At 38.5% G+C, this 138,631-nt stretch overlaps 3 protein-coding genes and 1 pseudogene across 4 annotated transcripts; 2 read left to right on the forward strand and 2 right to left on the reverse strand.

Annotated features, from left to right (window-relative positions):
* Positions 1-2,711: 2,711 nt before the first annotated feature.
* On the forward strand, positions 2,712-10,261 carry LOC140227538 (uncharacterized). Its single transcript, XM_072307946.1, has 3 exons — positions 2,712-2,763; positions 5,576-6,050; positions 7,184-10,261. The coding sequence occupies exons 2-3, from the start codon at positions 5,577-5,579 to the stop codon at positions 7,313-7,315; spliced, it is 606 nt and encodes a 201-aa protein (XP_072164047.1). The 5' UTR covers positions 2,712-2,763; position 5,576; the 3' UTR covers positions 7,316-10,261.
* A 5,633-nt stretch (positions 10,262-15,894) lies between these two features.
* LOC140227548 (echinoderm microtubule-associated protein-like 6) lies at positions 15,895-62,977 on the reverse strand. Its single transcript, XM_072307958.1, has 35 exons — positions 62,749-62,977; positions 54,207-54,366; positions 52,446-52,544; positions 51,381-51,638; positions 50,821-50,956; positions 49,255-49,456; positions 44,889-45,026; positions 43,767-44,023; positions 43,276-43,488; positions 42,023-42,196; positions 41,226-41,442; positions 40,197-40,383; positions 39,406-39,511; positions 38,611-38,805; positions 37,821-38,023; positions 36,949-37,188; positions 36,061-36,262; positions 35,368-35,460; positions 34,355-34,486; positions 33,481-33,746; positions 32,582-32,777; positions 31,548-31,668; positions 30,980-31,070; positions 30,332-30,461; positions 29,505-29,777; positions 24,711-24,928; positions 23,660-23,817; positions 22,103-22,217; positions 21,569-21,757; positions 20,674-20,846; positions 20,089-20,251; positions 18,558-18,661; positions 17,787-17,940; positions 17,302-17,402; positions 15,895-16,093 (listed from the first exon to the last, which is right to left on the reverse strand). The coding sequence occupies exons 1-35, from the start codon at positions 62,943-62,945 to the stop codon at positions 16,069-16,071; spliced, it is 5,886 nt and encodes a 1,961-aa protein (XP_072164059.1). The 5' UTR covers positions 62,946-62,977; the 3' UTR covers positions 15,895-16,068.
* A 2,758-nt stretch (positions 62,978-65,735) lies between these two features.
* LOC140227556 (uncharacterized) lies at positions 65,736-102,772 on the forward strand. 2 transcript variants are annotated; one of them, XM_072307970.1, is made up of 3 exons: positions 65,736-65,843; positions 97,143-97,405; positions 99,613-102,772. In XM_072307970.1, the coding sequence occupies exons 2-3, from the start codon at positions 97,177-97,179 to the stop codon at positions 100,731-100,733; spliced, it is 1,350 nt and encodes a 449-aa protein (XP_072164071.1). In that variant the 5' UTR covers positions 65,736-65,843; positions 97,143-97,176; the 3' UTR covers positions 100,734-102,772. The 2 variants fall into 2 exon arrangements, with proteins under 2 accessions (XP_072164071.1, XP_072164080.1); XM_072307979.1 differs by lacking the exon at positions 65,736-65,843 and adding an exon at positions 89,259-89,362.
* A 9,278-nt stretch (positions 102,773-112,050) lies between these two features.
* On the reverse strand, positions 112,051-117,884 carry LOC140227570 (uncharacterized; annotated as a pseudogene).
* Positions 117,885-138,631: the final 20,747 nt, after the last annotated feature.

The following is a 138,631-nucleotide window of genomic DNA, read 5'->3' on the forward strand; positions in this document are numbered from 1 at the left end:
GGCAACTTTAAAGGAGTCAACATTCGAAATGTGACGGATAGCTTGAGGCAACTGATTCCACAGGTAAGGTCCAGCATGTGCAAACGACCGATCCCCCCATGATTTCTTCGTTTTTGGAACAACAAGCAATCTACAATCGGATGACCTTAAACATCTGGAAGGATTATAGAATGTCAGTAAATTAACATTGTACTCTGGGGCAGATCCATGTATGCAATGAAAAACAAATAGTAATAGTTTAAATACAATGCGAGATTCAACAGGTAACCAATGCAATGAGGACAAAACAGGGGTAATGTGAGTATTTCTCCTGGTAAGGGTAACAACGCGGGCTGCTGAATTTTGCAATTTTTGTAACCGTGAAAGTTGAGATTGTGGTAGCTGAAAAAAGAGTGCATTACCAAAGTCAAGTCGTGATGATATAAGAGCATGAACTATTTTTTCTGTGGCTGAACGAGTTAAATACTTGCGAATAATGCCCAAATTGCGTAACTGATATCTCACGGATTTACAGACAGCAGAGATCTGAACAGACATGGACCAACATTTGTTGGTATAACGAGTCAGGGGAATGTGTGCTTTTTTCAAGAGATTAAATTTTGTGAAATTCTCTTTATATTTTCTTTATATTGTTGTACGCATGTGACATCTAAGTTTGCACTAGTCTTCTCATCCAGCGGTTACTGCACAAAAACTTCAAAAATTCATAACTTTTGAACCGATTGTCCGATTTTCCTCAAACTTTCAATGATGTGTTCTACTAATATTGCTACATTCTCTCAATCCTTATGTTTATGAAGGTGAACTTGTCCTTTATTAAAAAATAGTTTTACGCATCTACTGTATTTTCCGTTTTCGCACACGAACAGGTTACTATAGATCCCAGTTTGCGTTCAACGGTTGCAGCATAGCTTTCAGATTACATAACAGGATGAGTGGACGAAATAATTTTCGTTTTCAAAGCATTATAGGTTCGTAATGACAAAATCATTATGATTGTAGCTTCAATTATTCGGTTTTCATTAGCAATTTCAGTAGATTTATTTCCACTCTTTAGATTGTGGTACCGGGATATGAGGTCTCATCAGGGGGCCCATCAGTTGTCTGCCTTGAATAAGTGATTCCCTTTATACCCTAACCCTACCCCTCATTGTATATAAACATCAAGGATATACATTTTCCGACGTTCATACTCACTACATCTACATCAGTGTCAATAACTATTTGGGTGGCATATCACAGTGCCCTTTTCTCTTGTCAGGTTCACATTCAAACGATATATAATGAGTCAATGACCTGTAGGGCTTATAGTTTTATTTAATTTTTAAGTTTTATTTCAAATGTTTCCTCATGAATGAATAAGTTCCTATAGAATAGATGGGAATACATGTCAACACGGTTAATTGTCTGTGCCCTCTGCATGAACGAAAAACCGAATTCCAGGGAAGGAAGATTATTGTTGTTGTATATCTTCGTTATTGGTATTATTATTTCATTCAATATTCACATTTCATGATTGTTTTCGACTTTAACGATTTCTTTAATTATACTGTTGAAGCTTGCATGGTGCGACCAGAGAGATTTCTTCCACTCCTTTTCACTTCTCTGATGCAACCGTCTCGTGTGTAGCCTATTGCCGATGCATTTGAAAGTACTTCATTCCCTGAGAACTAATATCATAATCTATAATTATGATATCTTTACAACAGGGATTAATGTGGCATGTTTCTGCTGTTTTATATTATATATATATATATATATGTATATGTTGGTGTGCGTGTGTGTGTCTTGCACTCGCGACAGTAAAAGGACTTACACAGACCTACAGCTCGTCACGGGTACAATGCCGATGACCGAATATCCCTTAATGACTTCAACACCTCGGCTAACCGCGGCGTTGAATATGACATTTTCTTCCTTGCATTGTTCAGTCGAGCAGTTGTCGATGACCACTACACTTCGTTTGGCCTCCGACATGCCCGACTCACCACCGACAGGGGGCTTGCCCGTCGCCAGACAGTGCGTGCCGAAAAGTGTGCAACTTTCGCCAACTTCGTCACGTTTCACGTGATCAAAATTGCATATTATTACTTTCTAGACCCGCCAAGCATGAGCGTGATAAAATAAGCTCTAACCTCCCTTACCAATGAAAGTTTGCCAGTACTTTATTCATCCAATTCATCATGACTGTTGCTGTTATTTCTAGAGATTAAGATTGTCTTCAGGAAGAAAAGCTCGATCGATTTTCAAGACAACGTTGCAGGTAAATATTAAACAAGTGCAATGGCAATGAAAAGTATATATGACCGGAAATGACTGAATTATTATCTTTTAATTGTAATTATGTTTTCTTATCTGCGACTTTCGTTTCCATGATGGCGCCGGTGGTGCAAATCCCCTTGATGTGAACTATCTGCCGGGGTATCTGCCGTCATACGAAGGCCCATGACTCGCGACGGTGAGTTGACCGCGACTTGTTCAAGGGACCAGGGTTAGAAGGGACATTCGTTATTTTTAGTCCGATTTGATAATCTTTTGTTCATGTGGACGTGCCCGTTCTCATATTCCTCGCATGATGAATTTTTAATCACTTTCGCTCCTCTTTCTTTTTTTTTTCCGTTTTAATGACTGATGCATCTTGCAAGTGTGTGAGGTCAGAACCGCTAAACCGATAGACCTTGACACACACTCTCACACTGCTTGACTGGCTCGGCGGTTCCGGCCAGTGGCCAGCATCCATCTTTGAGGGGCCGTTGTATCAATGTAAGTACATTGTATATTGTATTATATATAGTCATGACCCATTACGATGGACATCCAGCGCAACGACAGCCTCCTATCATTACTCGAATCCCTCTTGCTGTGACCGATTAAGGCAGACATTGAATTAATTGGCTTCGGTCAGTGAGTCTGGTCATTATTCAAGATTACAATATAGCCAGACATTGTTGATGCGTGTGTATGTGTATGCGTGTGTGTGTGTGTGTGTGTGTGTGTGTGTGTGTGTGTGTGTGTGTGTGTGTGTGTGTGTGTGTGTGTGTGTGTCTGTCGCCGGTGTCTTATAAGACGCATGACTGTCACAGTAACGTGAACTGATCTATGAAAACTATAAGACAACCAAGGTCGAAAATTCCATAGACCCTCCAAAAATCCATTAAGTATTGGTTTTGTTGGCTCTCATTTCTTATTGGAACCAATAAAAACTCCGTCCAGAAGTTCATCAGTGTATTGTTTACCTGCCTATATAAACACGATCAAAATGCGAAGTGAAAACCCATAGACTTCAAACCATGCAACAGGATGTCAATCGGTAAGCCTATGTCTTATTGGTCCTACTGGTTTGCTGCTTTCTGCTGGTTTCAATGAATCCATGAAACCAACAGGGTGTTCAGTTAGTCCTGTGGTTTCGGTTGGCTTTACTGGTGTCTGTTGGTTTCCTATTGGAACCAATAAAAGCTAACCTACGTAATTTATCATTAAGACATTCGTGCCTCATTTATATTAAAGAACACAAATTTGAATTTATTTGCACTTTGTTTCTGTACATTGCAGTTGATATATAGTCTGAAAAAGGAAAATCAAATTTTCTTATCACAACATTGAAAATTTGTTCAAAATTGGATTGAAAATAAGAAAGTCATGACATTTTTAAGTTTCGCTTAATATGTCAGGAAACAGTTCTTGAACAGCCAAAATAAATTCAAATTGTGAAGTGATGATGTCATATGATACGTAACCGGGATACCCTCACAACTTGCCATATGATAGGCCAAGTTTTTACAGAATATGTTTGACATTTCCAGTGTGTCATTCAAATGCAGCTACGCCCCAGTCTCAAATCCTGATACATATTGTAAATGATGAATATTCTGAAGTTGTTCAACCAGGAGTAACAACATCATGTTTTGTACTTTACAGAAACGCCTGAATTTTCGTCATTTTTTTTTTTTTTTTAGTAGGCCCCTACATGATCAATGGAAAATTGTGAGGTGATGACATCATCTGACATCATCAGTTCACTCATTTGCATATTCATGCCAACCGTTCTGCAGAATTTAGCGAAACTTCACAAAATCATACTTCTCATATTTTTACCCAGTTCACAGATCTAATTTTCAGTCTTGTATTCGTTAGCTTTAACTTTTTCTTATCAGATTAACTTATAACTGTACTGGAAATCCCCCCCCCCTCTTTTTTTTTTTAGGAAGCCATATAGGCTATATGACAATAGTTGCAGAAGCACGTGGATTCTTGTACTTCATTTTCCGGCCCTTTTTTCCCTCGGTGGTATGGCTGAGGGCACACTCGCACTGCAGTCAGTCTCCCCCCCCCCCCCCCCCCCTCCAACCAGTGCGGTGGATGATATCTTGTCACGCATTTTCTTTTGTGACAGTCCTGTTTTTTCTGCGTGGCAAAGATCCGTCGCAAGAGCCTCTCGCTTTATCTGTTTATTCGCTAATCTGTTGTCACGTTTGTTGCGTAAAATTCACATTCGATTTTTGCTCATCTTGCTTCACTAATCTATGGTTGCTTGCTTGCTTGCTGGTTTTCAACAGGGATCCTCCACCTCATACTGATTGTTGTTAAATATGTCTGCCATTTTGCTCTAATTTCTTCCCCTTTTTTGTCTTCTTTCCGTCTTTTCGTTCAGTTTCCTCTTGTTTGTTTGTTTCTTTCTTTCTTTTTCTTTCTTTTTTTGCTTGGTTGGAAGCTAAAACTACTGCCAATATCTTTCCGCGACACAAAATTCTTCATCAAAATGACGGCTGCGATTTCTAGATCTATATCAACGCAACCTCTGAGTTATAATAGTAATAAATAGGCTGTGTATACTTCAAAATATTGCCGCCTACAGATCCTGTGCTGCCACCCTCTGGGCGGATGTCTCTCGATTGAAAGCTCCCCTGTCACTGTTTACTGTGATCCCGATTGAGGATAAGATAAATTCTTGTCCGACAGACAATGCCGTTGCTATGCAACCGGACGGTCTGACACTTATTAGCGCGTGTAAGTAAATTAATGGTGTTGTATGAGTACACCATCGACACGCTTCAAGGAGCTTCAAACACCACGCTTCGAGATCACGAAAACGAGACCCTCGTGTGGCCAGTGTATACATGTACAATAGTGTATGGCCAAGGAGCTACACTAGTGAACTAGCACCTCCTTGGTATGGCGTATTCACGTACTGCAAAGGAACACCGTTAGTGGTAATTGGGTTCGTGCACGTTTTTAAGGGGTGTTTAGAAGCAACGGTGAAGCGTAAGTAATGGAGAAAGAATGCAAAAGATCAATAAATTGGAGAAAATCTAGCTTTACTTTTACACTTTCAAGTATTAAATTGTCATTTTAATGAATAAAACTGCAAATTATGACAACAATTCATATTGTACATCGGAATGAAAATTACATCTACCCCAACACATATTGAACTAGGTCTAAGTCAGGAAAAAGGTCATGTTGGGTCGTCACCCAGGCATGCCGTACACAAACGTATTGTCAAAATAGTCGTTTTGTCAAGTTAGTATATTTCAAAGTTGCCTGTAATCACAATTCTTATAAATTTGCCATTAAGAATGGCAGCAGAACCCAGCGAACAACCCGTCTTATTGACAGAAGGTAGTTTCGCGCAGGATGATACTGAAAAACAGGAGAAATCGTCAGCCAGCCAGCAACTGGAAAGCAGCGAACAGGCAGAGAGTTCCTTCGCCGATCCTCCCCAGCCTCGCCCGCGTGGTGCAGCGTTCTACCCACCACCACCTGCTTCAGAGGAGAACTCTCGTCCCGTAACAGCTCCCGAACAAAGCATATCAGACGTGGAGCGGTCTGTCATGGGAGCACTATCAGCGAGTCAGAGCCCCTTACTCGATGGAAATGCCGATGGAGACGAACTGGGCGACGACGCTTTAGAAACACTCAGCCAGAAACTGGCGAATGTACCCTCCGAAGCAGGCGACGAAAAGGAGGAGGAGTACGTCGCGCCTCCCGAAGACCCGTACATGCGAGCCGTCAATTACATGGAGAGACATAAAGTTATGCAGATATTCCAGGTAGTTTGACAGTCAGTCATGTGGCGAAGTTGTTTGTTTGTTTTTTAATGGTGGTGGTGTTATAAGTTTGTACGTGGGCTCAACAGTCTTGTCAAGTTTTAATAACTTTTATATCAGTGGAAAATTGAGCAAAGAAAATGGGATTCCATCAGGATAATGTCAATGCATGATTAAAAAGTATGAGGCTGCTGGTGGGTGTGTTCAAATGCTTCAGGGAATCAAGACAGGGAGACCATCCAAATGAGATAGTGTTGACAGTGTGGACATGCATGTAGGATGTAGGGCTGCATGCTGTGCTAGCTCCCATAACCAGGGCATTTTGTTGAAGTAATACTTAGTGACTAGTGTAGTGATGAGTGATGTGCCTGGTAATAATGATAACATCACATTCATGTAGAATAGTCGTGCTTCTGCTGGCATCTATACATTCAGGATTCCACAGCCTTTCCATGAGAAAAGAAGCGTGCATATTGAAACATTGACGCAAAAGCAGTCACTGTACTGCTATCTAGTTGAAATATAAGGGTACTAGAACCGCCCAAGGACATTTTGCTATAAGATCTAAAAACTGTCAGAATATTTTCATAATTATCATTGTAATGATGCAAATTGTAATTGTATTCATATACAGGTGCACCTTAAACTGTACAACTTTTAACATCTCAAATTATGTAATTGCTGAAAATGATATCATGAGGAAACTGCATGACCTATTGCAAACCCATTAGAGGCAGGTGAAAGTTGTAGCTGCTTACAACTTTTTTCTTCTTTTTTTTAACCAGGCACAAATACTGTACGAGCTGAAATTTTCGCGGTGGTTTTATTTTCGCGTATTTCGCGAATCGCCTTTGAATCGTGAAAATAACAACACGCGAAAATAGCAATGCGCAAATAACTAAGTTCAGTTAGACCCTCGCAACCGCAAAATTAACAACACGCGAAAATGTCCTCGAAGGACCAATTCGTGAAAATATCTGTACGCGAAAATTTCAGCTCGTACAGTATGTTGTGTCATGCCAATGAATAAAAGCCATGAAATGCACCAACCACACCACCCATAGCAAATTGGTTCATAAATTGTTTGTGGAAGATTTGTAGTGCAATATCTGCCTTTGCATCTGTTCTCTCTGCAGAAACTGACGGCTGAAATAGTTTACCACAGACCGCCTGATCCTCTTGAGCATATGCTGACAGAGCTGGCAAAAATGAAGAAGGAGAGGGATGCAAGAATAGACGACATCGTATCAGCAGCATCCTCAAAGTAGCTGTAGGCTACTCGATTCTGAGAGACATTGATATGTTCAGCACGGGGAGACAAGATTCTGGATAGGTGATATCCACACATCTGGGGGTGTTTCATCAATATAGTCAGCGCTGACAAGTTGTCAGCACTGACTATTTCAGTAAAATCCTCGGTTTTGATTGGCTGAGACTCTCTTGTCACTTACTGTTACTATGGTGATTGTCAGCGCTGACAACTTTCGTGAAACGGTGCCCTGATGTATGGAAAGATTGAAAACAGAAAATCATGACTTCAAATCACTTGGATAGACGATGGTACAAATGATGTGTGTATTGAGCTGATATTTTGGGATGACTATTATTTTGAAGCATGCTTCAAACAGTGTGCAGAGCAGTGGTATAACATTCTTCATGTCCCGTTTTGATATCAGTGGGTTTCTATGTTTCTGGGTCAGTATTTGGCCTTCATGTGTTCATTGCTCTTTTTTTGAGTGTGCATGGACAGTATTTTGTTGTTATGTTTTAACAGTTTAATACTCAGTAGAGTCAAGGCTAAATACAATATACATGTACACCAGTATACATGTATGTAATGCATTACCAAGTATGCATCTATTGAAAGAGATACAGTGCACTCCCGTATAACAATATTTCGCATACAGTGAAGTAAAATTCAGGTCCCAAAATTATCATCTATACATCTTTATACACTGCCTTTTTCCGCTATAACAGAATGTTGATATTTTAATGAAAGAAATCTGCCGGTCCCCAGGACTTCGTTAAATGGGAGTTGCCTGTACGGCGGTCTCACATTATAACAAAGTCCTCTGGATTGGCAGTTTTCTTGTTATATCCGAACAGTTATGTACATAAAGATGTGTACATAATTATTTTTGGAACTGAATTTTTACTTCGTTGTAACAGGAATTTCTTATAACCGTGTTCTTTATAACGGGAGTGCACTGTATATCAGCAAGAACACTACAGCAGTATTATTTCATAGTTTCTAAAGACCATAACAGATATAAGGTGTATACACCATGTGTTGATCATGAAATAAAATGGCAGATGGATCGTGGATCCGTTTCTAAAATATTTGTATGACCACAAGTAATCAGATAGACAAAGGGGTGCATACAATTCCATGTGGTTTAATGCTATCATGTTATCATTGTCTTTTACATGAATTATTGTTTATTTTAATGCATTTTGGTCAGTACATTTATCTCTTGTTTGGCATTATATCATGAATTTAATAAAATGTTAGAATAAAGGAATACCGGTACACTTTAAATGTTTTCAGAAGCAATTAGCCTTCATCTGTCCTGATTACTCAGATATGGTACAGCTGTACCATTGATAGTGTGGTGAAAGCCAGTCAGCCTAGTCATATTTGAATATGCTGAACAGTTTCTACACAACCATTTGCCAGATACACACCATGATGTTTGTTACTTTGCAGATGTACAAAAAGAGCAGTAGTTATTGGAAATGCGTGTATTCACAATTTCTGAAATGCTTCATAACAGTATTAACCTCTGCATGTCTGCGCTATATACTTGTACGTGATCATATTTACAACTGTGCGATGTTGGCATTATAATTTTGTTTTTCTTTTTCGCTTATATCCAAAAACAGAAAGATGAAAAAGATGTGTGATTCATTTAAAAAACTTTAATCATGATGTGAAATGTGAACAAACTGTAGCCCATATTCCATCACAAAGTGACAGTGATAACATACATACATATGCAGTTGTACGTGTGTATTTCAGGTCACATTTTTGTGCTTTAAACACATGTGACAGATGACTATAAAGACCCACTAGTCTCTTGAGCCGCAAGGAAATGTTTTGAGGAAATGGGAGTATACAAGAAAATCTTGCCTTTTTATTTTGCACCATTTATTATCTTCAGTTAACCCCAGCTGCCACGCTGTACATTACCCTGTACTTTTGTGCTTCGAACTGTAGGACTACTGGCTTTGCCATGTCTTGTCAAAGTTACAGTGGAATTTCAAGATTACATGTAAAACACTATTTTGTCCAGTACATTTTATTACTGTAAAACCTGAAATTTTTTAATGCATTTCAATTTTGCGAGTGCCAAAAGATTCAGGAGATTAAAATGCACGTGAAAGTTGTCGTCTACACTATATGCATTGAATGCCAGTAGCAACTTGCGATAATTTTATGCAGCAAAAAAGGCAGTTGGCTCCAATTCACGAAAATTTGCAAAATTATTTCTGGTTTTACAATACTCCGTGTCAGGGATCCTGACAGGTTGTCTATGATACTTTACTTATGTGTTGAATTGACATTTTATACAGTATATTGCAGTTTATACTCGGTTATGTATGAAATTTCCAAAGAAGTTGACCATGTCACTTTTCACCCTATTATCCAACAGATTTAGCCCTGAATGTACTCTCTATAACAAGACTATTCATGCTTTGTTCAGACATCAAGTTGGACGAGTGTATGCTAAATGAAATGCGTCAATACATATACTACGTGAGCAATGACATCTAAACTGAACCTGACCTTCAATTTCTAATCTTAAACATTGGTACACACATCTTCCACTTTAATCAGCAAACTTGAACGTATGCTCCACAGTACCAAATGTTATGAAATTCTAATGGATGCCCCTTGAGAAGACATCAAAAATGTGGAACAGTTGGACATCCTCCACCCCTTTCGTGGTGTGGAGACATTAAAATGGAATAAGTCTCATACAAATGAAGATATCTGCCACTATTTGTTGTTTAGGCAATCTCACCCAACAGACACAATGCTACTGTCTTCCTTTGCTTTGACTACATGAATTACAAGTATAAAGGTTCAGTGAATTTTATGGTTTTCTCAAAATGTAACATGGCTTTGAATTTGAGGTATGCATGTACATGTATGGGTGTGTGAAAATAAAAGGTCAGTAAATGTATATTAAAGATGCAGTAAATGCAATTCAGGCTCTCTTTGTGGAAGTCTTGTAGTTTTTAGATACAATACATGTAGTAAACATTGATGTGTAATGTTTGTTAGCAAAAGCAATGCGCATTGTACATTTGACATGAGCCTCTTAGGTCAGCCACTTTCTATTCTCTTTCTAGAATTTCTTGTGTGTTTGTGTGTTTGTGACAGTGTGTGTGTGTGTGTGTGTGTGTGTGTGTGTGTGTGTGTGATTCAGAGAACAAGGTGGAAAGTCAAGCAGTCTATCAACCCAAACATGAGAATCCAGCAAACACATACATTTTATCAAAAGTGGTCTTTAATAACAAAATATGTCAAAATTGCCATCAGCGTCTTTATAATCCTGGGGATGACGACAGATATTTGAATTTCATCATTGCATTATTTCTGAATTCATTAAAAAAAGAATGAACATAATAAAAAGACATTTTGTGGCATACATGTGGTATAATTTCATACGCTGGTCATTCTCAATACATGTACAATTTCATCTCATCCACTATATTCATCACCTAAAAGGGCACAGGGGTATCAGCTGATACTAGAGCAAAATGATTTGTTCGATAATCATTTGTAGCGTAATATTCATGAAAGGAAACTAAATGACCCAATACAGCTGTCTCCGCCAAAAAAAAAAAAGAAAAAAAAAGTTTCAATCAATTGCCTTCAGTATGCCAACCTAACTGTACTGTTTCACAGCTCTTTGATATCGCACAAATTACAGTTCGTAATTGAGTGTCAATGCAGAGTTGCGGCACTTGCTGTGGAAAGTACTCTGATCTGAAACTTACATTTACTGGCATCTCATCAGATCTGATGAGTATGTTGATACAATGTACATGTAGCCTAGTGCAGGCAATACATGAGCCAAGTCTACACATACATTTGTTGTCCGTGACAAAGAAATCAATACAGGTGAAACTACTGATCTATGACAATGTAACTACAGGTTGTCTCCCACCCTCAGTCTCTGCCCTGCCATGAAAAAAAAGAAGAAGAAGAAGAAGAAGAAGAAGAAAAAAAAAAGAGGCAACAATGGATATGAACAGTGCAGTGGAGACAAACAAGACAGTCACCCATTCACAGATGTTCATGACAGTTACGGTTAGTAGGTCTACACAATACCATTATTGATTTACAGTTTGTCCACTCAACAAGAGCCCCCGACGCACAAGGCTCTGTTTTGTGCAGTAATAACATTGCTAAGTCACTAATTTCAAGCACTGATCTTGGTTGTATTTGTGCATTAGTAAAGGGCAGGGGGTGGAGCAACAACAAATACATCCAATGCAAGACAGCACAATAGGGCATGTGATGGGTGATCACTGTTTTCAATCTCATAAGAATGAACATAGATGCCACAAATTCAACTAATGCAACATAAGCCTGTTGATTTGAAAGAATGTGGAGTACAGTACAACAAAAAATTTATGTTGGCAAAATGGGGTAAAAAAAAAAAAACAGCTTTGAAATGGCTTTTAAAGTTGATGCTGGAACAGTTGCTATTCCTTATAAGGTGGAATGCCGAGAATTGCAAGATTATTTTGAACATTTCAGTCACAGTGCATAGTCTGAATGTGTAGTACAAACACTCCTACATCATTCAAAACTGCAGCACAAAAAATACTGTAGATATTTACCAAACTACATGTACTAATGGACATTTCCCAGACATCTATATATCTCTACTCTTCATTCTTCATCACATGAACATTAAAAGCTGAACGATTGCTTCTTTTTTTTTACACTGATATACATACAATCCCTCACAAAATTTATGGACAAATGAATCATCTTGCAAGCATAGTCTAATATGCTTTCATACATGTGGATATTTTGAACCTACCAGCTACTACATGTACTGTGGTAATGCTATTCACTAATGACACAAAGCAGCCATATTTTTTTTTTTCAAGAGAACATTTTGAACTATCATCCTAGAGCTATAAAACTAGAATTTACAATATATGACAGAACTACTACATTTCCCTTGAATATACTTTAAAGAATTTATACACATATGATAGAATTTTTTGTACAATACAGTCAACCTTTGCTTAAGTCGACCTCACACAAGTAAAAAGCTTGACTAAGTGGAAGAAAAATTCTACCCTGAATGGATGTAAACGCGTTAATTCTATTGTGTATAAAGTTAAAATAAACCTAAGTCGGAGGATTTTCTCTAGTACCTGTGGATCTGGGGGGCATTTCATGAAGCATTTTGTCCGACAAAGTTGTCCGACATATTTTGCTCCCAGCCAATCAGATGCAAGGATTCCAGTAGCTTGTAACAGTTTGTCAGAAAAATATCCGACCAAAATGCTTCATGAAATGCCCCCCTGACTTAGGCAAGGTTGACTGTAAGCTAATGGTATGCGAAAAGAGCTGAAACTGCTCCAGAGACATCATTCATTTCTTCAGGTGACACAAGAACATTCATTTGCTGAAGTCAAAGAGCTAGTGTACATTAATACTAGTGCACAGCATACGATAACTATCAACATGTTCAAGTCAAAGTTACGGCTAGCCCTATTTACAAAATCTCTGTTCTTCAGTAATAGCACTGGAGTGCATTCAGCCATGGACATTACAGAAAAGCCACAAAGGACACCAAGGTTAAAACTACATCTTTGGGTAAACCATCAGAAAACTGGCATTTCTTGAAGGACCTCTGTCGAACACCTCATTTCACTAGTCCGATATATTGTTAATTATGTATAAAGCACTTTGAACCCTTTGGAAAAGATGCTACCGGTATACAAATGCAACAATGTACACGTGTATGTATGTATGTATGTGTGTATGTATGCATGTTGACCGACTTCTGACAGTATGTGCATTATAGTGAGCACAGCTTCTACAGAATGTTGCTTCCAAAATATCATATAGATATATGGAGCACCTCCCGCAAGGCACACCCGCTGGTAAGAGAATGAAAGGCTTCGTCTTACATTTAGTGACGGAGAACAGTCAGGACTTGGCCTAGTACTTGGTTCCCTGGGAAGCCAACTGAATGATAGGTTGGTTGATCATTGATAATATCATGGCATACAGTCAACTCCGTGCAAGTCGGCACGTAATGTTGAATAATTGGCCAAGTCGATTCACAGCCTTATGTGTATCATTCCTCCATACACACATAAGCCGAATATCGCCTAAGTTGATGTGATTTCCTCAGTCCCATCACAATTGATTTATGCAGAGTTGACTGTACTATTCAACTGATTCTTCACTGTCGTGTCATTACAAGCGCTCAATGTAAAATCACATCAACTAAAATCTGTTACAAAGTGCCTGTGAGACAATTATCATCAGCCTGGACTTCATTTAATTTCATTACATTTTCCATCTGAGAAATTGACTGGACAGCCCATATTCAGCTACACTATTTGGTCCATCCACAAAAATAAGAGCATATTCTGAATATTCACAGTAGATGCATTTGAACTGTAAAACGGAGCTCAACAAAGATCAGGAAAGAGTTTGCAAACAGAATTAATCATTTACTACAAAAGACAATATGGGTGTCAACTGATGTAACACCGTCTACACACAAAAATACAGAAAAAGAATATGTAAAATCCTCATGACAGGCAAAAATAATTGTGCATTGTTAGCCTACTTTTGCAGGTGTAAAAATGGCTGTCTAAAATGTAAACAGTGCTAGAATTATTGAATATGCAGACACAGAAAAGAAAGATTCAGGTACATAAAAAGGGAAAGCTCACGGTCAGATAGAATGCACAAAAGATGTTTCAATGATGTTTCTTTAAAAACAACTAGAAATGCTGATTATCTCCTGAAAAAATACATGTTCATTGATTCAACTGATACAAAATGCAACAAAAATGAATACAGTGATAAAAGTCCCTATTTGTGATTGAACAAATGAGAAGTAGTGAAAAATGCTGTCTTACAAACTTGAAACATTCTTTTTAGCATTACCATATAATCAGTCTAAGAGCAAATACTATTTATACAGTTGCAAAGCTGAAAGTATTCAAGTTCATTTGCACTTCTACAAATGCAGCAGAACTTTGATCATTGTGACAGACAATGTTACATGTAAAACAGAATCAGAATCAGCACTGGCAGAGTTTTATTTCAGATAAACTTAAAATAATAATGTACACTGATTTCACCAAACTGAACACAGTACCGGCTGAACAGTTGCGCAATTCATTAAACCACCAAAGTTCACATCATTTCCCTATGGTGAAAGAAAAAAAAAACAACAACAACAACATCAACACCATACCAAACAATCAACTGAGAATCAATTTCAACAGATGTCCAGTTTTGCACGAGTTGAAAAACTCCCCTCTGTCCAAATGGAGTCACCCCAAACTAAGTAGACTGTGTATGGCGATATAATGTCCAACTTCACGAGAAAAAAATGTTGCCAGGACAATGATGCCCCGCTTTAAAATATACAAAAAAAGAATGCTTTGTAATAGATATGAGATGGCTTTTGATACTGCATGCCTGAAAGTATATATACATCCCTTGTCATGAGAGTTGATCAACTTGCTCTTCTAGAATGGAAGACATGTGATAAGAAAGAGATAAAAATAAGAGCAAAAATAAAGAGTTTGGACAAGTAAAACCCCTACACGATTTCCAAGACTCTGATTAAGAAGAATCCCTGATTTTAGTGTCTCACATGATTAAAATGATTCTAAGTGTTCATTCAGGGACACACAAGAGCATTCAAGAGCTTCTTCAATGCCATGACAGACAGATACATCTAAAAAAAAAAAAGAAATAATAGGCTATATCAACCTCCATATATTCAAGAGCACGAAGAGGAAACCATCAAAATGCTATTCCTCCCCTAATATTCTTCCAGCAAATCTCAATTTCCAAGATCGTTCCATGATTACATTCAATACAGTTGCAAGCCATATCTAAAAGAAAAAGTGCTTGAACTTAATGAGGGGAAATGCAACTTTATAGCACAGAACGTTGATCAACTTTGTCCTCGCTCTGACATATAATGGTGATCCGTGGCAAACTGATGGGAGTAACTTTAGCCAGGTGGCGCATAATTGACTTCGAATCGTTCTCCGTCCATTCACCACTTCCAAGTACTATTTGGCAAATTACTGCACAAGATCTGCTTCCATTACTGCTACAATGGCATTCAGTTGCAGTGATATTCTGCAAAAGTGATTTCAGAAGTGTGTACATGACGCTATAGTAGTCTTGTTTGGTTTGAACCCACGAGATCTATATATGCAAAACTGGTCACACATATCTCTGTTCTATAGTGTGACGTGGGGGGGGGGGGGTATGCAATACGACATTACCCCTCTGAGAAGCATATCCAGAACAAAAGAAGGGAGCCCGTAAACAATACGCATGATTTCAGTCAAACAAATAGTACATGTCTTAGCCTACAAATTAATACTACTATAATTTCGCATAACCCTGGACCATGCCAAGCGCTGCTTTTTCACTGGTTATTTGGCACCATAGCAATTTTATATTAACACAGTAAGCGACCAATGCATCAAGTAAAACGCTTCCATTTAGAGGGCAGTAGTGACATTCTAAATAAAAAATGACAACAATGATAACTTAATCAAAACAAGAGCGAGAAAAAAAGAGAGAGAAATGACAAATGATGAGTGAACTGTGACATCCTGAACATGGAACAAATGCTTTTTGGTCCCTGGCTTGCCATGGCTTTGCAGGTCAAAGTTGAAATGATGAAGACGTACAACCAAAGACTGGAAACTCTAGACTGGTTGCGTGTACCCTGCAGCCGAAGAGTGTAGGTCAGAGCTGGGTCATGATGTAGTCTCACCTGCACTTCCACACAAACAGGCTGCAGAACGAAAGGAGACACACAAATGCAAAAGTTTCAATACGAAAAACTGGTAACGTGTTTCATTTTCAACATGACATGGATGACTGTGATTCATACAGTATGCATTCGGCTTTTGTTTGTTTTAAAAGGAAAACACATATCATTTACATGTATTGTTTTTCATAGAAATGGGGGATATTTCACCACTCAAAAAAACATTCATTCACTCCAAAACATCTGCATCTGTAAAAGTGAACATTTTTCATGTAAACAATGCCTAATTTGTAAAATTATCAAAGAAATTGACTGACAACATTTTAGGCAAAGAGCTATGGTATTTCATAATACAATCGATCAATTATGCCTCATGAATGATACATCATGGTTACACACAAGAAAGTACTATGCATTAATAATAATAATAATAATAATAATAATAATAATAATAATAATAATAATAATAATAATAATAATAATAATAATAATAATAATAATAATAATAATAATAATAATAATAATAATAATAATAATAATAATAATAATAATAATAATAATAATAATAATAATAGTAATAATAATAATAATAATAATAATAATAATAATAATAGTAATAATAATAATAATAACAATAACAATAATAATAATAATAATAATAATAATAACAATAATTCACAACATTTATATAGCGCAATGAATAAGCTTCTTTTATTCAAATGGATTTAATTGTTTAAAGAATCAAGTTTTTTTTGACCAACAAATCATACATCCTGAGAATAGAACTTCTAAACTGACGTAACTAAAATTGCAACATAAAACCAGGATTTTTTATTCGTATGGTAGCATTCAGCACAAAAATCTATGACCATGAAAAAATATCACTTCTTTCCAATCATTAATTTCAAATCAAGATTAACTTCATGATTCATCCATTTCACAGTCTTGTCACTTTCATCATCAAAGCCTCACTGATACTTTACACTGTCATTTAATGTTTTCTTGGCCCTCTCTTCCTACACTTCTCAAGGTTTGGTCCAAGTCTCTATTCTGAAAGGCTTGAGCTTGAATTTATATTCTCAGTAATAAGGAGGTGGGGTGGGGCATCAAAATAAAACAAAACAAACAAGAGTCACAACAACATCAATGTTAAAGTGACTGTTAATAGTACTCTGAAATTTGAATGTCTCCTTTGGAGAAACCCAATCAAAAGTTGTTTAATAGCAACTCACCAGCAATCATCTCCTCCAGTGCTGATGAGGTGGCGGTCATCATAGGTGAACTTGACATTGGTGACGTGCGCTGAGTGGCCTACATACTTCTTGTGTGGTGCCTGGTGTTTGACAAGACAGACACGTAGACAGGTTCAGTGCCATGTCATGGTTTTATGAAATGCCAAACATCAACAACTATACAATATATCAACAGGCATTAGTCAGAAAAGTGGAAACTGTCACAATTAATGTGAACGGCACTGATTGTATTTTCTCTTCCTGGATGGAGAACATTTCCAAAACATACATATACATATAATGAAAAAGTGAACTGTTCATAAATGAAATCTAAAATTCATTTGTGATGTTAGTATTCTTTTATGTGCAAACACTGCTCTGATAGCTTGGTGCTTTCACAGAGATGTAATTTCACATAAGAAATTATTTGGGGGGGGGGGGGGGTGGGGTGCGACTGGGCTGATCTTGCTATGACATCCACTTACATATTTCTCTGAACAGGGAAAGGAGAAGAGCTTGACGAAGCCAAAGTCGTCTCCCGTGGCGACTGCATTGCCCCGCCCACTGACGATGGAACAGTTGACATCTGCCTTGTCTGCATTCCTGGGCCAAATGCCAACCACTTCCTGTCCAACAACGCTGAAATTAAATTTAACAGTGACACAAGCCTTAGTCCCTCTGTCTCTCTGACCACAAACACTTTTAAAGGCTCTACATTGCTCTGTTTCCAAATAATACAGACATCCTACATGGGCTCAAAATCTGATTAGTATTCCACCAGTATGCATGTTACTCTTTCAATAAAATTATTCATTCTGTTCACTTTCATGAGACTGCTTAGCCCTGTGAAACACATACAGTTGAGAATGAGAAGGGCGTTAAGTTGTCTCGAACACTATGGGTTTAGTGGCAACTTAACGCCCTTCTTATTCTCACCTGACGTAATGATCATGAAAATACTTGGTCTATCTGTGTTAAATTCGGTGTGACAATCACAACAAAAATTTTGTATTTTACTGCTCTATTTTAGCATAAAAAAATGACATTATTCAGAAACTCGATCATCAGCACATCAGTTTTAACAGCAAATCCCTAATTAGTTTTACCTGTTCAAGGCTTTTTGTTCTCTGAATTTAGCAATTTTTCTGTTCTTAAAAGTTTGGAAAGCTTTCTAATAATCTACGCAGGATATGAGGAGACGATATCACATGTCGATGTCTGGTCAATGAAGATTGGAGTAAATAATTGGTACATACCTTGTCCACGATGCCCATGTGATATTTTGAATCTGAGTGCTGTCAGTGATGGGAGTTCCACTTGGTACTGTGTACACCAGACGTTGATATGTCCCCGTGCCAACCTAAGCAAGTCAACGAGTAACTGCTTGTCAGGGCTATTGTGTTGTTTACAGTTGTCCCTAGGCATGCAAACTTAACTCATTTCCAAACCTAGACATCCACATTTGAGAAGAACTGGTTTTTAAAAGCCTTTAAATCATATTTACTTTTTTTCAATCCATATCTCTTAAAGGGACTGTTCAGTACTGGTGGAGGTGGGGATTCATGTTTTGAACATTCTTAAAGGGAAGGTAAACCCAAAGAGCAATGTGGATTGAGTGAAAGCAGCAACATTAGTAGAACACATCAGTGAAAGTTTGAGAAAAATCGGACAATCAATGCAAAAGTTATGAATTTTTAAAGTTTTGGTGTTGGAACCGCTGGATGAGGAGACTACTAGTGGATATGACGTATGAGTGGACAACAATACAAAGAAAATATAAAGGATATTCAACAAAAATTCACTTTTCTAGAATTATGAAAGAGCAGTGGACCAACCGCTTTCAGAAAGCAGGGGGAATAATTGCTACCCTTAACATATGTCAATATCAAGTTGATGGAATTTGTAATTTTCATGAAAAATGGATTTTTGTAGTATTTTCTTTATATTTTCTTGATATTGTAGTCCACTCATATGTCATAACCTCTAGTAGTCTCCTCATCCAGCGGTTCCAACACCAAAACTTTAAAAATTCATAACTTTTGCATCGATTGTCCGATTTTCTGCAAACTTTCACTGATGTGTTCTACTAATGTTGCTGCTTTCTCTCAATCCTCATTGTTCTTGGGGTTTATCTTCCCTTTAAGTGAGATAATGAGAAACCTCTTATGAAATATGAAAGAGCATGTAATTTTAAGAAGGATTCAACGTTTATTTGATGAAAATTGGTTTTCAAATGGCTGAGATATCCAAAAAAGTGATAATAATAAAAGGCGACAGGCCACAACTTTATTAGGATCTCTTTGTTTCACCTTGTTTTTGGATATCTCAGCCATTTCAAAACCGATTTTCATCAAATAAACTTTTGATACCCCTTAGAATTGCATGCTCTTTGACATCTCATAGAGTGGTTTCTGAATATCTCGCAAAACGTTAAAAGCTAAATCCTCACCTCGACCAGAACTGTACACACCCTTTAAAAAACAAAACAGCAGACCATGCACACTAACAAATATCCACAAAGAAACCTAAACAAAAACAAATATTAACGCCAAAGCCTCCCACACAATGATCTCTCCTCTTATGGACTGCCACCTGCGAACAAAATTATTTTGATTCAGTGTATATTATGTCAGGACATGCCATTATTCAGGACATATTATGACCAGCTGTTGACTTAAGAAGACGATATTGATGGAGTTCGTTAAGTGTTACTGTCAGTCGCAGTGACATGAGTAAATTACATGCAGTGCTAAATGCTGTTTGTATCAAACTACGCAGTGTCCCTACCTGTATGTATTGGCTATCTGATGAGAAGTCCAGCTGAATCACAAAGCTCGGGATCCCTTTACAGAAGCCTGCCCTCGATAGTGCAGACCCCTTGCTGATGTCATAGAAGTCCACACTGCGATCATCAGAGCCAACTGCTAAGTACTTGGAATCAGGACTAAACCTACAACAGAGCAGTGGGGAGGAGTAGATGCATGAACTTTATCATTTCACTCACTCCTGCTTGATTAGGGGTCTCTTTTTTTCATAGAGAAGTTGGCATTTATAGCATATAGTTAGTATATTTATAGTAGCTATTAATACATTTATATCACTTCAGCGATCAAGCTCACAGTTGATTGGTTGTTACTGCAGTTACTGCAAGGTATGATTCTAAAGGAGCAGCATGGAACAGGGTCAAGGAAGGTAAAGCCTGGATATTACTTCAATTCTACTGTAGCACACATTCTCATAAACTTCAACCCTTGTCCTCCCTATGTATATCATGCACAAATCTGTTCTAGGACACTTTGGTAAATAGATGAGCATATATGTTCCCTGACTTAAATGTACATGTGAACTGCACCCTGGTTGCCCAACACTTACTTTATGTCCTGTATCGCTTTGCTGCGGTCTCTCTTGCGGCCCCAGATCTCTAACGTAGCCACAGTCAGGATGACAAACTCGCCATTCTTCAGCCCCACTGCCAGCTTCTCCCCATCCGGGCTGTAAGCAATGGACCTTGCCGGAGTCCCGATCATACACTTGTTCAGCATTTTCTGCATCAAATGGAGGTACATGATTTTGATCTGTTTATAACTTCTCTGCAGATGAGTGGTGAGCCTTGGCTAGAAGTATTACTTGAAAAATACCGAGTCTCTTCAGCATCCAAAAGACAAATTTACTTTAACCCGGTGAGGATGAGTCCCAAGTATACTCCCCGAATACACTCGGGCAAGCATCTATGGGAAATGCGTGTTGTAGCAAAATCGCAACGTCCTCAATGGGTTAAGATTGTCCAATATATTTTATGCAACTGAAAAGGGATCAGTGGCCTTGTAAAAATGATATTAGGGAGCTTTAGATTTTAGACGCACGGACTTTCAAAGGGGAAAAAACATGTTCTGAGCGTGCGCAGAAGCGCGGGTCAAGTTGACGCACGCTTCTGTGCACGCACAGAACATGTTTCTTTCCCTCTGAACGTCCGCGCGTCTAAAATCTAAAGCTCCCTATTATGTGGGACAGAGAGCCATGATAGATGACTGCATATGATTAACATATTTGTAGAGACACATAAATACGAGATTCAAATGTGTGCGTTGTTAATCAAAATCATGACATATCCACACAGCTTTTTGAAAAGATGACTGATACACAATCTGCTTTCAAAAAAGAAGAGTACTTTCACAGATCAAAAACAACAACAGCACAGCATAGACACACACAAAAACAAACAAACTTGAAGCTTGAAAATGTCGCAGATCACAACAGGAGAACTTACTTTGTCAACAATGTCCCATATCCTGATGGTGGTGTCATCGCTGGCGGAGGCAAAGATCTCTCTAGTCGGGTGTGATGACAGACCCCACAGTTCTCCCTCTCCATGCCCCTGTGCCAGGTTGGTCACTGTGCCTTTCTTCTCATCAATCTCAAATATCTCGCTGTCCTTGGTCCCTACCAGAATTTTGCCCTATAAGGACAAGTCCATGGCAAGAGATGTTAATTTTCCTAATTTCTTTTTTCCTCCATATATTTGGATATTTGGATAATGATTTGTTGGTTCTAATGTGCCAGAACTACCAAGCCCCAAACATTCAGATATCCATTCCAAGAAAGAACAAGACATATTTTTGACTCCTCAAAAACAACAACGACTACAAAATAATGATACTATATAAATGTGCTGTCTGATGAGAATTTTTTTTTTTTACTGATAACATGATATAGAAAATGTAAATGATTACTTGTCAGCATTTCATAATCATCAGGAAAATGCAAATACTTTCAGAAAACAAGGCAACAAAAATTCTGTCACCTTTGATCGACACACGCTCTTGACTACATCCATCTTATTGCCTGTGTTGAGCTGGAATTTCTTGCAGTGCTTCATGTCTTGGTCCCACAACTTCACAGCGTGACCACTCCGTCCCCTAAAAACACCAGACAAGGAAACACAATAAGCTGTTAAACAGTATCTACTCTCCGAAGTATTCATGGTAAGTGGTGAGAAAGGGAAGGAGTGTCCATCAGTGACAGGTAGTCATCCATGGCATGACCATTTTCATGTTTGGACTGTATGTTCTGTACATTGCAGTGAAACATGAATACTGTTTTAAGGAATTTGAATTTCCAGATTTACCACATAAAAAAATGGATAAACAGATTGTTACTATCATTAACTGTACCTGTCAGCGTACTCCATAGATTTGAAACTACAACTGGACACACTTGGCGACCAAGGGTGCGTTCGAGCGCTCTCCTAAAGCAAACCGTACTGCATTGTACCTGCGCCAGAGGAGCGCTCGAACGCTCCTAAAGTGTACCATATCATACTGTACCGAGCCAAAAGAGGACCACTTCCCGATGTGCTCAAATGGCGTACCAAAGCATACCAAAAGTTCGCTGTAAAGCATGCAACGTATCATGTGCATACGTCACAATGCCAAGACATCATTCTCTGTTCCGGACAGCTGTAAGTAGTTCAAGCGCCAGATGGATGACATTCTTGCTACAAAATGCGTGACCTTTTCTAAAAATAACTTGTGAGGTACGCTTTCTTGACAGAGCGCTCTAACGCTCCAAATCTGGCACAATTCGGTACGGTACGCTTTGGTTAAGTTCGCTTTGGTTTGCTTTAGAGCGCTCGAACGCACCCCAAGAAATCTCTTGTTTCCAGATGTTACATTCATGTGAACAACTTCTATGCCTCGTGTATTCTTCTCTCTTAGCTATTCTGTCACTGTCCCGTTGGCCAATTGGAAACAAGCCGACGAGAACCATATGATTTGGGTATTTGAGTATTCACGACAGCTAAGAATCAGCATGTATACAGTTACAGTAAAAGTGGACATTTTCACACATTTTGCACCAAACAAAACTAGCTTAAAAATAAAAGTGTGCAATTTAATTTCTAGTTATAAGTAAATATCATATCATATCTTTGATTTTAACATACAGTGTGCATAATAATTGTAGATGTATAACTGCTATGTTATTCACAGTTTTCTTCACTTCCTCCAGTTCTGTAGCATGAGTGAATTTACTGTAGTACAACAAACCAGTTACCTTTGATGGTAGTATGTGCTGCCACAGCAATTTACCACTGTGGTAGCTGTGAGCCATTTGAAGTGCTTGCACAACCATCGTGACCATCCGTGAAATCAAAATCATGCAAAATTCATCTTACCCCGCCAAGGGTGAAAAATAACTTGCACAAAAATTTCCACTTTTACAGTACATCATACTAAGTTTTTTACATTTACTAGTACCATCATCAAGACATGGAGTATTGCGACATGTTTCGCAAAGGAAGAATAGTTTATTAGAGTCAGAATATAGAGTGGTGGTGCTTTTCGGTGAAACAGTAACTCACGCTTTTTCTTTGCCTCCAGAGACAATGAGTGAGTCCCCGAGAGTCGTGTAGAGAGTGAATACGGCATCCTGGTGCGCCCTCACCACCACCCTTGATAGCATGTGTCCCTTCCACACGTACACGTCTCCACACATTGACCCTGTGTACGTAGTGTCATTCTATTGGAGGCATGGTGGTGAAACAGGGAGACAAAGTGAAGTAAGGTTTACAGAAATATGCATACAATGCAAAGCTGATGTTCTCTTATACAACATGGTTTGTTGAAAAGCCAGTTCACTATGCCATTTTAGCAAAAGAAATATAATCAAACAAACTCATTAGAGAAGTAATCTGAATGTTTATGCAAAAGCCGAATTGTCATTATTCCGAATAGCGTTTAGTTAGTGTTAGTTAAGGCATCCTTTTTGGGCATAGGCTTCACTTTCAGTTTATTTAGAGATAAAAATGAAGAAAATATGAAGGGCTATACTAAATATATAAAAACAGGAAATAGACAGGCATAAAAGGCATCAACAATGTTTCTTATTTGTAAAATTTGATCTGCACTGTCCTAAATGCCACCAGTGTCTCTGACGTTGTCAAGGTACGAAGCCATGAAGACATGAAAGGTTGAAATGATCATTAAAATGTCTCTGACGTTGTCAAGGTACGAAGCCATGAAGACAAGAAAGGTTGAAATGATCATTAGAATATCTCAAAAAAACATTTTACGCACTCAATTTTCCCCATACACAGTACCGTAGGAATGGAAGCCATTTGACAAACAGTGTACAAGCATGGTGGGTTCTGCTTACAAATTTTGCTTGCTTGTTTCTTCATCCATTTGAACAGCAGAATGCAGCTTGGCCAGCAAAACACATTTCCCCCCCCCCCCTTTTATAATGAGTTATGACAGTGTCAAAAAGTCTTGTGCTATAAAGAAATCTGGATTGCCAAGATGTAACATCACATGCACAAAAATGATTATAGAAAGGTTAACAGCTACAATGTAAAAAGATGATGAACAAGAAAAGATGCCAAGAGATATCATAAGCAATAAGGCTAAACTCACGGCTCCAAATGCTATTGACAGCATGGTCTGCATCCTGTAGTCCTGGGCATTTGAAGATTTGATGAGCAGTCCCCTCTTACCCAGGAGCTGGCTCCCGGCCACCGTCCAGAACTTGACGTGCTTGACGCCAACGGTCACAAACTGTGTGTCCGAGTCTGGTCTGAACTGAGCCAGAAATATGCGTTTGGTGTGACCCACGCCACTTGCCGTCTTGGATCCTATGGTGTGAACATTAATGTTAAGAAAGGTATGTGGTGCCGACTAACAGTAAAAGCATGCTAAACTAGTCACATATCATCAATAATAGCACTTTGTACACAAAGTGCTGTACTCCTCCAGTACAGTGAAACCCCGTTATAACGAGTTCGGTTATAACGAGGAACCGCTTATAACGAGGTGATCGCGTCGGTCCTGTTTTCCTTTGCGTGTAAACCTATGGCAGAATGAATCGGTTATAACGAGTTCGGTTATAACGAGATTCCGGTTATAACGAGGACAATTTCGGTGCATCATGATAAAGAAAAACATAAGCAATTTGATCGGATATAACGAGGTTCCATTTCTTGACTAAATTGCTGCTTTCAAACACGCGACAAACGAAACCCTGAAAACTGAAATCACGCTATCCACGTCTTTTTCCGTTTTGCAGAGAACCGTTCCTTCCATGTTTTCTTCTAAATCACGCGATAAGACACAGGAATGTCTTCCGATGTTCCTACTAAATCATTAAACATAATCATTCGAATTTCTTTTCCGCGAGATAGGCGTGCGTGATATTAGGGCAGACCACACCGCAACGAGAAATAAAAAAGATAACGCATTCAAAAACTTTTCATGTAGCGACACTTGTGGCCAAAAATGGACAATTGGAATGCGTGTGCAACTCATTATATCCTTTCCATTTTTAGTTCCGACTTCCAGTTCTTTTGCTGCTTAGCAAATATGAGTGTGGATGATTAAAGCCGAAATAATTAATGAAATCATCGCGATCCCGTCGGGTGACAGAAGCGTAAAAATAGTTGAATAACGCATGTTAACCTCCTTAATCGGTGTTCACAAAAAGAAACGAACGCATTTATAAATTTGAATAGATCTGGATTTGTTCATTATCATTAACAAATGATAATTTAAATATGAGTGTGTATGATTAAAGCCGAAATAATTAATGAAATCATCGCGATCTCGCCGGGTGACAGTAGCGTAAAAATAGTTGAATAACGCATATTAACCTACTTAATCGGTGTTCGGAAAAAGAAACAAACGCATTTAACAGTTCAAGGATGTACAAAACGCGAAGAGATTTTCGAAAGAAAGTAAAGAACGCATTTTTAATCCCGTCGGACGCAACGATCATACATTGTATAAAATTACAGCCGAAATGATTCATGAAATTATCGAATTCCCGCTGGGCTCCAACAGCGTAAAATACCTCTCAAGTTAACGGTAAATAACGCATGTATGTTACTCTGAAATTATCGCGATCTCGCCAGGTGACAGTAGCGTAAAAAATAGTTGAATAAGCATGTTAACCTAAATCAGAAAAAGAAACAAACGTATTTATTAGTTTGAATAGATCTGGGTTTGTTCATTATCACAATTTTAACACTGCATTTCACAATGAAGATTTTTCTTTCTTTCAGAATGGTCTATGAGGTACAGATTTGCGTATTAAAAACGGATCACAACGTAACCTTCCACATTCAATCCTGTCGCATATTTTTCAAGAACGGATGTACAAAACGCGAAGAAATTTTCGGAAGAAAATAAAGAACGCATTTTTAATCCCTTCGAGCGCAAATATCATAAGATTATATTGTACAAGATTACAGCCGAAATGATTCATGAAATCATCGCATTCCCGCTGGGCACCAACAGCGTAAAAATACCTCGCAAGTTATGGTAAACAACGCCTGTATTTTACTCTATTTGCGCTGGTGTTAGGAAAAATTAACAAACAAGAATTACAATAAAGAATTATCTCATTTCAACATCTACTTTTTCGTCTAATTCACAAATAATTTCCCTTTATTATCTCAATAATAATGATCCATAATTGTGTAATAACAACGCAAAGGATGGGTATATTCCGATGTCGTGCTTATGTTTTTCTTTGTTTTTGATGCGTACGGTTATAACGAGGTACCGGTTATAACGAGGTAATATCGCCGGTCCCAAGGACCTCGTTATAACGGGGTTTCACTGTATCAGCATTACCAAACAAAAAGGCTGGCACTTTACTCACAAATATCAAACCTGTCGTTCCTTATACAACAAATCTCAGCAATTTGAAACTTAGAACTTGATGTTCTTACTTGGCAATCCAGATTTCTTTAAAGCACAAACCTCTATAAACATAAATTCATTAACATACGCCAAATTTATGAAAATGCAGAATAACATAATTCTAAAATCCTTTGCAATGATATATACAACACTGGTTATCAGATCTACTGTCCGACCTCACTCATCTGGTCACACTGGGAACAGCTGGTATCTGGATAAATGATTTGGCCAGATAAGAGAGATATGCTAAACTAGAAATGTCGCTACAGCGACTGGTGTATGCCTCCGCCATAACGCATGGTTCTCCTAATAGGTCTATAGTACAATGTCTTGACAATGTGTGATGAAAGTTTCACACAATTGGCAAAATATTAAAATGACAGGTTTGCCACAAATGTGCTGAATGTTCACTTTCCTAGAACTAGGTTTAATTGGATGACTGATTAAAACATCAGAGTGCAGGTATTTGGGGGAACTGATGATTTTTACTTGACTTTTGACCCTTTTATAAGTTTATGCATTGAGTAATTTTCAAGGTATTGAGAAAAAGTATAATTTCAGTATCAAATGGTAAAATAGTATTATCTAAACCTGGCCTTTGACCTTTGACCGCACAGTTCCAAAGAGAATCACTGTTAGGTAGAACATGCATAAATATGTAAGTTTCATGATAATACCTTGAGTTACTTTTGAGATATGGATGAAGAAGTGCAATTTAGCACGTTCACTTGACCTTTGACCTTTTGACCTTTGACCTTTTGGCAAGAAACTTCCCACAGAATATATATTGGGTTATACATGCATACATCAAGTTTTAAAAAAAATCCTTCAGGCATTGCATAAATATAAGGAAAGCAGTGATATTTTGAGGAGTTGACCTTGACCTTTGACCCATGACCCCCAACTTCCCTAGATAATCACTGCCCATCGGTACATGCATAATAAGTTCCAAAAAGATACCTTGAACCATTTGCGAGATATGGAGAAAAACATGAAATTTCAACCTTTTTTTCACAAAATAACCTGTGGGGCAATTCCGCAGTTAGGTGGACATGACATGGATAAAAGAAATGTGCCTCTTTATCTTACCCTTTAATCTAGGTATCAACTAATGCCATGGATGTTCACCAATCATTAGTGTCTTTCAAATTCAGTAGATTTTATTTTTCGTATTCATTGATTTTGTGAGATCTAAAACCATCATTTAAAATGTACATGTGGGACTGGGGACGCTGAAATTAACTTAAATGCAAATTACAGTGGGTTCCTTTGAAATTTTTTCCTCAAAGTTTTGCTAAAGGGTAAAAGATGAATACATTTAAATACTCCAGAAGTCATGTGACATTTTGTCAATTACAAAAGGGTGAAATGACCTGCGGAATTACTCCGGACAAATGTAACGTTACTAACCGTAACGTTACTAACCATGCTTTTGGGGGTCTAGCTAAAAAATTATTGGTCGAACTGCTAAAAAAATTTGCATGAACATTTGTCATGATGCGATAATTGAAATCAATGCAACACTTTGTTTGAAGTAACTTGAATTTTTGCACACTTTTTGTTACAAGACATTGATTTTTTTGTCATGTCCTTTTTTCGTAACATTACTAACCAGCCCTTTAAGATGCTATAGCAATTCTAATATTTCTTGGATTGTGTTCATTCTTTTCTGTATCATAAACCTGGGAAGGATGAACATGTTTTTGACATAAATTTGACTTGAAGTGAATAAATCGTAATTTAGTGGTAAAAACAAATATCTAAATTTGTTCAAATGTAACGTTACTAACCGCGGAATTGCCCTGTGACCTTTGACCTTTGACCCTGTGACCCTAAAATCCAAACAAAGTATTACTTAGTATCCCCCCAAGATATACCCTCATACCAAGTTTGATGCAAAACCACCTCACGGTTCTTGAGATATCGACAAAAGCAAAACGGGACGGACGTACGGACGGACGGACGACCCGAAAACATAATGCCTCCGGCCACTTCGTTGGCGGAGGCATAAAAACAGCATTTTATAGCATGTTCTGCTGGGAGTGAACACATCGTTATCATGTTACCAATACTATGATTATTTGCAAAGTGTTGTCATGTTTCATATATGTAGTTCAGATGATACAGAAACCAAATCATATGTGAGTAAACTATCCCTTCTCATAGATGTGTTTGTTTGACTGATATTGACCAAGAATGAGATTGCAATCATGACTCATTGCATACTGGCACCGTATGGAACCACTGCATGGCACTGTCAGTTGAACAGCACTGTATCAAATGTTATCTCTAACAGTAAATATGCCTACACTGCATCCACAAATTTTGCAGGTTTTTAAAGTTTCACCAAAGATTATTCACAGGAATATAAATTCCAAGACTTAAGAAAGATCTGGCACTGAAAAATGCATGAAGACATGAAGAAAATTGTAAGCCGATCGATGATAGAGCGATCGGAATAAGTGATGGCTGGATAACCAAGGTTGGAGTGTATTTCTATATCAGTCTCACCTTCCTGCCAGCGCCAAACAGCAATGGAGTGGTTGTTGTCGATCCCAACGGTCAGGAGCAGCTTTCCCGAGCCACTGAAGTTGACCGAACACACCCCGCCTGTGTGAAAGCCCCGGATGATGGACAGTGTCTGGAGAGTCTCTGCGTTCCACACGTTGACTGCCGGCGACTCGCCAATCTGACCCGTGGCCACCACGCCCTTAAACTTTGGACACTGGTTCACGTCCAGGCATATGATATCATCGGTGTGTTCCAGGTAGAAGCTCTGACTCCCTGTGTAAGGAACAGGATGTCTGTTTACAGGGACTGCCTTTTAGTGAGGGAGGGGATTAAATATCTGAAACATGGCTTGAAGATTACTCTCACTTTATTTAGACCAAGTATGAAACAGATATTGAAATATTGACAGGGTGTCCGGTAACTCTACGTTCATGTAGAGCAACTTTACATGGATATAATCCATACATTACATACGGCAAATCAGAAGATACTAATTTGCAGCTCTGCATGACGTACTGTAAAAGTGAAAATTTTCACAGTGTGGAAATTTTCACGCAACCAGGAGCTAGCGTGAAAATAAAAGCATGCAAATATTTTTGCATGCCATATGTTCCAGTAGTTAATGTCCTGATTCTGCAGAATTACAAACACGTGAAATTCATCTTATCCGGCCGAGCGTGAAAAATTACTTGCCCGAAAATATCCACTTCTACAGTATATAAATATGTTATATCCTATGCTCGGGCCAGTGTGTCAAAAGCTCTCTGGGCGCTTCTGAGAGTGTAAAGGAGGTGGTGTCATAGGGGGTATGACGTCCAACTTCTTACCCTTTTCCAAGTTCTGTACTATCCCTGCTCCAGCTGCATGGTAGACAATGTCTGCTCCGTCGTTGAGGTAGTGAAGGTTATTCCTGCAGTCGAAGCCACGGTAGCCATGAATGTGCTGCAATGTAAGCTCCTGTAGAGGAAATTTGTCAAAGTCTCTTCAAACAGTGGCTACTTGTGATGAATTATGGCCTACGTACACATCCATCATATTGTAGCAGTACTAAGCATTATTCTATCTAGAACTCTATTGTGAGCCCTTCAACAATTCATATGCATGCCTCCTAAAGGAAGCATTCTTTTCAAAACAGAAACTTTCAGAGGTTGTCAACATCCACAAGATACTACAAACACATATCATTAGAAACTGTGAACATTTGAAATGACCCTGAAATGTTCCTGATTTGTTCCTAATTTGTTCATGTTGGATTAATTTTTATTTGATTATGAATTTGTTGGGTTCCCCCCCCCCCCCCCCCCCCCCCGTGGGGGGGGGGGGGGGGGCGGCACTATAGAACAATGTCTCCTGCAATTTCTTACATTTAAACACAACACGATTGAATTAACCTCATCACTAGGAAGAAAAATTTACAGAGTTCTCAGGCCATCACAGGCATAAAGATGGTGATATGACTGTGATCAGTGTCTTACTTCTACTTTGCTGGGTCTCTTCTTCTTGCCTGTATCCACACTGCTCGTCTTGACCTTGGGTGGCCTTGCTGCTGCTCTGCTCACACTGGGCCTATGAATCAAAGGCAAAGGAAACAATATGACCAAACCCTTTTCCTAAGGATTCTTGCAAAACACCCTGTGCAAGTTTGGCATGGGATTTCACTTTGTACTTGAGCATCCTAACAGTGTTGTGTTGCTGATGTGGGAATACTGTTACTTTGATTGTCTCTCTGACAAGTTTTCTAGTGACAGGGCAAATACAAAACAAAACAACACAAAAAACAAGCACTCTCTCCCTTTCTTGTTTCTATATTGAGATGTCATGTCACAAACTTCAAGTGAAATCAAATCATGGTTTGACATCACAGTACACAGCCATGATGGAAAACATATGTGCAAGGTGACTGCATGATGCAATGAAGGCTACATAATGCAGTTTACACTTTTGTGTGTGTGAGTAGATATTATCCACAGACAGAGATGTCTTGGTGGTCACCCTACTGGTGCCTCTCCATCTGACCAGTGGTGTGGCATCTTCCCTCCTCACCTATCTTCCTCCTCCACCTCCTGAAGATGGGGCTTCACTCCAGCCATCTCCCGTCTTGGGCTGGCATAGGTCTTGGTCGCGTAGTCCATGTCCTTCTCTCGCTGGACATCACTGTCATAGCCTGGACAGTCACATGGACATGAGACAGTTGAGTAAACCCCATTATGGTACCTCTGCCACATGTTCATTCTTACACGTCTAACTAAGATGGCTTGTGTAGTTTCAACAGGCTAGAAGTAAACTGCCATCTATACTGTATACACTCTCATACAGATTTTAGAGATATGATAGCTCTTATTAGTCCCCCCCCCCCCCCCCCCCATACACTCAACCTGTGGAATATACACTAACTCCTACATGCTTGATACTGTAACAAAATCTTCATGAAGCAATTTAACCGCAAATGAAGACACTGGAATAGAAACTCAAATAAGATTACATAAAACGTTTCCCCCTTCCCTTTCTTCTACACTAAACAAAGAAGACACTGACACCTTCTCATATCATTTATAAATGCAATGACAAATGATAAATTGTGACATGCAACATACATGCTCACATAGTGGATAGTGGATGAAAAACACATTGAAACAAGACAAACATTCAGAATAAACAGAAATCCACAAATATAAACAACAGATTATCAATTGAAAATAGAGTGTCTAGGTCTTGAAACATGACTACACTTGAATTTCGAAACAAAAACAGTTTATACAATTCTTGTCTCAGTCTAAAGTATCAGGCCTAGAGAATACTGTATAAGCTGTTATTTTTGTGAGGGTTTAATTTTCGCGAATTTCGCGAATCACAGTTGGGTCGCGATTTTAACAACACGCGAAAATGCCTCCATGCGCTGTGTTAATAGAGCATTAACATAAAGGTCGCCGTTGATTCGCGAAAACAACATCTCGCAAAAATGTCTATGACCTCATCATTCGCAAAAATATCTGTACACGAAAATAACAGCGTATACAGTATTCTGTTTGTCTTTCCTTTCTAAACAGAAGTGGAAATAAACCATATAAATAACTCACCTTCCTCTTCAGAGTCTGTGTCTGAATCATCACTCTCCCCACCAGGACCACCACGGCTTTGCGTGTCATGTGACCACACCATCAAGGACGTGTCAGCCCCTCCTACAGACACTAGCTTCTTGTCATCATGTGCCCACCTGACGTTTGTCACGTGAGCACTGTGTCCCACATACTTCTTGAATTTGGCATTCTTTCCCTGTGAAATGTACAATTTGGAATAGATCTTAGCCATTTAAAAAAGTGTAACATTTTCTACTGGTTAAATTTACGTGGCAAAACAAAGTCAGGCATAAAATGGTTCCTACATCTTTTTTTGAAAAGTGTTATTTTCCATTATTCATACATTCGTTCTATCAAAAAAGTCCTACAGGCACCATACGCATGCATATGAGAAACAATTTCCACTCTTGCTTTTCCAATGAAAAACCAAATATGAACAGTACTTCTTGCTAATTGTTGTCAAGACACAATGTGCAACAATTTATTCACATAAATGTCACAGTCTCAACATTAATAACAGGTTGTGTACACCCACATTTTCATTCTTCAAGTAAATGATCATACAGCTTGATTTTCATGAGTATAAAATCAACTCAGATACTGCTAAACGAGGAATATTCGCATGCATTTTAATTTCACGAATTTCGCGAGCACCGACATTCGCGAGCACCGACATTCGCGAAATTATAATGCACGTGAAAGTTCTTGCCTTATACAATACGCACTGGATGCCAGTTACACTTTGCAAAAATATCATGCTGCAAGAAAGGCCATCGACTCCAATTCGCTAAATTTTCATGCCGCGAATATATCGTGTTTTACAGCAATGGGCACCATGAGAAATAATAATTACTTAAGCAGTAGCAAATGATAACACAAACTAATTAAGATATACTTACTGCAGCTGGCCACTGGAACAACTTCACAAAGCCAAAGTCATCCCCCGTGGCAAATGTCGTTCTGTCGTGTGACAGGCAACCAGCGTTCACGTCCGTCACATCACTTTTAGCTGGCCAGATTCCCGTGCACGTGTGGCCCAGTACGCACGTCCATGACGCCCACTGTAATCGCTCTATCTCCATGTTACGTATCGCGTGGCGCTTGCCCCTCGGAGCTTCGAAGAACAGTTGTTCTTTGGCCCCAGAATTCAGCATGATGAGTTTGCCTGACATATCAACAACAGCCATACTTCAGATTATAATTAGAGTTCACAAAAGTTTTGCTCTTGAAATGGAGGCAAGGAGTTTTTTTTTTTTTTGTTTTTTTTTAAGGGCACCATCCAAATGATCACACAGTGGTCTTGTCAAAAAAAAATGGGCTCTATTAAAAAATAATTACCTAAGGAGGCTCTCAGTGCTATACCTTTTTTCCCATAACATTCTATGGTTTATTTCCCCCTTTGACATTGCTCAATACAAATAAATGGAAAATACTGGTTGTCTTTTTTTTTTAAGTCTTTTTGGAGAACTGTGTTTGTTGAGGCTCTCCATATTCCATTGACTAGCTGCCTTAAGTCTGAAGATGAATTTTGTTGGAAAGGATTATATATATATTTTTAAAAAAAATACAGGGGGCAAAGCTTCTGCAAGTATGTTACATTTCATTTTTTTAATTTCCAAAGAAGGTAGAGGAATATCTCTAATTATCTGCAAGTTAGCACAAAGTTTCATACCATATGAACACAAGAAACTTCTCCAAAAAAAAAAAAAATGAGTATGAATGTTGTCAACTATCTAGAATATGTGGAACAAGTTCTTAACTGTGAAAACCTACCTTGTCCATCCCAATCTGTGTGTGTGATGTAACTAGATGACCCTTTACATGTCCCCACTCTCTTGCTGTTCATCACATTGTAGATGTCAACATAGTTATCATGGGATGCCACGGCTAAGTACTTTCCTGGATCTAAATGAAAATAAAACATAAGATTATTTGACTGCAACTCAGTGTGCTGTGATTGAAAAAAGACAAACAAACTCAGTAAAAATAGATATAACTAGAAATATCACTGAAGGTGATTAATACCCCCGCCCCGTGACGACAGTCTTACCCAAGGAATGATCTTTCTTGATCTTCTGCCAATTAAATGCCGTTACCATGGCAACGCAGCTTCCGACACGTCCAAAAAATATGTCTTGCACATCTTCCCACCAAGACTATTGTGTGTGCCACATTTCATAAGCTTTTGTCAAAAACTGAGGAAGTAGTTCAATCCACAAGATCTTTCCTTGATCTTCCGCCATTAATATGCCGTTACCATGGCAACGTACTTTTGGGTACTGTCAAAAAATACGTCTTGCACATCTACAACCCAAGGCACACATCTGTGCCAAGTTTTATGGGAATCGGTTGAAAACTGAGGAAGTAGTTCGCGACGCAAGATTTGCAACGGACCGACCGCCCGACCGACCGCCCGACCGCCCGACCGTCCGCTGATTCCTATATACCCCCTTCAAACTTCGTTTGGCGGGGGTATAAATATATAATAGAGAGAAAGAGAGAAGGATCATGGGTTGCATATATTGCCATGTTAAACCTCCTTTTTTTTTTCCCCTTAAAAATAACCAATGATATCTTTCTCACATGTTAACTGAACTTGTTTTAACAAATCCAAATAAAAGTGAGTAAATGTTTCAACTACTTCTTGTCATGTTCCAAATCATATGTTGCAACCACATACTCGCAAAGAAGCATTTCATTCACATTGTGCATACTTCCATTTCATCTATGCAATTGCAAAATCTTATGTAGAAAAGCATCAGTCTAAATTTCCTGGCAATACTCACTTGGCGAGAATTTGATGTCCGAGATCTCCTCTTTTCTGTGGTGAAAGCCAGCAATGTCGTTTAGTGTCTCACTATCTAGCACGGAGAAGCTACCTGAGCAAGGGCAGATGCAATCGAAACATGATTTAGACTCTTTGTAATAATGTAATATGATGCAGTTGCATGTGTAAGAAGGTACTTGCTGAATAATCTTCCAATGGATTTGGACGGAGACACATACAAGCATAAATGAAGACACACATACAAACATAAACACAAACTCATCTCGGTACATATCTTACGTACTGTAAACACATACATTTTTGCGGTACATTAATTTTTGCGTATTTCGCGCTACTTTTGGCTAGCGCGAATTCTAAAACCTGCAAAAAATATATCTTCAAATTTTTCTTTGCACATTTTAAATGGGCCGACAATTGCACAGCTCGAATTCAAGAACCCACGAGTACGAAGTATGTTTTTCAGCCACTCAGTGTGAAAGTTTAATCATGTGAAAATATCAATATTTACAGTATCTAAGTACTACAACATGAAATGAGAACATTGCATTCAATTGATTGAATTCAAGAACCCACAAGTACGAAGTATGTTTTTCAGCCACTCAGTGTGAAAAATTAATCACGTGAAAATATCAATATTTACAGTATCTAAGTACTACAACATGAAATGAGAACATTGCAGCTGTCAGCTCACCATCCTTGAAGCCCACGGCGAGCCCCTTGCCGTCCGGCGAGAAGTCACAGCATCGGGCACCCACCTTCAGCTTCCTGACACTGATCAACTTGTGGGCCTCACTGATGTCCCAGAGACGCAGCGTCTCATCGTCGCTGACCGACGCCACGATGTCCTTAGTAGGGTGGGAGGCTAGTCCCCACACTTCACTCTCCATGTGGCCCTGTGGTTTAGCAACATATGATTGCAGTGGCAAAATGTGTTTATCAGGCAGAGGAGAAATGTCTGTGTGCAGTGAGACACACATGCAAGCTGTTTGTTTACATTTTACTTTGCAGAGACAAAGGGACCATACTATTATCAAATGAATATTTCATAATGACTTGAGGATTGTTCAGTCATCTCTAAAAAATAGTCATCCTACACATATTAGGACATGGCAGCAAAAGGCTGTAAAGACTTTTCCCTTTCAACTTCATGATAACGTCTGTCATGATTATGATCAGAATATAAGCTCTCTCTCTCATGCAATAGTAGTTTTGAGACTTTCAATACCATAAATTTACCATCTGAGCCCAGAGCAGGGGTTTCCTTGGAGGTAAGATGCTTTTCAGAAAAAAATAAACTGTGGCCGTAGATCAGAAAAAAATACATAAAATCAGATAGCTTGTAGGCAAGATACATTCATATTGTACATCTTCAAATATAATATCCTGGAGGCTCTCAAAATTTTGTGATAAACTGTTACAAATATGTTTCCACTTCTAAAATTACACTACACAAAAATTTCTAGCCAGGTTGACATGCCCTGAAGCATTACGGATAGAGTATTTCTCATACAAAATGCTAGGAATTTACGCATCAAACATCATCAACACCTGAGCAATGTGTTGTGACATCTTTCCTGACCTGAGTAAGTAGTTTGATTGGCCCACTCTTTTCAATCTCCAGAATCTCGCTATTCTTGGTGCCGGCCAGTATGTGGCCATGGCCAAGAACCACAGAGCGGATAGCCGGCATGTCGGAGGTCAGAGTACCATACGAGTCATGCGAGAGGCTGGATTTCTTGACGGCGTACGTCTTGAGGCAGCGCTCAAATGCCTCATCCCAGAGAGCAATCATGCCATCCTTTCCTCCAGTGACAAAGCCCTGCATCACACAGACAGATTCGAGGTGTTCAAAATCTTCGCACACACATGTCAGTTAACGGGTTAGCTTTGAACACACTGCTAACCATGAACACTCCACATACTCTTCCTGCTGATAATAAAGCCACTCTCTCACCAGCTTTTACAGGCTTCTTACTATTAAATCTGGCATGCACAGATTATAACAGGATTCCCCTAGTTTCACAATTATTGAGAGAATTTGCCTAGAGATTGGCAGTGTAATTATGATATAATTTTTTTTTTAACTACACAAATAAGGAATGCATAAGATTTATCATGTTGTGTTATTTTTTTCCCTCAGCAAAAAATAAATAGGGCAGACTCATCGTCATAACCATGAAGCGGTAAGCTTTTAATTAGAGTGTAAGTTGCACAGCTTGTTAGATTACATGAAGACAGAGGGCTAAGAACACCTTGGATCTATGAGCAATGAAACTGCCTATCTAACAGCCTTCGTGCACCTACAGAATGGATAACTGCGATTGATTACTAGAGGAATTTACCAGCAAAACACTGAAATCAGAATCTATGAAATCAGAATTCACTCTGAAATACTCAAAATGTTGAGGTGGAGGTGCAAACATAAATCCCAATACTTCAAACACTACTCACCTTATCTAGTGAATGCATGGCAAAGCAAGGTCCTTCATGTGCCTTCACCATCTTGACAAGAGTGGTGCCTTGCCACTGGTAGATGTTGCCGTTTGCACCCCCCGAATATGTCATCTCCGGAGAACGTCCATAGCAGACGCACATCATAGTGTCGGGTTTGCCGACATTGCCAAACGTGCCACGTTTTTGGGTGAATCCTCCACCTGTTAGGTAGAAAGATTAGATAGTTACATTTGAATCCATATATCAATGGGTTGCACTTTGGATACAGGCTAGCATTAAACATGCATGTAACACAACACAACTTACAAAGATATGGTTGGTTTTTGTATTAAGTTTTTTCTTTGCGTGTAAATAATTGTTCTTTTTCTTGTTTCTTCTTCTTCTAGGAAACATTGCTTGATCATGATCTAGTACATCTCGCTCCATTATCTGCAGTATTTCTTCTATGTGAAGGAGCACACATATACACAAATCGTTACATTATGTCCACTTATGAAGAACTTTTTATGCCACAGATGTAATGTAAGAAATGAAATATACAATTACGTATAGCTTTGCTTCATCTAATCTTACAACATCTGCATTTCAACCTTGATTTCTATGCTTCAATTACAATTTGATTGATCACATCCACGAATATCAAGAAGGAAAAGTAGTCATTACTTGAGGTAAATTTAAATTTGAATTGCATAGCTCATTTTGTGCAAAGTGCTAATTTGAAAATGTCTATAATGATGCATCCATAATATCACATGCGATATCTATCACACTGGAACAGCTTCCCCACCTGCAAGGGTCCAGAACTTGATGTGTTTCATCCCGACAGTGACCAGCTTGTCGGTGTTGTGGGCACTCCACTTGATGACGAAAATCTTGTCCTTGTGGCCCCGGGTGGTAGCCAGTTTCTCGCCCCTCTTCCAGTCCCATACCACGATGCTGTGGTTGTCGTCCAGTCCAACGCTGGCCAGCTTCTTGCCATCAACTACAAGGGATCACATGGACACACACACACACACACACACACACACAACAAACAAACACAGAGTTGTATGATGTATTTGTAAGGTTGTACATTGCACAAGGCATTTCAAAATCTACAACCAGCACTTAACATGTTCAGGTATGATCTAGTGCGATCTAATCCACTGTCTGAATTGTAATTTCTCACAGAAAGATCAAATGAATTAAACACGAGATGATCGTATCTCTTTAAACGTACAAGCACCACTTTTGCGGAAGGGCTTCAAACAAATTGAACAATTTGTGTATATCTCATACTCATATAATTAATTTCTTATCTCAGTTACTCATAAACTTCTTTTTCATTTCTTATCATTTAAGGGGGGCAGAGAGAGTTGACAGCATATCTGGCATATGCCTTCGCACATGACTCCACTCCCCCTAGTTGTTGACTTACAATGTAATAACGCTTGCACACAAACTTTTGGACTCATAAAATGAACATCATCGTACACATGGAGTAACGTGAGTGAAAAGTCAAAGGGACACAATGACACTTGCAAGCAAACACATGTTCAAATTGGCAAATAATTACACATAAGTTGCACAAAATGAGACATACCTGAAAAGTCTAAGGCACAGACACCTCGCTTGTGCTGTCCCTTTAAAAGAGCAAGGGGCTTTAGCGTCTCACAGTCCCACACATAGATTGATGGATCTCTGCCAACCTGATGGGGTTGAGAAGAAGAGTGAAAGTATTCAAATGTTACACAACAAACTTCGTCACCACAAAGTGCACACATGAACCTATACTGCAACAGACACTTGTCAAAATATCATGTTGGATTTATTTGCAACTCTGGTTTTGAAATCAAGTCAGAGAGAGAGAGGGGAAAAAAAAGTTCTACTGAAATCTGCAACTGAAATTGGAAGGCATTTACAGGTACATACACACATTCAAGACATCTATTGCTAGGATAGGCAGAACTTTTTCATATATGATGTGCGCAATTATTTGTATTTTAACATATATAGTTTACACTCCTTTTGCAGTTTTTCCACTTCCTTTGCTTGCTCTAGTAGTCATTTTCATTCTAAACTTTTCTCCACTTACAATCTCTGTGATACTTTCTGCAAATTTTCGCGCATTTCTCACAACCAGAAACTTGCACAAAAATAAAGCACACAAATATTTTTGCTTGCCGTATGTTCCAGTAGTTGATGTCTTGATTCTGCGGAATTAAAAGCATGTGAAACTCTCTTGCCCAGCCGAGCGTGAAAAATAAGTCTCGCAAAAATATCTACTTTTACAGTACCTGCATAATCAAGGAGACGGCTTGTAATAAACATATGGGTAGTTTCCCAAAGTGCGCACATGGGGCTAACATCTTGCCTGTCAGGCCATTCACTCACCTGGCCTGTGGCGACATAGTCCTTCAGCGGATGAATACATAGACACAGGATATCGTCAGTATGGCCGAGAAAGAAACGCTGCGAGTGGGTGTCCCTGTTGTAGACGACTCCAGCAGCTGCCACGTGAAAGACGACCTCCCCAGTCTGGGTGTAGAACAGATTGTTGCGACAGTCATAGCCACGGTACCTGAACATAGTAGAGAAAGTGACATCTTGCTCTGAATATGCATGACGTGGGTGATACTAGTCCAACAAGCTCATATGTTATCAAGTGATCAGAGATGCAGGTTGCACACAGAAGTGCAATCCACATGCAACAGTCCAGGGCCCAGTTTTATCAAAAGATAAAATCGATTTTAAATTTCCTTACCACACAGGCTGGCATAGACTTACAGTTGAAATCAACTATATATAATCAATTCTAACTCTTCATAAAACAGGGTCCAGGAAGTCACAACAACAGCAAGAGGTAAGTAAAACCATCACCATCATCATCAAAATGCTCACAGAAAGCTTTCTCACTATGGCCGGTGAGGGGCATTAGGATGTGGTGTTCTGATATCTTTGACTTTCAGATCTGCATTGTTCCCTATATAGTAAGCCTTATAGTGTATGCACTGTCCTGATATATCTATTGCTGAGATGGATGTTCCAATGGCTGTGAAGTTTGGGATTTTCCTAAAATTCACAATTAAAATCATACACACACAAACACACAGGAAATATTTCATCATAATATACAAGATTCTGACACCAACGGTGTGAAGAAAATGGCCACTAAGAGCCATGATCCTCATGAGAATAATCAATTGTTTTTCTCTTTTTTTTGGGGGGGGGGGTGGCTCTTAAAGATGTTGTGACTTCTATATGTTAGTCCTTCTTCATATATTATTTCAAGACTTACACAATACGATGAATAGACATGACTGGATAAGTGACAGTAGAAGGAAAAAAACAAGAGTCACATTAAAACCAGCATGTCATCCTTCTCTTCCTGAGTCAACACAGAAATGGAAGATAATTACTCACCCGTGAACAAACTCTAGTTTGATTCCCTCACTTGGACCATTCAGCCTCTTCTCCCCCGTAGAATTCTTGGTCTTGCTCTGTCGCTTGAGTTGGCCCAGGTCCTCCTTGTACACAGTCCTATCGTAATCGATCTCCTTCTCCTTTTCGATGTCGGAGTCCAAGTCACCAACGTCAGACATGTCTGAATCGCTTTCTTCACTATTGGAGTCCAGGTAACCTGCAGAAAGTATTGGCGCATGTTTGTGATGTAAACATACCATTTTCAACGAGTATCAAAGGCAGCAGGTTACAGATGAATACAGCTTTAGTCAGTTCTTCCCCTATTAGAGAACTCACGATCCTGTTGCGCTGAGATCAAACATAAGTCTCTGAATACTCGATGCTGATTGGCTGACACCTAACTTAAGTTTGATTTTCTGACTTGCGTTTGACCGCATCTTTTTATGGAATAGGGCGCAAGTTTTGCAAAATGTCCACTAGAAAAAAGACCATTATAATTAGATTTTCCTTTTCTTTTTTTTAAATTGAGTTCTCAATGGAGGGCAGGAGGATCTCTCCTAAATGGACAAAACTTTTGCAAACATCTGATCTATTTTCAGATATTTACTCTTTCAAGGAAATTCATCCTCTTGGCTGAGCACAATGCAACTAACCTCAATAAAACTTGTTCAACTCCACGCACAAAAGCATAACTATCTAAGCAGTTCAAGCGTAGTTCTCAATTCAAGTGTATTACTGCTATAAGTAAGACCCTATCCTACTTGAAGAATATTCTTCTGGTGCTATGTATTTCATACCTGAATCATGACCGGTGACGGAGTCATCCTCGGCACCGACTCCCTCTGGGTTGAATCTCCAGAGGAAGACAGCATGGTCGCCTCCTCCCACTGATACAACATAGCGCCTGTCCTGGGTGAATCGCACATTAGTCACATGTGCAGAATGTCCAACATACTTCCTGAACTTTGCCCCTGGAATACAATATGGGGGGGGGGGGGGAGCAAGAGAGGTGATGGATGGAGAGAATATATAAGCAAAGTTGGGTGAGATACCTGACCTTCTGAACATTTGAAATAAAAGTACATTATTTCTTCCTCAACTTCTGGTATTACCAAGATCTCTATTTTGCAACCAGTGACATGATATCCACCAAAGGTTATTTGGCACTTATCCCTACAGGTTGGTTGAAATTGTTCGTAACACAACTTGAAGCCAAAACATAGTTCCCAGAAGGGCTAAATATTCCTCTTCCACCATTGAGAATTTGCTTGCAACACATCGAAAGGGTCTAACAAGAAACTTGTCTGGCTGATGCCACTAAAAATGAGTTTTTGGGAGTATTTTGAAATCAAAAGTGTAAAATATTTTCAATCATATGCATATGACTTTTAATCCTGAAGCACCCTCCCCATTCAGTAGTGGTTAGGAAGAATGTGATGTGACGATCGATTGCGCTCTAGCAGTCACATTATCCAGAGGGTGAATGTGATTCACTCTAGCGTAGAAGATCGGTGCATACTGCTGTGGCCCACTTTGTTGATTATCCATAAGTGATCACAAAAAATTATGTAGCAACCATGATGAGGTAAGCTCTGAAACTGCAGTACTTCCAGCAAATTTTTTGAGTAATATTTTGCATTTTTTACTGATACCCAACTAAGATTGTGTTGTTAGAGCATGATTTCACTAATGCAAATACAATACAATATAACACAAAACAATTGCTGTTTGATACACTCTTCCATGATGCACAGAGCGCTCTCTAAATTACAGCATATATGTGTATATTTTAGAGCTAAAATTTACAGTTCTGCAGGCAAATGGGAAATTTGTTTTCCATTTATGAATTTTAGTGAGCAGCAGTGATAATTAGGAGAGGTGGTTAGAAATAGGTACATTGGAAACTGTTGCAGGGAGCAAACCAATATCACCTGCACATATTGGTTGGTAAAGCAAGAAGAATACTGCCATATTCGTAACTGGTTCTTACAATAAAGAAGAAATACTCTCATTGTCATTAAAAAAAATATATATAAATAATAATTTTTACCCCTTTTCAGTGTTGGGAACCTGAAGAGCTTCACCAGTCCGGAGTCATCCCCGGTCACCATCACCTCTCCAGCAAAGTTGGCATCCACTGCATTGATGTCGTTTGTGTCAGAGTACTTGGGCCAGATCCCATTCGCTTCATGTCCGAGAACACTCGTCCAGGTGGCCCAATGAATCTTTTTGATTTCGTCACGATTCGTAACATGTTTTCCCGCTGTACGTAGAAGGCAATCAAACGGAGGTGACAAAAACTAAAGAATCTATAGACCAAACAGATGCATTAAAATGTGATTTCAGTATACTCACAAAACCTTTATAGGGATTATGTCAAAGCAATAGATATACTTGGTGATTTGTGACTTTAATGACTATCATAAATAAAGTGTTCAAGCCCAGAAGAGGAATTAAAAAATTATATCTTCTAGCAATTCATGAGCCAAGATTCACATAAAGCACAAAGTCTCTGGGATCCCAATCAATGCTGTGTCCCACCTGGCATCTTGTACATAAGTCTCTCGGCTGCTCCGCTGTTGGTCTGCAGGTACTGGCTATCCTGCGACCAGTCCAGATGTGTGATGAAGCTGCTGCTACCTGAGCACTGCCCGACCTTCTTGTACCGCTGCTCCACTGCGTAGATGTCGACAAAGTTGTCGTTGGAGCCAACGGCCAAGAAGTGACCATCGGGTGAATACTTCATCTCGTGCAGCACTTCCTTGCGGTCTTTGATGTGAATGATTTCTGAAAGATCTCTGCAACAGCAAAGGACAACACATTACTGCTATCTACCATCAGCATGCGATACCTTACAAATAGTGAGTGGTCACATGTGTGACAGTACAAGATTTCACATTCAGTGCAAAATGAGGTGCTCTACTTAAGGAGGCAAAGCTTCGTTTTAAAAGAGTGCCTCATCTTTCCACCACTGAATAGACTGCCTCACCTTTCACCGATATCATAAATTTGTTCCATTGTATGTGTAAAGACCATACGCTGTTCTTTTTACACAACACCTTGGACATAAATGAATGTGGTCAACCATGATTCTCAAATATAATACAAGAAACGGAAACCATTTGTCATGAAAGGTGAATGGTTGTACAGTTGAATTGTGGCAATTATGCAAAAGCAATTGGTTGAAATTTGTGACAGTAAATGAGTGATTGACTATGTGCTTGTATTAAACTGATTTGGTGCACTTAGCAGAAGTATGTATATCTTGATGTCAGAGCAGTGCTATTGTGCAAAACTATGTGTTGACTATGAGCCTATCATTAGAGTATATGTAAATGGGTGCTGTCAGTGCAATATCTAAAACTGGTCAACAAAAAGATTAGTGTGCAATGGTGCTTTTATAACCTCATGTCAAGTGATGAGCAGTCGACCAATCGGACAGCTAGAATCTTTTTTCATGTTATATAAATGGTGTCAATTTACCCCGAGGTTGCAACTAAGAATCAGAATTTTAATTACAATTTGTCATCATTTATCTCCTTCCTTGTCAACTTCAACGTTAAGCTTTACGTGTCTATTCTAAGTCAGGGTATTACACAAGCTGAAAACTGGTTGCATATGTCCTTTGAATGAAGGTACAGGAAAGAGAGATATGAGGCTTACTTTGTTTTGAGTACTGTGAAGGATCCGTCCGACATTCCGGCGGCCAGCTGACTGCCATCATGGCTGAAAGCCACTGAGCGAACGTTCTGCTCCATCTCTGTCTTTGCAAGCAGCACCTTTTCCTCACTGCTCCATATCCTGCAGGATGATTTCCACAAGCAAACTAATCACACTGCTCAATCATGTTGCAGCTGTATGTAATATACTGTCAGATTGTGCATTTCTTATGAACATTAATTGTGAATGCCTTGAGCACCCATGAGCGGATATGCTGCGCATTAAAATTTCTATATCATTATTAGCACTCATAATATAACTCTACTCTATTCTTAAACTCACAGAGACTTCAACACATGTCACTGCACACACACACACACACACACACACATATGCATACATACACACTCATGTTTTTGAGAATTCACAAAGATAATAGTAAGCATGTTGTTAAACTTTATATAAGGGTAGCACATAAATCTCATGTTAAAAATTAAAAAATAAAATGTGTTCCTTAGTAAACTTCTATGTTGACTTGAATACATTTTGTCCAAAGCAGTGTAGAAAAATATAGATATACACGTAAACTGAGCAAAAGCTGCAAACATATACACTTTACCATGAATGACTGACTCAGGGCTGCACACTAACCCATTTTTTCTGCCGGTCCAACCTGTCTCTGTCGGACCGGTAAATGCCCCGTTTTAACATTATTTACCGGTCTGAACAGAAAATTTACCGGTCAACAACGACAACCTAAAAAATAAACTTATTTTCTTGTTTTTAATGGACGTACCCCCCCCCCCTTACCCATGTACATTTTACAGATTAACATTTTTTTTTTTAAACTTGCATTATCTATTGCACAAGAAATATAAAAAAAGATAGGAAAAACTAGAATGTTTGTTTGTGAATTACAGTGTAAAATGATAATGAACAAAATTAGATTGTATCAAATGCGTTTGTGACTTTTTCTAAACATCGGCGCACGAACTTGCTGCGTAACCTGCTCTAGGTGGTCAGTTGGATTGCGACGATTTAATGAATTATTTTAGCTGTGAAATTTTCTGATGTACGCGCTCCAAGGAGTTCTTTATTTTTCTCCCGATAATCTATTCGCATTTGTGCATGCGTTCTTGAAAGGCACACGACATGCAGGGCCGAATTTGCAATCCTTTTTGCGCCCATTTCCACCTCAAATATTAGCGGGATTGTGACGATTTCATAAATTACTTCAGGTGTAATCTTTTATGATAACGCGCCAAAATGGGTTGAAAATATGTCCTTCATTTTTTCCCGATAAACTCTTCGAATTTCGTAAGTGCGTTCTTAAAAAGATGCACCACATGGCCGAATTCATGATACTTTTTGCGCCTATTTCCAATAGCGGGATTGTGACGATTTCATAAATTACTTCGGCTGTAATATTTTCTGATGCAAGCGCCAAAAGAGGTTGAAAATGTGTCCTTTATTTTTTCCCGATAAACTCTTCGAATTTCGTAAGTGCGTTCTTTAAAAAATGCACCACATGGCCGAATTCATGATACTTTTTGCGCCTATTTCTACCTCAAATAATCAGCGGAATTGTGGCGATTTCATGAATTACTTCGGATGTAACTTTTTGTGATGCATGCACCGGCTAGAATGGTTGAAAATGCGATCTTTATTTTTCTCCCCATAATCTCTTCGCATTCCGTATGCGTTCTTGAAAGGTATACGACACGGCGGAATTCACGATCCTTTTTGCGCCTATTTCTACCTCAAATATCAGCGGGATTGCAGTGATTTTATGAATAACTTCGGCTGTAATCTTTTATGATAACGCGCCAAAATGGGTTGAAAATGTGTCCTTTATTTTTCCCGGATAAACTCTTTGCATTTCGTATATGCGTTCTTAAAAGATATACGACACGGCCAAAAATCATGATTCTTTTTGCACCTATTGTTTCCTCAAACTTCAACGGGATTGCGATGATTTCATGAATTATTATTTGGCTGTAATCTTTATGATGCACGGGCCAAAAGGGGTTGAAAATGTGTCCTCTTTTTTCTCCCAATAATCTCTTCGCATTTCGTACTTGCGTATACGACACGGCCGAATTCACGATCCTTTTATCGCCTATTTCTACATTGAATATCAACCGAATTGTGGCAATTTCATGAATTACTTCAGATGTAATCTTTTGTGATGCGCGCACCAACTAGAATGGTTGAAAATGCGTTCTTTACTTTTCTCCCCATAATCTCTTCGCATTCCGTACATGCGTTCTTGAAATGTATACGACACGGCCGAATTCACGATCCTTTTTGCGCCTATTTCTACCTCAAATATCAGCGGGATTGCGATGATTACATATATAACTTCGGATGCAATCTTTTATGATACACGCGCCAAAATGGGTTGAAAATGTGTCCTTTATTTTTCCCCGATAAACTCTTCGCATTTCGTAAATGCGTTCTTAAAAGATACACGACACGGCCAAAAATCATGATTCTTTTGCGCCTATCGTTTCCTCAAACTTCAACGGGATCGCGATGATTTTATGAATTATTATTCGGCTCTAATCTTTATGATGCACGGGCCAAAAGGGGTTGAAAATGTGTCCTGTATTTTTCACCTAATAATTACTTCGCATTGCGTACATGCCTATACGTCACGACCGAATTCACGATCCTTTTAGCGCCTATTTCTGCATCAAATATCAGCGGGATTGCGATATGTCATTAATTATTTCGGCTGTTATCTTTTGTGATACATTCACCAGAAGGGTTGAAAATACGTTCTTTATTTTTCTCCCGATAATTTCTTCGCATTTGTGCATGCGTTTTCAAAATTATACATTGCATGCAGGGCCGAATTCGATATTCTTTTTGCGCCTATTATTGTTTACTCAAATTCAAACGGGATTGCCAAATTTTCATGAATTACTATTCGGCTGTAATCTATATGATGCAATCGCCAAAAGGGGTGAAAATGTGTCCTTTATTTTTCTCCCGCTAATCTTTTCCCATTTCGTACATGCGTTCTTAAAAGGTATACGACACGGCCGAATTCACGATCCTTTTTGCGCCTATTTCTACCTGCAAATATCAGCGGGATTGTGGCGATTTCATGAATTACTTCGGATGTAATCTTTTGGAATGCACGCACCAGAAGGGTAAAAATGTGTTTTTTATTTTTCTCCCGACAATCTTGTCGCATTTGTGCATGCGTTTTTGATGAACAACACGGCATGCGGGACTGAATTCAAGATCCTTTTTGCGCCTATTATTTCCTCAAATTTCAACGGGATTGCGTTGATTTCATGAATTGTTATTCGGCTGTAATCTTTTATGATGCACTCACCAAACTGTTTTCTTTATTTTTTTTTTCTCCTCTATAATCTCTTCGCATTTCGTACATCATAAGCTTTTGAAAGATACGACGCGGCCGGTCGAATTCATGATCCTTTTTTGAGACGATTTCTACCTCAAATATGTAAGCGGGACTGCCATGATTTCATGATTTTTTTTTCTCCCTAGTATTATCTCTTCACATTTTGTGCATGCGTTCTTAAAAAGTTCACGGAAGGGCCGATTTCGTGATCCTTTTTTGCGCCTATCTTCATTATGAGACCATTCTGACAGAATGAAAATATTCATTTGTGAAATGACTGTGTAAAATGAAAATAAAGCAATCAGATCCATTTACTGTATCGCTGAATATCGAAAGTGTTTTTACTTTTTCTAAGAATCGACACTAGTATATTAGTTCTAACATAACTGCCACGCTGCAGCGAAGCCGGGATTGGATCGATCTTGCGTTAAAAATCATGAGTAAAATGACCCAGAAATGCGTGCGTTTCTATCAATGCTTCTTGTCTGGCATGACCGCCGATCGCAAGCAATCGAAAAGCAGTTACACTGTACATGCTTTGCATGTATTGCATTGCATGCAGTGCGTGAGCAGCGCCAAATGCGCAAGCTAGCGCGACTCCGATAACTGGTCGACTGCTAGTGCTCAAAACTAATCCCGTTTACTGTACAAATTGCACCGGCAGACATAAACGAAAACTTGCGTAAAACTTGTTGAACAGTGCGATATCTTGCATTCTGTTTCTCCCTGATCGGGGCTGCTCTTTTTCTTTCTACTGACCCCACCAATGTTTTTTTTTTTCTTTTCTTTTCTTTCTTTCTTTTTTTACTGGTCATGTCGGACTGGTAAGTTGTGGATTTCCTGAAAAGTTACCGGTCCAACAGTGACTTTTACCGGTCTTTGACCGTCGGACCGGCGCCAGTGTGCAGCCCTGCTGACTGCTGTGCTGACTGGTCGAACTCATACATAGTTCACTATTTCAGAGTCAGGGGAGTGGTTAGCTCCATGACGTACCTGACACTCTGATCATCACTGCCGGTAGCAAACATTGGTTTCTTGGGGTGGACAGCGAGTGACCAGAGCTCGCCTTCTGCATGGCCCTGGACCAGAACCTTGGGCCTGTCCCTCTCCCGAATGAATAGCTCCAGGATTTCACTGTCCTGTGTACCAACCAGGATGTGTTCTGCACGCCAATTCACACTCCTAATTGAAAGACCTGAACAAACAACAATAATTTTATGGACATCAGCATGATAAAAACCCAGTGCACGAAGAGAAAAAGATAAAATGGTTACATGACAAATGTACAGTAGATTTTGATTTTCCTCTTATTCGTAACTATAAAAAGGGCAGAATATCTATCATAAAATCCACAATTCTTATGAAGTCAACAACTTTGTAGGACTCTTGGTTTTTAATCACCAGATAAAAAGGTCCTTCAAGTGTTTTTATTCCATTTGACTGCAATTCTAACACTAGACAAGAACACATAAAGAATCCCATATGAGAATATATAATATCTCTGTCATAACACAAGACTATTGTGGTGTTATTTGCGGATACACACACTGCACACATAAACTGAAATCATGTATCACAAATGGCTATATAAATGAGAATTATCTATAAAACGAACAGAAGTGGTCAAGTACAGATATGCAATATGTACAATCCACCCACACCTTTTAGCTTGGAGAGGACGTGAAGATGTCTCTTTACAGAGTTAATGATTGCAAAACAATTTGTTCCTTTGAGCATGTATACACACGATGAATAATGTTTACCCTCCAATTCAAGTCACTGCCGGTACAAAGTCAACTACAGTAAATTTGTTCAGACATTGTGCATCCCACGCCAACGATTAAAGGGTACCACTGGGCAACGACTTTGCTTCTGCTTCTTGACAGATACATCACCCATAAGCATGGATATTTCACAACTATTTTCATCTTTAAAATTCCTACTGACCCCACATAAGGACACAATTTTTGCAATCTTTTGCTAAGTTGATGCTCTGCAACAATGCATCACTCAATGGCATCGTTGTAACATAGAGCAATACATTACTGGCTCCTGCACGTACCCAGTTGCAACTACCGCTCACACATGCATGATTGCATAGCTAGTACCTACCTACTGCACATGCATATGGGTGCATGTGGGCGATACTTTGCTATCATCAATACAGAGGACATTGGGCAATGCACATACGCATATCATTAAAATGAACAAATATACAAGAGTAATCTATATCCCTAAAGAATTTCATAAATCCAATTATTTCTAATTTTTCTCTTCACATAGATAGCCATGCCATAGATATCCCATTGGCGTATGTTTTTAAAGTGAAACCAGATGAAAAAAGTCTTCCTTCGTTCAGCTTTCCCCTTTAATAACAACCGCACTCGCAAATCACCATGTGCAAAAGACCTCAGATCATGAAGTCTGTAACTGACTATAGCTCAACATCACCTCACTTCAAGTATGTAATCCATCTAATGTATCTAGTAACTACATCTATCTTCTTTCCCTGACTAGTAGGAGAACAGATACTAGCAACAGGATGTCATTGGTGCAAACCTGGGTATCCCTGGTTGGTTTTGTGCAAGTCAATCTTTGTGATGTGTCGGAAGTCCGTGTCCCACAAGCATATACATCCATCTTTTCCTCCAGTGGCAAAACCCTGGTCAGCAGCATCCATGGTGAAGATGCTTCCCTGTAGGAAATCCAGAATTACAGCATTCAATTTTACACTTACTTTTCTCACTCATGCATGAGCATTGAAACAGTTATATGAAGCATATTCTACACAATCTGAACAGTTTAAACTTGGGTATGGCAATACATTCTGCGAAAATGTGATGTAAGGAATTAACAATCATTACTGTATTCTGAACTTTGTTAAATAACAACATTCTGCAAGCAATGTGTATCAATAAGTTTTATTATGAGCTAACCTTTATGACAACATTTTGTATTTACACATCACCCTATACAATGTATCATGAAGGAGACGTTAGAATCAATTAAGATGGAGAAAGATATCTTGGCATAAATGTTAATAGTGTGAACAACCAGTTGTCAGTAATCTCCTGTTTTACAAGAAATAATCAGAAAAGAAACACTCCATGTTCCCTCACCCTATGGGCATCCTGAATAACTCGCTGCAGATTGACCCCGCTCCATACATAGATGTCGCCGCTGAGCGTTCCAGTGTACGTGATGTCGTCCGCCGAGCCAAAACCCAGGCAGAGCATGGTCTGGATCTCCCCAACCTTGCCAAAGATCCCCTTCTTGGCAGTCAATGCATTCCCACACAGCGTCCAGAACTTGATGTGCTTCATGCCACAGCTGACCAGTGCACCTTCTTTGTGCGGGCTGAACTGGCAATCAAATATCTGCACTCCGACAAAATCATACAGTATCAAAAGAAAATAAAAGACACATATGCACATAACTTCATAGGCATGCAAAGAGTAAGCAGCATCACAGGGCTTTTGACACAAGACACTTCAAGACAAAATACTTCCCAGGTCTGAAACAGCAACACAAACTAGTAGGCTAAGAATATTCCATACTTCAGACTTTACTGTTGGAGGTAGCTCTGTGTGAATAAGACAAGACTGTGATACTGTATTCCACATCCTCTTACCCCCTCCCTCTCTTATAATTAATCTCAAGAAGAATTCCAGATGCATTGATGAAAGCACCTTGTGGGCAAAAGTGGAGTAATTTCATGCATAATTAATGTCACAGGTCTAACAAAAATTCATTTACAAATGTCAGTGCTATCAGGGTGGTCCACGAGGGGTTTCAACATGTCGCTGCAACATGCTCAAATTCTTGTGCAATATCCTCAAAAGCCAGCAACACGCTATGCAACATCCTCAAGAAACATCAAACTTCCTGGTACCACGTGTGCACAACATGAGAGAAAACATTGAATGTAAGTGGCACAAAGAGAGATAAGCTCTGAAATACTGCATACTACAAGTACGTGCTCATGATGTGCGCTCTGCGCACATACAACTTCTGCAATATTCTCAGATTCTGAGCTTGCAACATGCTCAAATTTGAAGTTGTGGACCATCCTGGGGCTATAATACTACAATAGTGGTCAAACAATAACAATCGTTTTGTATGATCAAATATACAAAAGAGTATAATATATACAGGGAAAACCATGGTACATGTAAGTGACTTACCCTTGCAGTATGGCCCTTGACAGTGGCCAGTATCTTGCCCTTCTTCCAGTCCCATACATTCATGATATTGTTGGGATCCAGTCCCACAGACACAAGTCTCTGCAATTTAACATTCAATGCAAATATTGATACTGAATGAATTTTTAAAGTGCAGTTGTAGTTTATGATTTGCTTACAATTGCAATGCTGCCAGATTTCATTCAGAGAAAAAAAAAAAGAAGTAAAAGCATTTATATGGTGTGAATTGTACCTTTGTTAGATATATTTCATAGTATAATTATTTTTCTTCAAATCATTTGTCAAGTTCCTTCCAGGATATATAAAATCCAACTTAGCTCATGTGTATTGACTATTCCCAGTTTAAAATGAAGTTTTTATTTCAAACCACATTCATGTGAACTAAGAATTTGTGGTAATTTATGGCTGCTTTTGCACCACTGACGTGTACATCCTACACATAAGATCTGCACACTGCACTTCTACAATGAATTTGTGAATTCATGAATCGATGGTATAAGAACAAGAGAGAAATGTGTGAAGAGCAAGGCTCTTAACATGTCACTCACATACAAATGTACTAATTTAGCAGTTGAATTATTTAGCTTTTATATACCACCAGTATACTAAACATCATTTGTTGCGATAAAAAACAAACACATCCTACAACCTAAAAAAAAAACAACAACATGGACAACTCACTTCTTTCTGAGGAAAAACAACAATATCAAAATAACTTTTATCCTCATGTTTGTTTACCTTCAGTTCTACAATTGTATATCTATCAGTTATATACTACTAGTATACTAACCATCATTCGTTGCAATAAAAAACAAACACATCCTACAACCTAAAAAAAAAAACAACCCATAGACAACTCACTTCTTTCTGAGGAAAAACAATTATCTCAAAGTAACTTTTATCCTCGTGTTTTTTTACCTCCAGTTCACAAGACCCCCCCCCCCAAAAAAAAAAAAAAAAAAAAAAAAATGAAATACACTGTACACCTGATGGAAAGTATTTCATGTACACTACTTTTCTGTGAGAAGGCATTTCATACTTGATGAAAGGGTGACTGCCTGCTTCATGAATCAATGATTTTTCAATAAACAAGGATGATTTAAATCTGGGAGAGGATGTTTGAACAAAAAGTAAATATTTTTATTCAGCAGTTCTACTTTTTTTTTTGGTGTAAATGCAAACCCTTTCAAAATACTACAGAGATGAAATGTCAATGAATTGAAAAATGAGTACTGACACACACACACACACACACACACACACACACACATATAAACCAGTACAGCTAACCTCAAGTACACATCGCTATAAGGTTTCAATGTCTTCTATGCAAACTACAGGCATTCAAACCCTGACCAGTTTTGAATCTTTTTTAAACACAATGAATGAGCAAGCAAAGGTGTGATTTCTAAAATATTTGAAAGTGCATTGTACATAATGTGGTGAGAAAATCTGCAAACTGTGAGCACAATGTAACTATTCCCACGAAGACACCTCTGTTGCACAGCATGTTTGAACAATTCAGACAATTGTTCATATGGGCAGGTAGTCTACAATATAAGGTCCTCTGGAAGAATTAGCACGTACTTGTACTTGTATAAGGCCACAAATAAAATCACGTCTATTTGACATTCAAACTTCATTCTTTGTACCAGTCCATAGTACTTTCACAGGGTCAACATCTACTAACATTTCTTTGATGTCTTTAATACACGTGTACAATTCCTTATTAACACATCTCACCGCTCCATCCCGGCTGAAGGCAAGCGATCCAATGCCGTGCGTATGTCCATCCTTGAGAATCGACACCGTCTGAACACTGACAGAATCCCAGACACAGATGTAGGGGTCCTTTCCAAACTGTCCAGTAGCTATCAGGGATCGTTCAGGGTGAAGGGCAAGGCTGCACAGAGAAAAGAAAAACACAAACATTTTTTTTTTCTTTTTTACTGCACCATCTCTTTCTCATATACTGTGAACAACCATCTTTGCTTCAGTTAGCCCTCTTCATGCAATCCAAGTATTCCCAATCTCTTCCTCTGGACACATGATCATTTAACAGACAGAAGAGTCTGAAGATCACTTTTTGTAAATGCGAGGGATCACCAAAGTGATGCAGCTTTTTGAGTATGTAACAAACGCAAACAGGAAAACTGACCAGAATCCTGATGGAATCCTATTTTCTTTGCTCAATTTTCCACTAATAAATATCATTCATTTCTGGTCAGTTTTTCTGTTACAGTGTACATACTCAAAAAGCTGAGTTTGTTACATACTCAAAAAGCTGCATCACTTCGGTGATCCCTCGCATTTATCCCCAAGTTGAATTATCCTTCAGGTTTATGCCAGGTTCAAGTGTGTGAGTGTGTGTCACACACAAACACACTGCTATACACATGTAGCTTCTGACCATTCGAGCATTGAGAATTTAGGGTTTCTGGGACGAACACTGAACTAGGGCTTTCTATAGCTCAGTCGGTAGAGCACCGGGCTAATTCAGGAGGTCTCTGGTTCGAATCCCGATGGAATCCCATTTTCTTTGCTCAATTTTCCACTAATAAATATTTACTATAACTATGATTTACAGATGTCATCATCAATCTTGGCACATCTAGATAACTCTTCAGAGAATGTGGATCCACAGTCATTTGAAAAAAAAAAAAGTCGACTTGTACATGATACATGAGAAAGAGTGAAAATTTAAAAGCATGACTTCATATCAATAATGTTTTCACTCTTCATTGTACATCAGACTGAATTTTTTTCATGACAATTTGACATACCGGGTAAGAATGATAAATACTACTTATACTTACAATGTAGTGTAAATTGGATTCTGCATAGAAATTCAGATTGGCAACACATACTGCACAGTATAAAGATTTGCAAGTACAACTACATGTACAAGATACAATTGGGAAAAACAACAACAAATAAACTTAATGAACTCTTTCACTTGAAAATAGTATGTATAGGAAATAGTGCATACAGTACAGAAACATGTTGATGGGTAGATATTAGTAGCTGCCTTGTGACCAAGAGCAGCTGCAACCCTAGTAGATTTTGCGCAACTCTTTGTGTGAATTCTTGAAGTTCTGGCAATTTACCTAATGGAGGAACTACAGTATTAATGTATACTGTAAGGCTTGCAGGAACTGAGAAAAAGGGTCCCTACTTCTTTGCATCAGACACTGTACATGCATCTTCAAACTACAACTTTTGCAGCACACAAGATCCATGTGAGTCAATCCATGGCTTATTTCAGACAGTGTAATATTAAACAGGGAGGACAAATTATGACATTATCCCACTTCACTCCAAAAGTTTTGATTTTTTATACAGAAATGAGCAACCAGAAGATGATACATTCACTATTGTACATGTACTGTTTGGTACTGAAATTATATTTATAACAGAATTTAAGAGCTCATGCTCACATCACTGTTCAGATAAATTTGACCTTTGTGCAACCTCTCTCTGGTGCCCCCTGAGGATATGTCGCAAATTAAATTGTCACTGCCTCTTCATGGGTCAAATGAAAACTTACAGGTCGTCTTTACAACTGTACATGTAAAATCCCACTATGATAACCAAATTGTGTATGTGCAATTATGAACTACTACTGAACAAAGTATTATGGGCACTCCACTGTCAGGAGCTGTGCTATAAAGATTCCGATGAGGAACACTGAACTTTTGTATGTCCCGTCTGGACAACTTTGTATCTCCTTCACTGTGCTTTGTTCACTGATGGCATGCATGGTGGAGTGCTTTCTTCACCAACTAGCACAGATGTCTGGAAACTACAACCTTTATACTGTCAATGAATAGAGATCACGTAATCCCCCCCCCCCAACCGTATTTACCATAGTGGCCTTGCTAACTTTACAACTAGGTTAAGTTTAAATTGATTACTGAATGCCGATGAAAAAGCTTGGTGAGGTAATCCTCCTTTAGCAACTGACGATTCTACACATAATGGCATACTGTTCTCTAGAAAGTAGGTCTAAATACAGCAATATTACTCTCATTTTGACAACTTTCTAAATATGTAAAATAGCTCACTGCATGTTTATTTTTGTCTAATAGAAGTCATGTTTATTCAAAAGCCTATTAACACTTTACCAAGAGAATGGTGTGTCACAGAAGTAATTCTGACATACTTTTGTCAACCTACATGTGTATGACCTCTTTCAAATTATGTAATTATATATTCTATATGAAAACAATAAATGGTAAAGCATAAAACTATATAAAAAAGTGGACGGGCAGTTTCAGGCATTTTAGGGAGTAATAAGATAGGCAGTTGAATTGAATTGAATTGAAATTTGGTCGGTTCAGTTACTAATGGTTTATGCTACAAAGTGCCTGCGCACATATGTACAATGTAAAGGAGAACATTACATGTCTTTGTGTGTACTTGCAATGTATTCTATGTATTGCAACATCCAATGTATGAAGAAATTCCATTGTGTTCAATAAAGCCAATCAGTCAATCAATCAATCCATGAACAGTTCCATGTTTGGTCAAAAGGTGATCATGCATTGTGAAAGGAAGAAATGAAAAACATTACTTCGAACAACTGCACCATTAACTTGCTGATTATCTTCCCTTAGGTGCTCAATCATGCAATCCTCTGTCACTGTCATAATCGACAATAAAATATTCTTTACTTCTGAGTTTCTACGTACATATCACAGTAGACTTGGCTGTGCTTCTTCTGAATTCTGAGGATGATGTTTGACATTTACACAGTTTTTCCCTTGGGACACACTGGCAACATCTACACAACTTTCTATTCCTCACCCATGTGAGTTATTCTTGGCAAGTCTGGGTAAAATCTGAAGCTCAACTGTACACGTACACGTGTAGCTCACTGGAGCTAGGGGATCAGCTGAGATAAAAACTAGACCATATGTGTTCTATCAATGGACACAGGGTACAGAAAAAAAAAATGATAAAAACCTTTCACGCCTTAATCTAATGGAATTTCACACTACACAGTCTATACATTACATCATATACACAGATTGGGGCAAAGAAACAGTTAGGCCAGGCATTCATGTTGCCACTGCAAGGTGCTACAAGCTTGTACATGGCCTTCACCATTGCCTGGTAAAGAGAAAATGATCAGTGTACACATGATAAAATTCGACGCTAACTTTTTTTTTCTCGAGTGGTTTATTTGGGCAACTAAAGTCTTTGATTTCAAAATTTGGTGACCTGAAAAAGAATATAGAGGCCAGAAATAAAAGAAAATATAGAATACTGGTATTCATTATTGAATTTTCTGATCAGGTCACCAAATGATAGCCTTTTTAAAATTTGGTGGCCCAGCATCAACTTTTAGTGGCCCTGGTGACCTCAGGCCATCAGGCCACCACTGATGTTGAGCCCTGAAGATGCTTAAGTACTTTCATAACAGAGCACATAGTACATGGGGTTGTAAAAGTGTAGCTTCACAAGTCACACTGTAGCGTACAATTTACTAACTGCCCTCTCCTACCTGTACTTAAGATGTCTGTACAGTAAGTTACAGTTTAAAGGCATAATTTACCACTTGCAGATGAAACAAAAACCCAGCATTAGTGCTTTAATATAGTTTTAATATATGAGTTAGGGAGAGAAACAACTACTGTAAAAATTGAATCAGTAAAGTTGATGTTAAGTATTGTTAAATATACAAAATGTGAACGATAGTTAATGATAAATATGTTTCCAGACTAAACCGTATACAGTTACGGTTTATTGAGAAAAATACTGATATCTCCTTATATTTTAGGCTTTATTGCGAAAATTTTATACGGTAGGATGTTTTGTAGTATGTCTACAACAAACCTACGCATATGCATCATATGTGATATCTTGAACATTTTTAAAATCACTGCTCCCAAAGGTAAACTGTACTTTTAACTTTGTGAATTCTCAAAAACATGAATGTGTACATACAGTGTATGTGTGTGTGTGTGTGTGTGTGTGTGTGTGTGTGTGTGTGTGTGTGCAGTGACATGTGTTGAAGTCTCTGTGAGTTTATGAGTAATAATAATGATATAGAAATTTTGATGCGCAACATATCGGCTCATGGGTGCTCAAGGCATTCACAATTAATGTTCACTTTACAAGAGAGATACTGTGTTGTTCTTTAATACTTTTAATACTTAATACAATTTGTCTCCCTCTATACAAATTAATTTGTATAGAAACTGAATGATATCTTTCTTTAATCAAAATGTATGTTTTCATCCTGATATCATTACATTCTGATTCAGTCTGAAGTCACATTGCAGTACACGATTTACGAACTTTCCCTCCTGCAAGGATGTAGGCCTACAACTGTAAGTTACAGTGTAACATTGCTTTACAAGAGAGATCCATGTTGTTGTTCTTTAATAAAGGTCTATAGCTGTATGCTTCACTTTACACCAGTATTGATCATATGTAGCATGCAGCATCAAAAATAAAAGAACAGTTGGCAAACACAAATAAACACACAAACTTTTTCCTATCAAAATGTCCTGGAAAAATTAATCACTTGCAAATTTCCACTTGTACGATATTAACGCAAGAGACATGCCATACAGTGTATTCTACATACAAATGTATAAGGGTGACCAGACGTCTCGTATTTCCCGGGATCATCTCATATTTTGCTCCCTTGTCCTGGCGTCCCAGCCAATCCTTCCCGGGACACCTGCTTGTCCCGTATTTATATAATATTGGATGCACTTGAGTGGTATATCAGATATATTGCATTCATCAACATGAATATTACACAAGTCGAAGACGAGTGCAATATTCATGTTGATGAATGCAATATATCTGATATACCACGAAAGAAATCCAGTATTATTATTATTATACATACAAACCACTTTCCACGAATTAAAAAAAAAAATGAAGAAGGGTTTCACTTACCATTATATTGTTTACAAAATCTAACCTTTCAACTTTGTATACGGACGTGTATCTACGCACAGTACAGTACAGTACATGCATATCAGCGAGCGCGACTGCCGCAGAGAGCACAAACGATTTACGTGTACTCCTATGGCATTTCTCAACCTCATCGCGCATTTCTCAACTCATCGCGCAATGCCACTGCACTTCGCTTTCTTTGCAAGCGATACTGCACACGCGTATAAAGAAACATTTGAGTGCGATATTGACAGCAGAGTACAATATTGGAAACAATATTGGAAACAATATTGTACTCTTTTTCTCCATTGATACGGGTAATGTAAAATGCATAGAACAGGTATTATGCTAACAATATTGTATGTCATTGAGCAAACCCCTTGCAGGAATATTGATACATGGTTTTATTGTATCGAAAAAGTGGCTTGTATGTATAATAATTCAGAATATTGTGTCAAATATATATATATACACACTTTATTTTCTACAATGTTTTTCACTCTATGCTCATTGTTTATTTCTTATAAGATGATTTAAAATCAATCAGCAAAGTTACAATTGATTGGGGAACTTCTGATTGATTAAAATCAATGGCATCACGATGATGGAGTTTTGGATACATTACTTGTACACTTTAGGACATCCGCTGCAGCAAGCACGCCCTGGTCCTGCACACAACATGTAAGTTACCTACGCGAACATGTACAGCCTGTGTGCATGTCGCAATCTAAGAGCGTGCATATTCTCTGCCTCACATACCCCAGTACTTGTACTGTGAATGAGTATGTACAACAAGATATACATGGTACCCAGGGTAATGTGCTATCATCAATGTGGAATTTTTTTTCCAAATACACAGTACTTGAAATACTCAGTGCTAACACTTTTGATATTATATACAATCTCGTGTGCCTAAGCAATACTAACAGTACTACTCAAGTTTGCACATCCATGAAAGCAGTAAATTGTACTTGAAGAGTGCACTAAAATGAAAGTTCTTTTCCTGGTATCGTGTCGCAATTTGCTATGTACAACGTACAATGTATTTTCACACCACTGATACACAAACTAACTGTTGTGTAGCAGTTTTGTTCTATAGAAGTGTACAGCTTACCATTTGAAATGTTGTTCATCAGCTGAAATTGCCAATTAAATTTGAGTTGGAAAATTATTCCCTGCCCCATCCTTAAAAAGTTCTTACCGTGTGAGGGGAGACACCCCGTCCCACACCCTCTCCCTGCTCATTCGCTCTGCTCCCTCACATGGAGTGTCATGTATTTTCGTTTTCAAAATTTGGTCACCCTGAAATGTACATGTACATGTATATGAGATATATACACACTATATATATATATATATATATATATATATTTTTTTTTTTTTTTTTTTTTTTTTTTAAGCTGGCACTGCATTATGAAGAGTAATTGATAGAAAACAGCCATGTCTAATTTCTACAGCCATCGAAGGCGAACAGTTGACAGTCAAAATAGAATATCCAGTGATTAAGTATGCATACAGTAACTGTATAGTGTACAGTGTACCAGGGTATTACAAAAATGTTCTGTGTGCCCACTTTCATACAGTGTACAAAACACCAGTGTTTTCATCCTGATATCATTACATTCAGTCTGTAGTCCCAAGTTTAGCTACATGTAGTGAGCCATCATTCTCACTGTTGTAGCTTTTTTTTTCAAGTGTTATAGATCAGTCAAGGCATGTCCCACATCAAAATGAAAGCAAAATGTAGCAAACATTAAAAATACCACTGTAAACTTACCATCTCAACTTATCAAGAGATCTACACTGTACTGTATCACCTGAGAGAGCCACACATACATTTGTACATATGTATGTGTACTCTACAATACAGTAGGTCTTCTGAACAGGTTTAGACGGTTCTAAGTTGATTGCCATCGAGGCAATCCGAGGCTTTATGGGCCATGCACAGTTGTAACATCAAATTGACACTTTTCCCACCAAGTTTCAAAAGTTTCATCAGAATGGTATTCATAAGCAATAAAGCTTCTCCTCAATGTCAATGAAATTCAACTTTTTCCATAAATGATTCTGCACTCAATAACCCAGTGTACATGTACAGACTGTAACATCAAATAATATAATTTAATACCTTGTACAGTGTACATGGAGGCCTACAATCATCAGCATTCATTTACTGTTGTGTCAACATTACATTTCACACAACAAAAGTTTTTTGAATTAATTAATCACTAAAATTAAAAGTACCGTACTCCGTACTGTCATACAACCAGTTCAATTTGAGCAGTCGAAAATGAATTTACAGCCATAAATATTGCTGGATGCACTCGAAATTATTGTATTACTGAGACTCGATCGTCGATCGCTCAGCATCATTGGCATGCACACATTCCTGCCTGGTATACAATGTACCGGGACATGCACTCCTTATTAAATGAAGTTTGCGAGCCACCGCCATGGCATCGCCAGGGTATGGTGGCTTTAAATGGCCAGAACCAAGGACAATGGTGGCTGTTTTTCTCTTCATGGATCACTTTTTTTTACTGCAACCTGTATGTGAAACTGTCGAACGTATCACCAACACGACCAGGCATAAGAGCAAAAGAGCCACCATTAATTTGGGGTTCTCAGCTGTTTAAAGCCACCATACCCTGGCAATGTTGTGGCGGTGGCTCGCTAACTTTATCAAGGAGGAGTGCACGTACTGTTGTAAAATCTATACCAGGTGATTGCATGCATGCTAGTGATATTAAGCGTTCTACGAGTGAGTCGGGGTATAGGGGCCTAGTAATTTTTAATACAGTAACATTGAGCTCATCCAGCAATATTTTTTATGCCTGCATCGAGTTAAATTAGACGTCTAATTTTTGACAGCTCAAATTGAACTGTAATGACGTGTGACAGTGCCATTGAGAAGCTGAAACATGTAAGATTACTGTTGTTATATGTCATTTGAAAGCAAATCATTTTGGGGTCATAACTGCTTTCTAGTCTACCCTTTAACTCCTGTCCTGGATTGTCCAAATTAATGTTAGATGAGATACCCGGGTACGATGTGTGTAACAATGTTAGACTCACATTGATAGAAATCATTGTCGAGTGTACACACTTGTCACAACAGATCATACTTAACGTAATGTCTACTTTAGTTTTATATGCTTTAAAATTTTACTGGAATTATTTGCCTTCTAACAAGAAGTTACATTTAATTACACTCAATCAAAAGCCAACAAATCAAATGTCTTGATGTACAAATATTGCTGGCTTTCATCTGCCTGAAAATGAAAACAGTGAAGCTTGTCAGTTCTAGTGGTCTACTGACATTCTATTTAAAAACAAGGGAGGTCTGAGAAACCTGTTGGAATCAACTTGCCTAAGGATGTCATTATCATGTGCAAGGAAGAATTTTTGGCTGTGATCCTTCGAGTTGTAAACCACTCCCACTCCAGCAACAAAATAAACCACTTCTTTCGAGGCAGTGTAGAACAGGTTGTTCCGACATTGGTGGCCTCTGTACCCGTATACCCATTCCAGTCTGAGTGAAGAGTTCGGGGCGGTCTTCCCCGCCATCTTTTTGGGAGCCTGCTAGCACAAATCACACTCCTGATCCTGCCAATTTATTCTTGGATAGCCAAGTAGGCTGCAGTCCAAACGATATGAACTTCTTCGAAAGGTGCCCAAACTCCAACCCTGGCACATGTATGCACAGCATGTATGTAAACCTGGAAGAGCTCGTGCTCGATCTTGCACCCACACACACTACACACACACGTTCACACACAGCACGATCACTGGAATCTCGCTACGCATACTGCACAGGCCAGGCACAGTACATGCTACAGTATGTAGTACACGGCATCCTGGATCCTGCTTTCTTTCTATGCCTCATACTCGGCTCCCTGTCGCCTCGCGCATCTCGCACGGCGAGTGCATGCACTGCCACTTCTACGCCTCGCCTCGCCGTACACGTTTCCACCTTGACGCGCTCTCATCAACGATCATCGTCATCGAGAGCTGCGCGCTCTACATCTACACATTCATCGCACACACAAGTCTCCCGACGCGACACGCTCAGGACGGTGTAGTCTCCTTTCAGGGAATTTCGTTTATTACTCGGCTAGGTTGCAGTGAGAAGTTGAGTTACTCCTTGGTTGAAGGCAAGGAGGTTTCGTTTCACCAGGGAGGAGGGGGGAGCCACATCCTTGATCTCACACCAGGGGCGGATCTAGCTTTTTTCCAAGGAGGGGGTTTAAGGGGCTGAGCTGGGTATTGCGAGGGAGTGTAGCGACCAAACCCGAGTGAGTGAAGGGAGCAAGGGGGGGGGGGGTGGGAGGGGGTATATATCCCCCTTCCACAGTAGGGACTTTTTGTAAAAATGGAGTGCAAAAGTCGAGCATTTAAAAGCAAACTTCTAGGGAATTTAACAGTGGAAAGAATCATCGCCAAGGACAAAGTCAAATACCGGTTAGTAATTGGCTAAACACAGTCACGTTATGGAGGCACATTTGTTATGTTCGCCCAAGGGCAGAACATTATTGTAATGTTCTCCCATGGGAAAACATTTTCACGAAACAAATGATTGAACAATCATATTTTTCTCGCAATTGATAGGATAAATTTGACGTGAAAAAGCAGATGTGGGACCGATTATTGTGATGCGTACGAAAGTGTGATCTTCCCACCTCCCTGATTTGACTAACCCATATAATATAACAGATGATGACTTTTGTTGTCGGGAACATGTACCAAACGTTCCACCTGAAGGGTTTGAAATGCTATTTCGGGATGCTTAAGTCCCTCGACTTCGTCTTGGGACTTATAACCTCCCTCAATAGCATTTCAAACCCTTCAGGTGGAGCATTCGGTATGTTCCCTCCCCCGCCAGTCACCATCTATGCATGTAATGTGACGGTGTGAGATCCTCGGCGAGGGTGTGGGAGGGGGATACCCCTTCCCACGGTAGGGATATTTTGTAAAAACAGAGTACAAAAGTCGCGTTTGTAGAGTATTTAAATCAAATTTCTAGGGAATTAAGCATAGCAGTAAAAAATAACTGCGAAGGACTATGATCAGAACTTATGCAAACTATTCATTTTACTATAGGTACAGAGAGAGCGAGCGAGCCACTCTCACTTTGCCATTCGTCTGAAATGTATTCATTAAATGCTGAAACATAATCGCATTATTTCAGCAATAAAAATTATTCTTGTATTACTAGACAGCATAAAAGAAAAGGAAAAATGTAGGGTTTACTATAAAAGGTATGTTCCATGGGGTTCACTCCAGAACGCAAGGCTACCATCTATACACTAAATTTACTCATATTTAGTGTATATAGTTGTTCGTGTACTATAACCTTCACTCTGTTAGGGGCAAAAATTGTGCATTTTCAATTATGAAATTGACAACTTTTAGACAAAAAAATTATTGAAAATAATTGAGTGTTGTTTGTTTGTGTGTTCTTTCTTTTTCTTTTTTTTTTTTAAAGTTGGCAGCCCAAAGTTGGGGGGGGGGGGGTTAAACCTGATTGAGGCATTACCATATGAAATTATTCACATTGCCTGAAATGTCAGAAAGAGGAGCAGCAGAACTTTTATTGATCAAAAAAAAAAAAAAAAAAACCGGGGTACCCTCCCCCTTCCCTTCCCACAGGGGTAGGGCTCGGAATCGCTGTCTTTGCTGACCACCAGTTCAACTTTCTAATCATCTCAAGAGTGCTGCTGTATTTCTCTCTATGTTGCCAGAAATGGCATAAAAATTGTTGAGAGTTGTGAAGACCTGTTTTGGGTTTTTTGTTTGTTTGTTGTTTTTTTTTAACTTGAAACTTGAACTTTGTTTTTTTTTTTTTTGTTTTGCCAATTGAGTGTCACAGTTAATTAGATTTTGAGGACCATGCTGTACAATTTGTAGCAAAAAATAAAGGACGATTGGGCACCATAATGTGATTGGGCACCACAATTTATTTCATTTTTCTTTGCGTGTGTCTGTGTGTGTGTCTGTGTGTATGTGTGTGTTTGGGTTTGTTTGTTTTTGTTTTTGTTTTTGTCAGCAGAGGATAGGCACCACAATTCGTACCAAAGTGAAAAAAAAAGATTGTGAGCACTTTTTTTCTTTCTTTTTTTGCTTGTCAGCTGATTAGGTACCACAATTGGTTGACACAATATGACATAATTTCAAAGCAATTTAGCATATTTAGGCCGCTTTTACATATCCCATTTTTTACACTGGTCAGACTGCTTTTTCTGCATGTGTACGTAATGTAAGCATTGAATGAAGACCAAATCTCTCGTAGACAGAAAATGACCTCGTCGACCTGTTGATTGACCAATCAGCTATCAAGGATTCCCAGAGGAAATCGACCTCCGATGGGCGATCAGTCAGCAGTGTTATGCAGCGAACTTTGCCTTCCAAAATGAACGAAATTGTGTCTCGTATGTGTTAATTCTGTCTCTGTTACCTGTATTTTAGGTAAGTTATTTCTCATATTATATTTGATCATATGCAAACCATTTGTAGACGTCAGAGTATTGTCTGGTGTAACGATTTTGAGGACAATGCGGGATGCTAGCATGCTGCTTGCCCGTGGTGTAATTGCAGTGTAGAGAGGAAGGGCAGTGCAGTGTACACTGCACTGGCCCCTATATTCCCTATAGTAGGTTCTACAGTGAGCGCGGTACTACTAACTAGCAGGTTAGCTGTGTTGCGAACCTTACCAACAACTGTACTGTACTGAGTAGCAAATGTTGTTGTCAGAGTAGTTTACATGTCAGTATCAGTGTGTTGCAGGTGGGGCAGAGGTCGAGGGGAGCTCCATTTTTAATTGAATGACTCACGCAAGGATTCCATGCTTTTCAAAATCAAATTTATAAAGTTCAGCTGAAGTTAGACTGTAACGTTAGTGACAGTGTTAACGTCAATGATAACGTTTGTCGTTGGATGGTTGCAGCATACAGCACCAACTAATGCCTGCGGCCTAGTAAAGCAAGTGGTCCATGATTCGGCAGGGTTCCATGAATCAACCACTCTTACAAATAAAAATTCACTGAAATTCATGAATAAAAAATGGCGCATATCAAGTGCGAAATTCAAACTATGCAACTATCTCCACACGTGTTCTGAAGAGCACAACAGTGGGCCACGTCGCCGGACCCCCGAAATCGTTGTTGAACCCTCCCGGGTCAACTCGCACAAGCAGTTCAACGGGTAAGTAACAGGTAAGTAAAGTTGCATAGCAACACATATAGACTCGTTTCATTCCAAGTTTTAAAGTTACTAGTCCGTTTATCTGCATTGAATCTATACAGCAAGTACACTTACAACCATGATTGCAACCGTTTCTGAGATAACTTGAGCGTTTACGCGATATTTATATTTTGCATGTCACCCGTGCCAGAAGTTCCTGCATCACCAAGGTTCGGACGCAACGTGTTGTGAATGCATTGAATCTCTCGCACAGCGTGCGAGTATAAGGATAGTACCGCGCTCTCGTAGTGCGATGTACTACAGTATGTATACGGTTTCGCCCGTGCGTAGCCCGCGCGCTGATACATTCACATAGGGCGAGCGCACGGCGCGGTACGTCGCGCATGTTGATGCACGGACATATGGGGCCGAACAATGAGTACAGGGGGCCGAACCATGGTTGCAGCGCAAGCGTTCGGATTATGCACGCTATTTTGCTTCCGCTGCTTATGATGACGAACATTGGGCCACTTGCTTTAATGGTCGTAATCGTGGCTGGGCTCACTCGACCTCTGAAGACGAGTGAAGTCCGATGGAGATTCAGGAGTGTCCATCTAAGTCAAAGTGTAACATTGAATTTATAATGCTCACACGAGAGTCACAGAATATTCCTTTGTTTTTGTAAAACACAACCAGAACCTGCTCCAGGATTTGACCTTCTGAGTTCTTTGCCAAATTTGATCACACGTGATGCCAAGGAAAGCATGGGTTTTACTAACCTCGGGGTGCTCCTTCACACGGTTCTAGTGGGAGCGCCCTGAGTCAACAGACTGGTCAACATCTGGTGTGTAAAAAAGAAACAAATTTAAGCGCTTCTAGTAAAGTGTTCTATATTACCAGTAAACGGCTTACTAAACTATACATACATTCTGTATCTAATTCATACCAGTTGTGCACTTGCTCATTTCCAGGTTGATCCCATTGGCCATGGTCTTGAAAAGACGTTTATCGATGAGTTAATCTCCACACCCCTTCTTGCCCTTGTTTCTTCCTTCAAGTTTACAACAACCATTGCGTGGTATGGTTGAGGGGTCTAGATATCGCGCACGAAAATTTGAAATGCTCTTATAATAGAAGTTATTCCATAATCGTACCTGAATTTCTCAATGAATATCACGAAAATCCAGAAAAATCACCTCCCAGAATCTCCTGATAATACAATGACGGAGTAGTGCGCTGTCGCCGTTTGCATGTCGGACTTTTTTTTATGCGTTCAATTTCTCGGGGTATGTAAAGATCGCGCAGCTGCCCTCTGTAGTTTCATGCGTGAAAGTGTCTGCCCCTCTGCGGCTGTAACGTGCTCCGGCTTTCGTAGAATATTTTTTCACTTGATATTAAATTTGTCCCTGTTAAGCAACAGCAGTTTTACCTAACTTGTGTATATTATTGTTATTAGTATTATACAAATGTATGTGTTATTATTATTATTATTATTATTATTATTATTATTATTATTATTATTATTATTATTATTATTATTATTATTATTATTATTATTATTATTTTTATTATTATTGTTATATGTGTTATTATTATTATTATTATTATTATCATTATTACTATCACCACCACCATCATCGATCATCATAATCATCATCATCATCATTATCATTTTCATTATTATTATTATCACTTCCACCACCATCATCTCATTTTATCATTCTTATTATCATTATTTTTATCATTGATATTTTCATAAATCGTTAATGATTTTCATTTATAAAGTGTTCTTACAATATTTCTAATCACTTTAACCAGTAATATACATGTAATATAAAATGGAAAAAAGGAGAATATGAACATATATTTTGTGTGTGTGTGTGTGTGTGTGTGTTTGCGTGTGTGCTTACCCATTCGTCACCCTCTCATTTTCGTCACCCATTTGTCACACTCTCATCTAAGTTGTTTTCTTCAGTATCATTATGGCCCTCCCCTGTCACAAATATATCACAAGTTAGCGCAAGAAATCACAAGCAAATTCAAATTGAAATCACACTTCAACTTCGATAGACTGAAATATTTATTCCTTTGTAATATTATAATCGTTGTGTTAAAATTTGACTTAAAACAACATTTATTAACAGTATTTCAGCGTAGCTGGCAGCATACATTGTTCTTGTGTATGATGACGTCACGTGGTAAACGATCGATCGAACAAATTACGAATTCTGTCGACTACGAACGAGACAAGCGAGACGACACGTCTAGGCTACAACATCCTTAGAACAGATTTTAAGGGAAGGTAGGTTTGTACAAGGTAAAAAATTGGAAATTTAGTGGAAAATTTGTTGGAAATCAAAATTTCTTAGCTGCTTCCTTCTCATGTTGAGCGGTAAGTCAGGTATGTTTATTCCATGGGCATATCGGCAAATTTTGCGCTTACAACTACGCGTAATATCGTTTGCTATACGCAGTTGCACTATGCGCGATCATTACGTCCCTGCGCGAGACCTAGTACCCTTACTATGCATTGCGCATCAGCGATATGAATATGCATAAATGTTGTTGTTTTTTGTTCAGTGATGTTTTCCATTCTCTTTAGAATATTTACGCCATGAAAGTCACAATGGTTTTAGCATTTGGACAAGGGCCTTTCGCTGTGTAGTACTTAGTAGCAAGTGAAACACTCCCAGCAGAGAGAGATCGGGCACCACGTGCAGCAAGAGTGCCTGATCAAAAGGCTACACTATTGCCTGCTAGCCTGCTAGCGCGTGCTAGCGCGTGTGCACAGGTTTCAAATCAGGGGTACGCAGCAGTTGTCATTTTCACAGATTTCTCTTGACGGAATCATTAAAGTCATCAATTTGGACAGAAATGGACGCTGGAGGAACCAAATGTTCAACATATTTTTTGTTGTAAATAATTTGACTACGTCTCTATATTCAAATTGAAGCATTTTTTTATTAAGTTGGAATTTAGCCATAATACTACCCAGTTCAAGAACCAAAATCCTATTATCCCCAGCCCGAATGTGATTAGGGCTTAACATGTAACATTGTGTTAGCAGGCAGTCAAATTTTGGAAGGCAGTATGGTGGAATTATGGGCGGCTTGCCTGACAATCAGACCAGCTATGAATGATGCACAGCCGCAGGTCTGAAGGTGTCAGTAGGATTTGTGTGTAAAAGGAAACTGTGAAATCATTTAAAGTAAGCTGCCCCACATGTGAAACCATGCGTCAGTATACAAATGCACAGATCTGAGTGCATCAACAGGAATTGTGTGCATAAGGTAACTATGAGATGTTTATCCCACAAGGTAAAACAGAGTGGATTTGGACTAAATTTGGCGCTAGTGTACTTTCGCACCACGTGGTCAATTGATCTCTAAATATCCAACAGCCACAAATATTTGCATCTGAGTGAGACTCAAGCCTAGTAGAAATGAAATTTTCACCGTTTTGACATATTTACACTTGTTGGAATATGTCAATCGCAGCTAGTTCGCTCTGTGATAACTGCATTGCACACAGCGCGTTATACAAAACATATTCATGGCAGCACAGCAGCAAGCACCGCGATTGATCTAAATGTAGCTCTCGGAGCAAGTTCTTCTATGGTATCTTTAAAAAGATAATACTTTTTCCCGCCTTTCTCTTGGCTTGTACCGAGTAATGGGGGCGATTGAGGTTTGGGGTTGTTTGTGTTGCGTGTGTGCTTAGGGTTGTGGCTTGTGTTGTCTGTGTGTCTGTGTGTGTGTGTGTGTGTGTGTGTGTGTGCCCTATATGAATGAAAGAAGATTGTGAAAAACTGGTTATAGACGAGGGTGAAAGAATATAAAGGGAAATGCTAGGAAAAGGAGGAAAAGGAATTGAAAGAAAAGATATTAAAAAGTTACACCACAAAAAAAAAAAAAAATGAAACAAAAGTTTTACACAATAGAGAGTACACTTACAATAAAACAAAAGATAATGGAAGGAAAGAAAGAAGAGAAACTTGCCTTATAAAGGAAAGCAAGGGAGAGATGGATATGTTAAAAAAGAAAAGAGGAAAGCAAAGAAATAAAAAGATTGAAAACAAAAAAGAACTACTAGGTAGAATAATAGAATGAGAGATGAATCAAAACTGGATGAAAGCGAAGATGAATAGGAAGGAAAGAAAGAATTATACAGGTTGAAAAAAAAAAAGGGAAAAGCATACATTAGAATGGCACATAAGAAAAAAATATTGGAGAGGATCTAGAAAGGAAAGGTAGTTTGAGGGAAAAACCATGACCCATGAAGGAATCGATTAAAGAACTTCAGAAAGTATGATTAAATAGGAAATCGAGAAAGCAAGACAAGACACCCACAAAGAAATGATTGATATGAAGGAAAAGGAAATATAGAAATACCTGGAAATGAAAGAAGATGAGATAGTGAAGAGAAAGATATATGTGGCAGCACACACTTGCGCACTCAACTGCTTTGTATAGGAGCTACAATGGCTATTGCAAGACTTGGCCAAGGAAAAGGGAAAAACAAATTTTAGCTTTTCAAAGACACCATAGAAAAAGATGCTGTGATCGCTACAGTCAGACCAAAATGATTGACCCTTATTGCATGCGCTGTATGTATAGGGCCTATTGTGCCGATTGTGTGTGGACAGAGCAACATTTCAAGGGATCAAGATTTTCTAATGATTTTCTGACACTTTTAAAAGTGTTAAAACTTAACTTCTATTAGACTTAGGCCAACCTATATTTTACCGATTGTGTGTGGACAGAGCAACATTTCAAGCGATCAAGATTTTCTAATGATTTTCCGACACTTTTAAAAGTGTTAAAACTTAACTTCTATTAGACTTAGGCCAAGGAAAAAAATAATTCCGTTTCCGGTAACCCGACCGACCCGACCAAAAGGTGCTGACCCGGTAAATTTTATCCTCATAGATGCGCTGCTACCATCGTTCGGCCCCCTGTACTCATTGTTTGGCCCCATATGTCCGTGCATCAACATGCGCGACGTACCGCGCCGTGCGCTTGCCCTGCCTGTGTGAATGTATTAGCGCGCGTGCTACGCACGGGTGAAACTGTATACATACTGTAGTACATCGCACTACAAGAACGCTGTACTATCCATGTACTCGCACGCTGTGCGAGAGATTCAACGCATTCACAACACGTTGCAATCGAACACTGGTGATACAGCATATTCTGGCATGGGTGGCATGCAAAATATAAATATCGCATAAACGCTCAAGTTATCTCAGAAACGGCTGCAATCATGGCTGTAAGTGTACACAAGTTGTACTTGCTGTATAGATTCAATGCAGATAAACGGACTGGTAACTTCAGAACTTGGAATGAAACGAGTCTATATTGCTATGCAACTTAACTTACCTGTTACTTACCCGTTGAACTGCTTGTGCGAGTTGACCCGGGAGGGTTCGACAATGATTTCGGGGGTCCGGCGACGTGGCCCACTGTTGTGCTCTTCGGAACACATGTGGAGATAGTTGCATAGTTTGAATTTTGCACTTGATATGCACCATTTTTTATTCATGAATTTCAGTGAATTTTTATTTGTAAGAGTGGTTGATTCATGGAACCCTGACGAATCAAGGGCCACTTGCTTTACTGCACGCAATTTACTGCAAAGTACCGTATACCGTACCCGATTGTGTGTGCATTGCAATATTGTGCGACTTGCATACGTTCCTGTATGCTGCTAACGTATGCTGCAGAGCTAGGTCTACTTATACGATGCATGTATGAAAGATACTGATACGTACCACACAGACATACATAAACATACATGGTACGCTCCGTAATTTTTCTAGGTACACACACATTACACACGTACACGTTCACATTGAAACAGAAACCAAATTTTTCTATGGAAAGGGTAAAATTTTTTTGAAAAATAAAATTTTTCCCCTACCTTCGACCCACTGTTCTTGAGGTCATGTTACCGGAAACCAACATATTATTTATTTTGGCCTTAGAGGAATCAGATGCAAGTATCTTAGGTTACTGAATAACGACAGTGAGTTTGTGCATGTTTGGAGATCATTTGACAAGGAAGTACGAAAGTACACTAGCACCCTAAATTCCATATTAATCACATGCACACTGTTCCCACTGATGCACAAAAAGACATGTACATCATCTGTTTTATAGAACGGGGGACAGATTTTTTTTTTTTTTTGTGCTAAAAATCCATTGTGTAACCTGATTTCAAATTCGCTGGATGCTTTTCCTTTTGGCTTGCCATCTAGAAGCAAGCCTCACACATACAGCATTACCATATACGTGATTAGCTTCACTAACCAATAGGCATCTCTTGCTGAGTGTGTGAAATGCTCGCATAGTGCGCAAACTTATGCTACAATTGCACATTAACGTTAAAGGCCGTGTCACACCAGCCTTGCGTGCGACTTGCAAAGAACAATTTTGACTACCCGGAGGTCCCCATAGATGATCCGCACATGACAGTACCTAGCATGTATCTCAAAAGTAGTCGCCCGGAGGTGCGCACGCATATTCTTTTACCCGCAACCGTGTTTAGGCCCTGTCACACCTTTCCGGGCAAGCTACTCGGGCTTGTTACGTGTATGGATTTTCTAGCATACCGGACATTCCTGAGGGCGGAAAAGGATTTGTGTGAGTCAGCGCATGTGTCTTACTTGCTGGACGCGTTATACTTGCGAGTATACTGTGTGACCTTTGTACCAGTCGCGTGGGGGCTGACAACTCAGTGAAGGAATTCCTCTAATGGAATGGCTGAAATCTCACAGAATTTCATTATCTTGGCTGCATACGGGACTGCGAAGTACCTGCGTGGGAATTGCCTGGGAAGTACTGCCGCTAAGGGTCTCCTACTGGCGTTCTGCGTGGACCTCTACGGGGATTCCCGCGACTCACCCGGAAAAAGTTTTGGTCATGTTCAAAACTTGGCTGCGGTTAAATCGGACTTGCGTGAGCACCTCCGGGCAACTACGCGCTAGATACTGTCAGGTGCGGACCAACTGCGGAGAGCTCCGGGGAGTAAATTTGTTTCCCCGCAAGTCAAGCCGCAGAAGTTCCCCCGTACGGTATGACAAGGCATGAATGAAAATTGCAAACATTCTTGTTCGCCCGCTGAAAATCTTCTACGTGCTGGAAACTACCTCCACGCTACAAGCCCGCGTAACTTGCGCGGAATGGTGTGACACGGCCTTTACATGTTTACAGAGGCTATCGTCAGTGAGGCAATGTGCGGCCAGTAAAGATAAACACAATGCTCTGGACCAGAATTCTCTTGACCTGTTCTATGATGATTACTGGCTGTCACCTGCGTGGTAAATTCATTAGATATGTGGCCTAGCCATCTCTAGCTAAGTGTGCACACACTTTGCACAGTTAGCCATCTCTTGCTAAGTGTGTGAATGCTCGCTGAGTGCGCAAACTCTTTTGCTACAAGTGTCCAATAGCATGTTTACAGTGTGTAGTGCCAGTGATAGCAATGCTTGCTGTTGTAGCCACAAAATGTGCAGCCAGTAAGAATTGATGCATGGCTCTCAACCAATGAGATTGCAGAAATTTCATGACCTGGGGGGCATTTCATCAGATGCAAGGATTTCAGTAGCTTATAACAGTTTGTCAGAAAAAATATCTGACAAAACGCTTCATGAAATGCACATTCACCATGTATGGCCAGAGTATTTGTGGATCTACATGTACAAGCCATCTGCTCCTTTAGAAATAGATTCGTTACAGTTTACAGTCATGACTATGATATACTTGGTTTTAAACAAAAGAATTCCTTACAGATGCCTTACTTTTTTTTACTTTGATCTAGCCTGTCTACCTAGTACTACATTGTAGGGTGTCTGAACAATTTTTTCAGTTTTGCCGTCATGAAATTATTTCATAATTTTTGCAGCGAAGTGCTTCAGAAGATTCATAAAAGAATTATGAATTTCAAATTTCATGACATAAAAACATTTCACAACTGAAATAGTCCCATTCACAGTTCAGAAACACAAGCAATACTTTCAAATTATAGTGGCATACATTCCCATCCCAAAAGCGCATTTCACCTCACAAATAGCTGAGAGCAGGTGCAGGCTGAGGGGGCAAAATAGGCAAATTTACCTGTACATGTTTCTAATGTTTGTGCTTGTGGTGTTGTGGTTGTGGTGGTTGTGGTGGTCCTGCCCGTGTTCATGTGCATGCAGACTGCAATGTATTGTGTGCAGACAGTTCTGCCATAGGCCTGTTGTGTGGAGATTGTATGAATCTATATGTCGGACTGTAATAAGACTCGTCTCACATGGGAAAAGAAAAACTTGTACATGTGGGTTAATTTGTCAGCCAAAAAATGAAATTAAAACATTCAGGATAGGAATTTCAACATCCTTAAATTCTGTGAAGGGTATGATTTGATAATTTCAGCCTCGTAAGTATCTAGAAATGTACCGCTAGATCAGCTGGTTACTTCATATTGGCAAAGGTTAGTGCAGTACAGGTACTACAGCAGTTGTAACTGTTCACCCAGAGGTGCAATAGGCCTCTAGCCAGGGCCAGCAGGGCAGGGCCCTGGGAGCAATAGGGTAAGCATGCTGCCTGAAGCTGCACAATCTAGAAACTGAAGTATGTGTGACTGTTTATCTTTTAATCACTTTAACATTTAGAATAGACTGTCATTATCTGAAACTTCTCTGCAATAGGGGTTTATCAAAAAGAAAATGACTACAGTGATAGTTCAGTTCTGTTTCAATAAGCCAATTCATGATTACAGCTGTAGCTCATGTGTACAGTGACACAAATGACCTTTCTTTTTCATAGTTGGCCAGGCACTTCACTTGATCTGAAAGCAGCATAATGCATTTAAAGCTTATAATATTCATGTTCAAACAAAGAAAAAACTTGTGCAGAGGAGGTAACCAGAATGACTTATCAATTAGCATGTGGGAAAACATACATATTTCACTGTTTTCCCTTGAATGTATTAGATTTTTTTTTCTTTTTTTTTTTATTCATACTACCAAATACAAGGCTTACTGTCTGGTGGATGTACTGGAAAGCACCATTTATAAGGATTTTGAATAATCGTGACATCACAAATGCTTACCTCAGTGAATTTACAAACCAACATGCCTGTTGGTACAAATGACCTTTTTCTGCTCCTGCGCAAAGTTGGATTACGTACAAGTCTATTAGGCTGCGTTCACATAGAAGTATACTATTCGGGTATTCGGGCTCGTTTTTCGAGGGCACGCGAATAGCTTAAATCGAACGATAGGATTTCCTCACACCGGTTCACATAGGAGGGCACTATTCGAAAGTACCGAATAGCTGCGAATAGTATAGCAAAGTGGGAATCGAACTTGTTCGATTTTCTTGCAGCGTATACCGTCTCTCGTTTATGAAATAATGACAATTTTGGTCTGGATTTGCCCTTTAGCAAAAATAAGCATGTAGACTGACATTCTGATGCAGTTTAGAAATTGTTAATAAGATTTGCTAGGATGTAGGAGGAAGAAATCCTCACTGCATGGGATGGTGAGTTGACGGTGCGGGTGATGGTGTATTCGGGGCCCGAATAGCGAATACCGAATAGCGAATAGCGAATACCGAATAGCGAATAGCGCATACCGAATACCGAATACTTCTATGTGAACGCAGCCTTAGGAAAGTGTAAAGATTGTGTAGTCTGGCGTACCGAACTGGAGTGGTTAGGGTGAATGCCAAATATTCAATGACAATTTTTGCCCTAAGATTATCTTAACTTTATGGCGTCATTGTGCAATTCATTCAAGTGTATGGCACAATGTGTCTGGTTGATACCATGTGTTGACTACAGTAGAAATTGCTAGTAACCTGGGGCAAACCATGAGGGGCAGCATCATTCTCCTGTTTTCTTGTGTGGATGGGTAGGGGGACCACTTCACCTGGTTAGCACCCTGCTCTTTGCGATGAATGAATGAATGAAGTGGCATTTTTGTATGTGCGTGAATTGTAGATAAAACATACAGGACCTCCATTTAATATCCTATCCAAGGGACAGAGTGTTTTGCCTCTTACTAGCGGGGATGGTACACACAACGTTGCTCAGTGATACTCGGGAATCGAACCTGGTTCCTTTGGATCTGAAGGCAGAGCAGATGCGCTACTGCCTGAGCCATATCACCAGTCTACTATTTTACAAGTGTGTAAATAGCATACAAACTTGTATAAGTTGAGTTATATTTTCACCCTGAGTAGATATAAGCACACTATGACTATCTACAATGTATGTGTACTATCAAGTCACATAGTCACATAGACATGCCGGATCACCCCGGATCTGATCCGGGGTGATCCGGGGAGAGATCCCTGTTGAGGCCTTGGGCATCCTTGGACATCTGGGAGGCCAACACGGCAACTTTCGGAGGTCAAAAACATACGGCGTTATCCAGGGACTGCCATGTTGGCAGAGCAATCCAGGTTGGTCCGTGTAGCCACCTCGTAGCTGCCGTGTTGGTCCGTGTAAACGCCGTGTGGGTGCCGTGCTATTCTGGCCTTATCCGTGTTGCTGCCATGTTGATACGGTGTGTACAGTTATCAATGCTCATTGATGCTCCATCCAGGGCGAAACTATTCTGGAACTCCCTGGATCATTGTGTAGATCCCTTGAGGATCTGTGTTCCCATGTATGTGACTGGGGCATCAGGCCAACATTTTGTTCATAAAATGTGGGATTTTGCAAAAATGTGTGAAATGGGGGTTGTAATTGTCATACACTTTTAATCATGAAATGAAAAATTATGTTATAAAAAAAATACATCATCTGAGAGCTGAATAAATTATCTGTAGACCTTCTCAGGATATATTTATAAGACGTACAAAGAAATGTAATGGTAACATGTAGAAAATAGTGTACAAGATAATTGTGTGGCATAAGAGGGCATCTTACTTTGGATATGAGGGCGCCTTCACTTGGATCATTACGTGGAATTGAAGTTTGAATACTACAAGCTTTAAAATGATGCATTAATGTCAACAACGGCAATAAAAAATGAGTGTCAACAGACACATGTCTGCCACTGCAAAATGCCCTGACATTTGGGCTTGTACCATGTGACACATATTTGCTTTTATACAGTTTACTTTGATTCATGCAAAGTTTGAATGTAGAATGCCTACATGTACGTAGGTGACAGAATGAAAAATTAGGAATTGGTTCTGTTCCTCATCTCTACAATTTGTAACCATGGCTATTGATTTGATACTGCCAGTTAAGAGGCCCTTTGCACATAGCACTTCATGTCAGAATCTAAGTTAACATTTTCATGTTTTCAGCTACTGCCTCTAGTTACACTACAATATTGTATATTGAATGATTTCAAGTTTGGTGTGAGTGCTGGTACATGTATTGTTATAATACCAACAACAGTGATAATACCAAAGTTGAAATCAGGTGGTATTGGCCAGTTGAATTACATTGTAAAGTGTATACCTTGAAAATTTTCTTTGTGATACAGTGGACTCCCATTATAAAGAAGTTCTACGGACTGGCAGTTTTCTTTCATTATATCCGAACAAATAAACAATAAAAATGCATAGAGTGGATAATGTTGAATTTTTACTTCATTGTTACCGTAATTTCGTTATAACCGTGTTCGTTATAACGGGAGTGCACTGTTATATGGAAGAGCACCAAAGAGGTACCCTTGATGTCTTCCTGATTGTTTGTCAATTGCCTTCATAATCTGCATCTGCTCATTGCAGCTGGTACAAAATTATCACAGCAGTGCAATTGCAAGCATGAACAAAGCCTGCATGCTACAATCTAGGTACCATATAATGCACCAATGATCTGTGCAATTGACCCCTATCAAAATTGTGTATTGACTAGTCTAATTTCAAGACACATACTTTTAGTGCAATTCAGAATACAGTGCTCACCTGTTATCGGGAACCACTTTAGCGGGAACCCCACTGAAGTGCAACAAAACTTGATGTAACAAATTTTTCATGTGTTATTTCCACTGCTTTAATAATCAGAACCATGAATGCTTTATTGGGACAAATCTGGCTGAAACACTTCCATTGTTCATCATCAATGTCTAAAAATGATAAGTAAATCCTCAGAAATAATTGCAGGGATTTCATTTCCTTACCAGAAGGATTATTTTCAAACCAGTTCCCAATAGATAATGACGACTGCAATCTTAACATTTGCCGTTAGGCAGTAAGATACAGCGCAGAGGCGGTCATCTTTAAATCGAGCGTCGTCAGTTTCTACTCATGCACTTACACTGTACCACTCCCTTCAGTGCGATAAGAAGATTCATCTTCCCTGTGTGTGCGGCTCATACTCTCCCCGTTCGTGCATAGTATGCATGCAGTGTGTGTGTTTGTGTGTGGCAGCATATAATATAAGAAATATGTGTTCGTACGATCATTGCAATAAGTGTCTTCGTATTACCCCGTGCATGTTGTCAACATGTTAAAACAGCACATGGAAGTTAGCATAGTTGCCTCTTTCTGTGCATTAATAGGGTACGGCATCGTGACTTTATGTACTAGTACTTTGATTTCTAAACATGATTATTTTGTGGATCAAATGAATAAAGGTTTGTTCCGATTATGCATTTGCCAAAATTATGAGACTGCTGTATATTTTCTTATCGCCATTTTGTGTCTGCACATCGTAGCGCGAGTGTAGGCCTACTTATTGGCTGCGGTTATCAGCAGGTTTAATAACTGTGCAATTTAGTGTAATGCTTACATACTGGGCTTCATGTTGTGTGGTTTGCATGGACCAGTATCAGCCACTGCTCAAGCGGGAGCACCACTTAAATGGGAGAAAAACCTGTCTCCCGACCCCTCCCGACTAAGCAGTGAGCAGCGTATTCTTACTATACCCCCGCCACACATAGTGTGAAGGGGGTACATATTATATAGGAATTGGGCGGGCGGGCGGTCTGTTGCAAAATCTTGCGTCGCGAACTCCTCATACAATTTTGAAGCAATTTAAATGAAACTTCGGGTAAATGATGATATTGAGGTATAGATGTGCAAGACATGCTTTTTGTGTTTGTTGGACAATGCGTTGCCATGGTAACCATAATTTTACCAAAACCTTGTGGATTGAATAACTTCCATTGTATTTGAGCAATCAATTTCAAAATTGGTATCTATAATGATCTATAGGTGCAGTTATGCAAGACACTCTGTGTCTGTACGTGACAAAGCGTTGCCATGGTAACCGCATGTTTTCTTCGAAATCTTGTGGAGTGAACAACTTCCCCAGTTTTGAAGCAATTGAAATCAAATTTGGTAGGCATTATGGCCTTGAGGCATAGATGTGGACCACATAATTTTTGTGTTTGTCGGACAAAGCGTTGCCATGGTAACCATAATTTTACCAAAACCTTGTGGATTGAATAACTTCCGCATCATTCAAGCACTTAAGGTCAAATTTAGTATGTATGATGATCGGGAGGTGTAGTTATGCAAGACACCAATGTGTTAATATAAGAAAAATGTGTTGCCATGGTAACCACTCATTTTTGTATCAAATTGAACCGTTTAATCTATGAAGGTGCAATTTGTTGTGCATGATTCTCTTTAAAGGTAGGGGATACCTTTTACAGACCTCCCAAAATGCAGCAAAACATTAAATATGAACCTCAGGGGACTTGTTTAGGCCACTGCTGAGAAATTTGGAAGTCAACAGTTATCTACAATTTGAATAATGCACAAAACTCAACTACTCAGTAGTTCTGTGTGTCAGCCACACTTAAGCCTTTTTGTTGCAGTCTTCTGTATTTTTTATCTATAAACACAAATCTAAAAGTATAAGAGCTGATGTAATAACATATAGAGTGTGTGGCAAGAATGCATATAGAAATGTTTGTAAGTTTTGATGAACTTTCTTCACAAAATATACATGATGGACACACATGCAGTGCATGGGTCTGCAAAGGTAGCCTAGTAATGTACTGGAATTTACGGTGAGCCCCGAAAAAAATTCAATTCAAAATCCAACGGTCAATAAAAATGTACTTAATGTTACCTTCCACTTTCAATACTTTATGGGAGTTTCTAAAATGATACTCTCTTCAACATACCACTGCATTTATACAACTCTTCATTTGAGGCATGCAAATGGGATTCCCTACCTTTAAGTGTAGTTATGCAAAATGTCCTTTGTACAAGTGTATTTGTATCGGACAATGCATTGCCATGGTAACTGCATTTTTTTTTTTAAAGGGACTGTACAGTAGTGGTTGAGGTGGGGATTCATGTTTTGAACATCCCTAAGTGAGATAATGAGAAACCTCTTATGAAATATGAAAGAGCATGTGATTTTAAAAAGGATTTAATGTTTATTTGATGAAAATTGGTTTTCAAATGGCTGAGATATCCCCAAAAGTGATAATAATAAAAGGCGACATGCCCCACCTTTATTAGGATCTCTTTGTTTCACCTTGTTTTTGGATATCTCAGCCATTTCAAAACCGATTTTCATCAAATAAACTTTTGATACCCCTTAGAATTGCATGCTCTTTGACATCTCATAGTGTGGTTTCTGAATATATTGCAAAACGTTATAAGCTAAAACCTCACCTCGACCAGAACTGTACACACCCTTTAAATCCTGTGGAGTGAACTTCTTCCACAGTTTTCAAGCAATTGAAACCAAATTTGGTAGGCATTATGGCCCTGAGGTATAGATGTGGAACACATAATTTTTGTGTTTGTCACACAAACCATTGCCATGGTAACCACAATTTTACCAAAACCTTGCAGATCAAATAACTTTTCCATCATTCAAGCAATTAAAGTCAAATTTAGTATCTATCATGATCTAGAAGTGTAGTTTTGCAAGACACCAATGTGTTACACTGTAGTTTAAGGAAATGTGTTGCCATGGTAACCACTCATTTTTGTATCAAAATAAACCATTTAAGCTATGAAGGTCAAATTTGGTGTGTATGATGGTCTTTACGTGTAGTGATGCTGGGGGGAAAGCATGTTTCCTTTTGCTGTAAGTGTAAGTTTTATACTCGGTGTCAACTCTGTGATTGTACAGTAAACTAAAATTATTCTGTTTCCATTTCGGCAAGTGCACAAACTTGGTATTAATGTCATTGCCCTCATGACATCACATACTATAAAGCAACACTAGGGGCAGGGGTATTAATCACCTTCAAAGATAATTCTAGTTATTTCTAGTTTGTTAAGGGTAAAGGGCTTCACACTCTCATATTTTCAGGAAACGTTATTGTAACAGTGGTCTTCCATAGCACAAAGTTACATTTTAGGGTATCAATACTCTTAAAAGCTTATAGTATTCATGAAGAAATTTGTTGTTGTAGTTGTTTTTTTCAAGAGCCAGCTAGAAATGTGCAGTGATTAGTGTGTCACTGTGTGTGTAGTTTGGGTAATGTGTAGTGCTGATGCAAAGGTTTGTATGCTATGCATAAATGAGGCAACTTTGATATGACGATCTTGCACTGTTTGTTCAGCCTGTGCATCCGTTTAGGCAGAGTATGCAATAAAGCAGTATCCCATTTTGTGGAGACTACTGTAATGTTGCAGGAAAAATGTATAGACCATGCACAATAGACCTAGTGTATTAAAGAACTAGACACCAATAATACAGCAAACTGGGGGAAATAGGGAAGTACTCATGTGCAGCAGAAGGAAACTCTACTGGAAGAAGAGACTTGGAATAGAATTCAAATATAACACCTGCCAAATTTCTGGCAGTATTGCAATCCATTGTGAATGACAGGTTTCTCTAAAGGATTCTTGTTTAAATATGTTAAACTGTGATTTTCACTGTACTTTTGTACATATTTATAATCGATATTATGCTATTCCCGTACATGTACATTTTGTATAAAACGCATCCACTCATTTAATAGTACTGTACTTGTCAGTCAGTCTCTTGTGCAGTCTCTTGAATTGAACTTTGACAAGAGAGAGTTCTGTTTATGGATGTCCTTGTTTGAAGTTAGCCAGATTTTATGGTTGGAACTGAGAGAAGAAAATAGTTGCTTTTCTTGACCTTCCTTACACAAAATTGTAAATACCGGTATGTTGCCTCCATTGTACCAATTACAATTCACAATGTATGCTCAGGTTATAAATGCTCAGTTTGTATCAAACACATCAGAACTTCTGTGGTTTGTGAATTTCTGCTGTGGAGGATAAAGCATGAATACATGTGAGCAAAGTTCATCCTCATTCATTCTCTTTCATGGACTTTGCGATGAAATCTAATTAAATTTTGAACAAGAATTTACAAATACTGTAAGTTTTCACCTCACCATTCCAATTGCAATGACTGTAAAAATTACTTGTGTCATACTCAAGACATGCCTGAAGTTAAACCTCATAAAACCAGTGTATGTTTCAATTTTTATCTTTGATTTTAATACTGATATAGATGTATATATATATTTTTTTTCGGGGGGGGGGGGGGGGACCTTGATGTGCATGAGGTTATGCAGTTTAATGCAGCTCTTGTGTAGGAATGAAGTGTGACATATTGTGTCTAGGATCACCAGAATAAGTCTTGTGTGGTATGGTATGTGGCCACTCCTTTGCTAGGATTTCCCTTGATTTCCCTGGCCTGGTGGGATGAGTCATATCAGTGGGCATCGATCACTGCATCGTATTCAAAGCAAATGTTGGACTGATGGTGACAATATGAGAACCTTTCCCCTCTTTTTCAGATTCTTCAGAATCTTTTCCCCCTAATATTGGAATCATGGTCACTGATGTAACAGACTTGAGCTTGACTGTTCCATGTGATGTATACGTGTACCACCTGTGATACATGTATCTTGTATATTTATACAACAATGTATACCCTGTTAGCCCCCCTACATTGTACAATGTATACATGTGCACAGTCATGCAAGAGCTCCTACAGTACAATTTTATGTTCACAGTTTATCATGAATTTGAGTGAATATAAACATGTGTATGCTTCACAATATAGAGCTATAGGCCTATGTAGTTTTACACAGTATGCAGAGTAAGTAGTGTATTTACATTGTAATAAGGTTTAAAGAGTAGAGTCATGCTCTTTTGTTCAGTAATAAATACTTCGTTTTTTGTTTTTTTTTATATAACAGTATAGAGAGGCCTATGTATGTGTTGTTGAAAATGGTAACATGGATCCTATCAAATGACTGGCTGAGAGCAATTGTGTGACCAGTCTTTCATTTTTCCTAACATGACCGACGGGCAAAGGTTTTTACCATTGACCACATACACTAATGACCTGTACTAACGACCACTCAGAGACTATATGTTATGCAGGTATGTGCGTGGCTGTAGCTTGCCATAATCATGCTCACTGACTTCACAGTTGCATACTTCATCAGTGCGCACTCATTCAGTTACAAAGTGCGTGAGCTCAATCACTTACAAAGATTTACTGTAAACAACTTTAAAGTTTGTGTTCAGTGTGCTTGGAATATTTCTTCAGACTGGAATATTGGTTCTTGAGCAAGTCCTATATATAGCTGACTAGTATTTACCCATTAAATAAAAAATATTTCATAGAACCATTTGGGGTATTCACAGTGTTTGCAACATGCATGAGGCACAGCTGAGTGCATGTTACACCATTGTAAATACCCTCAAGTGTGCTGCATCTCCTCTTAACGCCCTCTCACCCGTGCATTATATAACGCCTAAATAGATCCTTGTCATTTGATTGGCTGTTTGACATTGATCATTCGTCCCATTTCACTATGACATCATCATTCGTGCAATTGTGACTCCATTTACCGTGCAATTTTGGATCCATATGATTTGCTCCATTGCACGCTGGCCGAGAGCCCGGTACACTACAGTTGTACGCGTGTAAGACGCTTGCATTTGCAGTGTGTGTACGCGACAGCGCGCTAGCGGAAGGCGCTCAGTGAGCACCCTCTCTATCTTAGATTCTCTCTTCTTTCTAAAATAGTTAATAAAACATCAAATGACAAGGATCAAATATAGGTGTTATATAAAACAAATAATACTTTTTTTTTCATTCGTACAATGGACAGAATATTTCATTCAGTGAAAGATTAAATCTTTGATCCGTTCAACAAGGTGCAGCCTCGTTGAATGGATCAATAATCTCAGCTTTCACTGAATAGAATATTCTGTTCATTGTATGAATGGAAAAAAATTTTTTTTTTTTATATAACACCTAAAATAGATCCTTGTCATCTGATGTTTTATGAATTTAGAAACAACAGAGAATGTGCGGGATCTGAGATCGAGAAAGTGCGCACTGAGCACTAAACGCTTGTGCGCTGTCACATACACACTTCAAACGCAAGCGTTTTACATGCGTAGTGTGCCAGGCTGACTCTCGGCGTGCATGCAATGGAGCAAATCGTATGGACCCAAGATTGCGTGGTAAATGGAGCCACCATTGCATGAATAATGATGTAATAGTAAAATGGGACAAATGATCAATATCAAACAGCCAATCAAATGACAAGGATCTATCTCTAGGTGTAATATAATACACTCTATCTATTTCAGTTTACACATTTTATGGTCTTTCCTACCTTGGGTGTATGTAATTGCAGTGTCACTATTGCGATGTCTTTCCAGTATTCAGACTGCAGGCCCTAGTTTTGATAGTCACATTACAGTAGTAACTCATTGGTGTGCATTTTCACTCCATGGTCAGGTTACACATAATGTAGCTTTGATGAATAGAAGAAGATCACATGTACAGTATGGAAGAGGTTTCGTCAAGATTGGACATAAAAGTAGCTGGATATAGTACAGGAATTATAACTTTTACAGTGCTTTAACATGTTTTTTTCTTTTTGTTTGCTTGATTTTCATGTGCAGTATCAGAGCATTTATATTCAATGAAACACATGGGCTTGTGTATAGGCTACTGTAGTAAATGGTTGTGCAATGATTCACCATATTTTGTCCTGTCTCTTCCACAAACACTTGCTGAGTGCGTGAACGCTTGCAAAGTGCGCAAACTCTTACTACAAGCACGCAATAATGTATCTTGCTACAGGTGCAAGTCACTGCTTCTTTTTTTGAAGTTCAGAGCCTACTTCAAATTCTAGTAAGTAGGACCCACTTTTACAGTTTTTACCTTAGTGTCTATAGAATCATACTGACTTTTGCACTCTTTACGGCCAATGTTGCAATCATCCTGGATTCATGCAATATTGGCCCTAATTCATGCACTATTCCCATGGTATCCTATTCCTTGCAATCCAATTCATTCATAGTCATGTACACACTACATGTACATGCAAATTAGATGAGGTGATGATGTCACTGCTTCATAATGTACAAAAAATTGTTCACTTTGGCAGGAAAACTTTTATCCCCTTCTTCAAATTATAATTGTACAGTCTGAAAAGAAAAAGTGGTTATGAGAAACATAGAACATTATAGTTATGACAGCATATGAGGCCTTAGAATACCAGAACTTTCATGTTGTGCATTTAAAGGACAAGTTCACCTTCATAAACATAAGGATTGAGAGAATTTAGCAATATTTGTAGAACACATCATTGAAAGTTTGAGGAAAATCAGACAATCCGTTCAAAAATTATAAATTTTTTGAAGTTTTTGTGCAGTCACCGCTGGATGAGAAGACTATTGCAGTGTATGATGTCACATGAGTACAACAATGTAAGGAAAAAATAAAGAGAATTTCACAAAAATTCATCTTTTGAAAAAAGTACACATTCCCTTGACTCGTTACTGACATATGGGTAATACTAGTATTACTCCCCCTGCCTTTAGAAAGAGACAAGTCAAGTGCTCTTTTATTATGCGAAAAAGGTGAAAATATGTTGAATTTTCTTTATACTGTTGTACGCATATGACATCACAAGCTGTAGTAGTCTCCTCATCCAGCAGTTCCAACACAAAAATTTTGAAAATTCATAACTTTTGCATCGATTGTTTAATTTTCCTCAAACTTTACTGATGTGTTCTACTAATATTGCTGCATTCTCTCAATCCTTATGTTTATGAAGGTGAACTTGTCCTTTAACTTTGATGAAATATCTGTCATTCTGTTTGTTTGATTTAACTCTTGTTAATTAGAGACTTCAGGAAAGCTTTTTACACTGTGTTTTGGAGAAAGATGCCAGGTGAATTTGGTGCACAGTGCATTTGAGCTCCACCTGCTTAAATACACATCATTAAAGTGTGAGAGCATGCTGACCCAAATGTAATGTTTATAATGATGGTACACTTGTATGTCATATTGTCAGATAGTGCTCCAAATACAAATGATATTTTATATTCAGTATTGTGGTGTTCAGGCACAAAAATTGGAAGATGTCTCACATGTATTGTGACATTGTAAAATAAAACAAAAATTGTCTAGTCCAAATGGGGGTAGCAGTCACAGGACTATGGAACCAATCAAAAGAAATACAAAGTGCAGTATCAATTTTCTTGCCATTCAGTCACTACCAAGTATTACCTATATTACTCTTACAGAAGTATTAAAGTTACCATGAGTCTTTTTCAGTATTATTGGTAGTAGTCAAGCAGACTCTTTATGAATAGGATAAATGCAGAATTGCTGTAGTAGACAAAATGAACACAGTGAACTTATACAATGCCATGGAATTTTCTTCATTGAAAAAAAAGATATCTTGATATTGTTTTCAGTCAAAGTACAGCAAGGAGTGCATGTTACTTTTCTATCACTAATAAAAACTTTTTTTTGGGGGGGGGGGGGAGGGTCACAGCAACATTACTTGGCATCTCAACTTTTTTCCATCCATGTACAAATATGTACATTGTAATTTAATTACAATATACATGGATGGTAGAAGTTGAGATGGTTTATAGTCACCTGATGAACATTGCAAAGTCACTATTGTATTTGCAGTACATCCAGGTCAAGTGCCCATACAAATCAGCAGAGTAGTTTTGTATCTAAGTTTGTATGAGTAACATACACTGGATAATTTTGTCAACAAATGATACTCGCAGTTTCACTTTTCAGAGTAAAACTAAAGTCAGAATACGAAGGGGATGAAATTTAGAAATGGTAGATGCAAGTAATGACATTGTAAGAATTGTTTATTTTCTGCTACCTGGTGTAGCATCATGTGCATTTTACACAGTGTGGCATGTGTTTAAAATAGGTAGATATATTTTGTGGTGATATTAATTGGTGCTACTAAAATTTGAGTTCATGAATTTTTTTTAGATCCTATAATGCAACTCACCACACATGGTTCACTCGCTAGAGTGCTGGGGTCATGCTCTGGTCATTGCTTAGGTATGCCAGTCTGGAGACTCAAAGCACTTCATTTGCAGCTGAGAGATTTAGTTTTGATTTTTGTTGGTGTTGTTGTCGTCATCGTTTTTTACGGGAATGTGAACAGTGGTGAAAAACCCCACAAACAAATGATAGCAGTGTGTACATGTAAATGGGGTTGTGTTTCTCACAACATGACAGCAGTGGCAGAAGTTTAATGTGAAAGTTCTGTTTAGCGAAGGTGTATACCTAGTTTTGTTATTGGACACTAGTACATGTACTATATAAATTTGGCTGTGAGAAAAAATAGTTTGGCTAAATTTGACTGTAAAATAGACTAAATTTAGCGATCTGGTAACCCTGATTGAGGCAGCTGTTTCAATCACCACAATTACTCCACGATTCAGATCACAATTTCAGTGGTGGAGATTGGGATAGACATTAAAAACAAAAAATTCCATGATCATCTATTGCTGGCCAATCATGTTTTGCGTAACAGATCACACAACAGTGGGAATCCAGCATTACTGTACACAATAGCTGCCATCTTCTCCTCATAATTTCTTAAAATGCTTCCATTTTATTTTCCTTGCCTGTCTCTATTTTATCCCTAAGTAGCCCCATGATCCCTCTGTGAGTATTATGTCTGTGTCCATATTGCCTAGATGAATGTTTGCTGCAGTTGCATTGTGATGATGCTACTTGCATTTTATTTGTCTTTTATATGGTTAATGGAGAATTATGATGAAGCCCCATTTGAATGTAATCAAGGGTGACCAGGTGTATCATTATTAAAGTTTTGCAGAGTGAATAGCATCTAGTAACCATGGTGTCAGCCCATGATATGAGTGGGCCATGGCATCACTGCCAGTGTGAACAGAGTTCACTGACATGCAATTTACAGTGGTATATGTTTTGTGTCTTCACATTCTGGCACGTGTAACACTTTGTGCTGCTCTCTATTCCTGTGTGTGCAAACCGTGGGCCTATTATAATAAACTTGCATGTCATTTGCACCTGAAAGAAATTGTAAGTATTCCCACGCTTTAGCAATGATCACATACCTAGTACTGGAGCAGAATGTTCTCCAACTGGCTGTCTGGCTGAGCAAAAACATTGATTCAATCTTTCATAATACCTCTGAAGGGTTGCTCCTGCTGCGATGCTCTTTGACCCCTCCCTGTTTGCAGCTAATGGAAATTCAAGGCCCCCCTTGCTTACCCCCCACAGGATGCCCTCTTGCCCTTCTGGGTATGCATTGACTTGCTGTGGCTGTGGAATGGGCTACACCCTCAATCAGACCCAACCCAGAAGTGTGTGTGTGTGTGTGTGTGTGTGTGCTTGAATATGGGCCTGTGTGTGTGTGTGTGTGCTTGAATATGGGCCTGTGTGTGTGTCTGTGTGTATGCATATTGAAGAGAGTACAGCGTGGATAGTCACAGTGTGCTGTATGCGCAGGAGAGGAAGAGCCATTTCTGAGGGAGCTGTAGTGTATTTGTGTGTATACATACACAGAGACCAATCATACATGTACATGTATTGGGCCATTACTTGTCAGAGCATGATTAATTGTAAGTATTCAAGTGTATTTTCTTCGCACATTGACATTTTGATGATTGCTGTGGATGATATGGACTCCAACATATACTCTTATGACATTCATGTTGATGATAAGTTGGTCATGCACTCGTTCCTGTTTACCTGTCATAATTTTATAATTTATAGTTCTTTTTTTTTTTTGTCTCTGGTATAAAAGAAGTCTGACTGTGATAAGATTACTAACGTACTGTGCATAGGGCCACTTTGCATGTATTCAATTAAATATACCTGTGTACATGAACTGAATTTTGTTCAAAGATGATTAATTCCATTGTTAGCCAAGCAGAATGCAACTAATTTGATCTGGTCATGATATTTGTTAGTGTACAATGCTTTTCATTTGTATGATATTTTACAAACAGGTCTGAAGATGATTATCAAAGTAACCTGTTAATTACTGCTCATAGCATTACAAAAGATAACCAACCTACCACCAATTGGCCTTTGGGTTTGAGTCACTGTACTCTTTAGAATATTTATGGTGTCCATTCAACTTACTTGCCTGATAGTGACTTTTAGTTGCCTTGGGCAGGAAGGCAAGTAGGTTCATAGTACCCTGCTGCTGCTGTTACATTTACAAGTGCACGCACAATAAATTCTCATGATGACATGAAATGAAAACACAAGTTTAAAAGTGCAACATTGTCAGAAGCCCAACTTAGGAAAGCACACTAGGGAAAGCCTGATATCTTATATCATTGTATTTTGCTTGTTTTGTTTGTATATCTCTTAGCACTTGTATTGTCTTGCAAATGCCAAATAGATAATAATGGTAATGATAATAGTATGTTTGACATTCTCCTCAAAACACATGACCACTTGTAAAACCTGATTAAGTATTAAAAAAAAAAATTGATATTTTCAGTATGATGAGTGTTAATTCATTACCATAGTACGGATGTGCAGGAGGTTTTTACTTGTACAAATTTACTTATAGTGCAAACCTTTGAAATCAATTTGACGAATGTATTTTTCTCCTGAAGTAGAATTAGATGGTGGTAAATTTTTCATTATTATTTGATTTGAAAAACATTGAATGTACACGTAATCATATAGATATCTTTGAAACATTTCAGACCAACACGAGCTTACAAATTTCAACAACATGCATTAGGAGCTAGTAATTGCATATCATCATGAGAAAACCTGTAGGTGTTTTCATGTTTTAAAGATAAGATAGTGTTGTGATCATTTTCACCATGTAGGCCTACATTATAGTGTCTGTGAAAGAAAGTAATAATTATCCTATTACGTCTTTGAGTGAACTTGAACTGTTTCATGCTTGTTACCTTTATATCTGTACAGAAAAAGACACTGGATTTTGTCATCCCATTACTATTCCTGAACATGTTCAACTTTTCAATCTCATTAGCCTGTTAGTAGTTACTTTGAGATAAAGATTTTCATTGTAGTGAGTAGTGACCAAACAGATTTTACATTCCTCTGTTCATTTATTTGATGCAGTGTTTAACATCTGTTATAACATTTAAAAATGTAGTTATTATGGAAGTTGTCCTATGCTGCTTTGAGTGAAACTGATATTGTACATCTCTGTGGTGATAGAGATACTATAACTTTACCATTTATAGCAACCTTTTTGTCTTCAAATGAAATGCCAGTCCATGTTCAAGTAAAACAAATGAAAATCTTGATTGAAAATGAAAAAGATTCCAGTTTCAGTTTCAGTTTACAAAAATACACAAAGCACCATTATTAGGAATTATTGGAAGTCTGATGCTTGTGGAGCACATAGGAGAATGAATTCTTGATATATGGATATCTAATGAACCCGTAGGTCAATTAGATGTAGATTGTGCAGCTGCTAACACTAAATGAGGTAAGCCATAGTGCTGTGCAGTATGGTGTGGCATAATATCTTGTGGTGGAACTGCACTTCAAATTTCCCAAATCACAATCTTCATTTCCCCATTTGCAAGGTGAGAAGTCATTCCAATCAAGCTAAACGATAATTCTCCTTTGCCCTTCCAAACCCGTAACCCCCTACCCTTTTTTCAGGGGAGGGGGGTGGGGGTGGGGAAGGGGAAGGGGATAGCTTTGTCTTATGATGTACATGTAGCTCAGAATTGAGTTTTAAGGATCTACAATTTACAAGACCAACAGTGTCAAGAAAATGTTGCTGTTGAAGAGATGACAATATTACAAAGGACCTACATTTGTACTTGTGTTAGTACAATGTGCAGCAAGGGCTGAGGGATGTGCCAAGAGAATATGAATAAAGTCACCACATAGTATATGTCGGTACAACTAATTCTGGTGAATGCTTATATAGGTTTGGTTTGGTTTTTTTTTTTTTATTTGCCCCATATAAATACAGTAGCTCCTGTTTTCACATTATTAGCCTTCTCCCTGGAAATAACAGACATGCAAAGTAATTCATGGTGTAGGCCTAAATGAGAAAAGATGTGCTACAATTTGAAGAGAAACTTCTTTTCTCTTAGAACTTACAAGCCATGTGTACTCTACAGTAGTACTGTAGTGCATCTTTGATGGGAAATCATTCCTAATTCAGTGCGTACTTGCTAAGACCCCCAGCCGCTTACTAGGGGTCTGCGGGGAGAATTTGACCCTACCCCCACCAAGCACCCCACACAGAACTGAAAATAGAAGCTTTGTGTGTATGTGTGTGCACTTGCCCAGATGCCTTACTGAATGTGCGTGTGTGTGTGTGTGTGTGTGTAAATACCCCACGCAATATGCATTGTGGTTGCACTTGTTCTGTGTGGTTTCTAGTGACACATTTTATAAAAGCACGAGATATGGAGCACTGGGAAATTGAGGAAACAAGGAATATAACAAGTGGCTGCATGCTGCATGAGCATATTTATGTCAATAACTGAAGACATTTGTATCATCTGGAAGCAATCATACTGATTTGCAAGATTTTCAGTGTCTAGAGCATAAAGTAAGCACACTCGCAATGTAGCTTGGTTTCATCTCTAAGGGTGGGATTTCACGGAGCACGCGAACGATTTGCGAAGGACGCGAATGACAAAATCCAACATTCGGAAAAGTTTTTCTCCGAATGTTTTCCGACAATGAAGCCGAAAACTATTCTTGTGCAATTTGTGCAAAGTTTTCACGACGTATGTGCGAATGTCGTGTGTATCATTGCTAAAGTACAGCATGTTACGTACACGAAGAACACGCGACGGAAATGCGAACAACGAAAATTTTTCAATAATCATGGGAGAAAATGTAGCAAGGAGAGGTGGAAGCAATAAAAAAAAAAAATCAACTCAAATCAGCTTTCTTGAGTTGATTTTTTTTTTCTTTCCTCTATTTCTCTTTCTCTCATTTCTCTATCTTGTGTTTGCCTACATTTTTTCCCCTAGGACGTATCTCCACTAGTAAAGCATTTGATCTTTTTTTTTTTTGCAGTTCCTCCAACACATAATCTTTATAGTTCAAATGAAATTTACATGCTTAAGATTGATTTTAAGTATATTATGCGATTTTTTTTGTATATCAAATATTCTTTCTCTTTGCTAGTCTATAATTTCTTTTGTTACTATAGTTGTTAATAATTGTTTGATGTTTAGATGTATGCTACGATTTCTATTTGCAGAAAACGTACAGGGCATACATCCCCCAAACGTGCGCTAAACGTTCGCGAGAATGTCTCAAAAGGTACGCGAACAGTTTGCGATTACGTCGTAAAATGATCGGAAAAACTTCGCAGATTTCGCGTTTGGGGTTTGGGGTTTCATGAACATTTTGCGAACATCGCGCGTGTCTTGCGAAGGTCTTGCGCATATGACGAAGCTTTAAAGACACTTTCGAGAACAATTCACGAGCAAATCCCGACTAAGTGTGCGGAAAAGGTTCGCGAAAAATTTCAAACTTTTTTGAAATTCTCACCGAAGTAAAAACGACATTCGTGAACAATTGACGACGCTTCTGAACCCTCACGTTTGTTTGGCGATCTTTTGCAGACTAAAATGCGAATGCTGGATTTTGCCATTCGCGTCATTCGCAAATCGTTCGCGTGCTCCGTGAAATCCCACCCTAACACATTACATTGTGATGATTCTAGTGAAATTTGATTGATGTACATGTACATGTACACATCTGATATTATTCAAATTTGTTGTAAACTCATGGAAGTTTTAAAGTCTGTTGTAAATCAAGGAATAAACACTTGTGTCCATTAATAATATCTGTTTATTTACTGCATTGTTGGTGTGTGTGTGATCAAATTAACCGGATGTATGTGAACTTGTGTTATTTCACCTTATGTATATCTTTAAGTCAAATGTAACTCAAGAAGTTCTATGTTCAGATTGACAGGGCTAACGTGTTGAAACTGTGTGTCAGACTGAAACAAATGCCTGCACAAGATTTCACTATCATTGCAAAAGAGATCATTTCATACACACTACATTGTGCATATGCCATATATTTCACAAATTGAGACCTGTAATATGGTTTTGTGAGTGACGGAATAAGAAGTACAGGACCCTGTTTCATATAGCTGTTCGTAAAGTTATGCATGACATAATGAATGACTGTAAGACAAGCCAAGTTGGTTTCCAAATCATTGTTAATTTCAATAGCTCAAGTTTAAATTTGCAGGTGATAATGATTATTCTTACATGTTAAGACATGTTTTAGTTGAAAGTGTATTTTTGCCTCAATATAGATGAAATTATACAAAATACAGTCATACTTTGTTCAAACGTAAGAAAAAAAAAGGGCCCACATATTGGTACTTCATACTATAAATGTCGATATTTTTGCTTGACTAATTTTTCGCACTGAACAGCTCAAAAACATTCACAGATTTTTGAATTCGCAGTGTGCAATTGTCAACCCATCCAAAATGCGTAGAGAAAAATCTTGATGTTTTCGCAGGTTTTATAATTCGCGATAGCCAGAAGTAGCGCAAAATACATGAAAATTAATGTACCTCGAAAATTTCTGCATTTACAGTATTCTACTTGTTTGTAAAGTCATGCGTAACTTAACAAACAGCTTTATGAGACAGGGTCCAGTAATTGTTTTGCCTATTCAATAGAAGTTTGAAATGAATTACTTGTGATGCTCTGAAATGAAGTCATCCATGCTGATAAAGTCTTCTCATTGTGGAAAATACTTTGACATCAAAATTTGCTATGAAGTCTATTGCATCCACGGTCTTTATGCATGTGAGGTATAAAAATTCAGTCATTCTCTAGGTTTGGCTGTCACCTATAAATGCTAAGGTATACATCAGACTTTCATCAAAATTTATTGTTATACAGGCTAACTGTTAATGTTATGATGACTAATAAATATTTGTAAGTGGGGGCTGTTAGGATGAATCTGACTGGCAGGAATCTAATGTTAAGGTCAATATAAAAGTGTTTTCTGGGCTGATGGGTATCAGTTGTCATTATGATGTCAAACATTTTGAGTCTCAATGCAATGAATTCAATCTAAGCACTTGTTACAAAAAAAAAAAGAGAAAAAAGTATTAGATACCATGTACTTGACTGTATTTTTCCAATCATAGCGAGCGGGATGACTGATCATAAAGAGTATTATTATTCAAGTCAGTCAGGAGTCATTCATGTACCACATTCGCATCATGTGATAATGTTCATGTGTGTGTGTGTGTGTGTGTATGTGTGTGTGTTGTGTGCGTGTGCAATTGGGAAGTCGTTTCATCAGGAAGGAAGGTGGTATCGGTTCGGGGTGTGTGGGTGTGTATGTGTGTAGGTGTGTGTGTGTATGTGGGTTTGTGGATGTGGGGTGGTTTAGGTTTTGGTTAATGGGGGTTGGTGGGATGGGAATTTGATTTGAAGGATAGATGACAGATATTGGTAGGATTTAATATTCAGGATCTATAGATGAAGATTTGTTTTCGGTTGGGAGGGGAAGGGTTGGTCGGGGTTTTTTTTATGAACGATTTCATTCTAGATTTGTATAATGTATTTGGGTTTTTTTATATGTATATGCCCTTGTAAGTGAGAAGGAGTTGCATGATTCAATATATTCAAGGGATATAGGTTTGGCACATGTCAAAACTTTCTCATGAAGAAATTGTTAGTAGGGTTAATTTATAATCGAGTTATCTATGTTAAAGAGAGATTATTTGCAGTATAAATTGACAAATGGATTTGTTTGTGTTTTGAATTGCATTTGTACTGTTTTTGTTCATGTTACACCCAGAATGGGTTGATTTATGAATGATTTAAATGAAATCAATAAATATCAAGGGGAAAAAAAGTGTATTCAATTGTTTGAACGTTGTAGTTGCCAGGTATCAAAGTAAGTTGCATAGGACGACATGTTGTAACGCAATGCAATTTACCAAAACATCTGTGCCAGCAAGCCAGATAATAGAGAATTCCAGCAGGTGTCATATTGGCATCATTGAGAGAGCAGTCAATTACTTGAGTGTTTTATGGTACATGCGGTCCTAACAGGTGCATTAGTTGGAAGCTTCAAATTATTCATCGCAACTTAACCATATGTTTGGCAGAGGGAATGATGAAGAGATCCAGCATGAGTGGGAGATGAGCTGGTCAGAGATAATATAGAAAGAGGGGAATGGAGGAGCAGGGGAAAGATTTAGTTTGAGGGCTCGAGTGTGGGTGAGAAAAAGAAGACAGTTTGAGCCTTTTCTATTTGTGGAAATATTAACATGTGTAGCATTTGATATCTACACTTGTGTGCCATTGTATGGATTTCCCATTTGTTTCACTTAAGATTTAAGATAAGGAATAATTTGCCTAGCTTGGAGAAGTCTTTGCTGCAGAATGAGTGATTCAGTGAAGAGACTGGTGTAACACGCCATTTCTTTCCATATGATATCTTGAGTCCTGCCTTCATGTTGTAGGCCTACATGTACTTGTTCAGTTGTGTATACTACCCTGCTTGTAGCAACCATTGCTTGTATTAGCTTGGGATGTAGAAGGAAAGGTTTAACTCTATCAAGGTGCAGTTTGAAAAGACTTTGTCAGGTTAGCCCATTCCTTCCGAGAATCCGGTATACCAGGTTCCCATAGCATCAAGTCATAGATGAGAACCTGGTATACCCAATTCCAAAAATATACACAAGAGTGTATGCATTTGTAGAGTAGCCTAAATTCATGTTGTTAGTATTTTACTTAATGGAAAAATTGCCCTTATTGAAAGATAAGAGTCTCTTCTGTCAATGTCTGTTCTTTTACTTTCTCAGAATTGTGAGTATATAATTGCATAATTTACCTCTTCCAGTGTTGTAGTATGCTTGTTTTGCTGCAAAACTCATGAAGACATATAATTTTATACATATCTACATATACATAGCAATCAAGGCTGAGCTCACCAGATTTTGACTTTGGCTGACCCCATTCAGGTGCCCTTACACTGTATAACAAAAGAATTTACGAGCCCAGTATACACTCTGTTCATATATCATGTCTAATCGATATCTTACTTTTTCGATGTCACATTCATTGACCGAGGAAAGGGAATACATGTATTGCTTGACTGCTTTTGCACAGGCGAATTACTGGCCTGTCTGTTTGTTTGTTTGTTTGTTTGTTTTGGGTTTGTTTTTTTTTTGTAGACGAGCGAGAGTTTTGTTGTGGGGCATTGAAGGATCTTGGAGAATTGCCCCGGGAACGGATGGATAATGTAAATACAATTTACATTATCCACATGTTTATACACACAAGTTTATCATGAGTATTGCATGAAAAATTGTGCTTTCTGTCCTTTTCAGAGGACTTACAGTTTATTCTTTATTCTGCTGTCTCTCTGCAGTGTCGTCGTCGATATCTGTTCAAGTTAATTGGTAATGTCCACTCTTCCTCAGCCGCTCTCCCACTGTCTGGTCAACCAGGTCCGGCCCACGGTCAGTGTCCCCCAGACCGGGGTTGGGACTGACATCAAGCCCATGATCCCCACCCCAATCAAGCCCCCCATCCAGGAAGTGAAACCAAGCCTCTTGCCCGGGATGTCCCATCCGCCTCTCAACGTGCCTAGTCTACCCATTATGCCCAGCGTGTCCATGCAGGCTCTTCAAGGTAAGTAGAGTGCTATTAGTCCCATGTGATACAAAGAATTGCTGGAGCCCTATAAAGCCTTTTTGCCTTTAGCCCTCTCCTGCTGCCATGCGTCCAACATACACAAGTGTATATAAAGTACATCTAGGATGCTACATGCATCAACATCGTAGTTTTGCAGTATCTAAATATCATACTAGATACAAAAAAGATAGTGCTTTCTTTCTGTGTTAGTACAACATCCAGTCACATTACTTCAAACTGTATTCAGATTTTCTGTACAAACACAGTGTTGCAATGCTAGTATATTTCACAGGATCATTCACAGTCTGAATAGGAAGAATCCCATGTCGTATGTCTCAACCATGTAGGGATGCTATATGCATGATGTGTCGAATCCATCAGCCCCTCTCTTTGCTTTATTGTCAGAAAGACAAAAAGAATCACTGGCAGCATAACTTTAAAATAATATGTGTGAATTTGTGATAATAATGGCTGTGTTGAGCAGTTCTAGGAATTCTTGACTTGCTTACATGGTCCAAACATAACTAATCAAAGCTGTGTACGTAGCTTTGTACATGGTCAAAATATCAAAATTTTCCACTCTGTTTTCAGTTTGCTTTCTAACATCTTATAGACACCTACACAGTATTCAGTATTAAATGAAAAAGGATTACTCCCAAAACACTTGATATGGCAATGGATCTGTTAGAAGGCATAGATGTTATATTGAATCCTTGTCTGCTTGATAGAAACAAATATTAAAATGCATATGGTAAACCAAAAATGTGCTGTAGGGTAGAAATGCAGGGGAAAGCATTTAAAAAATCCAGAAACGAACTGACGTCTGAATGAAAGAGTTTCGGTGCGATCTAGGTATAACACTATGATCTGAATGCAAACTATGAAATCAACAACCACATTGCTTGTTATGAATCATTATTATTATTTCTGGTATTCAATGATAGTGACAAAAGGTAAAAAGAGGTTTTTTTAAATACCTCTACACTCCGATTTACTTCTAAACAGGTAAAAAACAGCACATGTCAAGGGGTGTGACACACACTCTAAGAAAAACACAGAGCCACATTATATGACACAATGGTCTTGAGTGCATTAATAGGAATTGTGTGCATAAAGTAATTATGGAATGCTTAACACATGAGGCAAAGCCAAGAGGGTTTAGGCTGTATTCTATAGTTAATGCGTGCACACTGTTCCTACTGATGCACGAAAAGACATGTGCATCATCTGTTTTGTAGACCGGGAGACAATTTTTCTTTTTTGCCAGGAATCCATTTTTGAACATGTAACCCGATGGCAAATTTACTGGATGCATTTCTCTTTCGCTTTTGCCATAGATGAAAACCATGCATCCAGTAATTACTGGATACATGATTTGGTAGCGAATAGGCGTCTCATACTGAGTGCTGGAATGCTTGCTTAGTGTGCAAACTCTTGCTACGTATTACAAGTGCTCAATAGCATATGCACACTGGCTATCATCAGTGAGGCAACATGCAGCCAGTAAAACTCAACATGCCGCTCTTGACCAATGAGGTGGCAGGATTTTCTCTACCTGTTCTATTAATACTACATATAATACAATCACACCTATACAATCAATTTACAGGCTTACAATAGTTTATAGGTCATCACTTCAGAGAATTGAACCACATTGCCATTGATCAAGCATTCTTGGTTGTTGTTTTTTTTGTGTGTGTGTAATGAAACAAAGATGCATGTCGACTCATGCAAGGCTATTAACACAGAGTTTCTGCCATTTTGAACCAAGAAATTGTGTTGACATATGCAATTTGTAGATTTGCAGATGTTGACTTACAAAACACTTTAGTAAAAAATAATTGGCCTATATAATCATAACTTTTTCCTTGCATTAACTTAAAAGAGTGGTCAACTTTTGAAAGGTTTACTGCGATTCTGACAGTGTCATTTAAATAATGATTGCCAAAAAACTAAGACTTCTTTGATAGTAGCATTGAAAAGATTTTTGTTTTCAAACATCATTAATAAGCATCGAAAGCTTTTCCTATCTCTTGACCAGGAAATTGCATGATCATTTGTAATTTGATGGCATTATATAGTTATAATACGTAAACACGTTTTGATAGTGAATTACTACATGGAATGTGAAACCTTTCAAACAAACATTTTATTCAAAGACATTGTCATAACACTCGTTCTTTGACCTCTTCTTTCCTGTCCAGTCAACAGCCAGCAAATCAACAACCACACCCAAAGATCATTGCCACAGAAGAAGTGCCCCAACGAGTTCCTCCACCAAAACCCACAAAGTGAACGCCAGCTCTTCTACAACGACGTAGCCATGCAGCTCTACAACAGTGACTTTAACAAGTTTGCTTCCAAAAAGGAATTTCATGGCTATCTGCTTGAGCAGCAAAAGTGGAGATGGGACACTCACAGTTACATCGGTAATCTGGAGACTCGTGTCCACAACCTGCTGGTCAATCCAAACAGCGGTGTCGCACAAAATGTGGCACGTTATCGCACCATACCTATTAAGTGCAAAAGCGAAGATGTTAAAAGGTGCGAGGCCACGTCCAAGGAACTAGAAAACATGGCAACGCGGATTGCCAGCGTGAGGCAACAGCTCCTGCACAAGAAGGGCACATTGCTGACATCAAATGACGGAAATGGAGTGGTGTGGCAAAACGAGCTGTCCTATATAGAACAGCTGTTTGACAGGACGGATCAGATGTATAATGAGGTGCTGTCTACTCTTGCAAGTGTGAATCAGACCTGGTCACACCTTCAGAAGAGCTTCACTGTGGAGGCAGCCGAGCTCGCTGACCGCAGGCGGCTGTGGCGACGGCGCAAGGAGAATAATCGCAAGCGACGGAAGCGCATGGAGAAGCAACTGGAGAAGATGGAGCAGCGCTCGTGTGAGCTGCTCTTTCACATCACATCAAGGGCTGCGTACGATCGTGTCCGTTCCCATCCTGAAATGCCTCGAATAGGCCCTTCAGAGGTTAACACTGACATGTTGAATGGGGTCAAATCGAAATCGGATGTGCGGCCTCTGATGCATCTCATCAGCAAGGGGTACCTGACGCCAGGAGCCATGGAGATGGTCTCGCAGAAAATCCAGAAACTTGAATGTGGCATCAAGACGGAGAGCCATCAGCAGGCGTCACAGGTTGGCGTTAACTCCCTTGGTACCAGCAGGGCCCATCCCACCTCTGAAGTCAACTCCATGCTGCCCGTTGTGTCGGGTATCAATTCCTCCCCTATGATCGTGTCTGCCAACTCCACAGTGACTCAGCAGTCAGTTCCCACTGTCAATCTCAATACACAGTTAGCCAAGTGAGATGGAGGTTCTCTTTTATGCCAGTATGCTCTCCCACAATTGACACAAGGGGATATTGTATCATGCTGACCGAGGTGGACTTGCATCAGTAGAGAATAAAACAGGTTTTGATTATTTAGTTTTTGAAATGACATAGACAGAGATCCGTGATAGACACAAGATTGAGTGCAAGCTATCCTCATTGACTTGGCCACTGCCAAAATAAGAATTTATATGGATCAGTGTTTGCCATAGCAGGCTCATGCCGAAATTGTGTTGCATCACGTGATAGATAGTAGTGTAATACCACTGGCATGTTTTGCCAAGCCTATTATTGCACTGGTGCATGACCTGTGCACAGAGCAGATTTTTCTTGTATTTTTTTTTCCTTCTGTTACACACTTGCACTCATAAAAGGAATCTGACTCTAGAGTCATAACTGTAATTGCACTCATAGAAGGAATCCTGGCTGTAAAGTCACAACTGTTATTGCACGTGAAAGGTGTGAAGCTGCAGTAATATTACAAACTGTCTCAGACTAACGTATGCTTGAGCATACTGTAAGTTGAAATAAAAACAGCGAGCTATGACTGAATGGAGGACCATGGTCAGTACAGTTAAGGCTGTTGTTAATTGTAAATCTTTGAAAAGAAAGGCAAGTGTATATTAGATATGTACCTTGATGCCCACCATTCTGTATTCATGTAGAAATGTACATAACAAATTGTAACATAATGATGATGGTCTTAGAGTTAGATGTATTTGCAGATACATTGTCAGTGACTTCTCTGGTGCTATGTTATATGGACTCGTGTTATGAATTCACTTTATCATTTCCACTTTGTGAGGAAAAAAAAAAGGAACATTAGTGTCTGGGACAAGATTAGAGCTTCTTTGTGTTTTCCCAATTGTCATTGCGTAGAACGGTAAAAAGGCTTGCTCTTCCAAATGGCAGTATTTGAGTGGAAGAAAATCTGTCATGCCCTCCCTGCCTGTAAACATGGATTGAACTGGCATTTTTGTTGTTGTTGTTGTTGCATGATTGCATGTAAGCATATTTCTTCATTGTCCGTATATGGTAAAAATGCATTTTTGTACTGTCACATTACACCCTTACAATTTACCTCATCTTCTCAACTTCTCTGTCTTTTCTGCTCTTTGTTCTTTCTGCTCTTAGTAGTCACGTACAACTGTATTGTCAACTCAGAACTTAGTAGACTGTACTTGCCAAACAGAAAATAAGGTCTGTCAGAGTTGTTGTTTTTACATTTTGTAATTGTACATCCACCCTTGTATATTGTACATTGTATCTCTTAACTTTTGCCTAGATTGTTATTTCATTGTATAGAGGAAGTACCACTCTATTTAGAGTCTGGTGTATATCCATAGCTTTAGCTTGCATTGGTGCAGGAAAAGAGAAAAAAGTTTCTTCTTTCCCTATCCCATTTGTAGTGGGCCAAGAAAACCTACAGTAATCAGGCATATATCCTCCAATATTTGTTTGTCATCAAAGGAGATGTTTTCATGATTCATGCTGCCATGTTTGTGGTCCTGTGTAGATTGCTTCTTTATTAGTAGTAGTCTTCTTTTATTTTTTACTTAAAATACAGGGTAAACCTGACGTGAAGATCACCAAATGAATCTACATTCAGAAAAATCATTTAACCCAGATTAGCCAGACCTTGTAAATGTTACTTGCATGCCAATCATGATTCCTTGCTTGGAAGATGAACCAGTATGTGTTAATTTAGTATAGATCATGATCAAAATTTCAGTCACACAAATGATACGTCTAACTTTCACCTTCCTTACTTCGATTCCTCTTTTTGCTTTTTTTTTTTATATCCTCAAGGAGATGGCTATTTGATTTCTTTCATTGGTTACGATGGTCATGCTTTTCAGAAAAGACAGTACCATATTCTCATTGAAGGTGGGTAGGAAGGATACAATGCGAGATGTGGCATAGACAGTTTTCACTTTATCCTGCCAGTGATAATGTCCACACTGCTGTATTTTATAATGTTGATGCAGTGCATTAGGGAGGGAGTAAAAGAGTTGATTTTTTTTTTTTTTTTTTTTTGGGGGGGGGGGGGAAGGATGACTAGTGTAACTTGACCATTACAAATCATAAATGCATGATTTTTTTTTTTCTTTTCCTTTTGTGAGCAGCTGTGCACACACTTATGATGACGAGTTGTAGTTTCATCTTCTTCAGCTAAAAGGGATCTTTCGTTTTTTCCCCAGTGTTGGTTTTTAAGCACTTCAGTTGACTCAGCTTCCTTTGTCCAGGAAAGGGAAAAAATGACTCCTTTAAATCTGGTCATGTAGCACAGAAACTCTCTAGTGACTTCAGAGCAGATGCCTGCCATCATTTTAAGTTTGTCTACTAAGTACGTATGTACTTGGTTTGGGCACAACTCCCCCCCCCCCCCCCCCCCCCCCCCCCTTCAACGGTGGGACTGGTGATTGATTTGTTTGTAGCTTTCATGCACCATTTCTGTTTTAACAGTGTGCAGGGACACAAGGGAACAAGTTTTCACACCTTGTCCATTCACATAGCACGGCATCCACTTGCTGGTATACTTAAGACAATCCCAGGTAAACAGAAGTTAAATCTGTGGAGACCACAGGAAGTAATACAATGTGCAAATTGCCATAACTAAAATAGTTTACAAGGGGGGGGGGGGGGTGTCATCATAGTTGATGGAGCTGGGGCTTGCCCTTGAATGACTAGTATAAGATATTTTCCCTCCCCCTTCCCCATACTGATTTGTACTCATATTGGAGCATAATGTGAATTCATGAAGAGATTTGTCAGTGTCGACCTGATTCTGAATGGTGGATCAGGAAACAGTAAACATGTTTTGTTTTCTATCCCCTCATGCTTCCATATTCACCAAGGTCACTATAGTTTTGTAATGTCACCCACAAACTTTGGTGCTATGCCAAGGGAGCAGTGTCACAATTTGATGTGCGATGATTTCAAGAACTAGTGTTTATATGTCCACATTAAATTGATACAATCTGAGAGCCAAGCCGTGATGGTACACCTTTGCCCCGCATAAATGTTTGGTAGATCTCCACTTATGCTGGTGTGTATGCAGTGAGTGACCTCTTCATGATATTGTCATACAATTTGATTATTTGGGATTTGTTTCTCAAATAATGAGATGCTAGAAGGTGAAGTCTTTAGACATTCCCAAGTACATTTGCTTATTTTGTTGTTTGTTCAGTATGGTAACCTCTTCAAAGGGGAGAAGTTTTATTTGTAAACAGGAAGCTTTTTATTTCTTTTAGTATTCTCATAATGTGCAAACCTTGGAAAATGTAGATAAAACTTTTATACTTTGTTGTTCTCCCATGTGCATCCTCATACATTGTGATTTGATTTCAATCGATAAAGCAACGGATGCCTTTAAAGCAAGCAACCATGGAACCAATGTCTTCAGGTCCTGTAAGTTTCTGCTGCAGTAACAGGACTTGAATCAGGGACCTTGTGATTGATAGTCCATGGTCTTAACCACTGAGCCAAAAACAGCTCCTCATTGTCTCATTTCTATGTATGAACAAAACTGAAGAAGTTTTAGACAAAATCTTCTTGTTTTTCTGTTTTCTTGGTTTTTCTATAAAATGTTTCTTTATCTGTACAGAGTCACAAAAGTTTTAGATAGTGAGACGTTTTTTGTTTTTGTTTTTTTGTTTTGTTTTTTTATCATTACTATGAGTCCTTGACTCTGTAAAAATGAATTTGAATGTGTAGCATGAGCTGCAGATTTTTATGCAATGTTCATGTAGACTGAAATAGGTTAAATTCCTGAATTCTGGTCAAAGATCAGTAATTTTTCAATTCATATGTCACTCACTTATGAGTCAGTGGCCAGTGCAGGAATGGACCTGGTGATTATTACTCTCTCAATTAATTTATCTAATGACCCAGTGTGAAAGCTTATATGTGATGCTTAACAGCTCAAGAAGGTGGCAAAAACTGGTAGTCAATTTGCTTGTTGTAATAATTGTATGCCAATTTATTTATTGGTAAAGCATAAGCCTGTTACTCATTGGTAGCCCCACTTCATGGCACAAATCATGTTTCTCCTATTGTATGTTTTTATAGATAATAGATCATCAATCAAACAGATTTGATACTAATTTTGTTAGCACCACCAACTATTCATGCACAAATCATAGTGTAGTACATTGGCCTTTGACCCAGAGGTGTCACCATACAATGTGACCCACTTCTTTCGTACAGGATGGCTAAATTGATTGGTTGATTAAATAAGCTGTTTGTAGGTGCCCAGGAAGTACAACCTTCCGCTGCTGGGACAGGAGTCTGCAAAATGTTTGATCACCTTTGGCTGTATGATACTTCTCACAGTAATTTGATGGCCAATGTATGCTCTCAATGTTTATTAAACTTGTGTTCAATTTTTATACCTACTTCTTGTGTGCATATTTTGTAAAATGGGTAAGGTTGTCATATTAACATGTGTATCTGCTCCTATCTGCATGTTGCATTTGATCAAAATATTCAATAAATGCAGCTTAGTGATATGAGATGTGTTTTCTCTGCTCTTGCTCCCCCAAAAGTCACTGTGATGTTTTGTACAAGGTTTGAACAAAATTCACACTTATGGCAGATTTAGATTCACATCATAATACTGTACAATCTATCAGTGTCAAACTTTGCTTATTTGTATGCAGCTTTCACTCCTCACAGCACTCATGCCCTCACACAGTGATGATACCCATTAGCTTTTGTAACTTTACTTGACAACACTCTCCGCAACTCCCTTTAATGTTCCATAACCCTTGGACATTAAACATTTGTTGTAACAAGAGGCAGCTGAATTGAGAAGGAGAATTCCAGGCCAGTTATAAGATAGTCTAATAAGGGGTAAAGTCTTAACAAGTGCAACGGTGAAAATTATATCAATATTGAATAAAAATTAGGGATTTATGAAATTGTGGAATTTTGCTAATTTGTGCAAAACGGTTCTCATAAAATCTCATACATGAATATGCAAATAAGTGTTTTTTTGCCCCCCCCCAAAAAAAAAAAAACAAACAAACAAACAAACAAACAAACAAAAAAACAAAACAAAACAAAACAAAAACCAATGAAATTCGAATGTTTTGTATGTCAATGTGTAAAATGTATAATGTTATTCCTGGCTGACTACAGCTTCAAAATATTAACCTGTCAGATAACATGAAGATTTGAGACTGGGGCATAATTGCATTTTAGAAAAAAACTGGAAATTTCAAGTTTTTGTGTACAAACTATATGGCATGTTGTGAGGTGATGACATCAGCTCACTCATTTGCATATTCATATACTAAAATATTACATATCTATTCATATACACTTACAAGTGGATATCATTATTTGTATTTTAATACAAATATAACATTAGGTTCCTGGCATATTATTCAAGTGTCTTGACCACCAGGCATTAGAGAAACCAGAGATCTCAATGTACCTGAATGTACCCCCCCCCCCCCAATCCCCCGGGAAGCCAGCCATGAGCCTGCTGCATTTTTGCTGCTGTTCTGCTAAGGTTTAGATGGAACAATAGCACGTTGAATAGAAGAACTGAAGAAGACAATATGAAATGGTACACTTGCACTCCCTAGTGCGCTCCCACACGGGAGTACGCAGCTGATGGAGGAGTACATTATAGCCTGTAGACCAGTTGGCAAGAGAATTGGTCGAAACTAGCAAAGCATAAAGGATTATACTAAATTGTGAATATATTACCTCCATAAACAAAGCAGATCAGATGCATGTAGTTGGGCATTACATGCTGAGCCCAGTGAAAATATCAGACATTATAGCCCGACTCGGGAGGATCCTCCAAGCTGACCCAATGCGTCATCTGCTCCAGGACGACTCTAGATCCTGCAGTTGCCCTCCGTCTGATCCCTTGCAGGACAACATTATGACTGCACCATGGCTCGTTACTATAGAGTAATTATCCCTGTTTGCGACAGGGTGCCTATTTGCGGCAAGGGCAGTTAAAACAGATAAGAGCGTCACAGGGCTGTCAACATTGGAAACTAGTTGAGAGTGAGACTCCCAGAGGCCAATGGTGTAATTTAGGAGTCAAAATGAGTGAGATCAATAGAAATGAATGCAAATGAAATAAAGTTTTAGAGTGAGAAAGGACCAAAATGAGTGAGTCTCACTCTCAATGAGTGAGAGTTGGCAGCCCTGGCGTCACATGTAAAATATGTGCTTAAATATATACAGTAGTCCCACTTCAGAACAAAAGCGGGGGTTACAAGTGATATGGGAAGTGAGGGTACTCTCGTACCTGATTGGACCTTTTCATCAACGAATGAAACGACCCCTTTCACAAATAAGCAACCTGTTGCAAACAGAGATGATGTAGACAGTACTGAAAGATCCTTCTTTCTGTTTTGCGACGATAAGATTGATCCAGTTCCCAACAGCCAAATACAGTATGATGCTGGAAGATCTTCAAACTGCTTAATACAATGTAGTCTGGGGGGTATTTCATGAAGCATTTTGGTCGGATAGTTTTCTGACAAACTGTTACAAGCTACTGAAATCCCTGCATCTGATTGGCTGAGAGCAATTTTGTCCGACAACTTTGTCGGACAAAATGCTTCATGAAATGCCCCCTGATCTGTTGCATGATACAAACTGATGTCCTACAGCCTGTTTGATATCTTACAAGATGACCATCCGGTGCCAGGTAAAATGTCGCAGGAAAATAATGTTCTAAGGAATAAAACTGCGAGGATAAAAATATCATGGGTAAAATGTTGGGGAAATTTCGGGGGGGGGGGGGGTATGGAGGAGAGATGTGTGGGGGATGTCAGGAGAGAACGAGAAAAATGTCGGGTGTACAATGGTGTTAAAAAAAAAATCAGGGATTTTTTTTCTGCTCTTTTTCGTTGCTATCTAACTGTTCGTACTATTTTGTCCTTTATCTTTCAATTTTTGCAAGGCAACATCAAACAAACATTAAAGACATCAATTTAAGTATACGATTATAAAAAGGGGACAAAAAGCAAAGATTATGTAGCTTACTATAACCAGTGTTTTACAGGCATGAATGATACACGTACTGTATCGAGTGGAAGCACATTAAAATGAGGTTCTTGGAACCATGATTATCTTGCTTCATCAGGTCACAAGTCGCATCAAAGTACAAAAACAAAATATTATGAAGAAAACATGGAACAGCAAAATAAACTCATCAGAAGAGAGTTTTGTTTATATCCTGACTCTTTTTAGCAAGGTGCCCTGTTTGAAACAAGTTTGTTTCGTTTTTTTGTTTTTTTTTTTATTAAGTCTCCATGCATTTTTAACTTGGTTTATTACAGTGGAACCTTTCACAGAAGAGATGCTAAAAGCATCAGCAGTAAACTTGTAAATGTAGACTTAATAACAAAACAAAACCAGAAATCGTAACGTCTGGTGCAAACGTGAAGAGGTAAGATGACAGAGACATAGTAGATGTGTCAGAAATGGAGATAAGAACAGTCGAGGTCAAAATGTGTCAGAGCTCCTTATGCTGTGGCAGAAACTTCTTAGGATTTATAACTATATGTACTTGATCATAGTATCTGTTTCACTTGTCAGATCATTTTCTCTAAGCCTACATGATTTATTCGTGCAAAGCACGATTAGCTGTAAATTAACCAGGAAAAACTAGCAAAGGAAAAAAAAGAAAATCAGAATACAAAAACATGCAAACAAACAAACAAGGAATAGCACTGCATTTATACTGTGCTATTTTCTCATTATACGCCTGGGAAAAAACAAAAACAGAACGTTAGACTGTCCAGGGATTTATTTGACAACGTGCCGTTACATCGTGGAACCGCACCCTATATACCTTGATTTAATCGCGGTGGAAATCATTATTCACGTTTATTTTGTTTTATTTATTTTATACTGCAGGGTTGAATATACCATTCTGTCGGATCGCGGTCAGTCAGCTGTAAGCGTTCACATTCATGGGACTCGTTAATACAATTATAATATACGACTTTACTTTATATAAAACATGAACATGAACTTCACAGTGATTCATAAACAGAAATGTATCAATAATAAGACATTCTGTAATTCATCTATCGTAGAATTCCAGTTAAACAATTATTTTATACGATTATTATATACGTTATTACAATTATATCATATTATTTAGGATGTCCTCGATCCATTTCTTATGACATGACCATAATATCAATTTGTACTTGCCATATTCTTCCTGCTTTTTCTGAACTTTCCATTGGGTTAAAGCACACACAAGCGGATAATAAATTAGTGCTTGATATATATATATATATATATATATATATATATATATATACATATATATATATATTGTGTGTGTGTGTTTATCCACTAGAGTATAGGTCCTGCATAGACGTTGTGAATTGTTCTTCCCCACCAAATGCTTTGTTACTGTAACAGGTAAGAATGTACAACTTTGAATTTTTTTACTCATATATATATATATATATATATATATATATATATATATATATATATATATATATATATATATATACGAACCATGACAATAATGTATAATAACAACTCTAACAGCAATACTCACAAACTGGTATTAATTCGGAAAATGATAATCACTTTTTAATGTAGTACAGGAATGATTCAAGCCAATGAATGTCAAAGTCAGAATACTGTTTACGTGGAGCACGTTCGTACTGTAGTAAGTCCTCATAGAGAAAACAAGTAAAAAGAGTGAATAATTCAAAACGATAGATGTAAAAAAAAAAAAAATTTTGTTCACACACAACATAAAGATGTAGCACATCAAGCAGTAACGTGATATACAATATACATTCTCAGTACACGCAATAGTAAATAATTGCATAATCATGCTCGAATACATTAACATATTCATAATCATTATATTGTATTATTCGATTTATCACATACCTGCTAGCACTAGAACAAAGGTACAATTAATGTACTAGAACTAACGATCAAGTTATTTTCCCGGATAAAGATAATCCTGAAACACGTTTACTGCTTGGTTTAGCAAAATCCAGTATAAATACCTGGAATGTGAGATGTGTTAATCAAGGGATATAAGAAAAAAAAAAAAAAAAGATAAGATCATTTCCCATTGCTAAAATTCTTCATCCATGATTGCGTTCTCTTTTAAGTTTCAGGAAAAGATATGAAAGCACCATCACACATATAACTTATATTCTTGGCTACATCACAGTTTTCGAAGTTGACTAAAAACAGTGTATACCAATACTGAAAGAAACGTTAAGGTAGAGCAAATAATCGACAAATTAACAAATCATTTTCACAAAATGATGGAAAAGTCATAGATACTGGAAATCATGCAATTTGACAATTAATCTTTATATATTATGTACAACAAGGTGATGAGGGTAGGAATTTCGTTCATTGCCTCTTAACTTGCCCGGGGAAATGGGTCGCGGACTTCAGTCGATGGGATACATTGTAATGAAATTACGTAATTTGCTTCTTAGAGCTATAGAATACATTCACAGGTTTGAAAAAAAAATCTCATTTGGTTCATTGTTTTCTTTTCATCAAGAATAATGAAATAGGCTCTTTTGGGTAATCACGTGATTATGTCATGACAATCTATGGCGACCGCCCCATCGCTACCCCCCCCCCCCCCCCCCCCCGTTACGCCACTGCTTTGACTCAAGTTGGGCCCGTTCATTTTTGGGCTATCATATTTTGTTGCCACAAGGGACTTTTCATGTTAAACGTACTTTAAAAAACAAATGACCCTTGAACTTGACACCTGACCTCGAAAGCTAAATGACATTTAGATCAAGCAAGTGCATCTCTGGCCCAGGTTTGGTCGATATGCACAGTAACTGTTCTCGGTAAAAAGAGAGACACGTGGGCAAACTTTATCATAGTTATGACCTTTAAAGTGCAATGCAACCTCACTAGATAGAGTGAAACAGGAAAGAAAAAAAAAAACGATTGGAAGACTTCTCAATGGAATCGGACCTAAATTTAGAGAGTCATGGAATTTTTAAGTTGACAGTGATATCATTTGCATCCACGTCTATTCTCTTTAGCGGTGACAATGATGTGATCCTCATAAAATCAGGTATTCCACTAATTTGTACACAAACACAAACACACACACAAACAAACAAACACATACGCACGCACAGAGGCAAATATATCGTAGATCATACTTTTGGTCGATATTCAGTAGCTATGATAACCCCCTTTCCCCAAACGTCATTGCTATGTTACAATACCAATACAAGGTCGTGACGCGAAGGACATATTTTTATTCTAATTTCCAATCTATGAAGAAAATGGGAATATACGGAACATGTGGGGCGATGACAATCATCTAATCTATTTGGCATGCAGTTGACGTGACTGATATCAGGGGGCGGATCCAGGAATTCCGTAAAAGGTAAGCGCCTTTACAAAATTAAAGGGAGGGGCATACGCTCCCCCCCCCCATTTTTTTTATTGTTATTTCTTTTGTTTTAACAAAAAATAAAGAGGGGGTGCGCGCCCGGTGCGCCCCCTCTTTGGATCCGCCGCTGGATATACACGATTCATGAGTCGCTATATCAACATACGGACATGATTTATCGATGTGTGATTATAGTTTAAAAAAGAGGATAAAATACGTCTTCATTCTGTTGATTGAGTGACTCTTTTTTATCTAGTCAACTTAAAAAAAAAAGGATGTTCCCGACCGAGATGTCTTATTCTTAATTGTTATTGTTCGAACGTCGCATGTTCTGTACAATTAATGACTTGTACAAACTTTTAATGTTATTATCTCTTTAAATTCTGCGATGTTATTGTACACACAAGTCATTCATGTAGATACATCAAGTGTACACGCAGGTATTAAAGCGCATGGACATCACGAAATTCAGTATTCTATCTGTGCACTTTATAAAACTGTTCTATTGCAGTAAACTTGTTTCGTTAAAGCACAATATATACATGATTCGTTAAATAAGTTAATAAGGTTTGTATATACCAGGTTGAATGTGTCATTTTCCCCTCAAATCCCGAAACCATTAAACCAGGTTTTACTAGTAAGCAGCAACGAACACAAAATGCTGACCGAAAATGATTAAATACATGCACGGCACATTTCACATTGTAAACACGAGAATGAAATACACTGTATACATGGTACAAAACCATCTCTAAACGATTGCAGCTTACATGATTGCTCGTCGAACAATGAAAACAATGGTAAACAGAGCGCTGATTTTGATTGAACTTGCCTGGACGTGTTCGAGTACAGTTCGTATGCCGACTTGTCCCCTATATAGATATAGATCAAATCATGGATGCATTATTTCTGCTTCCCTCGTAACTGTTTTCATTGAATCAGTATAATGCATGAGCTCATGATGGTCACGTGATGGTGCTGATGATGTCATGGTGCTTGTGGCCATTTCAGTCTACTTGGCAAAGAGATTCCAGTCATCAATTCTTCAGTCTTTGCTGGTTTAGCATCAGGCTCTTGTTTAACATCTGAAGGTGATGACAAAAGCATTAAAATACTTCACTCCTTTTAATTCTGTGAGCCTGAACGTTTAGGCCTAACATGCTCTGTTGACACAAATTATGTATATTGACTGTACTATTCGAACGAATGCTCTTTTATGCTTTTCATTCTGTTTTTAATACCAAATCAAAGAGTCGGACAAAAAAAAAAAAAAAAAAAAAAGGTGTGTCTCGTGTGATCGAGTAGAAAATGGTAGATTACAATATCTGAACGGTTCATTTGCATCTCAAGAAATCAAAACAACACCACCAAGTGATTGTTAGTAATTCAATCAATGATCCGGCTGGGCGATTAAGAAAATATCCAGCTTTTCTGATAAACAGTTGCTAATCCTGAATGATGCCCGAACCACAGTAATCGTATACTTATAGCTGAAAGTTTCATCATTTTCCCTTGCGATTACTTTTGTATTTTTCTGAGGTGTACAATAGGTCTGAGATCAATTCAAGAGGGAAGGAGATAGATTTCGTGACAGGAGATCAACCATTATAATACCGCACCTGGAGATAACTGCTCGTGTAGAAACTTATAACAGTCCATCGGGATTTCTGGCTCTTCTCCATAAGATCTAGTAGACGTCCAACAGTTGCATTTTCACACTGCCTGTTCTTCCACTTTAGAAGCATCTCGAACTCTTTGTTCTGAACAGGAAATGTTAAAGAAGAAATAATTTGAGATCAAGAGGGAGAGGGAGGGGGAATTGAGGAAAGACATAAAAGAATGCAGACAAGAAAATATTCATGGTAATTCACATTGCTCTGGACTTATGCCTTGTCGTTTTGATGCCATTTTTCTCCCTGCTGAATTTTTTAACAATGAGAAACGTGTTAATATATGCTTACTAATGTAATTCGTATAATATCGCGTAAATAGCATTATGCGAATAATCAATTCTTGTCAACTGAGAAAATAATGTAAGTGGTTTATACGCAAATATATACACGCAAATACAATATACGCAAAAACAACATGACGTAACAAGTCAAAAAAAAAAAAGATGGGGAAATCTCTTCTGTTTTCTTTTTTTTTTTTTTTTCTCACTGATATGAGATCTACCAAGTTCTTTGGAATTACACTCTAAGAAAAATAGGTTCAAATTTGTACCATTACCAGTGTAACACGGGGAGCACGTTTACTATTGCAACTCACTTGCACCCCAAACACTTGCCAAAGACCAGAAAGGGGCAAAGTTGCACCTTTAAAGGTGCTCCCATTGTAACAACACTGTTCTGAAGAAGGAACCCTCTGCACCTCCCCTTGCCCCCCCCCTCCCCAACTCCCCTACCGACAAAATTAATCCTCAAAGAAACAAAGTATTTTGCTAAGGGAACTGTGGAACTACAAGTGTGCAGCTGTACAATAATGTTTGCATTGGCGTGATCTGTTTGTTGTATTTTTGCTTAATATAACTGTATTTTTCATGTATTTTACTTATCGGAATGGTGTTCATGTATTGTATCACACTGGCAATACCTGCCAAATTTGTAGACAAATCTGCCATGAGTTTCCAAAAAGAATATCAAACTGTGAAACCTAATTCCCGATTAATATCGGCCCCAGTGTAGTCATAAACAAACTTGAAAGTACATGAGGGCCTCTATTTACCAAGAGTTTTCTGTTTTTCTAATTTGGGGGTTATAATCATGGGAGTCCCAAGGAATTGGTTGCTGTAGTGCCCATTAAGAAATTTGTTCGAATACATATTGTTTTACCCTAGATATATCTAATACATCTGATCATGTGCATGAAGAAGAAGATTAATGTGAAAGTTGGACCAAAAATTGGTCCCCCCAAACATGGTCCAACCCCCTGATCTGCCATGAACATACACACTTGGAACTATACAAGCGCTATAAATATTCCTTCATTTGGGGGCTATCCTTTACTTCCCTCTTTTCCACCCCCCCCCCCCCCCGACATCTGTAAATATATGCATATATATATATATATATATATATATATATACACACACATACATATATCACTTTACCGATAATACCTGTCAAGTTTGGTGAAAAATTGACTGTGCGTTTCAAGAGGACGATGGCCGGAGCTGTACAATTTGGCCACAAGAGGGCACCCCGAATCCGTAGCACCCAATAAGGCTCTGGTAGCACCAATCGTTTATCTGCACTAAGAAAGCCCGATTAGTCAACACTTCATGTGACTTCGTTTGCAACTCTGTGTATCCTCATAATGCCCGTGACAAATGATTCCACATCCCGTCACATCATAAACTAGAGGCTATAGACTATGTACTACTTACCCTTGGTGATTGTTCGCTGAAACCGTCTATGTCGACGGCACTCATACCAAGATGCGTGATTCCGAACGCCCACCAACCTTCCCCCATGTTGCTTCCAAGCATGAAAAGATGCTTCTCCGTCAGCGGTGATTCCCGACTAAGCGATTGTGTGACGTCCCTCTGGTCCGACGCCTTTGGATCTGCAAGGGGGAAGACCAAGCAAAGGCGGAACAATCAATATGCAACAGTATTGTCTATAAACATATCTTTCGTCTCGTATCAAGTTTTGTTCTAAGTATGACTATTGTTGGTGTCAGGTCACTCTCTGTTCTGTTATGGGTCATAGTGATTATACAAAAGATGTGTGGACAACAAAGGAAAAAAGAAAGGGACAAAGTTTTAGAAAGACATCTCCGATGATAATTAAAGGGAAGGTACAGTATTGGTGGAGATGAGAATTTGGCTTTTAACTTTTTGCGAGATATCAAGAAAACACTTATCATATAGTACAGAGCATACCATTAAGAGGAATTCAAAGTTTATTTGATGAAAATCGGGTTGGAATAACTGAAACATCCAAAAACAAAGTAAAACAAAGCAATCGTAATAAAGTGTGGGTCCCACACAATAGTCATTATTAGAATCGCTCTTTTTGGATATCCCAGGCATTTCAAAACCAATTTTCATCGAATAACATACAAAAAATGTTGAATTCCTCATAAAAAAAATGCTCTTTCATATTTCAAAAGAGGTTTCTCATTATCTCACCAAAAAAAAAAAATGTTAGAAACCTGAAATTAGGTCTCAACCAAAACCTACACGATCCCTTTAAAGCAGGCAGAAGGAAATGAGGTTTGCCTCAAGGTTTAATTGCCATGCTCGCTACTGAAACATCTTCCATGTACTTAAAATGGAAACTTCTCACCATGGCCAAGTTGGCTTAAATGATTGTTCGAATTCACACGAACAAGAAGTAAAATCGTAGGCAAAATCATGATATACGAAACAAAAAGTAAGTTAAAGAGGATGAAATTTTAGATATGTTTTCATAACATAAAACATATGTGGAGGGGATGATCATAACCTAACCATGCAGTCTCCCCTTTGTTCGACAATAGAATTATTCATTCAAAGGAACAGTTTCTTTAATCCCTCCTTCTTCAATACTTACTATTCTAATCATTATAACATATCAACACAGTTTTACGGCGCAAGAACTTTTCAACTGGCAGCAGCAGAGTTATGGAACAAATTACCCACGTATCTCAAGCAAACCAACACAGTAGATGATTTTAAGCGTTTGTTGAAAACACATCTTTTTAAAACACATCTTTTTAACATGTCTGTGGACAATACAATGTTTGTCACAGTTCTGTCACTTTTCATCTTGTTTTGCCTCCTCTCTCTCTCTTTCATGTCTATTTTCCTAATTTCTATTAGTTCCTTCCTTCAATAGAGACATGAATCTATTGTGATATGCGTTATACAAATACGGTTTATTTTTATTATTATTATTAGTATTATTATTATCATTATTATTATTATTATTATTATTATTATTATTATTATTATTATTACTATCATCATTATTATTATATGTGGAGCAATGTTAAATTTGTTGCAAATGTTTTTTTTCACTGCATTTCATTTGAACATTTTGACTTTCATTTTGAGAGATCACATCATCACGGGGAGATTTCTGGGGTAAGGACACCATCAACTCATTTGATTGCAATGGTGATTCTGACCGATATCACTAGGATTTGGGATTTATTGATAACAGGTAAAATTGACGACAGAGATGACGAGAAACACAGCATGCAAGGTTATATGAGGCTGCACAGGGCTCGACATTATGAGCTGTGGCTCGGTGGTCCGGTGGCCCGGTGGCCCGGTGGCCCGGTGGCCCGGTGGCCTGAGCTACTAGAAATTGGTGTTGGGCCATCAAGTTTATCTTTCGGTGGCCCGACCGCACAACGAAGATTCAAAATTGATTGTTATGCTTTTGCTTTTATTTCGTGCAACTATACATATCTTTTTTCGGGCCACCAAAATTTCAGATTAAAGATTTCAGAGGCCCGAATGGACTACCAGACAAAACATTTAGTGCCGAGCCTTGCTATCCATAATGCATATATTGCATCCATGTTTGGTATCGTGTTCTGAGGGTTTTTACCTGAAAACTCTCGCGCCAAATGAGGCAAGTTTGCTTCCTTCAGAGCTCTCACAAGTTTGCTGGCCTGCTCGCTCGCCGCCACATTTTCCTGCCAGGTAGTCAACGTTTTGAACGCCCGTTGTTTCGGATCGAAGTGCTCGTACCTCGCTACTGGAATGCCCAAGAATACCGCGAGGGCTAATTCTTCCTTTCCAGGACGAATCTTTTCGGCGAGCTCATAAAGTTTTATTTCTGAAATTCCCGCATCTCTCTGATTTTTGAAGGTGGGGCCACACGGTTGCTGCGTCGCCGATGCTTTGACGCACAGGTTGTTGTTCTCGCCCAGGAGCTGAGTGTCGGCTGGACCGTCAGCTGAGAGAAAAATGAAATATACTTTAGAATATCTGTTATATAGTGTATACTTATAAATGCGTATCGGTGTCACGGAGATATTAAAATAGAGAAACATCATATTCAAGTCACACACAAAAACACATGCCAACTTACACCTTTTTAACAATTTAATCAGATTTCCTTCAAATCATTAAAGGATTATAAACTTTTTTAATATATGAATTTAGTTATGTACAAAATGGTACAAGTGTTATCAACATTATTCTTTGATGAAAACAACGCACTTCCATTACAACTTTTTTTTTCCGACATCGAATAGATGACTGAAATAAGTAAGTTGTCATAAATCATGGGCGTACATACTCAAGCAGGATTCGAACGAGTATGCACGGCCATGACTTCTTTTATCATGGCTACTAAACACTGATCAATCCGGCGCTTATTTACGTCGATGTAGGGGAATTTGTCAATCAGTCGCAAAGAAAACATCTCGACGGAAAATTTCATGAATCTGAAGACTACAGAAATTAGTTTGGCATACCGGACTATAACTCACCTAAAGTAATACCAGCGGCAGCCCCGTAGTTCTCATAGCCCGGCAGCATGCGGATGACATCGCCGCGGTCAATAATTTCCAGAAGCTCCACAAACTTCTCAAAGTTATCCGGTCCCAGAATCAGTCTCCTTTCTAGTCGTTCGATGACATTGAATGCTCTTTTCTTGTCCAGTCCGAATGCGTCCACGTACTTAAACTGGCGACAGATATTGCGAAAGTTCATCAGCCCGTCGGGAGTGGATTCGAGTTGATTCGCGACTTGCAGCGTAAGTTTCATGTAGGCCTTCGGCTTATTTGGCATTGTCCTGTTCAAGATATAGGACAAATAAAAAGACGACATCAGTATTGACGATGAGCTTAAGATTTGAATGGCTTGAATATCTTATGCACTATAGGTACAAACATTGAAAAAGAATCAATCAAAATTCAAACATTCTCAGCTCATGATGTGAGTTTAAAAGATAATAAGTATCTTTTTTAGAGCAGTATATTTTATAGCTGCAGGAGGGAGCGGGAGATGGAGAGATGGGTATGGGGGGAGTGAGGGATGGAGAGACATTGTTATATATGCTTTATATACAACTGCTCTTTGGCCAGGGTATTTTGGCAGGGGAGGTGATTATAATGTACGCACAAACTGGACTGATTCTTCATTGTGTCACTGTCGGAGTAGCGATGTTGAAACTCATTTGGGAATATCCCCCCCCCCCGTAAAATTCAACCTGTTCAGATTTTCAGGGGAAAACGCAAACGTTTACGATGAACTACATACCTTTTACGGTTAATTATTACCTGCACTTGTCTATCTTTTGGTAGAATATACCATGCATTGGTAATAACAGTACTGTGTCAGCAATGAGCTATCATATGGAAATTTTGTGCGGTCTACTCGAGCTCCCCCCTCCGCTTTCTTCTTTGCTATGACATGAACAATTTCGATTTTACCATCACATGCACCCCCACTGGCCTATCTCACTAGAGGCGTTGCCGTGACTGCCGCGATTGATCAGTCACGACGACTCGTGCAACGCGAAAAACCAACAAATGGCCTGTGCTCTCGCATGAAGGCAAGTCCAGGGCGATGTCCAAGACGACTTCAAACAAGGCGACAACTTGTTCGTCCAGAAGTCGCGGGGACTTCTCCGAGACGTCTTCTTAAGTAAGTATGTTACGGAGACGTTATGTTATAATTACTGTATAAGTTACAGAGACCGGTACGTCGCCATATAGGCCAACAAGGCTGGGGACAAAATTAGTCTCCGCAATGTGGCCGCAACTGGTGGATACGTCGCGAAGAAGTCACGGAGGTGTCTCCGTGACTATAGCTAGAGACTGGAAAAAGTCTAAAAGGAGAGAAAAAAAAAAGGAAGAATCGAACCTGTTTGATTCTCCCGCGACTCCCCCAAAAACCTGCTATAGTCTCATAAAGACGTGGAGACGTCTCCGCAACCACCGCCATCTAGTCTCTAGACCAATGACAATTGCAAATATTTTTCTGTTGGGCCTAACCCTTGCATGCAAAGACATATTCCGTCATCAAAACGGGGGGGGGGGGGGGGGGAGGAGGAGGAGGAGGAAGAGACACATCTTATGCAATTTAACGGACAGGACAAGGTTGAAGGACGGCTCACATACAACATCACGTTGCCATTCTGCACTGCCTGATTAATCGTAACTTTAAAAACAACAACACATCTTGCTTAGTTTTGATCAGGATTTGCTGAAACATTCACTGTCCTGTTCATCTCATCTTCATTTTTTTTTTTAAATCATTCATCAATTTATTATAATTTTTTTCTTCAGTTCACAAACTGATTTGCGAACATCCAAAGATTTCTGCCTTCCGCGCTTTTCCCATAAAAAGGGTAAGTCAGGACGAGGTTTTGGCACATCCTATACTTTTTTTATACACCCCATATACCCCAGAAAACTTATAGGATCCTGTCAGAGTATATATATGGGGAAAACTCCAGAACAGGGCTGTAAATTCCAGTATATACCTTCTTCGTTGGATGATTGGTACACAAGGTTCAGGACATGAGTGCAGTGCAAAGAAATAATCACACAGTCATTGTGTGTCCTGTTGGGCTGGGGGTTAGTGCCTACCATTGCATGCACTGTGTTAAAAGAACAGAATGTTGAGTAACTGGTATTATATAGAGGAAACCGCTGTTGTCTTACAGGTCCATGGAATAAAGCTCCAGAGGAAAAAAAACGAAAAAAAAAACAACAACAACGCTGGTTCTCTCAACAGAAAAGAAAGTGAAGCTGTATACAGAGACGACCACAACAGCCTTCTCCGTTATACCAGGGAGGTGAATGTCTCACCTCCCTGGTTATACACACTCACAATGCGCTTGTGCGTTATTCCGCATGACACATCTCACTCCAAGCAGGTACAAGGCTCGCCTGTATAGTACCTCCTTGCTCACTCCCCCTCTGCTGTGACCTGTAGAGACAGGGGTCTTCTGCACCTCCTTGGTAGAGACCAGCTTTGGTTTGATCATGGACCTATAATGTAGGTCCATGGTTTGATACACCTGTTAGAGGATATGTTTAAAGGATGTTTCCATTTCTCTAAATCTGATTTATGGTCCAAGATGCTATCGGTGTCTCATGCTTTATTTGCTTAAAGCTTTAGAATTAAACGGTAATTATGAGCGACCGCATTTTTAGCATGCATACTTTTTTGTTTTGTTTTTGTTTGTTTTAGCGTTAGAGCAATCCTTTGCGGAACAGTTCATACACATGGTGCACGGTATTTGTACAGATATCTTCACGGACAGTACAAAGTGCACATAAATTGTATGATGATTGAATGTTTCGTCTCTCATGTGGATAAGGCAACTCGGTCGGAAAAGTTCGAGATCTTTTTTCTATGTGTTTGTTCGTCGAGGGTGACTAGATTAAGTAATACATAAATCATATTCAATATTGGAGGATAAGGATGTCATGAGTAGGCGTACAGGTGTGAATCTAATATTATAGACCTATACTGATTTGTTCAAGCCTTAGAGGAGGCTCCAACCATGCCAACCGATAGACCAATAAGACCTAGGTACATGTGCACCTACAAAAATGTCTTTATCGTCTGCAGAAAAGAGAGGGAGGGATATACGAAATGAGCATGCAGACAGGGCCAAGAGGGAGAAAGGGAGGGACATATGCGAGAGGGGCGGTATGATGTAGGCCCATCATGCACGCAAGTGAATGATGTTATGAGCCTATTATCCAGGTCATATAATTCACTTATTCCCCCAAACATAAAACATTATCATGTGCTATTGCGGGGAATCACAGTAATGACAGATCAGTTGGGTGATAGCCAAGGACAAGGTATACTACGGAGCGACGATAATGACCTGCCCATCAGAGATTATCTAATGACAAGATAGAGGCCTACGTACATAAAAGTATCTCCAACAAAATGCATATGTCTGAATAGAAGTACATACTCACCGTAATAATGATCGAAAATTACCACTTGCTAAAGGTATAATCCGTCACCAATCACAGTCTTTCTATGCAGTATCTTGACAAATAGATGAAAATATGACATACGCTGATTGATATACTATATAGCTTCAAAACGAACACAGTGTGTACACCTGCAGTGCAATGCATAAAAGCGTGCGTTGCACCGGACCATCGCCGCAAACAGGCAAGATTCAGCAGACCTTCCTAATTATATGCAAACCCTGATCTATTCTACGGAGGTCGGTAACAGCGCTGTCGAGCGTGTCAGCGTGCAGCGCCATAGAGATACAAAATTCTAGTACATGTACTGTACCATGCATGGAGGGCGGTCTCAAAGGCATCTATTGACGGGCATGAGCTGCAGGAATTCCCCGTTTTTCCCTTCGCCTGTATATATACTAGAATTATCTTTTTATGTATTTTCATTTTAATTTCACTTTTCATCTTGGAGAAATGCTAAAATGTATAGTTTAGATCCTATATCATCCGTCATTTTCGAGTAATAAAAGTCATTATCGATGTTACGTTTTATAATGCATAATTATATATCATAATAAGCCTTCGAAGGATTTTGAAAGGATAGATAAATGAATAGATAATTAGCGAAATGGGTTGATAAAGAGAAAACAGTATATTGAAAGATAAATGAGAAGACTAAATGAGAACTTATGAGAAAGTGAGAATTGGTGATACAACAGTCTAAAAAAACTTTAGATTTATACGTAACATAAATCGGACACTAACATGAAAAGAAAATGACAAGGCAAATAATGTTACGAAAAAAGGGAGCATCAAACGAGCACTTTGAGAGGAGAAAAAAAAAACACAATTCTATGGAATTATAGTATTGTTTGGATCAAAGAAATTAATATCATACATTTGCGTTTATTCACACACACCCAAATCAGAATGAATGAATAATTCACATATGAATTATCATACGGATAGAATATCATGTATTGATTAACATGACAAAGTACTGAATTTCTATGCTTCTGCACGGTGCAGAATTTTTTAATTTTACAGTGAAACAACAACTTTTATGAATACCATATTATATGCGAACTTCTAAAACACACACACACACACACACATACACACACACATACAAATCTATTAAAAACACACGTGTGATTCGGTAAATTGTTCATTGTTTTCCTCTTCAGTCCACGAACAGCGCTAGGCGATAAAGGTGCCCTTTTAAAAAAAAAAAAAAATGGCGGACAAAGCCCTATGTCCGCACAGTGTGAGCCCTATGTCCGCACAGTGTGTAGCACAGTTTGTGCATACAATCCGCCGTCTAGCTTTTGCAACCTCTATGGCAGTCGCGTAATTCCCCCACTGAATATTTCATTTCATTTTGTATAGCAGATGCCATGGTCATGTAAGCAGGTGGCGGAGCGTTGGGTTTCCCCGTTTTCGTTTTGCGCTTGCTTGCTTGGGATTTGGAGAGGCTTGACAAACGGTGAGGAACTGGCCAGAAGCGATTACCTCACTCGCTGGATGTAGACTTTCTGCGGCAGTTTTCGCAAAGACTCAATTGCACAAGTGGGCCTATCGTGCACTGGCAAAATATGAAATGAAGCACGTCACAGCTTGGCGTATACAAGAACAGCATACAATGTTCTGTCAGGAGTGCCATGTTTTCATAATTCGCGTTGTAGAGGCGGAACATGAGATATTTGGAAAATAAGTGTAGGAAATTGCAAAGAGGAACTTGGATGAATATCACTATTTCTCATCACGATTCGAATTGCGACGTGATGTTATGATAGTAAAGCCGCGTAATAATTCATTATATCATAACAGCTTGTAATTTCTTAAGTCGCGATGTCACAACCTAAATATTGAAATCTTAGACTCAGTCAGGGACAGCACAATATCAACAAAATACGTTTTGTATTAATCTGTTTGTTTGTTTGTTTTTTCGGGCAAAGTCAGTTCAATGAAAGTGCATGAACAGAAAGAGCATCAAATGCGGTATCACTATCGCAGAGCCAATGCTATGAGTGCCAATGCGATTACATCTAAATAAAGAGGATCTATGTCGAGCGAGCAAAAGAAAAAAAACAACACAAATATTAGTAGTAATTATATGATAATAGCACTGATGTGCATGATTTCCGAGCCTCAGAATTTATGTTGAAGTTGAACTTCCAAATGTATACTATAGACAAAAGTATTGTCAACGCATTCTTTTTGTCATTTATGTGATTGGAGAAGGAAATATTAGTGTTTATGTACTCACAGTAAAGACATCAGAGAGAGATCAGTATTTTGAAAAATTAAAAGATTAGATATAGCACTTATATCGCAAAAAAAAAAAAAAAAACATTTACACAAGATTATCCTTATTACCACAGCATGTATCCAACCTCGGTGCATTGCAAACTGACAAAACAACTATAGACAGTCGGGTGCTGATGTATCCCTATATTCACGTTAGCACGTCCTTCTCACCTCCATATTTTATCAGGTATACAGAAAGAGTTTGGTGAACATGTCATAGACACTATACTTGCGTTTAGAAAACACGAAGGATGCATGGTTTCATATATCTGCATGCGTTTCATTTTTTGCTGATTGTAAAATCTCGTTCCACTGCCCGAACAAAGGCATGAATATGCTCTTAGATTAATTCAATATAAATACTTGATGATAACGGGTGAGGTACAATCCATATAAAATGAATATAGGGCAACTATTATAAGTTCGCGAAACTGTAAAATTGAAGAGTTATTATACTTTGGTGAAAGTATACACGGTTGGTGGGCCGGCCGTGTCGTCACTTTAGCTACCCGAAATTGCTCGAAGAGACAACACTGGCAAATTGTGCAGTGACCTACCAATGATGCTTTCTAGCAAATGTTTTCCACCACGGTTACTGTATTGTAATGTCAGTAAACAGAAGTAAAATTCTATGTATAATGACCGCACGGGCTTCGAACATAATGCGTATAGTTGCATTGCAGAGATTCTAAAAGAATGCGCATTCATTACCATGGGTCGTTGATTACATCTGCAGCATGTTATATAATATCCTCGTTGCCGCTATCATATTGATAAAGATGCAAATGCATATCCATGCTTCAAAACTGTAACACTGTCCTAAACTATAGTTGAATTGATGACATTTTTGATGTTTCAGAAGTATTGTGTGTGTGTGTGTGTGTGTGTGTGTGTGTGTGTGTGTTTGTGTTTGTGTTTGTGTTTAAATTTATATGAAGACATTGCATTAGCTTAGGTTTAGGTTAAAATCAAAGTATGATATGACCTACCACATACTTATAAGTAGGTATAATCAGAAAGTGAACACTGCATTTTTAGGAAATTAAAATGCCCTATGATATCACAACTTGGTACTAACTTTCCTTGTGTAAAAAAATAAAACAAAACAAAAATACAACATTCCATCCAAACAGTTTTTGCGATCTATAATGCAAAGCGAAAATATGTAACTCTGCATCACAAAACAACACAAAAAGTTGCCAGACATGTAGTTAAGAGCATATTGTGATATAGAAGGCCTTAAGCTTTGAAATGACAAATAAGACGAGTACTGTAATTCAATACAAAGAATGGAGAGAAAGCATCAGGCCCTACGAACTGTAAGTGCGGTTATACTGAGAAAGGGGGTTTTGAAAAGTCGGGTATGTTGAAGTGCTTATAATTTCAACCAGGGGTGTCCCCTATGTGAACGACACAAAGAGCAGGAAATAAAACTCCCCAGCAAGTCAACATAACCCCTATGACAGGATAATCAAACTAAACAGGAAGTTTGCACATCCATTTTGTTCATTTATATCTATTAATGACTGAAACGAATTTTCAGTACAATTTTAGCATCATTATAGTTTCGAAATGAAATACTAGTACTCCAGAGTTGACAGTGAAGAGTCTTATAGTTTCAAAGTGAAATACTAGAGTTGAAAGTGAACTGTCTTTAAAGGGTCTCCAATGCTCATCTGAAGCTGTAAGAAAGTTATATTGTACGACACTCCGAAAAAAATGTTCAAGAAATAAAGACAATTTTTCTCATTCTTTTTAGTACTAAACTTATTTAAAAAAATATACAGAAGAACAATTGTTCTTTCAGAAAATAATTAGTATTTCAAAAGGTAACTAAAAATTGAATAGGTTCACACAGTTTACCTCTTTTGAGTGCTGACGGAAAATCCGGTAATGCGACTTTTAGTTGATTTGGTGGTGCATGGTAACGTAAAAGAACTCACATAGTATCCACAAGGAGGATTTGTCTTATTACAATAAGTGGTATAAATTTTCAGTAGACCAAGTGGCAGAAATTGTTGACAACTGAACGCAGAATCTATGGAAATGATCATCTAATTTTCATGAATTATACGTTATATAAGTGTCATATTTGTTAACAGAGCACATTTTGAAATACCTGTAATCACAGGATAGAGCACTTCCGTTTTGTATTAGTGCCACAGAAAACAGAAAAGATTTGATTAAAGAGACACGCGGTCTCTGTATCTAAATTAACATAACTTATTGAATGAATAAAGAATGATTATTTCTTATTCGCAGTATTGAAAAATACTAACACAAAAGAGATGTTTTTTCTAACAAAATTGAATACATGTATACCTTCCCAAAATGATAAAGTTAGAAAAAGAAAAAAGCATCTTAATCTATGAAAATAATTTACCTAATTGGCATGCAAATACTTTTTGCAGATGGAGAACAAAAACAAAATCTATGCTTTTAAAGCTGATCCGTGCATATCGAATTCTTTTGCCACGTTACAGTGCTGCACTGGGTATCGAAAGATGACATCAAGAGTACGTGGAAGGTGATAAATGAAGCGCTGAACACTAAAAATAACATCGAACCACCTAGGCATATTATTAATAATGATAAGTACATTGAAGATGAAGCTGATGTGGCAGAAGTATTCAATGAATACTTTGTAAGCATAGGACCTAACCTTGCCAGCAGTATTCCGCATTCAAATACTGATTTTTATTACTTTCTAAAAGACCAGAATCAGCAGTCTCTTTTTTTTGAACCTGTCATTGAAAAAGAAATCAAAAATATCGTGCTAAATTTGAACACTAAGAAAAGCTCTGGATGTGATGGAATCACCAATTTTCTCCTTAAAAACATCATTAATGAAATAGTTATACCATCAACACACATTTTTAATTTATCGTTATCTACTGGCACAGTTCCACAAAAAATGAAAATAGCTAAAGTAGTACCAATTTTTAAAAAAGGACAAAAAGAATCTGTGACAAATTATCGCCCTATATCTTTGTTAACTTCATTTTCAAAACTTCTTGAAAGGTTGGTATACACGCGCACACACAAATTTCTTGAAAAGTGTGAAGTTTTTTGTAACTCCCAGTTTGGTTTTAGGAAAAACCACAGTACGACCCATGCCTTACTCACTTTTATCCATAAAGTTGCTCATGCTATAGATGATGTCTCCCACACTATTGGAGTTTTTCTTGATTTTTCGAAGGCCTTCGACACAATTGACCACGATATTTTGATTTACAAGCTACGACATTATGGTATACGTGGGAAGGCTTTGGACTGGTTTCGAGATTATTTATCAAACAGAAAACAATTTGTGAGTATAAATGGCCGTGATTCTCAGTTAAAGTTAATTTCATGTGGTGTTCCACAGGGCTCCTTACTAGGCCCACTATTGTTCATTTTGTACATTAACGATCTTCCCAGTTCCTCGCCAATTCTTTCCTTTATAGGTTTTGCTGACGACTCCAATCTGTTTTTTACACACAGAGATCCTTATACTCTTGTGAACACAGTGAATAAAGAACTTAAATCTGTGCAATCTTGGATATACGCCAACAAATTGTCACTTAATATTGATAAAACTCATTGTATGTTTTTTAGCAATAGTCTTAAAACCCTTCCTTTTCATATTAAGTTTAATGAAACTGAATTAAATCAAGTCAGTAGTATAAAATTTTTAGGGCTTTTTATTGATAGTGATTTATCTTGAAAATCCCACGTTAGTTATTTAAGTAATATTCTTTCTAAAAATACGGGTGTTCTTAATAAACTTAAGAGTGTTTTTCCAAGTAAAATTCTGCTTAATCTTTATTCTACTTTGATTACTCCGTACCTTAATTCACTGGCGTAGCCAGGGGGGGGGGGGGGCGATGGGGGCGGTCGCCCCCCCCCCCCCAAGATTTGGACCGGGGATTTGGGAGGCGGGAAAAAAAAATGCGTGTATACTGTATGCATGCACATGAAGCGGGTCTCCTTTGCAACCTTTCATCAAATAAGATGGTTTTTTTTTTTAATATTTCACTCAAAGTGTGCACCAGATCGTTGAATTTCAATTCAAAATATGCAAAATCTCTCGTGCTTGGGAGGGGGTATCCCCCTCCCAAACCCTCCCCCTCTGTGCCCCTTTCCCTAGCTTGGTACACTTTTTAGATTTACACACACAAACAAAATATGAATAATTCTGAGTGCACAAGACTTATCACTTATATTCCGAAAACTCAAGGTTCCCTCATGTATAAGGGGAATTTCCCCTTTTAATCGACCCTTTCCTCCATCAGCCCCCCCCCCCCCATCAGTTTTTTTTTTTCTTTTTTTTTGTGATTTCCCAAATGTTGATTCCATCAAATATGCGTATAAGAGATTAAAATTATCTCAATTTCAGGCAAAAGCTCCATCGGAAGGGAAGGGTGGAGATAACACTCGCCCACGCCTTCTCCCTGCTCGCCCGCCCCTCCCCCCCCCCCCTTCCGCCATGCATAGAAGTAGACTGTGGCTATACCCAGGTCGCTTTATTTCAATTCTAAAAACGTAAAAGCTCCGCGAGCGGGAGGGGGAATCCCCCTTCCCCTAAGCTCTACCTCACTAGACTTTATACATACACACAGATGGTGCACATTCGGAATAAGAGCTAAATTCCGTGATTTTAACACTTCGATGAAAAAGTATTGCACCAAAAATTTGCACCAGATCGCTGAATTTCAGGTCTGAAAACACAAAATCACCTTCGTGTGGGAGGGGATATGCCCCTATCTACACCCTCGTGTGCATGCTTTTTCTGTTTGATTGCTGAACTGCAGACAGCGTTCATGATATTCAGTGTAAGAATTAATACAAGAAGATTATCTAAATGATATACCATTTTATAGGCAAATTGTTCAATAATAATCTACGCTAAAATATACTGCAACCTTAAACAAGTGGGACTGTTTCAACTCGTTAAAACACGCAAAAACATGCATCAAATTGCACCATTTGCAACATCAAAATGCAAAAAGTTCTCACCGTGGGAGGGGGGACAATGATAATAATCTACATCAAAATATACTGCTACCTTAAACAAGTGGGACTGTTTCTCGTCGATAAAACGCGCAATAACATGCATCAAATTGCACCATTTACAACATCAAAATGCAAAAAGTTCTTACCGTTCTCTTACAGTTCTCCCCTCGCTCGCTCCGCTCGCTCGGGTTCAGTCGCGTTCATGATATTCAGTGAAAAAAATTAACACAAGAAGTGTATTTAAATTGTACCATTTTATAGGCAAATTGTTCAATAATAATCTACATAACTGCTACATTAAACAAGTGGGACTGTTTCACGTCGATAAAACGCGCAAAAACATGCATCAAATTGCACCATTTACAACATCAAAATGCAAAAAGTTCTTACCGTGGGAGGGGGGACACCCCCCTCCACACCCTCCCCCCCTCGCTCGCTCCGCTCGCTCGGGCTCGGTCGCTTCGCTCCCTCGCAGACTAACCGCCCCCCCCCCTAAGTTCAAATCCTGGCTACGCCGTTGCCTTAATTATGGTATTCTTGTGTGGGGGAATGCAACTAGAAATCTTCTTGATATACTGTTCCGTATTCAAAAACGTGCCATCAGAAATATCAACCATGTCGGATATTTGTCCCACACGAATGATTTATTTTTGAAAAATAAAATACTGAAAATATCAGATCTGTTCAGTTACAACGTCGGCATATTTATGTACAAATTTTCTGCCAACGAGTTACCGGATGTTTTTACTCGCATGTTCAGAAAAAACTATTTGATTCATAATTATCCTACCCGCCAAAGTGACGCATTTCACCTTCCACGTACTCGAACAATTTTCGCTAAAAAAACGATAAAGTATACGGGCCCTAGATACTGGAATGACCTCTCCCCCGAAATAACAAGCTGCTCGTCTTTATATTCCTTTAAACGTAAATTGAAAGAGTTTTTATTGAGTGCATATTTTGCAGACACTGAACAGTCGTAATGTCTTATGTAATACTGTGGTATGTTATTGTCCAATCAAACATTTTGTCAACACGTTGCAGATTCCATTTAGGGTCTTGCCATCAGGCTCTCTGAATTCATCATTAGCAATTCCACATTCTACTTCGTTTCCCTCTCTTCCTCTTTCCCTCTACCCCTCTCTAACCTTCTATGCAGAGCTTGACGGCGGGCACCAAATGGCTTAATAGCTGTACATGTTACTTTTTGTGTCTTACTGATCAAATCCTGGTGAAAGTTTTAATGTAACAATAGGTTATAGTACATATACCAAAGTAGGCTGTATAATAATGATGGCTCGGTCACAGTAAGTTCATATTAATGTATAGTTTGTTTGTTTTCTTCTTCTTCTTTTTCTCCTTCTTTTTTATTACATAAAATTTGGCAACCTACATCATCATTCTGGTCTTTTCTTCTATCCGTTCTCCGTTTCTTTTTCACAAACACTGATTACTCGGGGCTTACAGCCAAACAAGCTAGCTTTCATGTAGGTCCCGTCATACTTCTCTTTGATCAACCCCATTTCGATTTCGATTTTGACCAGTTATCATTACATGTAATTACTGTGTTATCACCTTGTATATTGTTTGTTTTCTGCACATTGTTCACAAGGTAAAAGAACTTGTCTGGTTTCTGTTGTAATGTTCATAAATGAGAAGTATGAAAATAAAATGAATTGAATTGAATTGAAAGGTGTTCGTCTGTATTTCGACCAAAAAAAAAAAAAAAAAAATTATCCAGTTCGTCATGCAAGCAGTTCAAGCTTCCAAGAGCGCTGAACGTCATATTGGTCATTCTCTGCGCTCACCGGACCTATCACCTACAGATTGCAAACCAAGTGTTGATATTGAGGTGTGTGTGTGTGTGTGTGTGTGTGTGTGTGTGTTTATGAAGGAATCAAATCAAATTAAAGCAAACAAAGGATTCAAACAAAACCAAATCAAACCAAATTGAGTAGGTTTGATCCTGGCCATCCCAGAATGATGTGACAGGATCTCAAATTGCTCAAATTGCTCAAATTGCTCAAATTGCTCAAATTGCTCAAATTGCTCAAATTTGCAATTATTGGGCTACACGCCCCTCCCCTCCCCCTGTAAGGGATCAAGACAAACTCCTCTAAATTTCTAAGGAAACGTAAGAGATCTGAACCATGCAGAAGTAATAGATTCAAGGCATGCACAGCTGTTTGTGTATAAGCAGAGTTGTGACTGAATGGGGGGGGGGGGGGGCTGTACATGGTGAAACTAATTATCAGTTGAGTCCAGTAATTAAGTTCATTTTTACAATTTTTCATTTCCATGAAAAGGCATGACTAAAATAATTTCATCAAATTTGGCATACCGCTGTAGGTGCAAGATGTTATACAATTATTCTCTACAAGTTTTCATGTATCCATCCATCATGTTGGTCAGTGCATGGGGCCAAACTTATTTTATATTTTCATCTTCTTGAAAACACCACAGACATGGTCAAATTTGTCATCAAACTTGACAGCCATTATTGCTAACGTTGTAAGTAAATTGGGCACCATGCATGCCCCCTCTCCTGTGGGGGAGAGAGCAAATTAGGGTACAAATTCACATTTTCATACAACAGGCGGTTTACCAACCTTAAGTAATTTTATTGGAAAAACAGGCAGACAGTGCGAGAGAAACGGTGTGACTATTTTAGCCTGATGAAGTCAACAGAATTATTTAAGTCAGAACGAAAACTCGCCAATCTTGATTAATCTCCTGCTAAAAGATCATCCCCAACTGATGAAAGTTTCCTATATAATCTTAAAAATACGCGTCATTTTCAAATTATAATTGTCATCAAACTTGGTAGGCATTATTGCAAAAGGGTGATTTGTTTGTGTACATCGCAAATGGGCGCCAGACCCCTCAAGGTATAGAGAACGTGCTGAACATAAGTCTTCTTCTATACAAAAACCAGAAAATAGAGCGAAAATAGCATGAATTCGTTCATTTCATATGTGATTATGTAAGTGCATTTTCAAGTTTTTAATCTTACATCCATCAGGTAAAGTGGGCCAACTGACCAACACAATATATGCATCAAATGTGATAACTAGATTTTTTTTTTTTTGGTTTAATTTCTGCTCTCAGTGGTAAACAATACCTTTAATATGCCTAGAAAGAAGTTATAATTTAACGTTGTTTTCATAAAACAGTTAACAGGTTTTACATGCAATATTTTAGGACAACATCCGGATAAGTGAATATCAATTTATATTTACGACCTATATATGCTATAGGCTTACATAATGATTGTAACACGGGTATGTTGGAGAACATACAGTTGCTCTAGTCCGAGTTCAAGTTCCCTCTTTGGTAAACTCTTTCGTTCCCGATGAAAAGGCCACAAGGCAATCATCTGAGCACCCGGCGTTTGTTTGGTAAACAAATCCCTTTCTTACCTGAGAGCTGAATGAACATCATCTGGCGTGGGTCAACACTAGTTCTTCACTTTGCAGAACTGTGTTGATCAAGCCATATGTGTTCTTCCCCTGCTCGATACAGGTAAGAATTATTTCATTTCATATATTTCTTTGCTGTCTCAGTATGTTTCATATATTGATACGTGTGCTGATGATGTATTTTGTGTTTTGATAGTCAGAGGATTGGCAAATCATGGAAATAATGATTATAATTGAGATTTTGTTATAACAAACTGCAATGTGTAAGTCACGATTCTAGGCCTACGTATTGCGATTGACTGTTGGTCGTTGCTCGGCAAATAATATTTTATTCCAGTTGTTGAAGCAACCGAAGATTGATTTGTCGTTATTTTCATCCTTTTCTTTATTATTTTTTGTCTTTTAATTTTGCTTCTCACAATTGGTCATCCTAGCTTGACGCATGGCAAAGAGCAAGGTACTTACAATAATTCAATATAGCAGCTCTATGTGCTCTTTTATATCTCCTTCGATTTTCTTAACACTTTAATTGCAAATTTTGTGAAAGTCCCTACCAAAAGTTTATAGATCGCTGAATTTAAAATCTAAAAGAAGAAGAAGAAGAAGAAGATCTAGAAGCTGCTTCGTGTCAGAGGGACTCGTTATAACTTGTCCTAGTTCTAGACGTAATGTGAAACTCTACCAAAATACAATTGCTCCGAAAATTCTGACAAATACTCCGCAACAAACATTTAAGTTGCTCCCCCGACAATATACATACCTGCATTTGCGACACTTGCTACTCCGCAGCTATATCAAGGCATGCCTGAATTTTCCAAAGTTGCATGGCGGTGACCAACAAAAACCAAAACAAAAGAATAAAGCCACCCAAAAACTCTTTGGTTTGGATAGACGCCCATAATATACATCTGTGTGCCTGTTTCTTGTTTGCTCATTTTGTTTTGAATGATTGTTTTTCGTTTATCTTTTGGAGTGCATTATCATGGCACCATCTATGCTATTTTATGTCACTATCCTTTCCCGTTAAGGTGTCAGAGTAAATTTTCTCTATCAAGTGTGTTATATATTTTTGTATTATCAACTCACCCGTTTTGCTGAATTACTATAGTGTTACGAAGAATGTTTGGTTATCTCTCTCTTTGCGCTCTCAGTGCTGTGACATGCTGTGGTACGCATGGAGATCGATAGCGTGTTGGTATCCTTTGTGAGTTGTTCGCTGCATGAGGTGTCTGGGTCAAAGGTCAGTGATATCAAAATTATGGCAGTAACGGTGGCTCCGAATGTTTGGAGAAGGACAAAATTATCTGATTACGAATAGTAATAATGACTTTTAAAAAAGAGTTAACAGATACAATGTTGCCATTGATATTGTCCTTGAATGTTTTTATTTAAACTTTTTCCCCTAAATATTCCCAAGTGTGGATCACATCATTGAATTTCAGCTCTAAGAATACAACAGCTCTAAAGTGTTGGATGGGGATTTGATTATGTGACTTACAATGTGTTTTAGTGGATTATTATCAGCCCTAAACTAGCCCACATTTGGAGGAGAAGCTCCGCTACCGTAAATCTGTTCACCATAAGTTTTCTACTTCCTTTTGGTGTCTTTTTATAAAACTTATGACGCATAATGTTTGTTTGTTTGTTTGTTCATTTTCCATCTGAGAAGATGGCTGGATAGCCCATATAAGCTGGTCTTCCCAAGGAGGTACTGGGCGAGCAGCTCGCCTAGTACCTCCTTGGTCTTCCATGGGTCCAGTTGGATGTGAGGTGGGACCACTTCACCGGGTTAAACACCCTGCTCTTTGCGATGAATGAATTTTATACTACGAAGCGGGATCTTTTACGTGCATGAGTTGTTGCTCTCTCATACACGGGACCTCCATGTTTAATTTGTATTGAACTATTTTGGTTACCGTGACAACAAACACACACAAATAAGTTCTGTTTCACATTTGGAATCAGTTTGAATGTCTTTTTATTCATAGGTATGACTGAAGACAGTAGATTTTGTTAGTATTTTTTTTTTATATGACAACTGATGCAATTAGGCCTATTGTGCATGTTTTCAAGTTGATATATTTAAGTAGTTATACTTTGAACAGCCTATACATTAACATGCGGTTATCCAGAGTTAAGCTTCCTCAAAACAATGCATCCAAATACATTTTTCATTTGATAAGAAATTATTATTTGATCTTAATCATAAGAAAAGGTTAAAACAAGTTGAACTTACTGTTTAATGTTGGCGTATGAGAAATCTTTCACCGATTGGGAAAATATGTGTGATAAAAACTCTTGTATTGCCACAATTTCTGTATCTTTTCTCGGTGTTAGGTATCCAAATCCCTCCTGCTTTTTTCAAAGAATTGAAAAAGATATTTTATAGTTTTATTTAGAATGGTGGTAAGGATAGGGTGAAAAGGAAATTAATGTGTAATGATTATACGCAATGTTGATGGTCTTCGTAAGATTGATCCTTATACATATGCCCATGGGTTAAATGCTTATTAGACAAAAATTATGACAGTGTGTGGAAGAGAATTGAACTCGCATTTTTAAAAAATTTAATGAAAACATAGATATTTTGTGGATTTCTCATGCTCCAGAATCCATTCTGAAAACTCTTAATAACATCCAGTTGGCAGATTCCTTCCGGACTTGGTATATTTTTAGGGAAGGGGCTTCTGTGTAAATCTTAGGGAAAACTTTCTCAGATATTGGGATTTGTCAGTCATTGTGGTTCAATAAGAAGGTAAGATCCAAATCAAAACAATATCTGTATTATGATGAATGGTATGCAAAAAAAATGTTCGTAAGGTTTCAGATCTATTGAACCCACCTCTCCCTGGACACAAATTATTTGAATAATTGATTTTAGACTTCGACGTTTCTCGTAAAGATAGAAGGAAATACACATTTTTGTTGAAAAGTATACCAAATTCTTGGTTAGAATCCACTAATGTAGAAAATACTGACAATTATGTTGTTGGTATGATTGTTGATAAGCTTGTTCAATCTAAAAAAGTCCCTAAGTATGCATATCATGTAATACAAGATAAAATACGAATGTACCCCAGATGACCATTATGAATATTGGAAAAGATATGTAACTATTCCACCAGACTTGAATTAGGAAGTGGTCCATAATGTGAACTTCATGTGTTCAATCGATACTCGTTTACGTTCTTTTTATTTTAAAATAAATCTATTACTTTAAATGATTTTTTGTTTAAGATTAAGAGAAAAGATTCGCCTAACTGTAGCTTTTGTGGAATATTATCTGAATCAATTATTCATTTGTTTTGTGAGCGTATAAATGTAGTAGAGGCCCTATGGAATGATTTGTTGCAAACAATTTTGAAACATGATAGTGATTTTAGTTTGGATAATTTCAAGAAAATTTTTGGAGTTTCTTCAGATAAATTTTTATCTTTTCTGTTTTTGTTGTTGAAATATTTCATTTATATATGTAAATTTAAAAACATTTAGACCCAATTTTGAATCTTTTAAGTTACATTTGCAAACTAAGTGTTGTAAGCCGGGTTAATGATGACACTGACAGTCTCCAGTTGACGTTGCATAGAATTTATTGAAGAAATCAACAGTCTCAGTCTGCCGATACATAAACTCCGTATCATCCGCATTTAATATCCTCAGCTACATGTCGTAATGCGTCTAGACTCTATACAGAATAACAAATATAGTCGAACTTTTGATTATTCGACATCAAAAAGCTCGCAGAGACTATGTCCACGTCCATTTGTCTCACAAGTCAAAGTCCAAGTCAAGAATCAATTAAATCTGCGTCATCTTATCTCATGAAAATAAAAGTTGCGTTGGGCCCATGCCAACCACACGCACACTGCGCCATTGGCATGGACACAACGCGCATCAACGCATTGACGCAACAATAACAGACCGCATATTTCCATTTACCACAAACTTCCCCGCGATTATATAACACAACCATGGGTTATATAATCCCAATTACATCATATCATTTTCATAACATTGTACATAATAATACATAACAAAAAATTCCCCGCTCTTCATGTCAAATCATTATACACTTTACAGCAATCCCATATAGAGCGGATTAACAGTCACTGCGGAAGATTACGAAAATATATATTTCAGGAAAATATGTGTTCCCCGCTTTTGAAGTCAAATATACAAACGTCGAAATACTGCAAGATTGAACTTTATACATGAAATCTGCCAAAAGCTGAAACTCTTTGAACCTTCCAAATTTACAGTAAATCATACAAACTCATATTTGATACATTCCGGACAAAGAGAATAACACATCAATGTTACAATTTTCTTCAGTTCCGTTTCAATGTAAAACTCAGCCGTCCCACATTGTCAGTTATGCACAGAGTATCCGAGAAAATAATGTATAAAAGCACGCCAAACATGCTGTAACAGAACATGTTCTATGTCGTACATAAAACCATACATTAATGTCTGTAGTAATTAAGATTTATATCGAGGCACAACATAGACAAGTCTCTTAATACATATAAATGTAAATTGTACATACAACAACACGACAACTTCCCCGCGATTATATCATACGACCCGTATGATAATAATCTATTTTCTAAAAGTATAATTTCTCAATTACTCAATATAACACATATCAGGAAATGCAACAATTAAAACAAAGTGAAGTTACGGAATGTTAGAATTCACAAAAAAAATAAGCTTCCCCGCTTTAGCAGGCACATTATGGTAACTTCCCCGCTTTATGTGTCATATCGTCACAGTCGACAATTTGCTCATTGACAAAACTTCACACAAATTAAGGGATCATTCAAAGCATGAATTCTCGACCAACTATTCTCATTATCAAAAGTTTCTGACTCACTGAACAACCACTAATATTGTCAGAATGCCATGTTGTTCAGCTTCCAATAAAACAATGAAAACAATGACTATAGTTCCTTCATTTTTCCACGTAGTAGTGATTTCAAATACCTTCTTATCACTATTTCAATATCTCATTAAAAACATCTTATCAATCACATATCAATAAATATTAAAACAACCATATTATATTGATAACCATTTCTCGCATTGCATCTCTAAAGTGGCATATAGTTCCTAATTCCATTGCTACTTGAGATGGTACACAAGTTTCAGCTGCAGTCATGAACGTATAATTATATACACTGTAAGCGAATCAAGTCACAACAAATTCCATGGACGGACAACGAATTTCTAACCTGCAGCGACCAAGCTTTCATGAAAATTCGGTCTCCAGTTGGACTCCCAGGGCCCCCATACCGTTCCCTGAACATGACATCCATTCTTCCACACGTTACAGATAGGTATGCATGCCTCCCTTATTACATCATTGACAACAATGTTACCATGAGTAATATTCCCCTCTTTTGAAATTGACCACTCCTTTGGCGCTACGTGAGTGCTTGGTGGCTGCACTTTTGCATGCTTTTGGACATCCTGACCTTCATGTGATAATTCGGGACCCCTCTTGGTACCCTCTCCCACAGGTTTTGCAATTAGACGCACTCCAGCATCTAAATCCTTTGCATCAACCTGTTCATCACATGACTCATGTCCATGTCCCCCAGCATCAATTTCTGCACCACCCTCATCTACATCAACGCAACCCAGAATCTGCGATCCCCCATCCAAAAGAATAGGTATGGCATTCTCCTTCTCCTTTTCAGCTGTATCTGAGGAAAGATCTAGCTGCTGAGCAACCGGGTCGGTGAACATTCCTTGTGTTCCAGCATCAGCACTCCCAGTTTTCAGCCTATCTCCCTCTAGCATACAATCTTCACGGAGAACTAACAGTGCTTCTCTCCTAAGCACTTCAAATCGGCCTCCCCTATTTTTCATGTGCAAACGCCTCAACAAAATTCGTTCCCTCTCATCCCGTGTTCCACTGACAAACTGACTGGACAGAGCTTCGTCTCTAAGCTGCCTCAGAGCCGCAGCTTCCTTCTCATCGTCTGCAGCATCTACCAATTTTGCATAAAGACGCATGAGAGCCCTACTGAAGCCTGCCAAGTCTTCATCATCACGTTGAACACGTTTATAGAACAAACACCGCAAATAGTGAGAATTCTCTCGACTAAAACACAGACGGAGAGCTTTTACAACCTCTGTAAAACTCCTCCGCTTCTCGTCCGACAGACAATAGCGAATCTCTTCTCTTGCTGGCCCTATGAGGTTGTTCACTAAAACTCTAGCCTTTTCCTCATCACTTAAATTGAAAGGCTCAACTGTGAGATTAAACATTTCCATCCAGTTAGAAAAAGGTGTTTCAGTGCCATCTTCACAATACCCACTAAACTTTTCAATTAGTGCATGGCCTAGAGCGAGATTTACACACAATCCTTTCATTGCCTGTCCAAATGAAGAGAAATTATCAATTTGCGCATCCTTATGAACAAACTGTTCACACATGACTAATTACGCAGTTAAACTGACCAATTTCAAACATGAAACGTAATGCCCAAATAATGGCATCATAGGTCCAAAATCTACATGAAGTCCAATCGGTTAAACGAAAGTTCAGCATCATCCATTATTTCAGTTACAAAATACTTGCTCAGTGCGTGAGATGCCATATCGCAGCTCTGTAACCGTCGATTTCGCATCCCGATTGACGTTCAGCCGCCCCCGACGCACGCCAGCGCCACTCCGACGTCCACAGCAAATCTCCCGACGGACCATCAGCTCCAGTCTCCAGCCCACCATCGACGAGCCTGATCATCATGAAGCTGCCTCACAGAGTAGTGCTGCTCTACCAGGGCTGATCAACGTAGATCGATCTACACCATCAAGATTACCTCCAGCACTCCTCCATACTCCTGTCTGCTACCAAAGTGTA

The sequence above is a fragment of the Diadema setosum genome, chromosome 1 (assembly GCF_964275005.1).
Source record: "Diadema setosum chromosome 1, eeDiaSeto1, whole genome shotgun sequence".
Taxonomy (NCBI): Eukaryota; Metazoa; Echinodermata; class Echinoidea; order Diadematoida; family Diadematidae; genus Diadema; species Diadema setosum.

Coding starts and splice junctions, on each gene's coding strand:
- LOC140227538 (XM_072307946.1), top strand. CDS start 5,577: ATGGCAGCAGAACCCAGCGAACAACCCGTCTTATTGACAGAAGGTAGT. Junction 6,051..7,183: donor AAGTTATGCAGATATTCCAG/GTAGTTTGACAG, acceptor TTCTCTCTGCAG/AAACTGACGGCTGAAATAGT.
- LOC140227548 (XM_072307958.1), bottom strand. CDS start 62,945: ATGGCGGGGAAGACCGCCCCGAACTCTTCACTCAGACTGGAATGGGTA. Junction 43,489..43,766: donor ACTTATGTACAAGATGCCAG/GTGGGACACAGC, acceptor TTCTACGTACAG/CGGGAAAACATGTTACGAAT. Junction 38,024..38,610: donor CAAGTTCTGGACCCTTGCAG/GTGGGGAAGCTG, acceptor TCTACCTAACAG/GTGGAGGATTCACCCAAAAA.
- LOC140227556 (XM_072307970.1), top strand. CDS start 97,177: ATGTCCACTCTTCCTCAGCCGCTCTCCCACTGTCTGGTCAACCAGGTC. Junction 97,406..99,612: donor GTCCATGCAGGCTCTTCAAG/GTAAGTAGAGTG, acceptor TTTCCTGTCCAG/TCAACAGCCAGCAAATCAAC.